Raw genomic sequence first — 127,014 nt, 5'->3', positions numbered from 1 at the left:
CCAAGGCCAACGGGAACGAGAAGAAGACGAAGACGACGGTCCGGGCGAAGGAGAAGACGAAGATGGAGGCCTACATGCGTCCTGTCCGCGGTCGGGCAGAAAAAAGTGCATATGAGCGAAAAAATGATGCGAGTAAGACACAAGGAAGAAGGCCTGTCAACAAGACAGCCAGTCAGCAACGGAGGAGGCGGCTCGCTGGCTTGTGATTGGACAAGAGACAAGCAAGACGCTCCTCAGAACAACAACCCGCCAATTCACTTTAAAACTAAGAAGTTATGTCAAGAAAACGTCAACGTTGATCATAATATTACTTCATTTACCGAGCACTGTGCCGAGTGATCTGATTGGCCAAGAGATGAGTGGAACTTTTGTTAGCAACTTTTGTTCATGTCCAGTGATTGACTTAGCTAGTCTAAAGGCCTAGATACACCAATCCAACGTCGGACGTCGGTAAGCGTCGGGCGTCTGATTGATGTAGCGCACACCGTCGTAACATCGGATCTCGTCAGGAAGCGTCTGATGGGCGTTTCAGTATGTTGAATAGGCGTCGTGAGTCTGATTGGCTGTTAGCTAGCGAATCAGCGCACAGGGCATGAACGGGAAATGACAAATGCGAATAAACGGTGAGAGCGCCTTTGCAACCTTCATTTTCTTCCAAGTACAAGAGCGAGGGTTGACAATGTAAGTATTTCATGATACCGTGTCAAGAACGTGAGGGTTTGCGTGGGAGTTCAACGTGCGCGAAAAATATAGCTGAATACATTGTTTACGTTTTTGTAATGCGCCCCCCGGCCAACAGCTTTCAGGTTGGATTTTTTTTAACAATGGAAAATAGTGATTACCGCCGCCGATGGTATGGAAGGGTATTACATCTCACACATGCGCAGAAGGTACTTTACTGGTCAGCGTCGCTGTCTGTCGTTGGGGTGTATTTTTCCAGAGTGACGTGCCGACAGCCGGCCCGGCGCCACAGGGGGTAAGCGTCGGTCACAGTTGGCCAACGTCGGATTGGTCTATCTAGGCCTTAAGACCTTCTTCCACTCTTTACCCCTGATGAAGTCCTTTTCTGTGTTGGCAGTGTTTGTTGGGTTCTTGTCTTGTTGCACGATGAAGCCTCTCCCGATTAGTTTGAATACGCATTTGTGTACATTTCCGGACAACATGGTTTTGTAGACTTCAGAAGTCATTCTGCTGCGACTATCATGAGTTATGTCATCAATAAAGACATTCAAGAAGCAGCCATGCCAGCCCAAGCCATAGACTTGACCTACATCATTCTTCACAGATGAGCTTGCGTGTTTTGGATCATAAGCAGATCCTTTCTCGATACTTTGATACCCTGGGTCGACCTGTTCGATGTCTGTTGCTCAGTACACCAGTAGTTTCTTTCTTTTTCAGGACATTCCAAACTGTTGTATTGGCTTTGCGCAATAACTCCAATTGATTTTCCCGCTTCAAAACTCTTTGCTTTTCTCCCATAGAGAGCCTTCTGGTCTTCACGTTTGCTTAACAGCAAATGCAGTTTTCACAGGCGAAACCCAAAGCACTATCTAATATTTAAGCAATCAAACTAAATGGCAAAAGCTGAGCACCTACAAACATCCATGCGTCACGTGTGCCACTACTTTTGCTCACTTGAAAAGTGGGTGGCTTCAAAGTAAAGGTGCTCTGTCCTGAGTTGTTGAAAAACACCGGGATGCAAATACCCTGATATAAAAGCTGGAATTCTGAACGTTTGTCTCATATTCATCTTGGAATACTTTTGGAGGGGATTGTACTTCACAGAACTCAACGATGGGCCGTGATTGGACAAGAGATGAGTCAGATCGTTGTTGGTTGGCCTAAAGAAGCTAACGCTCACATTAACAACACAACAGTTATCTTTAAAATCAAAACTAACAAGCAAAATCTACAAGTTACTAAAACGTTTGTGATATTTGCTATTCGTGAGCATTGCACTTAATCAATTAGCAGAACTTGATACTGGCCAGTGATTGGACGTCAAAAGAGAGAGATGCTCGTCACAGAGATAAGCACGAACAAACAACAATTAACGATAAAACTAATGTGACTTCATTAAAACAAAACTTCCTGAAAAAAAATTAGCTTTTTTTTTTTTTATTGATAATTGAATTCAAGATAACTTAATGCTAACGTTTAATTGGAACTGTGTTAATTACCAGTCAAATTAATTAGAAAAATGCAAAAGTTGCTATTTACGATCTTTGAAGTTAGAACTCACGCAGGCCTTTTATTGAAATTGATTAGCAACAATTAACTATAAAACAACGATAAAAAGTCGTATTAAAAAAAAGTGCTCGACTTTTCATTTTCATTGCGATCTTTGTACTCTTGATATTGTGAAACATTGAGTTTACGTTGTCATGGTAACACTTCGAAGTGGTCACAATTATACAATTAATTACTAAGTCGACGACACGACTGTTTTGCCGACTTAACAGTTTTTGTTAACACGTTGTAGTCAACGTCACGAAAATGCAGACTAAGCAGGACAGCTTTTGGCTGTCGTGGGAACGGGGCGGCGGGGGTGGTGGGGGTGTTGGGGTAAAAGGTATGTGTGTCCCGGCATGTCGGAGCCTGTCGTGGGGACGGCAGTGTGCGCCCCGTCGCCGTGTCACCGGCCTCCGTACCTCTGGGGAGGGAACCGCCCGTCAAACATAAAGGTTGCGGCCACTTTGCATAATCGTTAACGCGGCGACAGGAAGTCGTTGCGGAAACAATCAATGTTGTTTTAAGAGATTACACACAAAAAAAACAAAGAGGTTGAACAACATCTTCGCTGACAATGATGGACATTTTAGCGGAATCAGCATTAATACGTGTGTTTTTATGACTTTTTATTTTTGTCTGATCAATATGTTGATGCCGTTTTTATCGTTTAATAAATATTATTCTATTTCTAACCAATCATTTTGTTAATCTTTGACTTATTTGCATGTTTTATCGTGAATGGTAACATCTGACACGTGACCGGTCAGGCGCTTATCAACGTGGCAAAGTCATTAAGCAGCACAGGCGAAAGACAAGGACGCAGTAAAAACATAAGAAGTGTAAAAATAATTCATCATATACAGAGGAAAGAGTGTGTTTGTGTTTCATGCGAAGGAGATAAGTCAGGAAATGGATGATTGTTATTGGCCGGCTGGCTCTTATCTTCCCGCCTCCCACTTTTCATAGAAATTTGCTCAGGAAGACGACGACGACATGTTGTGTTTGGGTTTCATGTTTCCTGTCCTCTTCACAAACTTGCTCTTTTTTTATTGATAGGATACAGAAATAACAAAGTACACTTAAAGACAAATACCTTCGAAACCGCAGAGCACTAAAATATAAGAAGTGAGCAATCCTGAAGATTCCCTTACCTTGGATCCCAAAGTACACTTAAAGGCAATAACTTAGAAGCTGAAGGACATTCAAATATCTTACAACCTGAACTTCACTAAGGAACGCGTAGCTTGGAACTCAAAGTACACCATAAAAAAAGACTACAAACTTGGGTACCTTAACACTTAAGGACCTGAGGGCACTTAAAACCTTCGAGAACTGAAGTACTCTAGATGGCAGTTGTTAGCCAAATACTGTCCATTCAAAAGGAACTTCCGTCCTTTGACCTTACCTACGAAACCAAAGACACGGCGCCAAACCCGTTCGGGAGAACCGACAAGAAGTCAGAATTGCTTTTAAACCTTTCAACGAGAAGCAATGGTAGGTTGCGGACAAATAAGTAAGCAAAAAGCGCATCGAGAATGGCTGTAACCAACGCAGCTCCGCGAGAGTCCATGTTGACTCGCATGAAAACACAAGTCGCGCAAGTGACGTCAAAGCATTGTTGTCGCACGGTGACGACGTAAATCTCCAGGTGTAACCGTCCACAGCAAATCGCGGATCCGGAGATATCCACTGCGGCCGGAGTTTTGCGTTTTCACTGAAAGAACTCGGGGACGTGTGGATGATAGGGCTAACCGCGGGCTTATATCCGGCGTCTACGTGTAGACAGGGCCTAAAGGATCATTAGAGACTAGCACCTTAGTACCCGAGGTAAATTTGAAGACTCACACCTCAGAAAATGAAGAACACCTATACACAAGTACATTGGAACAAGGAGTACTCGGAGTACCATATAGCAGTACTTCAGAACCAATGGAATGCTTAAAGACTAGTACCTTGAACCAAGTACTATTAATACGCGAAGGATATACATAATATGTCACTGGGATAGAATGAGTTAAATACCTTATAATATGAAGTACTCATAAAACCAGTACGGTACACTTAAGGACCAGTAACTTAGAAACTGAAGTATTGTTAAAGACAGGAAAAGTTAAAAACCCAAAGTACGAAAAAAGTAAATTAAAGAGTTCATGTTCTCAGCGCACACACCGTTCGGTGTGTGTGTGTGTGTGTGTGTGTCGGCGTCGTGCATGACAAACTGGTCCAATTTCATCGTGGTGGTCTTCTGAGATTTGTCTCCCCCCCTTTTCTTTTTTAGCTCGTGTCAGATGTGGATCGGGTGGGGAAGGGGCAGACGGGGTGGGGGTCTTTGAGGGGGGGTACCGTGCATGTGTGTGTGTTTGAGGAGCAGGGGGATACGGGAGTTGGTTAGGAAGGGATCCCCCAGTGACAGAGCAGAAATAATTAAAGTTTTCTGTGTTGTTTCTTATCAGCTGCTGGGGGGCGCTTGATCATTTCAGGGGGGTGGAGGAGGAGGGGTCCGTAAAGGGGTTTGTGCTACATCAGCTGATATGATAAACAAACTGAACAAGGTCACAACAATTCCGACATCATCATCATCTTCCTCATCATCATGGCCATTATCTGCCGCCGCCCGCTTACTCAACAAAAAGTGAGAACATGAAAATATCGCACACGCAGATAACGCGTTACACCAAAAGGAGGGGAGAGGATAGCGGCGGAGGTTCCATACGTTGACATTAGCGTTAGTGCCAGGAAGGCTACATTGGCGTTGGTCCAGGGCACACGTGGCGCTAGCCTGTAGCTAGACTAATAGCAACAGGATCACCGATGATTTTTTTTTTTTTTATTAAAAAATAAATAAATAAATCACAGAGGAAATGTTAGCACGTTAAGCAACAATGTCATCAGTTACATTAAAAGCCGTTGAAGAAACAAACATTGTGATGGTGTCATTTGTGACTTTAAAAAAGAAGCATCATTGATTAGGATGTTAACGAACTGGAGATGCCATTACAATGTTTCATCAGTGAATTTTACCAAGTTGTTCTGTAAATGTTTTTTAATGTAACAGAGGAAGGCATCGCGTTGTTTATTTTTGGTTAGTTGCTTTTGACTTAACTGATAACGCTGTTAGGTCGATGGTGAGTTAAAGACAATGAAACAAAACAATGTAATAACATCATCATGTACTGTAAAAACAGCTAACGAAACAAGATCATGATGCCATCATCTGTTATGTTAAAAGTGAAACGTAACATTGTTTTGTGTAACCAATGAATCAATGTTTCGTTCATGACTTTTAACTTAACTGGTGAGGTTATCACATTGCATTGTTTCGTCATAGGCTTTTAACGTAAACGACGACATCATCACAATGATTCATTAATCACTTTTAACATTAAGTCATGACATCATGTTTTGTTTCATTAACGTTTTTTAATGTAACAAATGACATAGTCACAATAAAAAAATATGAGGTACAAAAAGTGATGTGATCGGTTTAGTCAAAAGCCACTAACAAAATAAAACAACGTCATCAGTTACTTGAAAATCTATTAACGAAACGAATCTCTATTATAGCGAAATCAACTAACAAAGACCGATGCAGTGTCCTCAGTCACTTTAAACATCGCGATGATGTCATCGGTTAAGGTAAAGCTGTTATGTGAAGTTGTCGTTACTGCTTAAAAATGATTAACGAAACAACACGATGATGCCATCAGTTCGTTCATGTTAGCTGTTAGTGTGCTGGCTGCACGAGTACTTGTGAAGGGACATCATAGGCAACATGTAAAGTATCGAAATGCCAAAGAGAAATACAAATATTAGACGTTCAAATGAGTTCATATCAAATGATGAGGATACTTTCTTTATTTATTTTTATCACGTGTCATTTCACAGCAAAGTTACAAAATATGAAAAAGTTCATCGTTGGCAAAAATAAAGGCAAGTGTTCAAATCAAGTCACATTATGAAAAAAAAAAAAATCAAGAAATATAAGACGAAGTGCTGAAAAACTAAGATATTGAAATGATATTTCATAAAAATATGCTGTTCAATCGTTACATCATCTTGCATGAAGGCCACACTAGCAACTTGCTAGTTAGCATAGCTTTCCTTTCCAGTGGTTAGCAAGTAAACAAACAAAAATATTCAAGGTTGAGCTCCGTCTTCATCATGTTGTTACAAATATTATTCACCGCTACCGACATTTTGGCAAACTAGTGGACGGCTTTTCCGTTTTCACATATCAGCAACAATGAATTAGCATTTTGCTGATTAGCTTTACCTGCTGTCCGAAAAAGAAAATGGCATCTCTGTGTTCAAACTTGATTAGCATGCAACACTAATTCAAAGAGATCGGAGAAAGGCCGTTAGCGGCGATCGGGTAAGCACAGAGAGACGTTACAAGTGATTAGCATTAGAACTTTCCAACGGAATAACCTGCTGCAAGCTACATAGCACTTATTCAGCCACCTAACACGTTAGCGTGTGACTGCTTAAGTGTAGGACTTGAATAATACACGTAAAACATGATATTCATGCATGGATTAATCATAAACATTTCATGTGTATTGAAATCATGAGGCAGGCCGCACTATCTGGTTGCCAGCTAGCGTAGCATCTAAGTAGTCACCGTTGAAAGACTACCAAAACATTCTACATTAGCGATGTTTTGGCAAACTTGTAGACGGTCTTCTGGTTTCATATCTTGGTGACAATTAATTATCATGGTATACTTACCTACTCTCAAAAGTGAACTACTAATACGATTAGCATGTGAAGCTTAATCAAATAGATCAGAAAGTAGTCAATTGTACATTGACAATTTAAAATTGTTGTGGAGCTAGCAGCAATGACAGCAAAGAGGTGTTACAAGTAACTAGCAGTTGAATCCATCCGCGAGATAGTTAGTGCTAAGATAGCCGGCTTGCACATTAGCAGGAACTTGTATATAAAAAAACAAAAAACATTTTAAATTCAAAAAAATTTCAAATCAAGTAACATTACAAAGAAAGAAATCATCATGAAATTTAGATGAAGCAGTGGAAAACAATTTAAGATATTGAAATGTTCTTTCATGTTAGCTACCTGCAAGTTAGCTTAGCATTTCAGTGGTTAACACAAGTGAAAAAGAAAACAGTCGAGGCTTTGTCACGTTTTTATGAACATTCTTCTGGTTTCACATTTTGGCAACAATAAATTAGCATTTTGTTAATTAGCTTAGTTGCTCCCAAAAGACATTGGAGAAAAGTCGATACTATGTCTACAATTCAGCGTTGTTGTTACTTAGCCAGCTAGTGAAACTTTAAAAATAAACAGAGGTAATTGTAAATGTTGAAAGCGTTTTAAGATTAATGATAATTTGAGTAACTAGATAGTGAGTGAATACAGCCTATTTTAAACCTGTGACGTTGGTGAATTTTTACTAGGTTGTTGCTGAACAAGGCATGAAAGTTTGGTGAAAGACGAAAAGTTGACAAAGATTTTGACTTCATTAAAATACAACGTTCAAGTGTCGTGGGGGAAAAAGAAGCTGCGCCCGGTCAGGTGATGAAGAAGAAAAAGGGAAGAGGAGGAAGAGTAAGCATTCCGGCAGTGTCCGATTAGCATGTTAGCTCCCGGTTAGCACGGAAACAAGGAGGCTTGGTGCATTGTGGGCTGTCTATGAGATGGCCTTGGCCTCTGGTAAGAACGCTTCCCAGTACTTTATCAGCTGTTCACAAACACACACATATAGATAGTATTATTATTATTATTATTATTATTATTATCATCATTTTTATACATGTATATACAAATGGTTAATATATGTTTAGGCTATATAAAAAATGTAAAAAGTATACACTCAAAATAAATAGTTAAAATATATTTTCAGTAATGGTATGTTACCTGCCGTGTTTCCTGGCATTTATCATCATACACATATCGTCATACATGTTCAATAACCCCTCATTTATCGTGGAGGATGCATTCCAGACCACCCCCTCAATAGGTGAAAACCACAAAGTAGTGACCAAGTATTGTAATATTTACACATATTTTAAAGCTCCATGCATACACTGGATCCGACAATCAGTACAACATCGCTGTCGAGCGGAATCGTTGCATCTCCAAAATGACAGTAATGTTTTTGAATACCTTAGATATTTTAAGATATAAAAGTGTAAAACGCGCTTGCATATATCATTATATATGAAGTGTAATAACAGGGATCTAATATTTTTTGTAGATCGGAAGGTAGTAAACATCTGTAAATATATTATAGACAAAAGGTAATAAAACATCCATTCATTATCTGAACCGCTTGATCCTCTGCTTAAATGTATTTGTTTTGATTTGTTTTTTTAAGAATATATTTTATAGGCAAAAGTGCAATAAACTATCAAACATCACTGTAGCATAAAATTGTCCTAAAGCATATTTAAATATTTTTTTAGAGCTATAAAAGTGTGCTCTGGATGTTTTGGGGGCTGTCCTGGTTGACACGCCTCTACAACATCGCATGGACATCGGGTACAGTGCCTCTGGATTGGCAGTGGTGTTCCAGTTACAGAGGAATCACATTCCTCAGCCTCCCTGGCATGGGCGGAGCCATGGGTGGGCCTGTCAAGGGTGCACCTTGGGGAAGGTGGGCCTGGGTGTGCACAGGCCCACCCAGATTGATAGACTGCCCATCCAATGAGATTCATGAAAAAAAATATATACTTTTAAATTTTTAGTCAAATTATTAAGTTATTTTTGAATTTGTGTTGTTTTATTTTATTGAATATTAAGAATGGCATATTTGTGGTTACCTAAGGAAGATCTGAACTTCATATTATTCAGTTGATCATTTTATTTGAATATACGATTTTTCGGGATAGGAGGATTGTGCTCAATGATAGAAATACTCGGGCCCACCCTAATTTTTCCAGGCCCACCCATTAGCCACATTCTGGCTCCGCCCCTGCTCCCTGGTATGGTCTATTCAGGGGTGCTGGAGAAGAGCGTTCGTCAGGAGGTGGAATCTCAGATTCAAGGGGAGCAATGTGGTCTTCTTCCCGACCGTGCAACAGTGGACCAGCACATGACCCTCGGCAGGGTCCTCGAGGGTGAATGGGAGTTCACCCAACCAGTCTACATGTGTTTTGTGGACTTGGGGAAGGCGTTCGACCATGTCCCTCGGGGAGTTCTGTGGGAGGTGCTTCGGGAGTACGGGGTACTGAGCCCCGAATACGGGCTGTTCGGGCCCTGTACCACCGATGTCAGAGTTTAGTTCGCATTGCTGGCAGTAAGTCGGATTTGTTTCCATTTACGGCTGGACTCTGCCTTTTGTCATTGATTCTTTTCATAACTTTTATGGCCAGAATTTCAAGGCGCAGCCGAGGCCTTGAGGTGGTCCTGTTTGGTGGCCTCAGTGTTGCATCTCTGCTTTTTGCAGATGATGTGGTACTGTTGGCTTCTTCAAGCCGTGATCTCCAACTCTCACTGGAGCGGTTCGTAGCCGAGTGTGAAGCGGTTGGGATGAAAATCAGAATCTCCAAATCTGAGACCCTGGTCCTTAGTCAGAAAAGGGTGTGTGCCCTCTCCAGGTCAGGGATGAGAGTCTGACCCAAGTGGAGGAGTTCAAGTATCTTGGGGTATTGGTCACGAGTGAGGGCAGGATGGAACGAGATTGACAGTCTACTATGATGCGGACTCTGCATCGGTCTGTCGTGGTGAAGAGGGAGCTGAGCCGAAAAGGCGAAGCTCTCGATTTATCGCTCGATCCACGTTCGTACCCTCACCACGAGGGTCACGGGCTGTGGTTTGTGACCGAAGGAATTAAGATCCCGGATACAAATGAAATAGGTTTCCTCCGAAGCCCAGACACCCTGCGGAGGGTTAGGGTTAGGGAAGAAGAGCTGGAAGACGTGGCTGGGGAGAGGGAAGTCTGGGCCTCCCTACTGAAGCTGCTGCCTCCGTGACCCGACCTCAGATAAGCGGCAGATAATGGATGGAAGTGCAATAAAATGTTGCCACTAGACAATGGATTTTATTTTATTTTGGGAGATATAAAAGTGTAAAAAAAAAAAAAAAATTCAACGTAATTTTATATAGATAAATAGAATAAAATCTGTGATAAAATGTGTATGGATAAAAGTGTAGTAAACATGTTTAAATATATTTTATAGGTATAAAAGTTAAATAAAAAGTATTGAAATATTGATATGTTACCTGTTGTTGCGTGACTGCGAGGGCTTCCAAGTATTTGGTGATAATGGTCTTGAAGTCATTGTTCCTTCTGTGGTGACGCAAATGACGATAAAATGTTGGTTACAAATGCAAAAGTGGGTGTGCCATGTCGTTTGTTGCTGACTTACCTCGAAGCGACTCACTTCCCGGCGGATGATTCTGGAAATTTGCTCAAAGTCTCGCTCTCCCTGCTGGACTTTGCCCTCCAACTGCAACAGAGGAGCATTAGCATTGTTAGCACTGTTAGCGTCATTAACATCATTAGTGCCAACAAATTTCATTAGCCCTGAACCAAGTGATTCTCAAAGTACGGTATTAATACAACTAGTGCTATGCCGGCTCCCTCCAGTGGTAGAATAAAGAATCACTCCTTAAGTACAGTTCAGTTGTATTTAGCTTTTGAGTACAATACATACAGTATCTGCGCTAGTGAGACATAAGAAAAATCTGATGAAACTGTAAAAATGATGGAAATTTGATTTTTAAAAATGTGATAATATATGAAAAATGATAACCAGATAAAAATGTGATTTAAATGTATGATGTGACTTGGACCAAAAAAAAAAAAAATAGATAACGTATGATGCAAATGTGATAACAATAAGAGAAAAAATAATAATAAAAGATGAGCGTCATATGGGCGGAGCTTAGAGTCCTACCTCTTCAATTTCCTGGTGCAGTGAGGCATGATAGGGAAAAAAACCCAAGCAAATTTCCAAAAATAAAAATCATTATCAGTGCCTCAAAAACTGTTGAAAGTAAAAATAATAAAATATGTTTTTCATTCATTGGGTCACAATGAAAAACGCTGCAAACTTCATCTATTATATTGTTGTTTTTAAATGAAAAAGGAGAGGATGACATTTTCATGTTTGGCCCCCAGGGGGCAGCGTGTCTGCAAACACTATGATTAAAAATATGAAGATTACAATTATTATTACCATAATAGCATAAATATCTAAGTCATTTTGAACTTGTTGTTTTTGAACTCACAATGTCAAAAACAGCATTGTTCTTGCTAAATATGTTTTTTTTCATGCTTTTATTATTTATTATTACAAAAATTCAATTATTGTTATCATTACTAAAATTACATTTGATTAAAATAAATTTGTTGAACCAAGTTGAAAAACATTTATTAAATATAAATTATTGTTATTAAATACATTAATGAACTCATATGTCATATTTTTAGAAATAAAATTGCTGAAATTTGTATTAATCATTATTGTTAAAATTGCATTTAATTTAAAACTTACTATTATTATTATCATCATCATTATTACACAAGGTGGTCGGATTAGACCCTTACAACTCAGGACATTTTTTTAACGAGGGGAAACGTCGTATAATTTTGTATGTGTCCGTGTGTTCTCGTGTGAGTGCGTGTGTGTGTAGTTGCGCGAGGCGTGTCCATGTGTAGTAAATAAAGGCTTGTTGTAACTCTACCGACAAACGTTGACTTCTGACAGCAGCGGCATCAAAAGGCTACCCCCGACCACCCGCCCCCCCCCACCCCCCGCCCCTGATACGGCTCCTCCACTAACAGCGGACCCCCGACAGTGCGTGTGTGTGCGTTTTCTGACAGACGGCTCGCAGGCTGAATTTGTGGGCTGACGGGCTAATAAAAGTATTTTTTCTTCTTCTTCGCTTGGTAAAATTCCTCAGCTGCAAAAACAAAAACTTTTCACTTGAGTGAGTAGCAAAGGTGGGTTTGTTTCACTTCACTGGATGTGCCAGGAGGACGTGTCTGGGAGGGGCGGGGCTAGTGCTCCAGCCATGTTGGGTTGTTTGTTTAACACGCAGACAAGGAAGTCAGTGCTACTAGGACGTAGAATGAATTTCATTGCATTAAGTAGTGTTGCCTCCTTGATGCCACATGTTGATGTTACTAGCGTTGTCTTTGATGCCACATATTCTCAATCGGATTGTTACCCCGGATGCAAAATTATCTTCCAGTGTAACAAGCTACTGTTGGGCTTTTAATGTAGCCAGTGGTCTCTCTTTGATGTTAAAATGTGATGAGCAGGTGTTACTCTTTGATATCACGCATTGACAATATGATGTGGTTGTGTTTCCTCTTAGATGTCACATGTTATGCGCTACTTTTTACCTCTTTGATGTCATCTTTGGCCTGCTGCAATTTGTCGGATTTGTTTGAAAACTGCAGCTTGACTTCGGCCTCTCGTTTCTTCTGCAAGAGAAGTTGAGTGTCCTGCCACTTCTGCCAGGCCTTCACGCGTTGCTCGAAAACGCCCTGCACACGCATACATCACATCGCCGGACATGTATCATACATGTCATACAGACTGAACCCCTGCTCGATTATTTTCCTACAGTGCAGAGGCAAGTCTGAATATTGACTTGCGCGCCTTCAGTGTAGTACCACGTTGTGCCACAATTCGCCGGGCGGCACTGGGCTCTTGTTGACGCACCTTGACGGCGGCGAGGAGGCGCACGTAGTCTCCGAGGAGCTCGGCCAGGAAGTAGAAGTCGGCGTTGGCCTGCTGCTGGTACTGCTGCTCCATTTTCTCCTCCACCTCGGCCAGCTGAGACAAAGCACGGGACAGCGCCGTGTGGTCCTCGCTGTTGCCTAACATGGCGGCCGACTTGGCGAACTGCGCCGTGTTCAGGGACAGCTCTGCGCGCGTGCACACAAACGCACATACACGCTGACAATGAACTGACTACAAGGGGAGGTCAGGCTGCACTTTTTGACTTAAGTCATGATGCCATCCACATAATACGTACCTTTCCTGTGACACACAAGTGACTCTATACTGGCGTGAAGTTTCTTCAGTTGAGCGTCGAGATTCTCAAAATGTTGTTGCTTCTCCTCGAACCACTGACACACACACACACCCCCACACACCCCCACACACACAACGCACACAACGCACACAAAGCCGTCCATCACGGTAACAAGGTTACCATCCCCCCCCTCCCTCGCCCCCCCAGGGCAACTCACGGCGTCCGACTCGTTCATCTTGATGGTCATCTTGTTGACGGCGTCGGCCGCCTTGTTGACCATCCTGAGGAGGCCGGCGCCGCTCAGAGCTTGCGTGTTGACAGCCCGAGGCAACTGGAACGCACGCGCACAAAACACGCATCAAAGACGTCTTTTCCCCTGCATTGCTGTTCAGCGTGAAAGGTAGCGAGGGTGTCGAAGGGAATCATAGCGCAAAGACAGGACAGGGATGTAAAGATGAAGTTTAACACCCACTACTCACTATTGTGTTGAAAGCAGTCGTGGCTATCCGACAACTATTTTACACGGCACGCAGCGTGGAAGGGGCTGCAGGTGGTATCAGATGCTTAACAGGCCAATATTTTTAGAATCGAATTTTCCCGTGATTATTCCATCGGTTAATTGGGTACAATGTGATTCTGCAAAAAAACATTTTCACATTAAAGTTTTTTTTAAATCAAATTATGTTTATTAACCAATTATTGTTCTTCATTAACAATATACCCGTGTCGTGTGGAAGCTGGTTCCATCGATGCTCTGAGACTGACATTTTGCATCAACCTTTTTTTGTAAAGGAGTTATTCAATGAATCGTTTCAGCCCTACATCTGAAACGCCCTTCTACCAACGCACTGGACGTATTTCATATATTCACACCAGAGGCTTGTGTCATGTAATTATATGGCTGTGAGATGCTTTGTCTCTGCTTGAAAGCACTTGCAGTTACAGCAATATCCCTCCTTAGCTGGATTCGGTGTGAAAGGCACAGATGGATAAATCTACTGACTCACCAAACACTGGTGTCATCTCATTATCTGTCAGTAGTACACTGTACTGTTAAAAAAAATTGTTTAAAATAAATAAAATAAAAGTGATCAGGCACAGCAATTCCGACCTTTGCTGGGTTCTAAGTGAAAGGCACAAGTGGATACATGCCGGCTCGAATGGTTGACAGGACATAATTTCCTTACGTCACACCAGACATTGGCGTCGTCTAATGACCTGGCTGCGGGATCTATAATAACATATATAATAATAATTCTTTTTTTCAGACAATAGTAACCACGTATGAGGACGTAATACCACCTAACAGAGGATTTAAAAACTCCAAAAGAAGACGGCAGTTGACGTAAAAACTAATAGATGCAAATAAAAACCTCATTGTCTGAAGAAAAGAAAAATAAACTAATTATTGTGCATTTTCTTTATGTAGCACCAGATGCTGGTGTCATCTAATTATCCGACTGCAGGATACTGTGTCGCTGTGTGTAAGCAATATCCCGCCGCTGAGTTCTGTGTGAAGAACAAGTGGATAAATTCCAGCTCTTCTTTTACGGCTACATCTGTGTTTGTGTGTGCGTGTGGGAGGCGAGTCAGACTTATGAGCGAAAAGCATACTGCTGATGCTAAGCTAACGCAGTGGCGTGAAGGCGCCCCCCAATGGAGGAAGGTGGCGTCATGTTGGTCTTTGATGACACAAAACGACTTGTGACGTTTGTTTCTCCCCATTTAATTAGCCGCCGCCGCTTCACTTTCGACACAATCGCTTTGTCGACATCTCGCCCTCACCCTAGCCCTCGCCCCCCCCTTTAATTCCCGTCATTCCACACGCCCCCCCTCAAAGCGATAGGAACGTCGTCGGCATTCCAGATTAAATCCTCGCATCGGCGTGAGAGCTCATTTTTCTTCATTTCGGAAAAGTTTACTTTCGCACGTGGTGGTCCCGCCCCAACCCCCCTGAAAGCCATTTAAGCGGAGGCGGTGTCTCGGGGGTCCTCGTTGATGGAGGCTAAATGAAGGAGGGGGGTGAGGGGGGTTGGGACCACGGGGTGCTTTTCATTTATAGCCCCCTCCTGGTTGTGTTTCATTAAGTGGGCCGGACGGGACGCCATGCTCGCCCAAGCGTCCCACAATTCATCTGTTAAGTCGCTGACAGACCGCCATTTATTTTGTAGGCCACACCCCCAAGCACACCAGCCCAGTCCCAGAAGGCACCATGGGTGGTGGTGGGGGGGGGGGGGGGGCGGGGTTTAGGCATCATCAATGATGTTTGCTTGTTTTGTTTGTTTACCTCGGAACTCTCGAGAAACTGCACGAGGTCGGGATCCTTGAGCAGGACGGGATGCTGAACCGTTCGCATCAGGTACCTGCACCACAACATCAAAAAGGTTGTTCAGAACACGTGGAGTCAAAGAGCTAGCGCCTAACATTGTTCAGATGGGGGCATCAATGACTGATGTCAGGTTGAGATCAAATAGTCATTACCTAGAGGTAATGCTGACACAAGCGCCTCACATTGTTCAGAACAGGTGGCATCAAAGAGGTGCAACTTGCTCATGTCAAGAACATGTGACATTAAAGAGGTAATTTGGCATATCAAAGAGTTAAGACTAAAACTCACATTAAGAATATGATATCAAAGCGATGACACTAGTAAATCATGTTAAGGCCTTATTACATCAAAGATACCACACTTGTTCAAGACATTGTTCAGGACATGTGACATAAAACTCATTATGTTAACCATGTGACATCAAAGAGACAACACTACGATCATCTTGTTAGCATGTGACATAAAGCTCAACATGTTAAGAGCATGCAATGTCACAGAGGAAACGGTAAGAACGTGTGGCATCAAAGAAGCAACACCAACTCATCTGGTGAAGAACAGGAAATCAAAGGGGCAATACATGTTCATCATGTTAAGAACGTGTGACAGAGAAAACAATTGCTGACCACAATTTTTAAAACGGGAAACCAAAGAGGTAACACAAATTTGTCATGTTAAAAACATGTGAAATCAAAGAGGCGACACTTGCTCACCACATTCGTGATGTGACGTTCAGAATGTGAAATATGCGGGAACGTAGTTCATCACATTAACAACATGTGACCTCAAAGAAGTAACACTAGCAACTAAATCACGTTAAGAACACGTGGCATCACTCGCGAAAACATCAAAGAGGTCAACACATCATCGTACCTCTCCAAGGCCAACCTTCTCTTCTCCACAAACTCGTTAGACGATTGATCCTCCTTCCCGACTTTCACCTTGGTCATTCCTACACGCAACACACATCATATATGTTAACTGCGAAGGCCCTGTGTTTGTGCCGCCATAGCAACGTACCCACAATGCTCTTCTCTGGCGCGGGGGGCACGATGTAGCCTACGTGCATGTACTTGGACGCCAGCTTTCCGTGAAGGCCCAGGAAGTCGCTGAAGCGACGCTTGACCGAGAACTCGGGAAGCCTGAACAACGGCGATGACGGCGACACCTTGGTGGTCACCCTGTAGGCCATGTAAGCGTTCATGCCATCACCTGGGAACAGCAAAACCTGGTCACCGGACAGCAAATGGCGGCCATTTGGCTCGTGTGACACGGTTTGAGTTGAGGACGTTGAAGGTAGAGGAAGGACTCACCGATTTTCTCGGGGTCCGAAACAGAGATGAGAACGTCCAACGTGTCGCTGGACTCTTCTTCTTCTAGCTGAACAAAAGCAACGCACAACATGTGACAACAAAAGCAGAAAATACTCCTCAGTAGTATTGTGTGCGTGTGCAAGTGTGTCTGTGTCAACGTGTGCATGTAGGTGTGTGTATGTGAGCATGTGTTTATTTTTGTTTGTATGTGTGAATTCTGTGTATGTATGAAATGTGAGAGTGTGTGCATGTGGCCAGTGTGACTGTGTGTGGAGGAGTGAAAGTGCATCTGTGTGTGTGTGTGTGCACATTTGGTTATGTTTATTTGTGAGTATATGTGTGTATGTACCTAAAGGTATGTAGAGTACATGTGTGTGTTTACGGATGTTTACCTCATCGAAGGAGGAGTGTGTAAACATGTCGTCGTGGGCGTGTCCTAAGCGTGGGGTGAGGATGGAGGTGGGCGGCGTGATGGGGGTGATGGCGGGCGACGGGCCGTCCGACAGCAACACGTCTCTCTCCGGGCTGTCCAGCGACACTTCCTCTGTGGCCTCTATCACACGCACACACAAGACAAAATGGTGACTGGCTGCTTCAAGACACAATGGCTGTCGTTGGGAATCATTTCCTATCCACTATATAGTGTCTTATAGCGAGTTGGACATATTTTGTAGTGCTGTTCGAATGTGGTATGCAGGCGCCCTCTTGTAGTTCACAAAAGTATTACTAAATTACATTTTGAAACTGCACATAATATCACAGTGATTTAAACCTTTTTTTTTTTTAATCCAGTATAGTACATGTAGTGAAGTATAGTTCATTTATATTTAACTGTTTTAGAACAAAATATTTACATTTACAAACTCAAGGCCCGGGGGCCAGATCTGACCCGCCATATCATTTTATCTGGCCCGCAAAAGCAAATCAAGCATGTCAGCTTCCATGATTTTTTGTTAAAATCTCTACCAAAATTTCAAATTGCCATCAGTAATAAATAATAAAATTGAAATATTGCAAGCATTTTTTGTCACGTTACTACAGTAACTTGAACAATAGTTGAACAAACTATTGTTGTTGACTTCCGATTTCAAAAGTAGTTATCCATTAATTTGTTATGTAATGTATATGTAATAATATGAGGAGATGATTCAACATTTATATGATTTCCACAATATTCCACAAATGCAATATTTATCAGAATTTCAACTAGTGGGCCTGCATAGAACATATTCTTGAAAAAATGTTTGGGTTGACTTCCCCTTTAAGCTGGTTTGCTAATTATATTTGTTTATACATATAGATTTTCTTGGTTTGAGTTTAGTTTTGATTAGTATTTTTGTTACTTTCTCATTTTTTTGTCACGTGTAAGATTGAAAAAAATAATAAAAATCACAGAACATGCTGTGACCTGCTGTCACTCACTAGTCCACGCCCCTTAAATGCACACATCAAACACACAAACACTACAGTAGGTATATGTTTATTTATTTTTTCTACAATAGTGCCATTTTTAGTCCTTAAAAATTTAAGTTTGGTTCATTCCAATGGGGAATATTGATTTGACAAACAAATAAGTACAGGTACATGCGTGGTCACGGAACAAATACAACTGATAAGTCCGGGCACCACTGTACGACATCATCGAGTGAACACTTACCTGTAAACAGGTCGTCTGCGTCATCGTCAAAGTCAAGACTGGGCCCGTTGGACCTCCTGCCGTTCGGGTCCGCTTCCTGAGGCGGGACAAACAGACAGGAAGTGACACAGAGACAAGACCTCAACACGTAGTAGACACTCGTTCAAAGCACCTGAGGCATACTGACGGCACATTTAACTGTCATGCAGTGGTTAACGTCTTTCAATATTGACACATGAGGCGCCGCGGTGACTTTTCACACTCAAACTCTTCTTTTGATGGCAATTTGACAGGCAAGGCTGGTGCGAAAATAACAAAGAGAACCCTCTTATTGTGGGGGATATGTTTCAGGCATTGAGATATATACTTTACTTTATGTTTTTTCCCGTTCTGGATACTTAAAAAAAAGACCATGAAATTAAACAACAAAATTTTCAAACCAAACAATATCTGCTAGCTTGATGCTAACATATCATGGGAAAGGTCATAGACGAACTAACAGAAATTAGGACAGAATTTACGGTAACTCTAAATCGTCAAACAACCGCTGATTTAACACACCCAAAGCAGCAACACATACAAACGCATGATACCACAAAAGAGAATTAAACATCGTATGTTTAGAAACAAAAAGTCTCAGCCAAACCATGCCATTTTGTTTCATGAAAGTCTGATATCTTAATGCTAAAATAATATGCAAAACAACACTGCCAAGGATATAGATGAAGAGAATTGAACACTGTAAATTCAAACAGCAAAATGTTCAAACCAAACCATACAATAGCAGAGGTCTTCTAGCATATTGCTAATACAAATTGGCTTTGGTGTAACAGTAGTAGACTATTGTTAGCCCAGGTATGGGTAGAGTATCCAATGATTGCACTCAAGTAAAAGTACTGCTACTTTCAAATAATATAACTCAATTAAAAGTAAAACGTTTTCTACAAATAATATATATCAATCTAACAACTACTACTTTACATCCTCTACTCTGTGCCACAGAGTATGTGGGAACAACAACCAGTTCCTCAGAGATGCACAGCATTCTTGTGGCATAACATCATACTTGACGCAAGGCGTGCAACTCTTTTTTTTTCAGACTTGCCTGCATACTGCACAAACCCAACAAAAGAACAATGGTTTAAAAGTGTATTATAACCCCTACAATAACAACGCATTTTGTTTGAATGTGGCGCTGACCGGTCGAGAGGAGGAAATGACAACCAGGAAGTCCTGACTCAGCAGAAAGACCCAAAACAGGAAGACTCACACCAGCAGGAAAGAATTCCAAGTGCTGACCGGACAAAAAAGTTAAACAAAGGAGTAAACTGTCAATCCAAGCCAGTGTTTCATAACCTTTATTCACCAAACAAAAATGTCACAAAAAAGTGGATGAAGAGGTAATTGTATGCCTTCTGTCATCTAGTGGAAAATCATCTGATTGTTCTGCCTGTCAATATGTCACGAACATAAATAGAGGAACAAAGTTACATTATTTGCACCAATTAAATGAAATTGGATCTTTTCCTGCTTGACACCTGATCTCCTCTCAGGACAGAATAATCTAAAACTTTATGTAAAACGTAACAAATCACATCTAAGTCACCAGTAGTATGCTTTTGTGTTTTTTTTTACAAGCTCTCAACTGTAAACATGTAAAGATTTACGTTTTTACAGATAATATGGTTTTAAAAAAAAAACACACTTGGAAGTAAAGTTCCCATTTTCCCCCTGTGTCATTGAACGCCCCATGCTCACCTGCTGACTGTCACCTGACGCATGGGCACACATATGCGTGCACACCTACGTATCTTGCTTACTCGCGTGGAAACAGGACAACCTCGGCGGCTTCCGTACACAAATTTAACTCATGTTAATAATATAATTATTATAATTAATAAATAAAATACTAATAATAAACTATTTCTACAATACATTTGTATTATTAAAAAATGACAGCGGCGTAGACAAGCAAAGTTTGATTTTAATGATTTCATCCTCCGTCCGCTGCTAGCTTGACGCCTAGTCCAACCCAACCCTCTCCTATCCCGACTCACGTCGCGGGGGCCGCCCGTCAGCTCCGGGAACAGGTCCTCGGCGTCCTCCACCTCCTGGAAGTCGCTGTGGTTAGGCGGAGCGTCCCTGGTCGTGGCCGCCATTGCCTGCGTAGGTAACTAACGTGTACTCACAATGACGGGTAACGGCTACAGCCAGGAGCTAACCTCCGCGGCCGGTTGACTGACAAACGGTGGGGTGGGGGGGGGGGTGATTACTGTCGGAGGAGTCAGGTGGGGGGGGGTGCCCTCCGTGGTCATGTGACAGGAAGTGACTTGGCTCGCGAGGAAGAACGAAACGGATCGGAAGGCACTCGTTTTTAATGCGAGTGCCCGTAGATCAACTAACCGCAAAGTAGACGATATAAGGTTATTTTGAAGAACCGATCACTCCAACTCGTCGTAGTTAACTAGCCGCGTGAGTAAAATAATTCTGTCTTGTCCAGGAAAGCAGAAGATTTTTAATTTCGCGTTGTTAGGATGGATGCTAGCATGGATGCTAAGATGGAAACAGTCCAGGAGCCGGTGTCGTTTGAGAATGAAACCACAGAAGGTAACGTGTGCACACTAGTCATGTAAATATACTTATAAAAAAAAACCTAAATGACGATAATTTAGGTCTCAGTAAGGGAATAGTAATATTTGTGTGGAAGCGTATTGCTGCCACACGGGAGGGAGAGGTGTTCAATCATGTGTTACCTGTCAAGTTATAACGTGATAAGTTTCTTATTCATTCGGCAAAACAAAGCAATTCCTTCAGGTCACTGGTGCAGCCTAATGTAGATATCTGTGCACGTCTCTTGTCTTATTTTTTAGGAGTAACTTAATTTTATTCACACCCACAAAACCACTCCCCCAGTCACTTGAACCGGAAGTCAAACTTATGTTTCAGCGTTTAACGGTGCAACATAAAGAAAATATTACACATTTTAACATGCTCATTTTCTTGTTTTAGCGTGATAATTTTCGCATCTTATAACATTAAAAAATGAATCATCTTGTTATAATATGATATAGAACATTTTTTATGATGTGGCAGTAATATGCTTTCATTATATGTGTGTGTACGATTTTTTTAATCAAATTTTGTTCAGTTTGTTTACCTGATGCCCAACAACCTATGATTGGTTAAAGGAAAAAAAAATCTTTCCAGGTTCTAACCTGCAGGAAGAACTCATGTGACTCAAATGCTAACTTAAGCTAAATGTTTGGAGTCACTAGATGAATACCAACACAAACTTAACACCAGGAGCCATACAGTTTAAATGTCAACACAAGGTAAATACTGGATGCCTCCAAATGCTAACACATGCTAACCTAAGTACATGGAATCACTGGCTAAATGCTACATGCCAACACAACACAAGCTACTCAGGAAAATGCTACATACCTAACACAAAAAAGTGACACAGACAAAATGGTAACATAAGCCAAACACTGGGAGCCATAAGGTAAATGCTACATTTAAATACAAGGTAAACACTGAGGATCAATGACAAAAAATCTAACTGTTAATACTCTCTCTCACAATAGTAATCGGGCATGAGAAGTCGGTACAGACAGATGCCGTGGCATCAAATTCCAATCCAACAATCGATGCCGGTGTCAACATGGCAGCGGACTGGGAGGAGCAGCTAGTGGTCATGTTGGAGTGTGGCGACATGCTAGCACAGGAGCACAGCAAACTGGTCAAGCAGTGGCAGCACGAGGAGGCCGAGCGACAAAAGAAGACAGCGCAGCTGCAAAAGAAGAAGGCTGAGACCACCCGGCAGCATCAGGTCAGCAGCTATATGCTAACATTAACGAAGCACCGGCAGTCACCAACTAAAATGTTACATGCAAACTCCAATTAAACACTGCTAATATGAGATAAACAAGAGTCGCCCGATTAAATGCTACATGCTAACATAATCTATACACAGAGATAAACAAGATAACTGCTATATGTGAGTCACTAGCTAAGTGCTACATGCGAACAATAGTTAAACACTGGCAGTCATATAGAGTAACTCAAGGTAAACACATACTACATTGAGCTCTAAATACATAGTCAGTGGATAAATGCTAACACAAGCAAAACTGTTTGTTGGCGCAGGTTATGCTGGAGAAGCTGGACACAGTGCGAGTGAAGCGGCAGCTCAACAACTCCAAAAGCACACGCAAGAACTTTCTGTCCAAAAAGCAGGAAGCTTGTGCTGAGAAAAGCCGTGCAGAGGACGACAGGGACAGGTATGTGCTAAGACTACGAGCTGCCCCTGAACGCTAACAAAAGACTGTAAGTCATTGGCTAAATAGTAACATGAGTCACTGGCTAAATGCTAATATAAGCTAAATATGGGGAATCACTGGCAAAATATTAAGAAGATGCTGGCTAAATAGCTGCTAGCCGCTAAAATGAAAAGCTGTTTGCCACAGTGACGAGACTTTGCCAACAGACTGTCAGAGGACCTGCAGGAGAGCGCCGCTAAGCTATCTGCGCTAATGCGGGAACAGGACGAGGAGCAGCAATGCTGGCAGGAGGAGCTGGACGAACTGAAGGAGGAGATGGCCAGAATAAGGCAGGAAGCCAAAGACGCAGAGAGCCGTGCGTTTCAAGATCAGGTCAACGCCGTGGAGGCACAGCGAGACGTTGCCATGGAGCGAATACAGGACTGGCTTACAGAGGTACCATGCACTGGGAGACCATCACAAGCTAAATACTAACATGGGCAAGATACTGGCAGTCATCGGCCAAATGCTACATGCAAATCTACAGTGGCGGCCAGTGGCCAAACACTCAATACTAGCGTAAGCTTAACTCATTCACTGCCAGACATTTTCAGACCCTCGTTTACCCTAACGTTTGAAAAAAATATAAATAAATTCCTGCGATTGAATGGCTGGACTGTGAAAAAACAAGTAAATTTGTCAATGGCAGTGAATAATTTAACACTGGTAGTCAGCTGCTAAATGTTACATGCTAACATCTGCCTAACACTGGTAGTCAGCGGTTAAATGCTACATGCTATCATATGCTTAACATTGGTAGTCGGCGGGTAAATGCTACATGGTCACATAGGCTTAACACACACTGGGAGTCAGCATCTAAATGCTACATACTAACTAACATACGCGTAACACTCCTACTCAGCTGCTAAATGCTACACGGTAACATTCGTTGAACACTGGAAGTCAGCGGCCAAATGCTACACGCCAACGTGTTCCAGGTGTCCGAGTACGTGTTGTCACTGCGCCCGGCCCATCATCAGGAGAAGGCTAGCTGGGCCACCAAGGAGGCAGCGGTGCGAAAGAGCCAGGCAGACCTGGAGAAGCGATTTGAGAAGGTCCTGGCACAGTTGCAGGAAGGACGCGAGTTGGAGTCCCTGCCACGCATCAATGTGCCCGCACTGCCACACAAACCCACGGTACCACCGCGCACACTTCACCGACCGCAGCCAATATAGATGATACTTTACCTTAATTTCTTTGACATTTTTTCCCCCTCAAGGCTGATCTGAAGATCAGACAGATAATGACATCACTAAATCCTGTGCCACCACCCCAGCGAGTGCCCCAGTACCGCATGCCGCCACCCCCTCATTCCCACATGCGCTACTCCGCTCCGCCCCCGCTCTACCCGCAGCACCATCCTCCGCCCCACGCCAGGTCAGCCCCGCCTCTCAGCCACTCTCCGACACCGCCCGCCTACCCGGTCGTTCCGTCAACGCCGGCCACTGCCTCTTCTGGCCCCCTGGCCAAGGTGCTCGACAGGCTGGGGGCACGCTTCCCACAGTGCACCAGGGTGCAGCTGACGCATCTGCTGCAGCAGGTGAAAAGTGCCCGCGGGACCCTGGCGGGCATGTCGGTGGAGCAGGTGGGCGAACAGGTGGGCATGATGCTGGCACGGGGCGACGCGCAGAGGCTGCCGCCTGCCCAAGCCGCGGGGCCCCGCAAATTGTGCCTGATGTGCCAGAAGGCCGTGGACTCCGAAAGCCGCCACCCGTTCCCCTGCGCCCACGCCATTCACAGAGACTGCATCCGCGTCTGGATCCAGTCCAGCGGGAACAACTCGTGCCCCTTCTGTCCCACTAGGTGAGCGTGCTAATGCTTGTTAGCTTAGCATGTAAATATTACCTGGCGGACATGTTTTTTCTTTAACAATCAGAAGATGAATTTTGATTATGTTTTTTCCATTAAAATCATTTTAAGCTAACAGTGTCTTTGTGTTAGTTTCATAGCTAAGCTAGCATTAGCATATGCTATTACGAGGTTCCCAAAGTTTAGCTTTTATTAGTGTTTATTTAGCTTGTGTGGCGCCCAAATGTTGCACTTATGTTAGCATTTAGCAACACAGGTGGCTCTTTCAATCAATCACATTTTATTTATATAGCACTTTTCATACATAAAAATCCAACTCAAAGTGCTTTAAGTGCTTTCAGCATTCTGCTGTGGCTCTATGTGATTTTGGAAAATAAACATTTACTTTAAGTTTGTTTTTATTTTACTTTTTGTTTTTCACACGTAATTCTAAATTTCAAGGTTATGGTGATCTTCTAACATTTAAATATTTATTATTTTCTCGCTCAACAGGCATCAAGATTTGTTTTATTGAACTTATGCGGCTCCCAAATGTTTAGCTTTTGTTAGCATTTAGCCAGGGACTCTCACTGTTAATCTTATGTTCACATTTAGCATATATCCTGTGTGATTCCCACTGTTCAATTTGTTATCTTATGTAGCTGGCTAATCTAGGATTCACCCTGTTATTACGAGTGTTCCATTTGTTAGCATTTAGCTTGTGGCTCCCAAATGTTACGCTTATCCAGAACTGGGCACGTTACTGAAATTTCCTGGCCCGTTCATCACCTTCTGTCTACAGGCGTGGTACCCTTCCGCCGTCCATCTATCTGCCTTTTTGTCCGGCTGGACCAAATAGTAATCGCCTATAGGCCGGTCTGCTTATCATTTTAAACGTTCTTCAGTTAGCGTTTCCATCTATCAACTTCGACCAACTTCAGCCTCTTCCTTCGCATTTAGGGACTCGCAATGTTAAGCTAATGTTAATGTTCCCGGTGTTTACCCAATGTTAAGGTGTTGACAAATGGTGTCATGTAATTTGCGTTAGTAAACGCTAGCACCATACGCTAACGTGGGTATGAAAATATATTTTTTAAATGTAGCCCTTATGCTGCCATTTTTTCTCCATCTTAACGCCGTCTCTGAGTTGCGGCGGTCGATGTGGCGAGAACGAGTGTATTTTAGCGTATCTTAGTGGCGTCCTGCGGGAGCAACGGACAAACACGCTAACAAGGTGTTCTCATGCTCGCCGTCAACCGCAATCGACCGCGTGACGCGACACCCCACAGACCCCATCCCCAAAGGCTGCCGTCCGGCAACAAAAACACGCTTGGACGCCGCCCCCTGCTGGTATCCGGTGGCCATTTTGTGTTTCGTTAACGACTTTTTCTGAAAGGTTGTTTTGATTAGCATCCATCATGGCAGCGGTTACATCAATTAATGCTGTTGACGCCTAGGAGGAGGGGGCACCCCCAACCACCCCGTCCCGTTCAGTTTGCCGCTCCCGCCTTTCCCCTCTGGCATTAAAGTCCTGTCATCCCAGCTCGGCCCCCCAGCGCAGAGCTGTCAATTAAATGTGATTGACTGGCTAACAGCAGCACATAAATACAAAAAAAAACAACAGACGGGAAAATCTATATGTGCCCCCCTTCATCTGCCCCCTTACCACCCGCCTGTCAAATAAAGTCCCGCCCCTTTGCTGAACACGTAACCAATTAGCAGCATTTGAGTCTTCGACCTCAAATCCTAGTGTTGTCCAAAAAATAATGTGCAATTTAGCACCTGAGATAACCCTCATTAGTGTTTAGCATGTGTGGCTATCAGTGCTTAGCGCTGGGGCTTTCCGACATTTTCCACAAAGGGCCACATAGAGGAAGAAAAGAAAGAAAATGGGAGGAAGGAGGTGGAGGGCCACTTCATCTTGTGAGCACGGTACATGCTAAAATCAATCCACTATGTTAAGATGTTAAATTTATTCAAGTGGGGAAAAACAACCAACATGAGCTTTATGTTATCGATGACAAAGGAAAAAGGTATTAGTGTGTTATCTTATGACATTCAAAATGTATGTTAATGCGTGATATTGAAATATTCAATCCATATTCAGTTTGATATCTTGTAAACAACAAAATTTAAGTTTTATTTTTTTAAATTTAAAACATGTAATGTCTGGTACAATTTAACTTTTTCATTTTAAAAAATCCAATACCTTGTAACATTCAACCTTCAAGTAAAGTATAAGCATGTCTTGCAATATTTAAAAAATATATATTTACATTTTGAAATTAAAATATCAATTATGATTCAAGATTTAAAAATTATAAAACTATTGTGCTAACATTTTTTTAACCGTGCAAACCAACATTTTAACCTTTTCTCATAACCTTTTGATGTTTTTCATAAAAAAATTTTAACACACACCATGCTAGTGAAAACTTGGAAATTTGGATAGGATACCCCTGGTTTAGTTTTTTGTACATAGCAGTTAGCAGCATAAGCATGTAGTTTTAATCCCAAGCAAGCAATTTGTCACATTAGCATGTTTGTAACAAGTTTCCAGTTTAGCAGCTAGCCATATTAACATGCTGGGCGAGGCATTATTTACATTGCGGTTGTGTGGTGATAAGTCGTCGTTGTCATCCTTTAGCGGCTGGCCAAGGATTATCAAGATAGGCCCTGCAGCTGGATCATAAAGTGAAAACTGAACTCGAATCTTTTTGTGTTCAAAGTGAAAAATGTTTTCACCGTCACAAATCTTTGAAAAGTCCACCGAGACGTTTGCTAAACCGCTAAAAGCCGCGAACTAGCAAGATTGATGGTCCAAGTGGATTGAGTTCTGCGCTCGTTTAAAAGGCGTCAAAAAGGTCCACTTAGCAGACTCAATTGATGATGTCTACCTGGCAAATTGGCCTTTGATGCCATCCCCTGACTGCCCCCCCCCACTCCCACGGGGGGCCTAATGGCTGCCGGCCTAATGGCGCCCTCCATCATGCGCAAATATGAAACGTGACAATTAGCCAAACGAGCTTTTGCGGGAGGGGACAAAAACAACATGCTAGTTTTCGACATCAACACCTGTGGGGCCTCAAAGTGCTGGGGGGAGTCAAAGTGATAAATTCAACCTCATCGATTGGACAGCACTTAAGAGACCATGTATTCAGTTAAGGCTACATGCTAACAGGAGTTAAAAACTAGCATTCACAAAGGTTGAATGCTAACCTAAACAATTGGAACCGCACAGGTTAAACACTACATGTTAAAATAATGGGAAATATGCAGAGTGAATCATGCAATCTTAATGCGAACAAGCTACACCCAATAGGACAACACAGTCACTGGTTAGTGCAGTTTCCAAATGCATGCTAATGATCTAAAGAATAATAATAAATCGCTGTAAAAAAAAAAAAAAAAAAAAGCATGAGCAAGATGTTATGTTAATTCCACCCTAACACTAATCACACAGGGGAATTGCTAATACAGTATAAGCTAAATACTGGTAGCCAACACAAGTAATGGCAGTCTCATGGGCTACCTAAATGTTACCTGCTAACATGAAATGATAAACTAAAAGCGGAGGTCAACGCAAACATTTTTTTTTTTTCACGAATGTTCTATGCAAGCCCACTAGTTGAAAAAGGCATTCTGATAAATATTGCGTTTGTGGAATAACTTGAGTGTTAATCAATTATTTTTTAGCTATCTCTGGGGGCGGCCATTTTTCTTTTGTCAACTGAAAATGACATCACAACTGCTCACAACGACCAATCACGGCTCAGATTCAGAAAACAGGTCAACCGTGATTGGTCGTTGTGAGCAGCTGTGATGTCATCTTCAGTTGATAAAAGAAAAAATGGCCGTCCCCATAGATAGCTAAAAACTAGTGGATTAACACTTAAATTATTCCACAAACGCAATATTTATCAGAATGCCCTTTTCAACATATTCTTGAAAAAAAATGTTACGTTGACTTACCCTTTCATGCTTACTTAAACTAGTTTGTTAAACAAGCTCATTTCTAACAAGCTCAACATTTTGAATCACTGGCTAACTGCTACACACTGATACAAGTTAAACACCAGCAGTTACACAGGATAAAATGTGAGCTAAATGCTATATGCTAACATAAGATAAACAACTATCACTAAATAAGTTAACTTAATGGGAATGAGTCAACCAAGCTAAATGCCGACAAGTTACTTACCAGCGTGGTACCAACAAGCTTACATGGCGTCAAACAATCTGTGATAAAAGAGAATAAGTCATGAGGAATAAAAGTAAATCTTTAATGTGTTTTTGGTTTAAAAAAAAAAAAAGAAGTGCTAACATTTGTTGCGATAGTTCACCTCATTTTTCTTCATTTTGATGAATTAAAAAGACGTGCGTAACATCTGTTCATTTTGTCATACAACCACTGATTACCACTCAATGGCATCGGCGCACGAATTAGTGCACGTATCCGAGCGTCCAATCAGATTGCTCTGATGTCATCGCCGCCAATAGGCGGCGCACATTTGGGTTCACTGCAGCCCCCTAGCGGACTGGCATGCGTGAAGCAACTATGTAATGTGTCCTTCACTAGGAGGTGCAGGATGAAGACAGCTATTGTAACAGCCTCGTTTAAATAGTCGTATGAGAAAAGGTGACATAATGAATCAAGTGTTGTTGCCAGAGCAACAGGTCAAGCAGCAACGTAATTTAGTTTTTAAATACCAAAGGGGTGACAATATGGAAAAAAAATGTTGCTATCGTGACATAACATGACAGGCTTTTCTTGAAATAGCTGTTGGAAAGAGGATGTCACGAACAAAGTTTCTATGGCATATTTAAATGAAATTAAAAATAAGTGATGTAAAAGTGAAACAAAACCTGTTGCTATAGCGACAGGTCACATGACTGCTTGTTTATAAAATGCTGACATCATTAAGTGTTGTTGCGACAACAGGTGAAATTACTTAAAAAAAAAAAATATATATATATATATATATATATATATATATATATATATATATATATTTTGGCCATAAATGTATTGATTCTTGCTCTGACGACAACTTGGTATAAATAAAGTTGTTTAAAAACTGTGTGGTGAATTCATGAATCGTGCTGCCAAGGTGGCAGGTCATGCTTCAAATGTTTAAAAAAATGTTGTCTGGAATAATGTGTTGTCATGGCAGCAGGTCAAAGAGCAGCCTGGTTTAAATAGCTGAATTTAATGTCGCAGTGAATAGTGTTGCCATAGAGACAGAGCATGTGACACCTAATTTAAATAAAGTTGCGTTTTTAAAAAAGCTGACAGTATTAAGTAAAGTTGTGCTTAAAAAATTACAATGAATGAATAGTATTGTTGCCATGTTAAACAACAGCCTGGTTTAAATAGTTTTTAAAATCTGAATTCAAGTGTGGCAACTGTTGCTTTAAAATGGTGTCCTGAATATGATGCCATGGCGACAGATCATGTAACAGCCTGCTTTAAATAAAGTTGTTTAAAAAAAGGTGATATCATGAGTAAAGTGTGTGATTATGAAAAAAAAATGTTTCCATGGCAACATAAAGTGTTCACACATTGGTGCTTTTGTTCTTATTCTTGTGCTGGTTGTGTGTCGTGTTGTGTGTGTTGTTGTTGTTGTTTGCGTTTCCGCTGAGCGTCTCCATGATGGACCTGAGCGCCCCAAAGGGCCTCTTGGCCTCTGAGCTTCCTGTGGGCGTGGCTTCCTTGGTGGTGGGCAGCGCCCTGTTAGGCTCCGCCTCCTGATGCAGGTGCTCGTTGAAGGTGACCCTGAGCTTGAGGCTGTGTGCCGTCTTCCTGCGTGACGACGGCGACTTGAGAGCGCTCTTGGGGCTGGTGGCTGTCGCCTTGGGGGGGCTGGCGGCGTCGGGGGGGGCTTCTGCCTCGCCCGCGGCGTCCGCCGCCTCCGAGTGGCTGAAGGCCACCCCGTTGACCTGTTTGGAGATCAGCTTCCTGTCGGCCGGGGGGAGGTGTTTCCTCATGACTAGGTGGAGGTGCTTGGAGGCGGGCTCCTCGTCGTTGATTGGCAGGTGAGTGGGCCTATCGGGTCTGGGAGGGGCGTCGGAATCCGATTCGCTGAGCGAGCGTTGCATCATTTGCTTCAGGCGTGCCAGCTTCTGCTCACGCTTCTCCGTCGACGCCAGCGCGCCGCTACGCCGTGCGCCCTCCCGGCTCGGAACCCCCGCCGCCGCCGCACCGACCCTGGTGGCATCACAGATGTCTTTCCGTAGCGCCGCCTCCTGACGCACCAGCCAATCGCTGTCCCCGGACGTCCCCTCCACGCTCAGCATCATCTCAGGCCACGCCTCCACGCCGGACGGATGACAGCTGAGGATGATACGCATTGGCTGTATACGCCACAACTACACGTTTCACTGTGTAAATGTGCATGCCTGAATGCGTGTTGTGCATGAGAGACAATCTGTGTGTGCGTGTAAATGTGTTGTGCGCATGTGTCTGTATGTATTTGTATAAGTGAATGTTTGTGTGCATGCGGAAATGTGGTAATGTGTGAATGAATGTGTAAATGTGCATGTCGTGAGTGTGCATATGTGTGAACGTGTAAAAAATGTGTGCATACCTTGAGTGTGCGTCTGTGTATGAGTTTGAGTGTATATGTGAATGCATGTGTGTGAATGTTTTTGAATGGTGTGTGCGTGTAAATGTGTATGTGAGTGTATTTGTAAATGTATATCCGTGTGTGTAAACGATTGTGCGCTTGTGGGTCTATGTAAGTAACTGTTTCATGCATGTGTGTGCGCATGTGTGAGATACCTGGTGTCAAGTTTGTGTAGTTGTTTCTGTAGTGTTGCCTTCTCGGCTGCTTGTCTGCAACACACGCGCACGCACGCATTTAGTCAGTAAGCTTCATGAGCTGTGAGTTGAACGTTAGTCGTCTATTTTTTTTTTTTTCCCCCGCACTGACTCTGTGAGCTGCTTAGTCAGCTTGACGACCTGCGACGCTAAGGACATGCACGTTTCCACGACAACCAGGTAGCGAGCGCACGGGCTGTGACCTTGACGCTCCGCCAGCTGTGAAGCTCGCTCGCCCTGCTGGTTCAACACCGTCACGTTGGAGCCATACTCCACCAATGTCTAACCACGCATACACGCACACACACGCACAATCAGTGTCAAAGTTCAGGTTTGCGAGCAGCAAAACATGATTGGCTGTACTTTGTGAAAACAAAGTCATAACATTTGTAATTATAACACAGGTGTCACCGACTCTGGTCCTCGAGGGCCCCTATCCTGCATGTTTGAGATGTTTCCCTCCTCGAACTCCAACACACCTGATTCAAATGATCAGGATCGTTACCAGGCTTCTGCGTAGCTTGCTGATGACTCGGCTGTGTTGAAGGAGGGAAACATCTAAAACATGCCGGATCGGGGCCCTCGAGGACCGGAGATGAACCCCTGGGAATTACAATGTACAGTGTCACCGTTTTTTTGTCATTGCGTTAAATTCAATTGAATACCTCAAAAGTAATACAGGTATCGGTACTTGGTGAGTACTCAAAGAGTGAATCTGAGTACTGAGTCTGATCGCACCTGTATACAGGTGAGGTGTCCATACTGCGCAGCCACGTGTACGCCTGTGTTGCCGTTGTGGTCCACCTCATCCAGAGAGATGGCCTGTTCCTGCATAAACTGAAGCAGCCACAGCAACACCTTCTCCTGCACACGCGTGCGCACAAACATAAGCGCACAAATTGGATTTGGAGGGCGACAGGAAGCGAGCGACAGGAAGCGTCTTACCTGTCCGTAGCGAGCGGCGTAGTGTATCAAGCTCGGATGTTCTCTGGTGCAGCTCAACTCGGCGATGGCCTCCGTCTCGCTCACCATCCAACGCACACACTCCAGGTGACCGTTCTACAACGCGAACACACACACATGTACAAACACGCACCCACGTTGACGCGCAAGATGGCCGCCGCGGACGGACCTTGACGGCGAGGCCGGCGGGCGTGAGCTGCTGCTGGTTGCGCTCGTTCAGTCCGTCCTCTCCCAACAGAGACGTGAGATGCTGGAGACACTCGGCGTGGCCCTGAGACGCCGACACGTGCAGAAGGTTGTTGCCCGCTTCGTCGCGGATCAGCGAAAGGTTGTCGGCGGCCAGGTGAGGCTGACAGGAAAACATCTCACATTAACGGGATGGTGTCACGAGGGAAAGTTTGGATAAAGAACATTCAACTAAAGAGTTCAGACTATTACTATTCTTTGTTCTTTGTGGAGCACTTTAGAAAATGAATGAGTTATTTTGAGGAGCAACTTTCTAATTTTGGGGAGCAATTTTTTTCGCAGGGACTTGAAGCAACTGTCTTATTAGCGTAAACTAAAAATATGATAACATGATGAAAGAACAATTGCTTTTATTTTTTTCATATGATCAACCGTTTTTATTTCATACATTCACATTGTGTATAGCAGCAAACTATTTTCATGGCTAGAAGCAACGCTAAATAAATGGGGGGGGGGGCGGGGGGCGCATTTTGTCAATTCTGTCGACAGGAAATGACATCACAACTACCCAGGGCTCAGGCAACGACCAATCACAACTCGCCTGTTTTCGAAAGCTGAACCGTGATTGGTTGTTACCTGAGCCCTGGGTAGTTGTGATGTCATTTTCAGTCGACAGAAGTGACAAAATGGCCACCCCCAGAGATGGATAAAAACGAGTGGATTAACTCTTATTCCACAAACGCGATGTTTATAAGAATGCCTTGTTTCAACTAGTAGGTCTGCATAAAACACATTCTTGAAAAAAATATGTTTGGGTTGATTTCCACTTCAAAACCTCTTTTCTTCATCTTTGAAACGGAAAGCAGAGAGTACCAGAGTACCATATTAAATGAAAAAAAACAAGAAACCGTTGAAACTATTCCTTTGCGCTCTTTCTTTATTTAAAATCCCCCTGGGAATCCTCTTTCTTCTTATCTATGTTCTATCTTTGTATTAATTACTTTGTTTTGGGTTTTTTTCAGCTCAAACATGGAAGCAGAGATCAGATTGGAAGAGAATGGCTACTTGTCAACTTCTTGTCTTCAGATTTCATAAAATGATCAAGAAATATTTTAAAATGTAAAATAAAATGCTGGAGGGGCTTAAATGGGGCTACACAGATTTCTACCGGTGCGTCGGGTGTAGCGCCGCACCGGCACAAATGAAGACGCACGAGTGTCTCACCAGAAGCGAGATTTGACCTTCCCTGACGATGTTGATGATGTTGTGCTTCTTCTTGCTTTCCTCGTCCGCCTCCGCTGCCCTCCCCTTTCCTCCTCCTCCTCCTCCTGATGCCGCTCCTCCTCCGTGTTGTCCTCCTGCAGGGCTCCATGGCTTGGCAGCATCCTGCTTGGCCAGGAGGGGAAACAATACGCCGGCGCCCCCTGCTGGAGGCTCCAGGCCCGGCCTGTGGTTCTGGTTGTTGCTCTGTGCTTCGGGATACACCCTGGCTGACAGCAGCTTGTCTGATTCAACCAAGCACATATTGATTATCACATTGATTATTAGCACGCCAGTATTATGGCATTAAAAAAAGCAGCCTCTATTCTTGATCCTTCTATTCTAATAACTTCTTATAAATGTTTTCTAGCTCAGTCTATAGTAATTTATGATCAACCTATTTTACACGAATTTATTTCAGATCTAATTCTATATTACAAATCTATTTTCGAGGCATCCACTCTAGAGCTACAATATCTCTACTCTAAATCTACTATATATGTATGTGAGAACTATCAATTGGAATCTTGAATCTATCTTTTCCAGATCTATCTATAGGTTAAATATCTATTCAAGATGTAAATGCTACACCTAGTAATCTATAATAAACCTACCAAATCTAGAGCCCACTTGTACATCTTTCTTTGTCAGATCTAGATCCTTCATGTGTCTAGTCATCTATTCTAGGTTTATCTAATCTAAATCCTTCATCTTTCCAGTTTTCTGTTCTAGTATCTATTCTAGATCTTTATGTGTGTTTTCCAGGGAAGTGGAAAAAAATCCATTTGCCAATGTATCGCGATTTTCGGCCGCCAAATATGATATCAATTTTTCAGCTTCTAATATCGATTTAATGATGGCAGTGTGTAACACTGCATTTTCTTTTTTTCTGAGAAAATGTGCAAAAACACAAAGAATAAATAGGATGTTTTAAAGCAAATAGTTTCGACTCAATTTTGTCCTTCTGATTAACTATACAGCAAACTTCATTTCTCAGCTCTACATGTAATTTTGATAGTAACTGGGTAGAACATCACAATATTGTGATATCGCAATATCGTGATAATATCGTATCGTGACCCAAGTATCGCGATACGTATCGTATTGCAACATGCTTGCCAATACTCACCCCTAGTGTTTTCTAGATCTATCTATTGCAGGAGTCATCAACTCCTGTCCTCGAGGGCCCTTACCTACATGTTTTAGATTTTTTTTCCCTCGTCCAACACACCTGATTCAAATAATCAGGATTCAGAAAAGCTTGCTGATAAGATGATCAGGATTAAGCAAAGCTTGCTGATAAGGTGATCATTTGAATCAGGTGTGTTGGATGAGGAAAACACCAAAAACATGCAGGATAGGAGCCCTCGAGGACCGGAGTTGGTGACCCCTAATGCAGATCTGTGCATTGAATCTCTATTACAGTTTTTGTCATAAAAGGTTTTCAAGAGGTGGCGTGTCCTTACAGTCCCTTCTTACACGACATTTGGTTCTTACCTCCCTCAGGGAAGGAGGAGAGTGACGAGGAGCAGCTTAGCAGCGAGGAGGAAGAGGAGAGCACCGTCTCCTGATGATGATGATGAAAATGATGCTGGAAGCCTCCCGAAGACTGAGAGCGAGGAAGGTGCTGCAGGTCCGGATCCAGGGACTTGGACTTCTTCAGGTCCGACCACTTCAGTGGGGACAGGACGCACATCTGCAGAAGGAAGAGAAAGAGGAGGAAGAGGAGAAGGAAAAGGAAGAAAGACGAGAAGTTGATGTTGAGCTTCGAGTGTCACATGAGCGGCTGTGTAATGATGCTCAGGAGTGTGTGCGTGTGTGTGTGTGTGTGTGTGTGTGTGTACCTGCGCTGCCGTGCTGTTGCCATTGTCATCCTCCTTGTTGTTCTTGTTTTGCCTTCGTTGCCTCTCCAGCGTGGCTCCACCCACGTTGCCCGCGCTCACCAGCCGTTTGTCGGGTGCCCTCGGTAGCGTCGACGTCTGCTGGCCGGATGACTTGATGAACGGAACGTCCAGGATCTCGTCCATGTCCAGGTCATAGTGCTCCAGCTCCCCCAGGACACTCGGGTTGCCCCCCTGGTTAGCACCTGGTATGGAAACAAGATATGACTAGAGGCCATTTCTGATAGAAATCTTTCAGGAAAAATTACAGCGGTATCTTGATGCTCAAAATTTAAGTTACAAGCAAGCCGCAGATAGGCCACCCACTTGAATGATAGTGAAAAACTTAAAAAGGAGACAAAGACTGAAATACACTAATACAAAATGAAACCACTCACGAGGAGGATGAAGAAGACGCTACTGATAAATGCTCCGTTTGTATGTGTTGTTGTTCTGTGTATTTGCTAAAGTAGCACTTGTTTGAAAATTTATAATTATTGTAACATTGATGCTAACTTCTGTTAGCACGTTTATGGTATTTGGCATTAGATGTTAGCATGAAGCTAGCTGAGCTTTGTTAGACAAGATTTACTGATGGTTCGGTTGATCATGTCAGTGTTAAAATGTTACATTTTCGTTTCAATTACCTGAACCCGCACCAGCGCCGTCGACCATCTTGAGTCCCGCCGCATTAAAAGGCAACTTGTGGTCCTTAGGAGCCGGCCTGGCGTCCCCCGCTGCTCGCTCCTGGTCTTGGTCTTGGTCTTGGTCTTGGTCTTGGTCTTGGACCTTGGCATCCCAGCCCGGAGGTTCCTCTCTGGTCTCGGGGTGATGCTTGAGAGGAGAAACCCGCTTCACAGGACGGAACTTACTGTGCGCCTCAGTGACACCCGAGGGTTTTATTCCCATCACGCCCACGTGGGATGCCACGCCGCGACTCCAATTGATGGACGGCGCTGCGGAACACAGTAAGAATGCGAAGAAATGAGGAGATCAAGAGGAGAAAATGAGCAAATGAAGAGAAAGTGAGAAGGAATATGAATAGATGACAAGGAAGCTTAATTTAAATCCGGTCAGCATTTGTTAGCATTAGCCGCTTAGCTAACACATTAATCAATATTACCAGCTCGCTCCTCCGCCTGAGCATCGTTCCGTCTTGACAATTCCGGAATGTTCTTCAGAGATGAGACGGAATACTGAAACAACACAACGAGGTGAGAAAAACAAGAGACTGACCGAGTAATCGGCCTGCTGCCCGATTTTATGCCGATTCGTGTCAAAAATATTTTCCACATTATAACACATTACAATCAAGATAATATCATACTGTAATTGCCTCAAAATATCCATATCAGTCAGGCCCTATTAAGAACATCACAAAAACCAAAGCAACAGTAGGTGTGCTCATGCGTGTTTGTGTGCGTAACTGACCACAGTGTCATCCGAGAAGTCAATCTCATCCAAGTCCAAATACTCAGGAACCTCCATCGTCACACCTCATCACCTCCCCCCTGCACACAGCATTATGACACAATGACGACATAACAACATATTCATCACAAAAAGACAATAAATGACACAAATGTGTTGATTATCGGTTTATTGTAGTTTTATAAAGTCATGGTTTCAATAACTGCTAATACGGTCTGTCACTTGTAAGGGCTGATCTTTACGTTTTTTAGGGGACTTCTAAGCATGGCACAATCTAAAACCAGCCGGCTTGTTGAAGTTAATTGCCTCTAATTAGCTTTTTTATTCTCCTTCTCTGTGAGCAGAGATAGGAGGGGTGAGCAGTTACACACGGAAGAGGAAAGGCGACAGCAAAGAGGGACATTGTGCAACCACAGATGTTTTTTTTGCTGTTTAATAAAGATTGTCCTAAACAAATACAAAAAAAACAAATGGTGCCAGCTGCTACTAGTTAGCACCATGAGTAGCCCACGGGTCTGTCATAAAATAGCTCACGAAAGTATGACTTAGTAAGAAGAGTTAAAACAAAAGAAGAATGTTCACATTTATTTCAACTAAACATGGTACATGTTATTTTTTCTGTACCAAATTTTCTATAGTTTGTTTAAAAACAATATATTTTGTTCAGCAGGAAAAAAATGATATTTATGAGAATTTCTTTTATTTAAAAAAAGGGAATCTTAGAGATGTCTTTTCAATAACGTGATATTTTTACTCACGGCTATCATACCGTCAGAATCTAACATTGACCCATGACTAGACAGTACACAATCTCATCATAACCTCAAACTTGACCCTAACCCTCACAACAACATGATCCAACAATCACACCTCATTATTATCTCCCCACATGACACAACAACAACTTTACTTTATAACCAGAAACAACAACTCGATAAACGACAGAGCACGAAACACAACAATGTAATATGAGAACCACAAAACAACAACTTGGGAAAAAACAGGACACAACATGAGACAAAACAGCATCACACAAGAACAACATAACACCGTAACATGTAAGGAAATGGCACAATAATGCAACAAGATCCCAAAGGTGCAATCAATGTCATTAGCACCTCCACCTTCTTTATCACCATTAACAAACAGCAACTAAGTCAATAAATCAAATTTGGAATTGTAGGTTTCAAACGAAACAGGCATCATTATCCTCCATTACGTGCACGTATCAAAGACAAGGCAGAAATTTAAATGAAACTTTTAGGATTTCTTTTAATGTTCTTTCATTCTGTCCCTGAAGGCAGCACGTCAATTCAAGTGTTGCCTTCAGGGACAGTCTGAAAAAAAAATTAGTTTCAATATAGACCATACAGAAATGTATTTATTTATTTTTTTAATCCAATGCATTATGCATAAATGATCAGAATTCAAGTTTGGGAGACACACGCGTCCAACGTATTTAAAGACAATTATGTTTCGGAGACGATGCTATTCGTTAAAACGTATTTTTGCATTTGTTTTTCGACTTTCGTGGCGTATATAGGGGGATTAAAAAGCGAGTTTCTTGTGCTCTTGTAATCGGCTCAATCGAGGCTAATTTGCAAAGCTATCAGGCGAATTAGCATCCAGCGACGCTAACGGATTAGCCCCTCAGCTAGCCTGCTAGCTAACTAGCTAGCCGGACAGCTGGAAAAGGAGGCGACAGGAGAAAGTGGAGGTAAAAAAAAAAAGGTAACACTTTTAAAACGTGCGCAGATGCTAAAGTGTATACATTACCTGGTCGGACTGGAGGACTGAGAGCAGAAAAGATGCCGGCAAGCTTGAAATGCAAATGTTGTGTTTTTTCCTCTTCTTTTTCTTTTTTTTCCCCCTTTTTGAGGGGGGCTGGTCGACTCTAGCAGCACAAAGACTTTGACATATGTCCTCACAGAGCGGCGTATAGTACAGAGAGATCACTCTCCATTTTCCCCCCGAGCCGTTTACGTCCACTTGCGAAGCGCCGGTTTAAGTGTTGAAGTTGATGAAATTAATCTCTTTTCACTTCAAAACATGTTTAGAAGGCGTCAAAAGTCGAATTGAATGCCACTTTGCACGAGAACGTGACTGGACGTGGTTTTGTTATAGCTGTTGGCTATAAAAAGTACAATAATATGTTTTCTATCGATTAAAGTAAAAAATCAATCACATCATATTCGAAGTACTTTAGATTGAAAATTTGATTTAATCTATTTATTTTTGTATTTTTACTAGTGTTTAAGATACATTGTCACGTTTGCAGATTGGTCCGAGAAGTGAGCTTCGTCTTGCAAGACGATCTTCGAGGAGGGATTCCGTTAGACGGGTTTATTCCCTTTAGAATAAAAATAATGCCGATTAAAATATGGAAAAATGTGAGTGATTCATTTAAGTACTGTAGAGTGGAGTTGTGCCCTTCAGTGCATGCAATAGTTTAATGTGAATGAATTTAACGTGTTTGATGCGGCATGACAATTGGCCTCATGTCCTGCTGTATGTTTACGTGATTATAATTACCCTTTTAGCTTTGTGCAAGTATAATTACGCAAGTTTATGAAACTATAATTAGACTACATAATGACAGCCTGTCTGTCGAAAAGGCTTGCTGCACTCATTTCACGCAAACACGCAGCAGCAGCTCTCCCTATTGGTCACTGTGGAAAAAACACTGCCACGAGGAGCAACTCAAGACAGCTTTGGTGACGTGATCACAACCAAGGACTCGAGTTATAGTGCCGTCAGGTTTATTTGATGTTGGCATTTAAAATTCAAGTTAAATACAGTACATGTTGGTGTATTTCATATGAAATCTTCAAGTCAACTGTAGAGTTCAAACTCAGCTCCTGGAAGACCAACAAAGAAAGGTTAGCTGCTTCTTACACTTGCATGGCAGTGAATCTTTCAGACTCTACAATATTAAACTTGTTAAAACATGATTAAACTGGACTACAACAGATTAGACTGCACCAGACTAGATTACCCAACACTAGATTTTAATGTAGGTAAAAATGGACAAGAAAGGACTAGATTAAACTAGTCTAGGCTAGATTTAACTAGACTACACCAGACTGAACTAAAATTGACTAGATCAGGGGTGTCCGAATCCGGTTCTCGAGGGCCCCTGTCCTGGACGTTTCAGATGTTTCTCTTCTCCAACACACGTGATCTGATTTAAACAATCAGATCATCAGCAAGTTCTGCAGAAGCCTGAAAACGATCCTGATCATTGGAATCAGGTGTGTTGGAGGAGGGAAACATCTAAAACATGCAGGATAGGGGGGGCCTTGAGAACCAGAGTTGGTGACCCCTGGACTAGATAATACTAGACAACATTATATTAATCTGGTCTAGACTAGATTACAGTGGTCCAGACTACACTTCATTAAACTCTTCTGAACTAGACTGGTTTAATTAAATCTGGACTAGATTAAATTCGACTATACTGGGGGAAACTGACTACAATAAATTGGACTAGATTAGAAAATAAACTAGACTAGATTAACTACAATGGACTGTACTACACTAGAACTGTACTAAACTAGATCAAAATGGGTGGGACCGGACGAAATGTTATTGAACTAGACTGGACTAGACTAAAATGGATCAGTATACAGTATATTAACTGGAACTATATTAGATGAAACTGTAGTACGCTAGTTTGAACTATAGTAAACTAAACCAGTCTTGACTAGTTTAACTAGACTACCCGACATTTAACTTGATCAGATGGACTAGACTACATTAAATTAGACTAATCTAGATCAACCTGGACTAGACTAAACTCATTATAACAGGACAAAATGATATTACATCATGTTTTGACCAGATTAAATTAGAGCACTCTACACTGAACTGAACTAGACCAAATAAAACGGGTCTACCCTAGATTAGATTAGACCACGAGATATTAAACTGAATTGACTAGATGACATCAAAATGTGTGGATGAAGTGTTGTTCTTCCCTTACGCTGTGGTCTTGCATGCCGACATGTGGACAGCGTTTCCCGTGTAGTGAACATCACAGTGGAGCAGGTTGTTGTCAAAGTTCGATTCCTGAACTTTCTGTTTGGGATTGACGGTCACCTGACAACCACCAAAAAATAAAAAGTAAAAAACATCAACACTCTCAACCATCGCAGCATGTTGCTAATGTCGATAGCTAAAGTTAACACTGATGTACTTTCATGTAAGACTGACTGAGGTGCTATTGTTTTTACTTTTAGTGTTGAAGCAGAAGTCAAACCGTGAATATGTTCTATGCAGGCCCACTTGTTGAAACAAGGCATTCTGATTAATATTGTGTTTGTGGAATATGAGGTAAGCAGCAAAATCCACCCGCATCATGGCTCATCTTCAGAAAACAGGTGAGCTGTGACTGGTCGTTACCTGAGCCCTGAGCAACTGTGATGTCGTTTTCAGTCGTCAGAAGAGACAAAAATAGCCGCCCCCTGAGCTAGCTAAAAATGGGTGGATTAACTCATATTCCACAAATGCAATATTGATCAGAATGCCTTGTTTCAACTAGTGGACCTGCATTGAACATATTCTGGAAAATAATGTTTGGGTTGACTTCCCATTTAAGACTATCTTAAATTAGTCAAAGGTCCAATGTGTAGAATTTAGAGCCATCTAGTGGTGAACAATTAGAATGCAACGACCTAAGATTGAAGTGCGTGCATTTTGAAGCGCGTGTACTACGGTGCCTCAGAGAGACCACATGTCCTAAGCCTACCTCCGATTTCTTCATCAGAGGTACAAGCAAAATGTGATCACAAACGACTTGTAGTATTCCCTCAAGTGACAGAGTAAGTGCATTGCTTATATTACACATGCCGTAGGCATGATGTGGCGGAACTACGTTCGCCAACTTCGGGTACCCATAGCAGAAAGATGGAGGCGTCATATAGCAGGCTCCTGTAGGGGAGGCGCACCCTGTGTAATATAATTAGAGATTACTTCACCTACGATTATATTAAAAAAATGTACATTGATGTGTTTGAACATCTATTTTTTTGCATATTACTGAAATAATAGTGGATTTTCAAAACGAATGAACTTTGAAAAACCAAACCATTCTACACGCCGTCACTTTAACTTTGGACAAGACTAAATTCAATTGGTCTAGTTAGTCAAAATTCTAAGTGAAGTCATGGATTAAACCAGACTACGGTAGGTTATCCTGCATTAAATTCAAGGTTAAAATGGACGAGACTAAATTAAGATAAACTATTTTTGAATAAACTGGACGAGACTATATTAAAGTGGATTAGAGTACACAAGATTAAACAGGATCAGACGAGATTTAACTAGTACACTGGATTGATTTTGATGACAGTAGATCAAACTGGTATAGACCAGTTGAAATCGGAAACAACTAGATTCAATTGCACTTGTTTTTCCATTATTACGAGTAGGACTTGGACTAGCGACCTTGAGTTTGTATTTCCCGGGAGCCACGTCAGTGATGTCGATCCACTGACAGTCGATGTCGGCGTTGTACGTGTCGTAACAGCCTGGACTCAAACCCTGAACACGCGTGCACACAGTTGAATGGCATGTCAGAGTCCACGTTGAAGAAGAAGAAGACGTCAACCGGGTGAACGACGTGTTGACCTGCGTATGTGAGGTGCAGGCGTATCTCCGGTAGTATCCCGCCTCACAGGAAGTGTCCTCCAGACAGAAGCTGGCCTTGTGTCCTTCCGCCACCGCTTTGTTGGTCTCGGCGTCCACCAGCTCATACAGACTGAAATCGTCCATGCTGTGAAAGTGACTGACGCACCAGTCAGAACACAGCGCACATCAAACATGAAACTCGATTCAAACGAGACTACACTTGATTAAACCAAACTACACAAAAGTGCTAACAGGTGCGAACTGGTCAATTTTAGGATAGATTAGCTCAAACGAGCCTAGACTGCGGTAGAATAGTGCAAAATGGACTACACTAGATTAGGGGTTAAACAGGACTAGACAAGATTCAATTGGATTTTGCTAAACTAGATTAACATGAACTATAGGTAAAAGTATACTACACTAAACTGAAATGGATTTTTCTGCCATGGATTCATCTTTACCAGACTGGTTTAACTGTACAACACTAAACTGTCTTAATCCAGACTAGATTAACCTGGTTTTGTGTGTTCTTACTTGTGACAGCTGTGCCACTCCCAGGAGTACGGAGCTTTGCTCGGCAGGAAGTCAGCGGTTCCCTGGTTCTTTACACGCTGAGGGAACCTCAGCAGAACTCTCATGTCATTATCTCCAGCAGACCTCGCAGAACTCAACAACAAGGCAAGATAACAGTTAGCTTGGCATTCAACACTCAAGATCCTCGCTATCTGGTGGCATGAAGAAGGCACACAGTCGCGCGAGAACGTCATTACGGGGGATTGGGCTCATATAAACCAGATTACACTGCAATAGAATGTGTTCAACTGGATTGAGACTGGACTAATAGTGGATTAAAGTGAATTTAGACTGGAATAAAGTGTATTAAATTGGACTACAGTAGATTTGGACTGTATTGAGGTATATTTTAGTAGATCTAGACTGGTTTCAAACTGGATTCAAGTGAATCCAAGTGAATTAAAGTAAAGTGGATTCATGGAAATTGAGTCTGGATTAAAGTGTATTTAGACTGGTATGAAGTGGCTTTACACAAAATTGAACCGATTTAGACTGGATTAAAGACATTTTGTACCATATTAAAGTGATACAGGATTAAAGTAGATTAAGGTCTATTTAGGATGGATAAATTGGATTTAGACACTCAAAGTGATTAATACTTGATTAAAGTGCATTCAAAAATATTCAAACTAGATTAACCAGAGTTAGACTGGAATTAATTAAAAGTGGATTCAAGTGGATTCCGACTGTATTAAACAAATTAGATTTTGTTAGATTTAAACTAATTTAGACTGGATTGAAGTACCGGTAGATTTAGATTTGAAGTAGATTTAGTTGGATTGATCTGGTATTTCCCATAAATGGATTAAAATAGTTTTACACTGCATTAAAGTAAATTCAGACTGGATTAAAGTTCATTCGGACAGTATTAAACAGATTTAGACCAAATTAAAGTCGGTTGTACTATGTTTAACCACATTTGGACTGGATTGAAGTCGATTTGAATTTAAAGTAGATATAGTGGGTTTGAAGTGGGATTGAAGTTGACAAAAGTAGTTTTAAACTGGATTAAAGTGATTTGTGTTGCGGGTAGTGTGTCTCACGAGGCGAGGCAGTTCTCCTCAGCTGCACAGCGTAGGTTGTACATGGGAATTCTGTGGATGTATGAGCCCATTTGGATGTGGTATGCATCAGGAACCAGATCGGGAAGACCTGCACGCGGTGACATCATCACAGTGACATCGTCATTACATAGTGACACCATTCTGTTATCGTGATACAAGAAATGGTTATTAACTATAATAGTTTCTAAACAACTACATTCACATGTGTCAATACACATCATCATCACAGTCTGGTTCACTTTGATTGAGTCCTGATCCACTGAAGTCTCCTTGTATTGGTTTAGTTACCGGTAGGTTCATTTCGGTTCAGTTCAGTTGACATCAATTCAGTTTTGGTTCATTTAGGCACAGTTCAGTTTGATTCACTTAGTTTCGTTACACTGTGTTCAGGTCAGTTTTGTTTAGTTTAGTTCAGTTGAGTGTGATGCAGTACAATTCCCTTATTTTTTCAGTTCAGCCCATCTTAGTTCAGTTTGGTTCATTTCAGTACAGTTCAGTTTAGTTCTTTTCACTTTTCAATTCATTTGGGTTCAGTTCACTTTTGCTTATTTGGGTTTTCAATTCAGTTGAGTTAAATTCAGTTTGGTTCCTTCCGGTGTCAGTTCAGCTGAGTTCAGTTCTGTTTGGTTCATTTCGGTTCGCAGTTCAGTTTGGTTTGCAGTTCAGTTTCTTTGGTTCATTTTGGTTCATTTCGGTTTGCAGTTCAGTTGCTTCCAGTTCAGTTTGGTTCATTTAAGTATTCGGTTCAGTTCAGTTCAGTTCAGTTTAGTTTTGTTCATTTTGGTATTCAGTTCAGATCAGTTCCGTTTGGTTCTCTGAATTTAGTTTTTTTTTGTGTGCAATTTGGCACATTACAGCTCACTTTACTGATATGAACCAAACTGAACTAAACCATACCAGTTGCTGGAAATGAAACTGTTCATGATGACATTTCAGAATGACTTATGGGTAGAGTGCTAACTGCCATTAGGGGGCATATTTGCATGCTACGAAATACTGGGATGTATATACTGTATGCGCAGCTTTATGTCGATACAAGTTGCAGTCAGCCCCCCTAGTAGACCGGAGGTCTCGTTCCATCAAGAATAGTCGTTTTGTACAACATTTCAAGCCATAATGATGAGTTTTATATTAAGAAGACATTTCTCACCGTTCTGGTGGTACCTGGTTCCATAGCCGTGCCAGTGTCGGGTCCATGCCCTGGGTCTGTAATAGGAGTTGTAGTAGTTGTAGTACGGGTAGTAGTTGGATGCCTTGTATGGGTTGTATGGGTCGTCTCCGACCATCCTGTCCTCTCCAGAATCTGGTCTTGGGTTTGGTCTAGGTTCTGCACTCGGCTCTACTCTTAGGTCTGATCTTGGTGGGGGTCGCTGACGCGCTATAGCTCGTAACTGAGCGCCGCCATTAGCCGCGGGCACTCGTGGGACGACTCGGATTGCGACAGAGGTCTCGTTACCTCCGGCAAGGAGTACCACGCTGCTACTGGAGGAGCTCCTGCTCCGGGCGGGAGGCTGGTAGCGGGAGCCCCGACTCAGGATGCTGAAGACCTGTCCGTTGTGGCGCCAAGTCAACCCCTGCGTCAGCCCCCCTGCCGCTGCTGCCTGTGCCGCATGCTGCTTCTGCTGAGCATTGCTTCCACTTCCTGTCAGTAGAGAACAGCAGAAGAACACGAAGACGCATACAGCAACGTACTTCATCTTCTACGTCTTTTTCTTCTTGTGCCGCAGTATGCAGCTCGCAAGAGGTCTGAGGAGCGTGTGTGTGTGCGTGTGTGTGTGTGTGTGTGCGAGTGCGTGTTGTAGGGGAGGAGTTATCTCGACTTCCATGAAACAAGAAGGCAAGAAAATTCACAATAACTTTTATATAAATAATTGTTTTGCATATCAGAGGTGGGAGTAAGTCACATATGTAAAAGTGATAATTGTCAAGTTTTTAAAGCCCCTGTAAAGTGAAGACAAATGTTTTCAAATTTGACACAATAGAGAGAAGAGCGTTGTTAACAACTTTCACAAATATGAATGATTAAAAAAAAAAAAGCCAAGTATGTAAAGTGATGTATGATTATATAGTGCTGTAATGGTGATGCATCGCTCCTGAAGTACAATTTTTTTTTTTTGGGGCAATGTATTGCCACTGATGCTAACTGAAGCTGGGATGAAGCTGAAGAGTGAAGCAGCAGGAGCAGCGGCAGTAAAGTCAAGGGAAAAAAGGAGTGGATCAGGTTTTATTCCCAACTTTCCACACACTGTGCATTAATTATCTGTTCTTCCTGGTGTGTAATGAGTGACTTGACAACGACGACGATGATGATGATGATGATGAAGACGTGTTGTTGTCATGGGGTGTGCATGCACAAGGGAAAAGATTGATAGGCCGCCGTAAGGAGAAAAATGGAAAGAGGTGAAACGTCCTGATGAAAGTTGATCGTCAGGTAAGTCGGCAAAGTAACTTTCCTTTCTTAGGCTCCTTTTTTATGGGGTGGGGGTTCTCGTTTATGCCCCCCCAATCATGCCCCTTGCTGGGAGCGCGGGATGCTTTAAAAGAAAAGATGAAATTGAAGCACTTTCCTCCACCCACTGGCACGCTGTAAAACACATGCGCACACACACACACACACCCCCCCACATACACGCACACACGCACACACACATTCACAGCCACCCATGTGTTGAACACACACACACATGCACGCATACATGCACATACTTTATATCAATATGCACACACAAACACATATATATATATATATGTATATATATGTATATATATATATATATATATATGTATATATGTATGTATATATTTATATATATATATGTATGTATATATTTATATATATATATATATATATATATATATATACATATATGTATATATATATATATATATATACATATATGTATGTATGCCACATTTGTTGTTCAACTGTGTGTCGGCGTTGTTCGACCTCCGTGCGGTATGTTGCACTTCAACACTTCAAACATGCTAACACATGTAAGACGGCATCACCCCGATACAGTCATCGGGGGTAGAAGAAAGAAACCCGCTCAACACCAACAACTTATCCACTACTTTTAAGCAACCTGGATAAGTGAAAGCAGACAGAGCCAAAGATATGAATAATTACTGAAGCAATCGGCATATACATAGCAACATCCATGCGCCCATATGCTTTAGTCGAGGAGCCGGGCTTCACACGTTTATTTAACATGCTGGAGCACCGTTACAATGTTCCATCCCGGGCGCATATTAGCAAGACCGTGGTCATTGTCATATACAGTCGCACAAGATCCGTGGTGGAGCATGAGCTGTCCTCTGCTGCTCTTATAATGAAGTTAAAGTGACTAGTTGGCAAGTGCTACCTGACTTTATCTGCAACCTCATTCTATCCATACAAGAAAGGGTGTTTTCCTGTGTTTAATCTTTTTTTATCATTATTATTATTATTTATGAACAACCCTAATGTGCACGTTTTTATTGTATTTTTTTAATTTTTTTTTTAGAAGAGGGAATGTTTTTTGCTTTACAGCAAATTGAATTGTAGCTTGCTCTGTCAACCTAGTCTTATGCATTTGAGATTTATTGCTGTACCGAACCCATACCGAACCGTGACCCCCACACCGAGGTACGTACCGAACCGTGACTTTTGTGAACCGTTACACCCCTAATATATTGTGGCATCACAAGGGGACGCGTAGTAGAAGGATGCTACATTCCATTTCAGAGGCCGGTGCCACACCCCAAAATGGCTGACAATACAGACACTACAATTCCCAGCAGGCCTCATAACCCCAACAGGTGTGGCTGCTTAAGTCACTTGATTGAAGCCGGAGTGGCTGGACTTAAAACGGAGAAAATCAAGTAGCAGAGAGAGAGTGGGAGGATGACAGAAAAGAACTGGAGAGAAGCAAGAGGAAAAACACACTCCACGTGAAGGAAAGTTGTTTTTGAATTTTGAGAACAGTCTTTAGTTGGAGCCTTTCATATTTTTGTCAATTTTGTTTTTCTTTACACCAACTGACTTGAAATGGATCATAAATCTTGATTTTTGTTAACACTCTGACCCAAGAAGTCTGCACTTGCCCTGTCGAACCTATCGTGATGTCACAATATATATACACACACACATATATATATATACACACACACACACACGTATATGTATATATATTCAGGTACATGTATGCAAACAAACACACACACACACAAACACACACGGATGTAAATGTACGCCAGACTTATTTTATGTACACTGACACCTACACGTTGAACACACACGCGCACACACACCCTCATGCGCGCACACCCCCACACACTCACACAGAAAAACATATCCGTGTCCTACTTTCCATTAGCCAGTTTATGGTGTTTTGCATTATAAGATTTTTTTTTAATAAATAGTTTGGTAGAATATTTGGGTGTTTGAAAATCCATACAATGTTTAATTCTAATTTGTTTTTGTTTGTGTGTCAGTTTGACAAACTTCAGCAGGGAGTGACAAACAGCCTGAAGCAAGCATGCTCTGCCTCTTGTTTGGAGAATTGTGCGAGCAAGGGGGACTTGTTTTCGTTTCGTTGAAAAGATGTTTTGGGATAGTCAATTTTTTGGGAGCGAGTTGAGAATTTAGGAACATTATTATTGGAGTATTTTAATACATTTTAGTGTGTTTGAAGCATGTGAGGAGGTAAAAAAATGTTTCTTATCTGCTTTCTCTATATCACCGATTTTCACTAATTCGCAATGGGTCTCGAACGTATTCCTGCCATAAATGGCAGTTCACTGTATACACAAAAAACAATCCAGTAATAGACAGTCATAATCATCATAAAACTTCCTGATGGCGTTTAATTAACGTGTTACAGTTCACAGGGTGCATTTGTGAGTTAGCGTTAGCTGCTAGCAACATGCACTCTTAAAGCAGCAAAATTTTACGAGCATCTGGTGAACATGAAAGGCTCAGTAGCTCGTCCAATAAGAAGCAGGTGTGCAGGGCCGTAATGAGGGGGCCCGGCGGGTGAGCAGGCCTACCCCCCGTGTGCCAGGCATGCTAACATCAGACAATAGCTGCGGCAGCTACGTCAATTTGCTACGTGAAGGAAAACTTCTTACGAGCCATGACAGCCGATAAAAACTTGTTTAAGACGATGCTGTCAGTACCTCAGTAAGCCAATCACAGAATAGATTTAAAGTTACATTGACTCTGCAACTACTTTGTACAATCTCATCTCAACACAAATATGGACATATAGGAAATGAGGCAAACTGCCAATGGGCAGGGCCACTCATTTATTTAAGAAGAAAACAAAGAGGGCAGATTACAACGCTTGTGGTGATATATTAAGTGTTCTATGTACAAAAAAAATGTGGACCACATAACATAAAGATGGAAATAATCTAAAAAAAAAATGTTATGACAGGCACTCACTCATTTCTCATCACTTCTCGTTCGCATTCACTCAGCTACACACGCTCACTGAAGCAAAGCATTCTGGGAGATGGACTTGACTTTAGTGGTTTCCTTGCTTCTTGACATTTAGCATGTATCCTAGAATGTAGCCTAGTTCTTGTGAACCAGTCGCATCCCAAAACTGCAGTTGAAAATATAAGCAAGTAAAAAGACAAAATTGTGTCAAAAGAAAACAGCAGAAAATGCTAGCAAAAAAAGGATAAACATTTTGATATTTTTTCCACACCAAGATGATTGTAACGTTTTATGTTAAATAAATGTTTGAACATATTAACTGCACAATGACAAAAAGATATGAAAAAAGGCCAAAATAAATGCTGAAATATCCACTTAGTAAGCCAGCTAGCAGCTGTTTAGCCGCGAAAGCTGATCCGACTGTGTTTTTTTTGTAACAAACTCCAGTAGTCGACTTTGAGCTTAAAGTGGACTTTTGCCCACTAACAACTTTTTGTTTTTGAAAACTGTGGACATGCGTACGGTAACGTCATTAAGCTAATTGGTGATATGCTCACAAAAGACAAGAAGTAAAACTTCAACTCACTCTGAATTTGTCATTACTAACAAGAGAATTGTAATGGTAGTCACTAGGTTGAATTAGCATGTGCACTGAGAATCGGAGACAAGAACAACAGGTTAGTGTCACATTGAATTTGTCATGGTGAACAAACTAGCCACTAGGCTGAGCTCACGAGTATGGTAGAAATAGCGTCATGTTAAATTAGCCGTTGGTAACCAGCTAGCTGTGAAGCTAGTCACTAACCTGAGCTAATGTGTGAGCTAGGAAATTAAGTCAAATAATAACAATGTGTTAGCCTTGTTGAATAAGTCGCTGCTAATACACTAGCAATGAAGCTAGCCTCTATCCTGCGTTACTGTGAACGCTAGGAAATTGGTAGAAAATTATTTGTTCCTACTAACACGCTAGCTGTGAAGTTAATCACTAGCACTAAGAAATAGAGTCAGAGTAACAATGTTTGAGTGTTATTCTATATTTGTCATTGCTAATAAGCTACCCACTAGCCACAGCTAGCGTTTCTGCTGGGAAACGGAACTAAAATGAACAACAAAGGTTAGCGTCATGTTGAATTTCTAGCTAATGAATGAGTTAGTATAACATTTGCGCCGCTATTGTGCATTTGTGACACAAATACACAACATTTTTGTGTTTTAGCTCAGTAACGATCAGATTTGCCAAGCACGTAAATATACGTAGCCACGTGTTCTACGTACATCAGACAGGCCAAGAAGATATACAAAGTGGAATGTGTTGCTACAAAGTGTGTTACACAATGACACAACGACAGAGTGAAAATAAAATAAAACAAAATAAAAACTTTGACCCTCCTCTGAGCTCCAGTGTGCTTATAACACAAACAGGAAGTACTACTAAACGGACAGGAAGCGCATACACGCACACACACAGTGCTTTCTTTATATGAAGAAGGACCACAGGGATGAGAGGATGGTTTCTGAAGGCCAAAAAGGCACACACACACAAAAAAGGTAAAAAGAAAAAAAAAAAACGGATTAAAAAAAAGTTTTGTTGAAAGGAAATTGAAAAAGTTTGAAATGTTTCTCCCCAGACTTTTTGTTTCCATTCATCTCCTCTTGCCTTGGGGAAGGTCCTCTTGGTTCTGGTCCTGGTCACTGGTTGACATGGGGCCTGAGGGCCTGGTAGAGCCCCTCAAAGGAGGGTCTATCCGGGATGTCCCGCCTCCAGCAGCGCATCATCAGCTCAAAGAGGGAGGGAGGGCAGAGCGGAGGAGCATACAGGAACACCTATCATGAGGGGGTTTAGGTCAGGAGTCGGCTTAGTCAAGATCTGATCTAGTCTATCTAATGTAATTACTCTCACCTATCTGTGAGGTTTACGTGGCTGATCTATTCCATCATGTGTGTTTGCTACTGTCTGTGAGGTGATTTACATTACTGATCTATTCATCATGTGAAATTACTCTCGCCTAACTGATGTACAGTATTTCATGAAGTGTGATTGCTCTTACTTGTCCGTGATGTATTTGTGCTTTTCTGATCTAGTGAGCGGCAGGCAATCGATTGCTCTTGCCTGGCTATGAGGTCATTTACATTGCAGACGGCTTCCTTGATGCGCGGGTTTTAGCATTGTCAATCTACGGTGCGAGGTGCGATTGCTCTGACCTGTCTACCCTGGTTCCTGAAGAACTCCCCAGTGTTGGCTATGACCTGTTGGTCCGTCAGCAGGCTGTAAGGTTGCTCTTTGCACAGCGTGAAGATCTCCCACAAGGTCACCCCGAACGCCCACACGTCGCTGGAGGTCGTGAACTTGCCCTGGGTCAAGGTCACAGAGGTCGGAGGGATGAGGATTCACCCTCAGTTGGTCCATTTTTTTCAAATGTTTTTGCAGCGGGTTACAAATAGTTTGTTCTGATAATCTCATGCTATGAAAGTGGTTTTGTCGAATAATTTAACTACTGAATACAAGTCAAGCCACGAGGGTTCATGATTGTGTACATGCTATGTCAGTCTCGATTGCCCTGTGTTCGCTGTCCTTATAAGTTGCTTATAAAAATTCAAGTGTGTTTAAAGTGCACGAAAGGGTAAAAGATTATTTTTTATTTTTTTTACTCTCGTTACGGCAAATTTTCACCTAAACTATATATTAAAGTAGTCGGGAATCGGAGTGAATTTAAAACATGTTTGATGCTATTGAAGTGCTGGGTTGATGAAGGGATTGATGCGGCGCTCACCAGCAGGATGCTCTCCCAGGCCATCCAGCGGATGGGCAGCACGGCGCGGCCTTGGATGCGGTAGTAGTCGCTGCTGTAGAGGTTCCGGCTCATCCCGAAGTCGGCAATCTTGATAGTGAGGCGACGGTCCAGCAGGCAGTTCCTGGTGGCCAGGTCGCGGTGCACGAAGTTCAGCGAGGCCAAGTACCTCATGCCCGACGAGATCTGCACCGACATGTGTAGCAGGTCTGCCAGGCTGCCGGGGACCACGCGGAGGGAAAGGTAACGCAGGGCTCGGTTAACGTTTGAATTCAAAGAACACACTTGAGTTGGAAAACCGAGAAGATGAACCAGCTCATTCGTAGACCAGGTGAAAAAATAAATAGAAAAGTTACAATCTGTAAAACAATAAAAGAATAATGAAATCTTATTTTCAATCTGTTGTTTATAACTATTTTAAATTATTTTCATCAATTAATGAAGCACTTTTTAAAAATAAAATAGAAAGGGGGCATGAGTCGATAATAAAAATAATTTTAAAATTAATTAAGTTGAATTCAAATTATTGATCTAAAAAGGTATTTTTCAATTGTCTTTTCATGTATTTATAAATACTTATGATAATTATAATTCATTACCCACTTACTTTATTTTCAAATAATGATTGTTTATGTTAAAATAAAAATCTTGAAATATTGTTTAATTTACTTGCGTATAACCATTCTTAACAATCTTAATACAATATTTTAAATGTACATGTTTTTAAATTAATTCATTCTATTTTTAAATGTATTATTTATAATTTACCCACCTCCTATTTAATATAAACAACATTTTATTTAATTGTATGACAAGTTGTTGATTTTGATAAAAATGTTAATTTTAAAAAGTATTATATGTAACCCTAATTAATCAATTTACTTTAAAATGTTAAATCTATGACTAAAATAGTTTATTTTTAAAAAATCATCTTAATTTCTTAATGTAATAATAGATCATTTAATTACAAGTAATTAACCACTTTTAGAAGATTATAAATGAGCATGTTTATTTCAATAATAAATAATGCATGCTCTCTTTTAATTCATAACGGACAGTAACAAATTATTTAGCAAAACAAATAAAACACTTTAAATATACATGTAAACTTGTTTCTTAAAAAAAGTAATTTGTGTCTCATTTTTAATTTGAATAATGAGAGAATTAAGCACAATGAATGAATCAATTCTTAAACAAAATAAATAGAATATGCTAAGTGTTACATAATTTAAATAAAATAATTTATTAAAATCTTAATATTGTTCATTTATTCATATTTAAATCAGCAAATATTAGCTTACTAATAGTTTGTATTTTCTTAATGTATAATTAAATAAACAAACTATTTAACGAGATACATTTTCAAGAAATTGTTTAAAGAAACCAAACAATATAATTAGAAATATAATTAACCAGTGTTCACAAAACTAAAAAGCGGCAAATTGAAAGGCAACGATATCGTGAGGCTCACCTGACGGAGGGGATGTTGTTGGCGTGCGTGAGCGTGCTCTCCATCTCGCGCTGCGACAGGAACATGTTAAGGTCTCCGTTCTCCATGTACTCCGTCACCATGCACAGTGGGTCGGACGTCACGCACACACACAGCAGTCGGATGATGTTGGCGTCGTTCAGCCGCGACATGATCTTGATCTCCTTCAGGAAGTCGTTCCTGCGGGCACGCATATTGGGGGAAAATTAATTATCATTTACCACAAAAATAGTTATCTATCTATGCCTGCGATGCACAGTGGCAGGGAGAACCATTACATGCTCTCCTAAATTAGGTTCATACACTGGACATGGAGTAAACCCCCCCCATCATTGTAGGTTGACAGTGCCGTGACAGTATTTTGTGGGATTTTGTTTCCCTGTGGATTCATCGACTGGTGATTTAATTGGCCGACAGTAACTCTTTTAAAATCTGCAAAAATCGTCAGATTTTTTTTTGTAATTATTATCATTATTATTTTTTTTTTTGTACACATTTTTACACATCACAACATAGACAAGACAAAGACATTCAAGCATTTACCCACTTCTGCATTAAAAACGGCAGATTTTTGCAGATTTTTCTCTTTGTTGAAAAATATTATAGGACAAAGTATTACGAAAGAGTCAAATGTTCTGCGTGTAATTCATATATTGATTGGTGTGTTAAGGGACAAAAAATTCAAATATGTGTTGTATATTTTTCCAATTAATTGGCTGATAAATTGGTTAATGGAATTTTATCCTGCCAAATATCAGAATCGGCATCAGCCCCTAAAAAAAGGGTGTAATTCCACTACATAGCGGCACACTACAATGTAAGTTTGAAAGAAGAACAGTGAAAACAGAAAGTATTTCAAGCTCTATATTTTTGCTGAAGACATTGAATGTGAAATCCACTTCAATCCTGGTTTTTACACCAAGAGAAAGCGAAGGCTGTAGGTGCATCTTTGGGCATGATTATTGGTGAAGATGATAAGGTTGTTAGTTTGCAAAAAACGGGATTTGTTTAAGCAATTCCACCTGGCATTTTTACCTGAATGCTTAAAAAGATGCACCCAAAGTAGATTTGAAGCTGTACTTGAGTATCAGCATAGTTTGGGTCTCTTTTTGAAGATAACACTTTGAATTTTTCTCCTCAACTGTCAGAATCTGTTAAAGTGCTACTGGCACTGAATTTGGCACGCTGCAATCGGAAAGGGTTATTAATGTAAACACAGAGGGACCCTTTTAAAAATTTTGTTTGTACAATAGTTTTGTCTTACATTGCTTTTGTCCTCTCTCGATATATGCTTTAAACGTGTTTGTATTTTTTTTATTGTACTGTACTTAAATTAGAGTGTATTGCCCATAAAACTTAAAGCAAAAGTTAAACAACATTTTTTTTTTTTAAAGATTCAATTCAAATGTACCGTACTAAAAGTTAAATACAACTAAACTGTACTTTGACTGTGAAGTTTTCGTACCTGGCCTGGCTGGTGGCGTCCGCCCGCAGTTGCTTGACCGCTACCAAAGTGGCTCGCCCATTCCGGTCCCGCCCAGCCGCGCCCACTTCCTCCTCCTCTTCGTCCTCGCCAAGGAAGGCGGCCAGTCCCTGGGCCTCGCACAGGTGCACCTCGCCGAACTGTCCCTCGCCGAGCTTCTCACGGAAGAGCAGTTGCTGTCGCGGGAACTCCGAGGCGGAGATGTCTTTGCGCGTCAGCGAGTCGACAGTGAGGGCGGGCACGGCGTACATGTTGCTGCCCGTCACGCCCTGCAGACGCACGATGTCTGTCTCGGCGTAGTGCGGCGCGTTGCTATGGAAACACTGGTGCGGTGTGCACTGCGTCACGTCGGGCTCTGCGTAGCCGCCGCCACACGCTGCCGAGGCAAAACGTCAGAAATGGCGTTAATATTGGAATAAACTGCTACCATCAGCGCTTCTTTCTTAACTGTGTCACCTTTGGGTGCGGCAGGCTGAGGTCATGTGACAGGAAGTCAGCGTTAGGAGACTGGAGAAGAAAAGGCGGGAAAAGAAGAAGAGGAAGAAGAAGGAGGCTGTGTTTGGAATAATGTTTATGTCATTGAAATGTCTCTGCTGTTATTCCATAATGATGTGACATTTTGAGCTGCAGTAAGTGCTGGTGTACCATTGCCAACTACTAGAACAATCAGAATGAGAAAAATGTATTTGATATGTGACGAAGTGTCTCATATATCATATATTGGCTACCGTATTCGGAATAAAGTTATATATATATATATATGTTATATATATATAGAAAATAATAAAACTGCAATTTACCGAAAAGTGCATTTTCCCAATCATTTATCGCTGTGATATGGAGACTTGTGACTTTATTCATATTTGGGTCTATGCTGGCGTCACACTAATAAACCGCGTCGTACTTTGTGCAACAAACTCCTCGGGAATACAGGCTAGTTATGAAAGATGGGGACTACAAGGGTGTAAACTGAATGTTAACCGATCATCCAGGATGTCACGTTTGACTTGCCCGCTAAAGTACTGAGTGTGTGTGTGTGTGTGTGTGTGTGTGTGGGGGTGGGTGTGTGTGTGTGTGTGTGTGTGTGCGTGAGTGAGTGCGTGCGTTTATATTTGTTGGTTCAACTCGGCGACTGTTTTCTTAGTGTGTGTTTAAGCTTTTGTTTAGCGTGCTTGCGCGGTCGCCAAGTTTTCCTCGTAATCCATATGGCTCGTGTAGCAACGGAATTGCTCTTCACGGTGACCGTTTTGGCACATCTAACAATGTTATTCCCACCAACGTCAGTCTTGTCAACCCTAAACCATTTACAGACTACGGACGACGTGGACTCGCGCCTCGCTCTGAATCCGTGCTGAACACTCCTCCATACTTGACACATAGCTCGACTGAGTCACGTGACCGGGTCCTGCACGCCGATTCGGCGAATGATTATCACTTCCTCCTCCTCTGCCGTCAATGCACACTGATTTTCAGCATTTCCTCATACTTTGCGGCCGTCGACTGATTCGAGTCGTTATGCTTTTAGAGGCATCGAGTCGTTATGCTTTTAGAGGCAGTATTAATACTTGATAATGTAAAATTACACATCGTGAAAGCAAGATTAACGATGATATTGATATATATCGCCCACCTCTAATGCAACCTGTACAACTCAACTGAAGAGAAAGTGAAATCTTTGAGTGAGGGTAAGCAGTCTACACACAATAAAGAGCAGTATAGAGCGGATAGGGAGTAATTCCCAACACAGCCGAAGAAGTCAAGTGAAGCAGCATGTGGCTGACCTGAGGCTTCGGCACTCTGCGAAAGTTCAGGTAGTTTGTTCCGGAGAGTCTCAGGGTTCTGGTACTGAGGATCCAACAGGAAGACGCGCTCGTAGTGGGGGTCCGACTGGGCCAGGGCTAGAGGGACACATGAGCACACGTGGGAGCCTATTGGAACATTTGAACTTTTTTCATCAAGGGCACATTAAATGGTTGTGTGCCGTCATTACTGTAAATAAAATACAATATTCCATATAAACAATCTTGGGTCAAATCACATCTTGGGCGCTGGACTGTGGGCGGGGTTTACACAGCATACAGTTACCATGATCCCCGCCAGTGGCTTACCAGAGCGGGGGGGCACAGGGGGGGTCTGCAGGATGATGGTGTCGCTACAGGACGACAGTCGCACGGTCATCTCCTCACCCAGGATCCTGCGCGGAGCCTGCGTGGAGGGAACGACCATAGACATCACATATACTGTAAATAGACCAGGCCTTCAGGCTGTTGCTAGGAAACGTAAGATCGCCCGCCATACTCAAGGTGTCAGATCTGCCCTGTGTACTAATGTAAGTCAATGGACTGAATTTTATCAAGCAAGAATACAAAAAGTGCACAAAGGCAGTCATCAATGAATAATGCGACATATTTCAAAGAGTATTTATTGATTCCAGTATTAGAACGCCGCCATTTCATAATCCCTCCTGCTCACCTTCTCCAGAACTTTACACACGTACTGACACCACAGGATGAGGAAGATGATGATGACCAGCAACAAGATGATGGTCACCAGGCAGCCAATCAGGACGGGCGCGTTGCTGTCGTCGGGCGACGCAGTGGCAGACGGGTTGGCGGCTGGCGGGGGGGAGACAACAAACAAGATGGCGGCTGAGCGGCAAAGACAACCACGGTGGGAATTTTAAGGAGGAAAGGCTTGTAAAGTCATACCTGATATGGATGGGCCCGTGCTGGAATCGCTGACGGACGGCGGAGTCACTGACATCGATGCGTCTTCTGATGAGGGACACAGAATTACCACAATGCGTGTGTTAGCTTCACAACGTGTTTGTGTATGTTTGCGTGCGTGCGTGCGTGTGTGTGTGTGCGTATGTGTGTGCTACCTGACTGGAAGGAAACCTCGCTAAACATCATCCAGGTGTCCGCAAAGGCGAAGCGACAACGCAGCGCGGTGGCGGCGCGGCGCTCCAGCGGCACGGTCACGTAGCGAGCGCTCGGGTTTCGGTCATCCAGAACCGTGTGGAACACCACAGGCTCCGCCTCCCACATGGGCAAGGGGCGGGTCTTGAACCAGCACGACACAGACGAGAAGATCTTCACACCACGGGAAAACATGTTGTTACTGTGGACCTGGCAGGAAGCAAAGAGGAAGGGTTTTCAAAGTTAGAGAGTGATCATGCCACACAGGAAGTATTCAAATGAAGGATAAGACAGTGTGCAGTGAGTAAATATACCATGATGTGAATCTGTAGAATGTTTTTCTAATCAAGAGTAATGTTGCATCAAGGAAGTAGGAATGTTTTCAAAATAATAATTAGATACTGTACCACACAAAGTAGACGATTTGGTGTTGCACAGGATACCGGTACCAGCACCGTACCATGATTTACGGCGTCAAAAACTGACATTTTTTTTAAAACACCAGTATAAAAAAATAAATAAATAAATATGCAGCTCACCAACTGTCTTAAAGGCAAGTATACATAAGCGCAACGGCGCCTGTCCACCGACATTTGAGAAATACGCCTCCTTCTGCATGTGGAGAGGAAGATGGCCTCAAGCAGCGAGTGAAGTATTTAGCCCCGCGGCAGCAGCGGTTTGGATATATAAACAGGTGTCGCGTGTTACCGTTTGTGGGTACATAAAGAAACGGAACCAGTTACGTTCGCTGCAAGCACCAACACAATTTGACTGGAGAGAAATAGCTAACGTTAGCCCCATACTGCACAAACCTGAAACACAATACTGTCATTTTGACTGCGACCCGCTGCTTTGAGAAATGAAACTTAACGATGCACGTTAATAATACGTCGCAGATAACAGCAACTTCAGTAAAACCGCGCGGGTCATATTAGTTAGTAGTTACTTAGAAGGACTTACGATCCTCTAGCTTTTTGCTTTCTGTGCTCTTCCAGCAGCACCTGGGTGACGTCGCTTCAAGTGTTCGATCATCACTCGGCTTTACAAAGGATACAGACGCCCACCTCGTTTGACTTTTCGTTGAAATATGTCCATACTTTGGACTTTCTTGTATGCTTTTTAACTGCTTCGTTGTGCCGCTCTCCTCTTCCCCGCCCTGAACGCACGAACCGACGCCATTTCTTCTGTTCTCCTTACTTACTTATTTTGTTCTCCTTCCTTTTCTGCTCTGTGCACTTGTTTACAACTGGCGGTATGCACGGGTTGACGTATTGACATCATCGACATTCGACGGTAAGTGCGTGCCGACGTATTTACGTCATCGATGACGTCGACTATGTCGACTAGCCGGGACAGCCCTAGTCACTTCATTGCAAAACTTTGTTGGTGTAACGAATGCAAATGCAAATGCGCATTCCACCGCTGAAAACCACACTGACAAATACTACCACCCTTATGCAAAACCTTGTTTAAATGGCTGCAAATCAAACACACAAAAGTATGTATTCTTCATGTCTTTAGATTAAAACAAATGTAGTAACTTCACGCCGCCTTCACTCAATGCCTGCGCGCTCCCATCCTCTGCTGCTCTTGTAATGAAGTTAAAGTTATAAGTTGGCAAGTGCTACCTGACTTATCTGCAACATCATTCTATCCATACAAGAAAGGGTGTTTTACTGTATTTAATCTTTTTTATCATTCTTCTTCTTCTTCTTCTTCTAATTATAAAAGGCTTTGATCGAAAATTCCGACCACCGCAGTTGGTGTGAACATAGCATTGTCTGCTGTGTGTGCGGAGTTTGCGTCTTGTAATACTGTATATGCCATGAAAAGGTACCGCGCGCGGGGAGAATGGCCAAAGGTTTCAACACAACCAACTTAATCCGACATTTGAAGAACAAGCAATTGGGAGACTATGATGAGTTTATGAGACTCACTGCATAGAATAAAGTCATGGCGGACACAGCGCAGTATAAGTGGCATTTTTGCCACAGGCATTGTAGGTCACCTGTGGGCAACAGACCCACTATATCATTTTATAATTCACAAAAAGATTAACAGTGACTTTTTTCTCGTTGACCAATGCACAAGATAGCTTGTCTATGCACAAGATAATAAAGTTCCTGAGTCATTTCAATTTTGGAACTCATTGAATAGTTTCAATTCAAGTGAAGCCGGCATGTGACTATTTTTTCTACTTTGATTATATTCTGAACTATGCATTGTTTAGGTGGCATGTTATTTATTTGACTTTTTGCATAATTAAGTCTTTTGAGACTGCTGATTATTTTGATCTGTTAAAAACTGTGTTGCTAAAAGCTGGAAAATTTAAGTTTTTCAGTTATCTTTGTGACTGAGTAATTGTTGTATTGTGCCAACAACGGTTTTGTATTTCTTCATGCTTTTGAAAATATATAGAGATTTTTGTCAAAATTACGGCAATAATATGGCTGGTTTTTTTTTTCAGATAATATTGCATAATAGCAGTCACCATAAATAAATGGAAAGATATACCGATATTCCATGTGATTGGAATTGGTATCGGCCGATCTCACTCATGCATGATCGGTATCGGTATCATAAAACGTAGAAGTGATGCTAAACAGGGGAAACGGTGAATGTTTGTCTATGCTGAAAATCTTGATGCGGTACACAGGAAGTAGCCATTCAGGTGAAGGTTTTTCAAAATAAGAGTGATACTACACACAGGAAAGAAAAAAGTAAAGTAAGAGCGTGATGCTAAAATACACAGGGCAGCACAATGCCAATCAGGAAGGAAATACATCAAAATAAGAGCATACCTTCATTGAGGTGAAGTTCCTCTGTCGGTCAAAGACAAAATCCATCTCCACACTCTGGTCTGCTCCCATGGAGATGTTCCTCCAGCCCAGGTAGTCGTACCCTGGCCACGCATGGTACTGACGCGTCAACAGGAAGTCATCCAGTCCTACCACGCCATCTGTCAGCTGTCCCAGACCACCGGACAACTTCCTGTTGGGATGAGAGCGCTCGGTCACAGGGAGCATGTGACACGCCTACCAAAACATTAGCTGGTCAAAATGAAGCATATTGAGTATGACATGTTTTAGCATGTTAGCATCATAACATGGCATGTTAGTATGAAGCATGCTCGAGTTTTTGCATGAAGCATGTTAGCATATTAGCATGAAACGTGTTAGCAAGTTAGCATGAAGTATGTTAACATAATAGCATGAAGCATAGTAGGATTAAAGTGAGTAATAGATGCCCATCCAAAAACTTTTGTAATTGTCTACAGATGGCACAAGATGGAGGCAAAACATTTGTTCTATTAGACAAGGTTATGGCCTGACTTCATAAAGCTCCTCTGCTCACTTCAACATATTTCTTTTGCCCCAAGATGGCGCCAACAGTGTTTTTATATCAGACATGGCTGCGAATGTCAGAGTTCACTGTACTGAGAACAGGCACATGTACACTTTTTTGGGAGGTGCTCAAGCTAAAAATGCATCACCTGTCACCAAAATGATTCATACAATTAAGACAAAACCAATAACCTATATTTACCTAATGTATTTATTTCTGTTAACATAGTCATGAAACTATTAACAAAAGAAGTGAAGGGCAGCATATGTGTACCACAGCTCATTGAGGGTCACAACTCTCACAAGGACTTTTTAGTTTGGCTTTCAACAACTTTTAAATAATTTATCTTTTCTTTTGATTGAAGAGAATTCTATGTTTTGCTTTGAATGTTTTAAAGCACTTTGAGTTGCATTTTTATGTATGAAAAGTGCTATATAAATAAAATGTGATTGATTGATTGAAGGACTCAAATAACTGCCCGTTAGATATCAAATCACTATGAGGTGGAATTGATGTAAGAGAGGGTAATTCTTTTTTGTAATTGGTGAATAAAGTAAAAAAAAGAAAAGGGCAGCAGCAAAAAAGGCACTTTTTTCATCCGAGGCAAAAGGGCTAGTACTGGAGCACCACAAGGGATCTATGTGTGCACGTGCCTGAAGGAGACTATATAAGAATGTCCATTTTTTGGGCGTTTTACAACTTGCAGATTATACCCCCCCAAAAATTTGAAAGGTTCGAAAATAAAAATGAATAGACACTAGGGGTGTAACGCTTTTTGTATTCGTCCCATACAGACGTCACGGTTCGGACCACGTAGTCATACGACGAACACGTCTGTTGGAAAAATAAAAAATTAAAAAAAGGGGCGACGCGTAAGACCAAGTGATCGGCACATTTGTTGTTCGAAGAAGGAATAGAGCAAAACAAATATAGAAGAAAAATGGCAAGTGCGGGAGAAAGCATGGAGCAAGAGGAGCCGTCTGCCCCTATACAAATCAGCCGTTTGGGAACATTTCAGCTTCTGATTTGAGTACAACGGCGATGGAGTGCGAGCGGTGGAGCGATCAAGAACTGTGTGTCAGCGTTGTTCGACCTCTGTGCGGTATGTTGCAGGAAACACTTCAAACATGCTAACACATGTAAGACGGCATCACCCCGATATAGTCACCGGGGGTAGAAGAAAGAAACCCGCTCAACACCAACAACTTATCCACTACTTTTAAGCAACCTGGAGAAGTGAAAGCAGACAGAGCCAAAGATATGAATAATTACTGAAGCAATCGGCATATACATAGCAACATCCATGCGCCCATATGCTTTAGTCGAGGAGCCGGGCTTCACACGTTTATTTAACATGCTGAAACACCGTTACAATGTTCCATCCTGGGCGCATATTAGCAAGACCGTGGTCATTGTCATATACAGTCGCACAAGATCCGTGGTGGAGCATGAGCTGTCCTCTGCTGCTCTTATAATGAAGTTAAAGTTACTAGTTGGAAAGTGCTACCTGACTTTATCTGCAACCTCATTCTATCCATACAAGAAAGGGTGTGTTCATGTGTTTATTATTATTACTTATGAACAACCCTAATGCGCATACGTACCGAACCGCTACCTTTGTGAACCGTTACACCCCAAATAGACACTGTATTTTCTTCTAATAAAATGAAGAGATAGTTTAAAACTTGCAGTATTGGAAGCAAAACAAACTTTTTTTTTTTTTTTAAGGCCATTTCAGCTTGTTTGCAGCCATTTTGGTCTGAGGCCAAACAAGATACCTGTCAGCATGAAGCGTGCTTGCATGTATGCACATTACATTAGCATTGTATTATGCGAGCATATAAAGCAGGAATTGGCAACAGGAGTGATTTGACCCGCCTCTTCTGGTGGGCGCCGTCGTAGGTGGTGTCGTTGAGGACCACGGTGGGAAGGCCAGGTTGCATCATCAGCTGCCCCTCTGGAGCGCTGTACGAAATCAGACCGTCTGAGGGCAACAAACGCAAACGTCAACAACCATCAACGGCAACAACGCTCCGTGTGGGTGTGGCCTACCTTCCCAGGGGCAGCCGTACAGCTCCACCCGCATGCAAACGGTGGACAGCTCAGTGAGCGGAATCAAGCGCACCCAACGCGTCACCACCGGAGGGTGAAGGTCATTGATGGCCGGCGCGTACGCGTTCTTGTTGCCTTCCATTACCTGCACGCAAACATGGACACTTCCTGTGTCAGGCTCCGCCCACAACCAGGGCTGACAGGAAGTGATAATGTCACTTCCTGTGGTGATCATGTAACTTGAGCACAGGCAGCGTGATTGTTTCTTTTTCCTTCCTCGCATCTATCACACTGTCACATACTTCCTGTTAAGTCTTTGAGCTTCCTAAACCCACACAAATATTGTTTATTCACACACCCAAACATAACTGTGCGTACATATACAAACGCACTCCGACACATGCCCACACACCCAAACAAACGTGTCCACACACACTCACATGTACACACACACGCTCACACATGCCCACCGTGCTTCCCAGGCGGTTTTTCCATGACTTCCATATGACTCCGTCCCTGCTGTAGTTTAGGCTGTACGCTCGTGCAAACTCGATGCCGTTGCGCGCGTAGCGTCCCTGAGTGGCCACCACCGTCAGGAAGGTCAGACGACGCAAGTCCACCTAAACACATGCAAGGCATGTAGCATGAAACATGTTTACATATTAACATGAAGCATTTTAATATGGAACATGTTAGCATAATAGCGAGTTAGAATGAAGTCTTTTAGCATGAGCAAAGTAGTACAAAGGATTTTTGTATGGAGCATGTCAATATGTGTCATGTTAGCATATTCGCAGGTTAGCAAGCATATGATCAGTTCATCAATGTGAAGTTTACGCTGCATTCTAGAAAACTGGGAATTAAAAAATGTCAAAATTCTGGCTGTGATTAAGTGCAAGGGTAAGCTCCAAATGTCATCTTTCTTGTTTGCCAGCGCTCGTGACCGCAGCACCCAACACTGACGCAGAGGAAGAGAAGGGGAGTCCAACCTGCAGGAACTGAGAATCGGAAGCTTCCAGTTGGCCTTCAGGACACCAGGCACCATCGCCGTCCTCGCGGTTCAACCTGACACGACCAGCAAACGCAACAGCAACTTTAAAATACACACTTGTCAATCATACTTTCGATCATTCCAACAATAACGCTGACCTGGCGTACTGCGGTCCTGTGGTCTCGTGCCATTGGCTGGAAGCTGTGATGTCATCATCCTTGATCCGCCCATCCTCCATGCCCAGGGCATAGCGACAGTGTGCTGGACACACACACACACACACACCCGCACACACACACCCGCGCGCACACACGCACGCACGCACACACACACACACACACACACACACACACACACACACACACGGTGAAATCTCACTCTTTTTTTTTACCCCCCTTGATTTCCTCCCTCTCTTTTTGTCCTCTTTCGCCCCTGTATCACAACTCTCTCTCATCGCCCCTCTGACTGACTTCCCCAATCCTTTCTCCCCCTTTTTCTCTCTGCCGTTGACTCTTTCTTCTCCCATTTCGCTCATCCCCCTCTCACTCTCTCTTCCCTCTTTCCCTCAACCACTCTTTCTTTCTTTTCTCTCTCTGCCTGCCTCTCATTCCTTACCTTCTTTTTTCATTCCTCTTTTTCTTTCCCCTTCATCTCTCATTTCGCTCTTTCTCTCATCTCTTTTTCTTCTTTTCTCCCCTCTTGTTCTCTCTCCCTCCGCATGTCTCTTTCTACCCCTTCCTCCCTTTCTTTCTTTCTTTCTTTTGCCCTCTCACCATATCTCCTCCTTTCCCCTCTTATTCTAGCTCCCCTTTTATTCTATCTTCCCCCCCTTTCTTCTCTTTCTCTGTCATCCTTTCTTCTTCTTTCTTCCTCACCCTTTCCACTCCCTAACACGCTCTCTCTTTCCAATCTCACTTTTTCCTCTTTTTTTCACTCCCCATCCGCTCTCTCCCCCCTCTCACATTGCTCTCAATAATGCTCTCTCCTTCTCTCTCTGTCCCACCTTTCACTCGCTTTTGTACCTGGGTCGACTTGTGCGACAGCTGCTGCGGCGTGAAGGATGAGCAGCAGGAAGAGGTGCATGATGGGCCACACACACTACATCTCTGGAAACACACAAACACATTGGTCAGTAGATTAGGAATGCAAGCAAAATGTAATACCAAAAAAAAAAACTCACAGCTAGACAAAATATCAGGGGCACAAAAAAAAACATCTGGTAGGAACCACAAGTATACCAAGAACTAAGTTTAGAGGACTTCATGTGGAACTACAAGTACCTGGAACTTCAGGTAGAAATGCAGCCGTAATTCCAGTAAGTAAGCAAAAAATGACTTCTCAATGTCACCTGACAGGTAACGCTGATGTTTACATTCCACATGGAGGGCATTTTGTTGATGGTTAGCGAGCTAGCGGGTTAGCATTCATGTCTGCTGCGACTCCTACCGGACAATGGAAATGCTTAGTCAGGTTGTCACATGTCAACAACCAGAGTTTCCTTGGTCCATAAACACAACTGACGATGTGCCACTTGACCACTTGCACTTTCTCTTAACCCCACTTATTCTCCCTCTCTGATTATAACTTTATCTTAACCCCCTCTCCCTTATCTTCCAAGCTTGCTGTTTCCTCTGTTTTCTCCCCCCCCACTCCTTCACTCATTCTCACTTTTACTCTCCTCAGAGGAATGTCATGTGTCTGAGGGAGTTAAAGACTGTGACTGAGAGGGGAGGAAGTTGTTTCCGTTCATCTTTGTGTTTTTACACGCCTATAGACTTTCCACGCGGACTCACATCAACGCCGCCAAGAGCGTTACCCTGGACGACCGATGCGCCATCATCGACCATGTTGGATTTCATGAAGGGGGAACGTGGCATGGCATGTAGCGACGAGCATGTTGTGTTGTGTTTTGTTTTATTGGCACGAGAGGAATGACAGGCGGGCTTGATTTGACATGTCAGAGCGCACATACGTGACACACAAATAGTGGTTGTGAAGTAACGATGGACAAATACTTTCTTACTGTACATCAGTAGATTTTTTTTTAGATAAGCTTACTTAATTAAATTAATTCATTCACTGTCAGTTGTCTTCAAAGCGAAGTTCCCTAAATTAGTTACTTTTTTTTACAGGCACATAAAAAAACAATGTTAAAAGGTTTTTATACATGGTGTTCGCCATTCACTCCAAGACGGTTGGGTTCCAGACAGTTGATGAATGTAATATCCATCACAATGAATAATCATAGATTTTTTTTTCTGAACACATTTTACTTTTTTACTCCCTACATACAGTATGTAAAGAAATACATGTGTACTTTCCACTCCTAACTTTGTCAGTTACTTTTTTCAACCTCCGATGATGACAAGACTAAAAGAGGACGTAAATAGAAAGGTAAAGTCAAGCAAGCTTGAGATCTTGATTGAGAGATAGAAATTTGGGTATTTCTAAAGGCCTAGATAAACCAAACCGACGTCAGAGGGCGTGAAGTGTCGTAGCGTCTGATGTTGAATCGCCGTCGCTTGTCGTGACATTTGGTCACTCTGATTGGCTGTTAGCTAGCAAATCAGCGCTCGGTGCACCAACGGGAAGTGACGAATGCGGATAAACAAGTGAGCACGCCTTCCCTGCCTTAATCTTCTTACAAGTACAACACAAGAGCGAGGGTTGACAATTTAAGTATTTCACGATACCGTGTCAAGAATGTGAGGGTTTACTTTGCGTGGGAGTTCATCATGAGCAAAGAATATGGCTGAATGCATTGTTTACATTTTTATAATCCGCCCCTGGCCAACAGCTTTCCGGTTGGATTTTTCTAACAATGAGAAACAGCGACTACCGCCGCCGATGGTATGGAAGGGTATTGCATCTCACACATGCGCAGAAGGTACTTTAATGGTCAGCGTCGCTGTCTGTCGTTGCGGTGTGTTTCCAGCGTGACGTGCCGACAGCCGGCCGGACGCCACGGGGGGTAAGCATCTGTCAGTGTTGGTCAACGTCGGATTGGTCTATCTAGGCTTTAAAGCGGAAGTCAACCCTAACATATTTTTTTCAAGAATATGTTACCAGCAGTTGAAACACGGCATTCTTATTAATTTTGCGTTTGTGGAATAGAAGTTAAGGAGCAAAATGCACTCGTTTTTAGCCATCTCTGGGGGCAGCCATTTTGTCTTCTGTTGACTGAAAATGACATCACAACTGCTCACAACGACCAATCACGGCTGACCTGTTTTCTGAATCTGAGCCGTGACTGGTCGTTGTGAAGCAAGGAAGCATGAACGATGAAGACACAGCAGGTTCAAAGAAGTAGAAGAACTTTTTTGAGAGAATTGTTTAATGTTGTTTGCTCTGAAATGAAAAACTATTAGTTTCTAGTGTTTAAAAATTATTTGTCTAATCTGAAAAAACACATACAGGTAAGGTGTATTTTTTTCAGTTGTTCTCATTAGCTAAATAAGCATTTTTTTTCAGTCACTTCACAAGGTTTGGGAATTTTGTTTTGATAGCATAAAAGCCTGAACTGATGCTAGCTTGCAGCTGTTTTTAAATTAAAAACACACTTTTTTCCCCTTTGTGCAAAGTTATCAGAACGAGTATTGTATATAATGGACAATAAAAAAAAAAAAGGTTTTTATGTTTAGTTAATTTTAAGAGTCTGTACATTCTATTTACCTGGAATTAAAGGGGTTCAATCATTAATTTTACTTTTGACAGTCTTTTACTCTTACTTGAGTAAAGATTGTGAGTACTTTTTTAACCTCGTCAGAGTCGGCGCACAACACAACACAAAATTAACACAAAGTACGTAATTTCTTTTCTTTACAACTGTGTTAAAGTGGAATCTTAAAGTGGAACTTGGCGATATTTCCATACAACAGGTGCTCAGTTCAGTGTAAACATACGCCATATATATGTTAACAAGTGAACAACAATGCTGGACCACCTTGAAACACTAGCAATAATGCTAAAAAATATATACTAACACCACTCTGACGCTTGCAATATGGCGCAAACAATATAACATGAGCAATATGTAATGACAATATGACACTAGAAATATACCACTAACATGATTAGATCGATAGATATAGGTAGGTAGGTAGGTAGGTAGGTAGGTTTGTAGCGATCCAGAGCAAAACAACCAGGCATTGCATGGCGCTACAAAAAAGGGAGCACTGAGTTCATGTTGATGACGTCATGCCAGATTACAAACATAAAACCATGTGGATGCTAAAATAGCTGGTAACTATTTGTCCTAAATCACTGCTCGCGGTCATGCACGTAACCCTTCAATCTCGCGCACGCGCGCGGCCGGCCGTGTAAATTCGCCGACTTAGCTGGCACTCGTGCGGGCCGTTAAAGACGCGAACGAGCGTGCTCGTCGGTGACGTCATGTAGGCTCACCTTTTCGTTTGACGTAATCACTTTTGTTGTTGTGTGTGCGAGTGTGTTTTTTTTCTTTTCTTTTTTTTTACCTGTCCGCGCTCGCCTCGCGTTGCTCGACGTGCGCGTACCCACTGCGGCCGCTTGCGTGCGCGTCGTCGTCAACTTACGTGGCGACTTCCCGAGCGAAGTTTGACAGAGTTTTTGGAAGATTGTTGCGTTCAAGTTTTAGGATAGTTCTCTGAAGTTCACTTCCAAAGTGTCATGGAGGACAGACGGCTCGAGTAGAGAAGAAAAAAAAAAAAAACACTGTTACCTCACTTCCGTTTTCCGAGGAAGAGGCGGAAGAAAAAAAAAAAGACGCGAGGGGGCGGTGAGAGACGGCAACCGCACTGACGTCATGACGCCACGTGACCGTAAACGTCCAATTGAATACAAATAAAGTAACTTTGATAAATTGTAACAAACTTCTTAAGTTTTATACTCAAAGTGAACGATTTATTTGGTTGTTGATGTTTTAGTTCAAATTGTTATTATTATTATTTTTAAGAAAAAAGAAAGTTTTATAATGGAAGATTACCTTTTGGGCACCAGGTGGTAGCAGCGTTACATTAAGTCTCTCAAGGTTGCGCCGTCATTACTGAGAAACAAACACACGCGCCACGCGCGCAAACACACGCACACACACCCCCACACACACATACACTCACTCCCACTTACACGCACGCACTGTACACTGTGGTCCGTCTAAACCATGGAAACACGTCACATCTATAGGTTTCATATAGAGATGTTGACTACAGAGTCAATAGTTTCACAGACTTACAAAAAAAAAACAGCAACCATGTAAGATCAGCTAAAATGCAAGTAACATAGTAAATGACCAAGTAACCAGCATTAAGGGTTGCTGCGTAGTAGGCTACTTAGCTTGTTGCTTTAGTTCTATTTATGTTATGTCACGATTAGTTTGTTTTTTAGAGCCAATTTTCTGTTTTAGCATAATCTGTTAGAATCTGTTTAGTTTTTCCTTGCCCTCCTGGGGTTAAGATCTGGGGATGTCGTTAATATGTTGTCAGCTATAGGCATGTGAAGCCTTTTGAGTCTTTCTTGTGCTTAAGGGCTATATAAATAAATTTGACTTGACTTGTTATGGTAGTTTCCATTTTAGTATAGTTTAGGTAGACTGTCTGAGTATACAGTAGTCGCTCATTTATCTTGGGGGATATGTCCCACAACCCCCCAGGACTGACGAAAATACATAAACTAGTGACTTTATATTTATTTAATTATTTGTATATATTTGAAAGCTTTTTTTTTAAGCTGCTATCCTCTGCCAGTAATGACCAATTCCACATTCTCTTTGGCTGAGCCTTATATCACTCAACAGGCCAGGTGGGGCCTTTTAAAGCCCTACACATTATGTGTCACAGATACTACTAGTGTAGAATGCAAAGACGCTAACTACACATGGACAAAAATAATACCTGCACCTCACATGCATGTTTTGTAATGGTGTTATGTAAAATAAATTTGTATTCATTTACTGGACTATTTGATGGGATGATTGGTACAATTCTTAATTGTAGAAATATTCAATAGCCCCATCAGTTATATAAAATGTTTAAAAGAGTATGGGAAAAGTTAAGATGAGTGTGGGGAAATATTTCCATCCATTATCCAAACCGCTTATCCTCACGAGGGTCGAAATAATATAATAAATAAATAAATACAAACTGTACATCCTTGAGGATTTTCATCTATTGCGGGGAGACTTTTTTGGTCTCTTTCTCCTCATCCAGCCTGTCAGATAAATGGGCAAAGTTGAAACTTTTATCAAGCTAGCGCATGTCTTTAACCGCATGAATGTTTTTAGTGAGGAAGATGAGGAAGAGGAGTGTGTAAATGTGTGCACGCGCGTTGAGTCATGTAACAAAAAAAAAATTGAGCACGATAAGCGCTACTTGTATGGTGTCATGCAAACACCCTTTTGCCACTTCCTGTTTCCTGCCAGGTGCCAAGAGGAACTTTCTTTCTTTCAACACAAGCATTTCATCATCAAAAGAATAAATAAAAAAAGAAGTAAAAGCAAAAAAAGAAGAAGAAAGGATTCCTGTGTGCTTGCTCGCCAAGGCGCGTCCAGGGTGTGTTTCATTTCTACACCTTAAACACTCAATGACTAAATATTGAGCAACAGCACACATGCGCACACACGCACACACCTTTAGATTCATCTTCATCACTTTCTTTATCACCTATCATGATCACTATCATCATCAACACTAACATCATCATCACATCATCTTCATCATCCATCAACATCAAGTCAAATCAAGTTCATTTGTACAGCTCTGAATCTCAAAAGGAAAAACTAAAAAAAAATGAAAAAGAAGGTAAGAAGCCCTGAGGAAGTGGAGGGATCCCACTTCCAGGATGACCAGGCTAAAATGAATGGCGAGTGGGCTGTGTTTATCGTACAATATGCTGCTGTACAATGTTAGCTAAAACAGCATGAGAGTCCTTTCAATGAGATGAAGCGCAACAGGTAGATGACACTTTTGAGAAAGTTGTTCTTCCTCAGCACCTGGTTGATGCAGATCAGTTTGATCATTGCCACCTAGTCCCCTCATCAAACAGGAGGGAGGAGGGGTTGGAGAAGCGGTAGCGGTAAACAGGCCAAAATCTAGATGTCAGTGGGTAAGACAGGGGCAAGAATCATTTTGCACAGTATGTACGGTTTAACTAAATGAGAGAATGGGAAAATGCTCTCTGAGTCACCAAAAGACCAGCATGTTGCGAGCATCATCATCATCATCATCCGCATCTTCATCCTTTAACCAAGCTTTCTTCGATGGAACCACTAGTAAAACAAACCTTTCTGTGTTATTTGATTAAGAAAGCATGATTAACAAAATAGGGGGAATATCTTGAATGAAATGTTTTGGAGTCTTCTATATCACATTAGTTTGAATGTGTGGAATGTTGGTCGATGCAGCTCGGATTTATGGTACAGACATGTTCTTTAAACGCTGAAATGCTTAGCATGCCATAGAGCTGACATTAGCATAGTAGGCTAGCTCTTACGGTTCGCTAAATTACTCCAAGACAAAACAACTAAACCAAACATTGTATACATAGGTGTGAGAAAATATCTTGGGAAACCTGATGATGGAGGTTTGGTTCCCAAACTGTCACTTTACAAGTAGCAATTGTCTTATGATCTTCTTTGTAATGTCTGGAGCATCTCAATGACATCATCAGCGTCATCATCATATTTCCATTCGTAAATTAAGTGGGCTGGTCACCATGGTGGTACCAACTCTCTGTCACTAGAGAGACAGCAAGACATTCCTGGGGAATTCCTGGCACACCCCACATTCCTCATGTACTCTTCAGATATTCAGAATTCCAAACACGCATTTTGAAATAACACGGACTAAATGGCATGACACTACCGATACTCACACAACTATTAGCTCATTTATAAAGTATCATGTGTTAGCTCTTGCTAACATGTTAGCATGTTTAGGGCAGCATCATTAGCCCAGCATACACAACTGAAGCTAAAGATGAAATCTGTCATGTGTTTATCGTGTTTGCATCCTGTTTTCTTGATGATGTCTTGTGTGTTAGCATTTGCTAGCATTTTAGCATGTTTAGCCTACTAGAATGTTCTCTCCTGTGACACTTGCACAAATTTTGGATTAAATTATGAGTTTTTTCTATTTGATGACAAAAAAGGGTGATATTGTCTCATGTGTGTTAGCATTTGAAAACGTGTTTGCATGTTAGGCCTAGCAACGCAACACTGAAGATAAAGGTCAAAACCAGAGGTGGGCATCCCGTCTGACCGACAGACTGGTCCGTCTTGCCGTGTATGGTGGACGCCCGTTTTGCAGGTGAAAATCAATCAATCAGAAACTTATCCAAAAAAAAAAGAGACGGACTAAGCATAGGCGGAAGTGGATTTTCGCCTGTCTATGTAATCATCTGTAACCTGACATTGATGATTATTTTTTCATTTGATGCAGATAAGTTTGCTGCTCCATTTGTGGATTTTACATCAGGCATGTTTTTGGTCAGCTAATGGGTCCTAATACCGTGCCGCAAAGTGCTATTTTAGACCGTGTGATGTCACATTCATGCTAAGGATTATGGGTATTGCTGTGTTAGCATTTTGCTAACATGTTAGGAGGTTTACACTAGCACACTGGCATGTCTTCCACCTGCTGTGCTACTTAACACAAAACTAATTATACAAACGGTTATTACCAGTAAATGTGCTAATTAAAGCTGGAATGTGTGTTTGCTTCCTGTTTCATAGATAGTGTTATGTAATGTTTTTGGCACATCAGCAGGTTTAACCCACTGACATGCTAACATATTTCCTCCAACTGTTACATTTACACGAAAGCAATTATAAAACTAAATAGGTCAGTTCAAACTGTAATGTGTGGTGTGTTTGCTTTTAGTTTCCATGATGAATTTGGAGTCTTTACTTTCCATTTGAGTTGTCTTTTTTCTGTTCTACCCTCCAAATTGGTTTTTGATTTATTTCTGGTCTCAGGTGCATGTAGGCCAGCTTCATTAATTCTTCAATCTGGTGGTGGTACTTCATAAATATTAAAGGATTTCACGATTAGGCCTCCAGTGTCATCGCAACTTGTTCCGCTCTGATGCAACCAGGGAACCTCCAACTCCTGCGCCTTCCAGGTCTCCCCTTTTACACTCGTCTTTTCCTCACTCCCACGACAGGAATGACTCATGCCCCTGGAATGATGAGGAGAAGGAGGAGGTGAGACTTGGCAAAGAGGAAGATTTAATAGAAGATATTTTTGCAGAAACCACATGCAAATGCAAAATGTTGCAATTAAAAGAGTACTCGAGTTCACAAATCTACAGTAGACAAAAAATGTCAGGTTTTGCATTAAAACACTGTTTGTTTGGGAGGGGGAGGTTACATTAGGCCACCAAAAAAATCCATCCAAAAGAACCGTCCAGACTGTTATGGACGCGAAGTTCAAAAGCCAGCATCTGTGATTGAATGGGATGGGGGGTGTTAAAGTCCGTGGCATGCGTAGCTTGCACATCTGAAGGCACCATTAATACTGAAAGGTACACACAGATGGTACACACAGATTTTGAAGTAACATATACATTCTACATGTGTCATAACAGTTTGGCTTCATAGGACAAGACTACGACTGCTTGACTGGCCTGCCAGAAGCCCAGACCTGTCTCCCATAGAAAATGCGTGGTGCATTATGAAGTGCAAAATATAACAACAGAGAGCCCAGGGTGTCAAGAATGCGAAATAATTCCACCTAAAAGATCCAACAATGAGTGTCCTCAGTTCCCAAAGGCATATTGGGTGTTGTTAATAGGAAAGGTGATTTTTTGAGGATGTGTTGCAGGCATCGAATTCAAAATGAATGAATATTTGCCAAAAAAACAATCACGTTCATCAGTTTGAACATTAATAGAACATCTCAACTTCGCTGGATTTGGGGTTTGTAATATTTTGCTCTGACATAATGTGATGTCAAAGCATCCATAAATCTATTCACAATGACTACGAAACACAAACACAAATCATTGACGCACATACTGGAACACGTCAAACACTCTTCCCAGGAACCGGGACTTCCGTTTCCGTGCAAGCCACATGCTCTGCGAATGTAAACACGTACGGCTTTTGTCATGGATTATTCACGCCTGACAGTCATAGTGGTGTGAAGTAGCCAAAACCGTTGGTCATGTGCTTAATGCCAACATACAATGCAAAACCCCATAGGTAGGCGAACAAAACTAGAGTCCACGTCGACATATTTGGGAGGGCACATATTGCAATAAATGTTTGATGACATTAAAATTTCCGAAAGCAACTATTGTACTCACTAATCCATCTTTTGTACCAAAGCCTTCAAAAAAGAAAATTATTCACACACACACACTTCCTCTCTCCGTCACACTAACATTCAACATGAATCACTATACAGTAAACATAGGTTTACTACAATGGACACTAGGTTAATTAAACATGGCTTGGCTTCAGAAGCGTTGTAGGCAGCAAGTATGAGATGCCAGGGGATACATATTACATGTTTACCATCACGCTATGGACTGCTTTCAAGTTTTCCTACTATCACGTTTAGTTGAGTGCACCCAGTTTTACTCAACCGACTCGGATTCTCATCAGTACCGTGACTGCCGTGGCAAATGTTTTGACAACGTATAAATCTCTGGGCATCCACGGCAATCACAACCTGCCTCATATGCCCATCTAGTCTCCCCGCGTGGTCTTAAGAACACCCGGTTTAGTTCACTGCCGTGGCCACTATTTGTATTTGTAGTTCAGTACACAGTGTGAGTACCGTTGCCACGTCAGCACGAAAGCGGTCACCTGAAACGATGTCATAATATTTTTACAACAGATGTGACTGGGCGAGAAAGCCAACCAAGCGTCTCAGCATCCAAAGAATGTCTGCTGAGACACTTGAGGGATGACATCATCACCGTGTGCCAACACTACCCCCTCCAAATGGGCCAAACGCTCCTTTCAGGGGGAAATGTTTCATCATTGTATTTGAATTAGGCTATATTGTAATGTGCGGTGTATATTTTGAACTTAAATGTTTTTCAAAAAATGTTTTAAATGTGTTTACATTGATGAGGCAGCTGGATGTCAATCAAGCGTGTTGCTGTATGAAATGTTATGTTGTATTCAAACGTTTGAATGATTCATGCGTATGTTTTAACACATTCCGGGTGATGTAACAAACTCACAAAAAAGCCAGATAAATGTTCTATTTTGACTATTTGTTCAAGAAAACACACAAAAAACTAATATTTTGCTAATAAAATAATGTTTTTTCTTCTTACACTGGCCAGTATTCCATGTGGATAACAAATTTTGTCACTAATAATTTAGAATATATAGCACTCGAGGCTGCTATATATTTTGTCATTAAAAATGAATTTCTTCCAAACGATGGAAATGTTTCCCCTCAGAAAAAGGCTAATAGGCTATAAAAACGTATTTAAAGCTTATTTTGTGTTTTAAGGATGGATGTAAAGAGTGAAAAGGCATAACACAAGTCATTATTTACATTTTTTTATTCAAAGTGCTTGATCAATAAATAGCAAATAACAATAATAATAATAATAATAATAATTAAAAATAAATAACTAAATAAGACAAGACAACAGTCAGTTATGAAGTGCAGTCGATGACAAATTCAAGTTTCTGGTAAATGTTCACAGTTTTTGTTCTTTCTTGGACTTCCAGGCTCCTCCATGCCTCAACGGGCCGCCGGCAGACAACGGGCCAGCGCCTGGAGCTGCTTCTACAGCCACAGCTGAGCGGGCATGTCGTTGCCCGTTCGGCACCTTCACGATCGGCTTGCTTTCGCGTCGACTCGGGTTGGTTTAGTTCTCACCGCCCAGGCGGTGGTAGACGAGCAGGGCCACCATGTAGCTGTTGCCCGCTGGACCAGCGGCGGCGCAGTCGTCGACCGGAGCTTCCGCCTCGCAGACGCTTGAGGGAACGGCCGTCGCAGAAGCATCGCCACCGGCGGGGAAGGCCTGGTAGCCGTCCGAGCTGCGGGCGCTGCCGGTCGGGATGTCGGCGCAGGGCTCCTCGGTGTAGATCTGCCACAGGAGGACCAGGACGAGGAGAAGTAGACAGCGTTTGGCCGCGTTCTTCTCTGGGGGTGGCAGGTACATGCGGACCTTGGCGGGGTACATGACCCGGGTGCAGCGCTTCTTGGGCCGGGCGGGCGTCCGGGAGCTCGCTGCCGTCGGGATGTGCTCGAACGTGAACACCTCCGGTTGCCTGCTGCGCCGGGCTAAACTTTCTCGTCTGTAGAGAAGCATCGTGGAGCTCGTCGAGTACATTTGGTCGCTTTTGTTTCTGTGGTTCTCTTTTCGCGTTTAGTTACTTCTTGTTTTAGTGTCTTAATGCGTGTGAAGATGAGAGAAGCAAAAGTGGGTTTTATAGTTTGTCTCAAAAGTTACGTCACTACAGTACTGCAGGTCACACCCCCTGGCTAGTACATTCTTACTCAACTGCAGAGAAGGAAAAAACACACATTTGATCATTTATTTAGGGTTGAGGTTCAAACTTCAAACAAAGTAAGGTTAAAGTAAATCAGGGTTAACTTTTATTATTTTGTTGTCTGTATTCCTCATTAATATCTCATAATTCGATTTGCTCAAACTTTCTATCTATCCATCCATCCATCCATCCATATATATATATATATATATATATATATATATATATATATATATATATATATATATATATATATATATATATATATATATATATATATATATATGTATGTATATATACATACATACATACATACACTTTTGCTCTGATTTCATTGCTATTCACTGATAATGCGGATCACTGGAAAGGAGAAGGTGTTTTGTGTCTTAGAGTTTGATAAGAATGAGTCATGGACAGGTGTTTAATTCAGATTGGATTTTCAAAGCGTTTGGCTTGAAATGGAATACCATTTCATTGTATGCTTTGTAACCATGGGTTCGCATATTGAACATTTATGAAAAATGTCATAAAACATAAATTTCTTTAATTTTTGTGTTTAATTTTTTTCTACAAAAAACAAAGACCAATAGTTTTCAGGAAATATAAATTGGTTTTTCATATAGTCAATAGTCAATAGAGATATAAGGTAACATAAAGTGACATATAGACTTATGAAACACCCTGTATAGTTTGTATTTATTATTAGCCTTTTTCGTATTCAATAGATGAACTTATTCTCACAATACCGGCACTGAGGTTGCTCAAAGACGATCGTGACCAGACACGCCAGGAATGCAGCGACATCTCCTCGTGCTTAAATCATTTGTAAAGTTCACCTTTGGTATCACTGCTGTCATTTTGTCATCACAATACGACATCCATACTATAGTAGTACAGTGCTACATCCTTGTAAATCATTATAAGTACCATGTAGGCATATTGATGAATAACAGTCACATTTGACTCAACGTAACATAGCAATAAACACACTTAAGATAAAATTATTTTATAATGTGGATAACAACTAGTGATAAATATGTTGACGTTGGTGTTAACAATACTCTCAAATTGAACTTCCAGCTTGTTGAGGGTAAAAACACAAGGTGGGATATCTGCTGCTGGTGTTTTCCCGACCTGAGCAGCATTTCACCAGAGGAACTTTGATGCTGCTGATGACATAAAACTGACAAAAACACACACATTCACCCACCAGGATTCACCTCGGTTCACAATGGAAGATGTGATCATGCTTGTGCGCCACAACAAGTGGGCCTCTCCGCAAGGAGCTGAGTTTCCTGTGTGTAATGATCACACCTCATCTAACCGCAAGTGTGTGTTTTACGAGAAAAATCATTGAGTTCAAAGGTGACGTGTGGTTTGTGACAAGGTACCGGATAGTTTGTAAACGTGGACTACACATAACCACTTTAATGTGATATTGTTTATTGTACTACAGATGAATGTATTGCTTGTGTTTGAAAAAAAGTATTAATAATATGAAATTAAAAATAACACATCACCTTGAAAAGGAATAATCGCATTTCAAAGCACAATCCCAATATTGAGGGAGAAAAATAATCAAAATTTTTCAAAATCGTTCATGCTGCAATGTAAACACTATTTGCTGCCAAGAAGGTTACATTAGGACACAGAAACATTGTTGACATGCAAATGAGGGATTCCACATGTAAATGTGACATATTGTGGCCCTGTTAAACATCATAATCAGAAAATGTTAAAAGGCTACACAAATGTGTTTTGCTGCAATTTGTTCAGGAAAAGGCAATTTTAGGCCACAAAAAAATGATATTTTGTGCTTTAAAGGCGACAACACTACATTAAAATGATTGCTAACTGGGGATGAATTGTGCATTTTCAAAAAAGAACAATAAAGGTCATGTGTGTTTTGTGTTCAGAGTGAAAGTTGTGTTGACTGTTGAACGTTTGTGTGGGATTTTTCCGCTCTGACTGGAAGCGAGCAGCCTTCGCATGGCGGGAAAAAGGTGTTGTTTTAGTAGTCTGCAATGCATCCCTCGTGTGACACACAACCCAGCTTGTTCCATTCATTATGTAACCGCCTTGACCTCCTCCAAGGCCGCAAAATGACTAGATCATTAAAAAAAAAAAAACTTTTTAAATATGCTGACTGTTTGTTTTTGTCTCACCGCAGGGCTGCCCGGTTGCCACGACGACAGCAGCGGCGTGGATTTGGGTCACTAGCTGTGCGGTAACCCGTTGAAAGACTCTTTTCATAGGCCGAGTCTTGGCTAGTTGCCATGGGAACAGGCCTACGTGCCGAACCGGGCGGCGTCCAGGTGAGGACATGCATGGACGGGTCACGTGTCGCACGCACACGCAGGTAGGTCACGGGACGATCACGTGTTTTCGTGTGGAGGCGGGGCCCAGACTTGAACTGCTTCCTGTTTGTGAGCAATTCCTTTTCCTCTCTACATGGTTGTCAGGGTTTCCATGGCAACTAACTCAATCACAGAGATGTGATGCTGAGGAATTGTAGGTAGTACAGAGCTTTAGAAACACATAACATTCAGAGAATAGAATACAATAAAACTTTATTAGTCCCAGTTTTATGAGGCATGTGAACAGCAGTGATTAAACGTAGCAAAACAACTATACTGCGTCCCTCCAATAAAATATTATTCGAGATCAAAATAACGTTTCGCGATACACGGGGTACGATACGATTCAAGTGCAGTACAGTTTCAAGTGGAGCAATTCCATTCAATTTAATATGGCGTGGCTGGAGCTTTTGTCATGTTTAGCAACATGATGTCAAAGCTCTCCAAAGCCCAAACTATTCAAGTTAATTAAACTCAAAGAAACATTTAACCGATTTTGCCGGTCCATCGCCCGTCTGTTACCTGGGCACCTTTCCGTCATTGTCCCTCCATCCTTATTCCTAAAAATATTCATCCTCCGTCCCTGTCATTAAAGGTGGATAGTAGGAGGCCCATTTTTGGGACGAAGGATGAAACGTTTTTTAAAAAGGACGGACTAAGCAAGGACGGAAGTGGGTTTTTGTCCATCCCTGTAATCGTTCCTAACCTGCTCAAGTACCGACTGATGTGTTGTGTTGGGTTCTTTAAAAAGAAAGACCACTGTTCTCTTCTGCGATACCGCGGAGCCGCCTTTAACTGCCTGCACAACACTTTCTTTTTTTTATTTTCATGTGCGTTCCCTGCAGTAACATTGTACTCACAGGCATAGTCTGCCCTCTAGTGGTTCAACACATGTAATACTATGGATTAAGCCGCAGGACACCCATTTCACTGATGAGGAAAAAGGTGGATATCAATGTTGTTTCGTTGACTAACTGTTAACATTTATTACATACCTAATGCCTTTACATGCGAAGTATGTCCTTGTCTGGGACGTCTCGAGAATGTAAAGATCTCTGCCAGCGCCGCCATACACTTAAAGCTACGACCCGGAAGTGGAAGTCTTTTGTTGTCTTCCTAAAATAACATTGTGTTACTTACAGTAAATATTTTGTGAAACAACGCAATACAAACTGAAAGCTTGTTGCGTTATAACACAAAGGTTTTGCTATAAAATGCAATATAGTATTGCGTTATAACACAATCTTAAATATTCTCAAGATGTCCCCTGGCGGGCTGCGTAGTCTGGTGACCGACGGTGGTGGGTTGGTAGCTAAATGCTATTTTGGTTAAACAGTTAGTAATGATAGAATTAGCCAGTTACTGAGCTTTAAATAATGTTTATGAATTATGAAACCTCTGCTGTTCACGTCTCTCCCACGGCGTCATGCATGCATGTTTTTTTTTTTGTGTGGGATGGACTGATGAAATGTAAGGACAGAAGCGCTTTAAAAGGACAAGGACGGACAGGGACAAAGGACGATTATTTTTATGAATAAGGATGGAGGGATGGTGACGGAAGGGTGCCCAGGTCGTGGATGTCGCAGATGGATGACAGACCGGAAAATAGGCTAAAGTGGTCATGTCTGTCTGTTTGTCTGTCTATCAATCTATCTATATACACACCTAGGAGTGGGCGATATGACAATATTAGATCGTTAAGGACTTTAACGTGTTGATAATCTCATAAAGCCGAAATATCGTCTACAGGGCACATTCCATACAGTTTAGCTCTATGGCGGCTCAAGGCCGACCAACCAATCACAGCACGCACAGTGCACGGTACGTGACACTCCCCGCCTCCCTGTTTGGAGGACAGGAGACTATAGCGGAAAGTCACCACGAAGCAGAGTTGGTCCCGAAAAGAAACTCCACATCCACAGTGTTGTTTTGGTTTGGCTTTTCCTCGGAGGAGAAAGCGCGAACCGGTTATTTTCACATTTTGCACAGACTCGGTTCGGATGTCAGATGGCAACACGACAAACCTGTTTAATCACTTGCGGAGACAGCACCCAAAAAACTGTGCCGACAGCCAAAGCAAACGGAGATCAGACACATGGTAGCCAGAGCACCAAGCTAACACAACCCACGGTAACACAGTCATTCAACAAGGGCACTCTATATGAAAAAACAAGCAAGCAGTGTAAAGAAGTAACTGAGGCAGTGAACTATTACCTTGCTAAAGACACCATTCCCGTTAAAACAGTGGAAAACGAGGGCTTTAAAAGACTCTTCAAAGTACTAGACCCGCGTTACGAGCTGTGTTTTTATGTTTACGTTATGTTACCATTTTGGCACTATTCAAATTAAAACCTGGTCAGAAATCTGAGCTTAAAATGTCTTTTTTTTTCTTTTAGGATTTTATATACGTTTTAAATATGTTGTATATGTTTCACGTGAGGAAAATGGTCAAAAATGTGCAAATTAGTCTAAATAAACTATGTAAAAAAAGAATCATGATGAAATAATGATCGTAATTTTATTTTTCTAAAATCTTGATATTTCTGCCATATCGCCCACCACTATATACACGAATGTATATATAGCTGGCATCGGGCCAACACCTTACCTCCAAATGTGTCACTTTTCAGGAGACCCCAGAAATTGCAAGCTTGTTCAACCATGAGCCTTGCATCATGAAAGAGAGCAAGCCATTTTCAACACGTTAGATCGGCCAATGTGGACTGATCAATAGTATAGATTTTTGCAAAAATATGAAATTCACCAAAATGTGACTTACAAGGTTTTGGCCTGATGCCAGTGATGTATACAGCATCGTAAATGTTGACAAGAATCCCATATTTCTCCTTCAAACACTGTCAGTGCAGTGTGTTGAAGTCCATGAAAGAGTTAAATGTGGACTCATTAATGCTTCAGTGGTGCTTTTGTTTCTTCTTTGCCTTGTTCTGATTGGTCCAGTGGAAAGGGGGCCAGTCTGAGTAATCCCCCCCACATAGGAGTCCACCCACACTTTCAAGCCGGCTGTGGGCAGAACTGATGCTGCTTACTTCCGCTCCCAGACAATAACACCACAAGCACACACAAAGCGCTAGTCATGCGTGAGGTCACTTCCTTTCCTGGAAATTCAGCTGGACTCACTTTGACCTGTGGAAAGCCCGCTGGATTTGTGATTGGCTCGTCACCGTTTTTTCTCCAGTGCTAACGCTCAACGGGGATCATAACTCAACAGGAATTATATTCTGGCATGCAAGGATTTTCAAAAATCTGTGGAAATATCTTAGTATGTGGGTAGACATGTGGTTGATATGTCTGGCTCGCAGTCTAACATTCTGGGTTTGAAAGTGAGTCCAGGATCAAAAGTTCCAGTTTCAAATCTGGACTTGGGGATCCTTTCTGTGCGGGGTTTGCATGTTGTCCTGTAACTGGAGTTCTGCTTGTTGTGGAATGGTGGAGCATTTGTTTATCATGTCTGCCTCGCAGTAAAAAGGTTCCGTGTTCCTGTCTGGAGTCAGGATCGAAAGGTCCAGGTTTGAATCTGTACTCATAGACCCTTTGTGTGTGAGTTTTGCATTTTGTTCAGAGACTTAAGACTTGAGTTCATGGCATGTCGCCTCAGGACTAGAGACTTGAGTTGAAGTGAATTTTGTCTCGGGACGGCATGTGAAGTATGTCGTTAGCATATCTGCCAAGCCATAAAAGGTTCCTGGCTCAAATCCAGACCCAGGACCAAAAATTCCAGTTCAAATGTGGACTTGCGGACCCTTTCTTTGCAGGGTTTACATGTTGTCCCAGGTCCTGGGACTTGAGTGCAACTGGATTTCAGCCCATTACGGCACAATGGTGTACGTACTTAGCACACTACCCTCTTGATCAAAGGATCAGGTGAAATCCTCTTTGTGTGTGAATTTCCTTGTCGTGACAGTTTCCTTTTTAGGTTAGTTGAAGCGTGTCTAGAGGTAAGTTGTACGAAAATGGAGGATGTGTTGACTTTTCACGGAAAGGAGAAACATTGAATGAAAAGTTGGAGAAACCCCCATTTGCAAGCGTTGATTGACTGGCACTTAAAATAGAAGCAGGAATAAAAATAACATGATGATGATAATAACATAATGATAATAATAAACATGTGGCCGTGTGATTGACAGATGTAAATGACTACAACAAGCCGACTATGAATAGCCTATGTTACGCGACAGCTGCGTAATGGCATTCACCACCACAATATTATGCAAATCCATCCTTCCATTATCTATACCGCTTGTCCTCACAGTCGCGGGCGTGCTGGAGCCTATCCCAGCTGTCATCGTGGTTGCCAATCGCAGGGCACACAGAGACAAACAAACATCCGCACTCACAATCAGACCTAAGGGCAATTTAGGGTGTCCAATTACCCTACCAAGCATGTTTTTGGAAACCAGAGTTCCCGGAGAAAACCCACGCAGGCACGGGGAGAACATGCAAACTCCACACAGGGAGGCCGGAGCCGGGATCGAACCCGCGACTTCTGAACTGTGAGGCGGACGTGCTAACCAGTCGTCGGACGTGCTAACCAGTCGTCCACCGTGCCGTGCGGTCTTTATGCAAATATATAAAACATAATTGCTCCTTGCAAGTGTATTCATTTTGGATTGGTGTGTTTGAATATGTGTCAGGAATAGCCTACTAGAACAGCTGAAGTTTCCTTGGTGTTATTCAGAGGCACTTCAAATAGCAGCAGGTTTGTGTTAAATCCCATTTAACATGAGTTTAAACGGAATTTGTTCATTCTCAAGACAGCAACCAGTTATAAGGTGTGCACAACTGTGCAACGTCATTATCTCAGTTTTGTTTTACTGCTCCGATTGAAAAGCTTCCAATTGTTTTCCCTCGAGTTGTACAGGTTATAGGTCACAATTGTGGAGAAAAAAAAAAAAGGTTTGAAATTGTATATCTTCATCTCAGCTGTAATTTGAACAGGGATGTGTGGACATTTTATATCCACTGCACATCATTTGGAGCGGTTCACAATCAATATGACAAAAACTTAAAATACATACCTACCAGAGATACTCATAAGAGACTGTTGATATTTTTAAGAGGAAGCTCAAGACACACCTTTTTAGTTTGGCTTTCAACAACTTTTAAATAATTTATCTTTTCTTTTGATTGAAGATAATTCTATGTTTTGCTTTGAATGTTTTAAAGCACTTTGAGTTGCATTTTTATGTATGAAAAGTGCTATATAAATAAAATGTGATTGATTGATTGATAAGCAAATATATTAATTCATGTGTGCAGATCCCTAAAGATGTGTTTTGCTTGTTGAACTTGGCTTGCTTAGACCAATCAATTAGAGGAAGGGAAAATGCTGACATCAGATTAGATTGACATGGCAACACACAAAGGGCTGGAATGTGATTGGACAAAAAAAAAAAAAAAAAATGGAACATTGACTACTGGAAGCAGCGCAGCCAATGCAAATGCTACCAAATGAAGAGAATAGACTGCTGGAAATGCATTCATACAATTTCATGGAGCAAATACTACAATTTAGGTTGTAAATTTAGGTCAGTGCTTCTGATAGGCCAGCTGAAAAAGGCCACTCCCTTACACACTACTCCTGTTTCTACATTCCGTGTTGGCACATTTCACACAGAAAAACAAAACAGGTCGAGGCACTCAAAAAAATGCCTCGGGGCATGATCAAAACTGCGACCTTTGAACTGTGATGATGTCATTGTGTGATACGGGGAGGTCACCTACCAGGCGCGCACATATTTGTGTGTGTGTGTGGGCGAAGCAGTGATTACTTCATGCCTCTCACACACATAGCTGGCGGTTTCAGGCCGCGCCAATTTTGTTTCTTTTTCAATCCAGCTGGATTTGGTCCACATCATACAGTATCATCACATTCAAGTTCATGTTTAATGGAAGTTCAAAAACACTTTGGTGACCTTGGTTAACACCACCGCAGGCTCTTAATATTCGGAACAGCTCATGCTATTATACTTGGGCCAAAAATTGAACCCTGGCTCCTCCTGGAATGCTTTGAAAATCCAGCCCTTGAAACCATTTTGACTTCACAGCATGAAATTTGAAGGGGATGTCTACTGTGAGTAGACCCAAGAAGAGGCTCAAGAAGCCCTGCCAGAAAGGACACAGGAAGTGTACCGTGAGTTTAAAGAAGCCATTTTGAGGAAAATTTGACCTCACCCTAACCACCAAGATTGGTTGAAAATTCAGCCCTCAAAAGAAAGTTTAGCTGTAATAGCAATGTCTATGATGAGTAGCCCTTTAAAAACGTCTAACAGGAAGTTTGCCATTTTGAATCAAAGTGGCCATTTTAGAGCTAATTTCCAAGGATCCTTACCCCCTAGGTTTTCAATTTGAAAATTCAGTCCCCGAGTCCAGTTTAATTTGGCAAAGGTGCATTTGGCAGGCGTCCATCATGAGTCGACCCACAAAAAAAGCCTCAAGAAGCCATATTGTAAAACAAAGGGGAATCTGCCATTTTGGTTAAAAAGAGACCAATTTAGGCAAAAATTCAGATGCTTAAATACAAATGACATTTATTGCAAAGATGTGTACAAATATGGTCATGGCATATTTACATATGTTACATTATGGAAATGTTTTGGAACAGGAAATTTATGTCAGAGGGTCTGCCTCCTTCAGTGGGGTCAGCTGACCAGATGGTCCACCGGTGGTTCCGAAGCTTCAGCCACTGCCCGGACCCTCCATGGCTGCTCCTGGCTCAAATCGTGATCACACGTCGCGGGTTGGTCGCCTTCATCTTCGTGAGTGCTCGTCACATCTTCAGGGAGTCAACAAAGGATGATGTCAGACACAGACTGCTAATGCTCACTGTTAACTCCACTACACCTTCCCCTGGGACTAGAAACTTCTCTCTAAATGCCTACCTTCTCTATGAAAACCACTCTCTTGGGACTATTACCTTTTCTTGGGATGAGAACCTTTCCCTTGGCTAGAACATTTGCTGAGGATTAGATTCCTAACAGGAATACAACCTTCTCTCGGGGCTAGACTTTGACATATGGCATTATACCAATCTTTTGGGACTGGGACCTTCTCCTGGGAGTTCTCTCAAAAGGAAAAAAAACCCTCTCAAGAATAGAGCCTTAACTTGGGACTCCACCCATCTCTTGGGACTAGAATCTTGACTCAAGACTAGAGCCTTCACTAGGGATTGAAACCTCTGAACTAGAAGCTTCCCTCAGGACTAGGACCTGCCCTGGGGATTAAAGCCTCTTTGGACTACCACTTTGACTTGGGAATTACAACCTTCCCTTTTAGTACTAAAACCATTTCTCAGGACTTGAACCCATATCTTGGGAATAAAAGCTTTTCTGTGACTTTTCTCAGAACTAAAATATTCTCTCCTGGACTAAAACATTCTCTTTGAACTAGATCTTTGCTTAGGACTTCTCTTTAAGGACTAACCTTGTCCATTCGGACTAGAAATTTGCTTTCAGCACTTGAACCCTCTCACAGGAAGATAACCTTGCCTTTGGACTACAACCTAGAATCTTCTGTCTGGACTAAAACTGTCTTTTGGGACTCCAGCCTTCTCTTAAGACTAGAAACTTCTGTCAAGACTAGAGTGTTCGATTTGGACAAGACTAGCACCTTCTCACCTGGACCCGAATCCTCGCTGAAGATCTGCATGAAGAGCAATGCTCCGAGGAGGCGGACCCAGCGTAAGGCCTGGTCTGGGTCTTCCTTCGGGGTCCAGCGCCTGCATCGAGATGGCGGGTACAAGACTCGGCATCGGCGGCGTGGTGGCCGAAGTACAGGAAGTACTCTGCAGGAGGAACAGGAAGTCATGTCGATCTTCTGCTTCTTTCTTGTCACCGGCACACCGGCTGCTTAAATATGCGCCGTGTGGGTGTGGTCTGCTCGCCTCAGGCCACTGGCTTCATTTTTGTTGTTGTGGCTTGAAGTTATTTTTAGACGCACGCAAGCTCTGCAAGACTTCATTTACTTATCTCCTTCCATTGACTCCTATTCCTTGCTTCTGTTGCCTGGTCAAGTCAAGTCAAGTCAAGTCAAATGTATTTATTGCCTGACTCCTTTTCATCATCTCCTCTTGGTCTTGTTTCCTTTCCTTGATTCCAATTCCTCCTTTTGACTCTCGTCACCATCTCCTTTCCTTCCTTGTTTGCTTGTCTTGACTACTTCCCATATCTCCTCTTCGTATTTCCTTTCTTTGAGTCTGATTCTTTACGATTTTTTGACTCATTTCCTCATCCACTCTTTGTCTTGCTTTCTTTCCTTGACTCCTAGTTCTTCCTTAGTTCCTTCACTTGACTCCTTATCACAATGACACCTTATCTCATTGTCCTTGTTGCCTCCTCTTGGCTCCACTCGTTTCCTTTTGTTGACTGTACTCCTTCCTTACCTGGACTATCGCTTCATTTTCTTTTACCTCTTAGTTTTTTCAGGCCTTGTTTCCTTTTCATGGCAACTCGCCTCACCAGTTCTTAATCTTGCCTCCATTCCTTGTCTCATCGTAATCTCGTTACAGGTCCTTGTTTCCTCTTTATTCCTTACTCAGCAACATGTGCCATGGCTTCATTTCTTACTGCGTTGCTTTTCCGTGACTTTCTTTGTCTCCTTCCTTCCTTTTTTCCTCTCTTGAGTTCCTTCCTCATCTCTTTTACACCGCTGCTTTCCCTGGCTTCCTTTTCTTGCCTCGCTTGCACTTTAATTCCACGTTTCCTTTCCCCATCTCCTTGTTTCCCCTTCCTTCCTTAATCAGCAATGTCTGCCACGGCTTCATTTCCATCTCATTTCCTTTCCTGGACTACTTTGTCTCCTCTCCTTGTCTTCTCCATTCCTCTGCAACGTGTTCCTCAATTCCTATGCTCCTTCTCATCTTTTCTCGTCTTTGTCACCTCTCCTTGTCTCCATCCTTCCTTTCTCAGTAGTGTCTAACTTTTGTACGTTTTGTTTCCTTTCCTAGTGTACTTCGCACTTTTCCATTCCTTGTCTTCTTTCCCTGTTGCGTGCGTCGGTTAAAGTATGCAGCCCTTGTAAAAATAAGTCCACACAGGCTGCAGGTGTGTAAACACTTGTATTGCAATTCAATTGAAGGCAACATTTTTTATTCTTAGGTGGCGTGTTTGTTCCATTCCAACACTGAGAACATCGACGCCCTGGTCTTCCAACCACTAAGAGCTCCCACACGATGCCTCACTCTGTGTTTTAATCGCATCAAAGACATATTTTGTGCAGACACAAATGCTATAATGATCGTTTCATTCCTATTCATTGTACGCCTTGGAAGTGCAAACACCCTCTTCACACACACGCAGAGCAGACAGGAAATCAGCAGAGTGGCAGCCTGAGGCCACATTTTTGTGGTGGGCGTAGCTTAGCGGTCAGGACACTTCAAACTTTTAAGTGACACGCACACATTGGAACACGCACGCGTACACACACATGCACTTAGACATGCTCGAATACACACGCGCGTGCACACACATGCATGTACACACTCACACAAACTGTATATTGTTATATGTGCATATGTCGAATTAAGATTTTGAATTGAATTCAAAGTAACGAACTTGTCTAATTTTAATTTTGTAAAACGACACGTAGAAATCACAGATTTCATTTATGCAAAATAGGTAGACTGTTATGCATGGATGCTCCTTGAATGAAAACAACCATCTTGAGAAACAGCGACCCCCCCCCCCACCCCCCCCCCCCCCGCCCCCCATTTTCTTTGGTGTTTAGGAAACATGCTGCTTATCCTCACGAAGGTCGTGGGATACACCCGGAACTGGTTGCCAGCCAATTGCAGGGTACACAGATGAACAACCAGAGGTGGGCATTTTACTCAAATTTCACGGTCCCTTTATCGTCTTCCGTCTAGCCGCCTTTTTGTACGGCCGGACCAAATAGTAATTGCCTAAAGGCCGGTCCTCCTATCATTTTCAACGGGCTTCTGTTAGCGTTTCAGTCTACCAACTTTGACAAACTTCCACTGCCGTTTATCGCCTACAAAACGGGCGACAGTCATAGACTGTTAGACGGACCGGTCCGACAGATGAAGCATAAGCGGAAGTGGATTTTCACCCCTCTAGGTAATCGTCTCTAACCTGACGAATGTTTTGTGTGATGCAGGTAAGTTTGCTGCTTGATTCGTGTATTTTACATCAGGTATGTTTTTGGTCAGCTAACGGGTCCTAATAGCGTGCCGCACGAGTGCTAATTTTAGACCACGTGACGTCACATCGTTAACCTGAAGAGGGTCAACATAGAAGCACGCTCTCAGATGACTCCTGTTAGCACTGCTTGTTTTCTGCCGAGTAAACATGCCGAGTAAACACTGCTGCTATGGAACGTGCAGAAACGACTCCAGACACTACGACCGTCCACATACAGTATGACTGTTTGTGCGTACAATCAACTGACAAGCAAGCATGCACAAGTCCTCAACCATAGTGTGTGTTATGGGTGTGTATGTTGATCGGTGTACATGTCACTGCACCAAACTCGCTGTCTCCATGGCAACCATTTATCACTCCTGTTAACCTCCCGTGAACTACATCGGGGTGAGGTATATGACCAGGGGGAGGGGTGAACCCTGACACCACAGTTCACACACACACTTCATATCAGTTTCCCATGATGCTTTGCAGAGTGGATCAAAACTCAGTTTGAGCCTCCTTTTCCCATTGCATTCAAACACTTTTTCTTTTTTGTCCAATCAGATTTCGCCCTTTGTTGCCATGTCATAATCTGCCCAGTGCCTTCAGAATGACTAGTGATGGCCCAAACTATATTTGCAAAGGAACTTCAAACCATATTTGTACTCACAAGGTCAGAACGCTGGCCTTCTATGAGTTCAGTTCTGACATGAAAGCATTTTTCCATCCCCTGATGGTTGGTCTGAGCAAAAGTTGTACTACACAAAAAAACATGGCCGCTTGTAGACTAGCTGTTAAAGAGACTTAATGCATGTAGCTTGCTTTCTTTGTGTTCAAGTTTTTTGTTAGTGCTACAATGTCACCACCTGCTGCACGTTGGATGGCTTCACAAGTCAAAGAGAAGGGTGAAGCAAAGACTCATTCAAAATACATTTATTCAAGTTTAAACAGGGGGAAAAGATGTACATATTACTAAAAAATGTTAAATATTTTGCTATTACACAGTAAAAAGCCTAAAATATGACATCACACAAAAACAATATTTTTAAACCAATTCAGACATGTCGGCATTGCTCACAATCTTCAAATGTCCACGCAGAAGTTAAGGCACCATTAGCTGCTTATGACCTTTGCAGGTGTGTCTTAATCAGCACTACGAAGCATCCTGGTCGGGTTGGATGACACCATTGAATCAGCATCTTAGTGCCCACCATGGAGACGTCAGAAAGTCAGCATCTTGGTTGCCATAGAAACAAGTTACTCAGCATCCTAGTCACCATGGAGACAGTGTCAGTATCTTGGTCGTCATGGAAGTAGTGACTGAGCAGCTGTATCAGACAACAGGACTCAGCATCTTAGTTGCCATATAGATTGTAGTGAGAGCATCCTTGTCGCCATGGAAACAAGTCACTCCGGATCCTAGTTACCGTGGAGACTGACTAAAACGTGAGCCAGAGTCTGCAACCTGATTGCCATGACAACTGCAGTGACCCAGCATGCTGGTTGCCATGGCGACAATGACTGAGCATCTTGGTCACAATGGAGATTAGTGACTCAGCATCCTAGTTACGATGGAGACAATGATTAAAGATTCTTAGTCGGCATGGAGGCATCCTTATCAACATGGCAACAGTAATTACTCAGCAAATTGGTTGCTATAAAGACAATAGTAAAACCTCTTAGGTGCCATGGAGATACAGTTAGTTACTCAGCAAGGCATGGAGATAACCTCAACATCTTGGTCACCATGAAAAATGTGATGGAGTGTCTTTAGCACCACGAAGACAAGTGATTCAGCATCGTTGTCGCCATGGAGATAGAGAATCTTCACAAGTCAATATGCTGGTTGCCACAGACAAGTTACCAAGCACAGACAGACTGCACATTTCGGTTACCATGGGAACGGTGCCGGAGCATCCCGGCCGCAAGCCTCTAAAGCTGTTCGGGGTTGTACGTAAGCAGGAAGATGACGATGCCGGTGAGCACGATGGTCACGGTGAGCACCAGCGTAAGGAGCAAAGCTCGACATAGCAGCCGGCCTGTCAATCTAAACAAGGCCTCGCCCACGCCGCCTGATCTGCCAACATTCCGGAAGGGGGGGCTAGGGAGACCCACATCCAGTGACCTTACGGTGCACTGCCGCTGACCTTGCGATAACCTTGTGAAAAGACAGGAGGCGGAATCTTGTAAACTTCCTGTCATGTGACGTTTCCATCGCATGCGCAGTACAGTTTCAGTTGTCTCGTCTTCTACTTCAGCCAGCATTTAGTGTGAGGTTTAATTTTCATTTTAAAGCAGTGGTTCTCAAAAAAAGTTGAAGATAGGGAGTTACTTTTCAATCTCAGAACAATTAATCAAATTCAAATCAGGGTGTAGGAGAATGTCATTCTCAAATGGCTGCAATTCCAGTATCCCATCACCGGTGCGAATTTTGTTGTAATCTGGTTAATGAATTATGTTAATGCAACACTAGTAGTTTGTGAAGGTGTAGTAATGAACTCTTAAAAGACTCCAAGTCAAAGTTTAAAAGTCTTAATTGAATATCAATACATTGTTCATTTGAATTTATTTTAGTATGAACACGCAAGACTATTCCAAAACACATGTATGATAAAACCTCATTTGTTGTAATAGATTTATGTTTAAAAAAAAATAAATAAAATAAAAAAATAAAAATAAAAAAGTTTTAAATCGCAATATGCATGATCCATACTGCTTATCCTCACAAGGGTCGCGGGGCGTGCTGGAGCCCATCCCAGCTGTCTTCGGGCAGTAGGCGGGGGACACCCTGAATTGGTTGCCAGCCAATCGCAGGGCACACAAAGACAAACATCCGCACTCACAATCACACCTAGGGGCAATTTAGAGTGTCCAATCAACCTACCAAGCATGTTTTTGGAATGTGGGAGGAGTTCCCGGAGAAAACCCACGCAGGCACGGGGAGAACATGCAAACTCCACAGGGAGGCCGGGGCCGGGATCGAACCCACGACCTCTGAACTGTGAGGCGGACGTGCTAACCAGTCGCTCACCGTGCCGCCTAAATCACAATATAGATTTTAAAAAATCAATTAGAATATTTTCCAAAATCATTCATCCCTAATCAGGATGAGTATTTTCTTTAAGCCCCACTCACCTCTTGATCTGCAGCTTGCCCCTGCTGCGCTGGAAGCGAACACTGTAGACGCGTTGCATGGCGGGCGGCAGGGACGCCAGCACGTCTGCATCGGTAGCAAGCTGGGGCAGGCCCAGGGTGGGCAGCGGAGTCATGCGGCGACACAGCGGGCAGCGGATGGCAGCGGGCTGCGCCGACTTGACGTTGATGCGGGCCAGACACTCCAGGCAGAAAGTGTGCTTGCACTCCAGCATCTTGGGGCAGCGGAAGACGTTGTTGAAGTGGCTGTAGCACACCCAGCACTCCAAATCTGGGGCGGCATCCTCGGGCGGCGGGGATGGGCGCAGGCCAGGCGACGGAACGCTGACGCACACTTGGTACGATGGCGGCGGGGCAAGCGGACTCGGCACGGTCGGAGTCGAGTTGGAAACTGGGCCAAGCTGAGGAGATGCCGGGGAACGCTGGCCGAACGTCGGGACCACCGGGGCCGGGCTTGGCGGCAACCCGGGATCGGGCGAGTTTGAGCAAGGATTCATGGTTGCAATTGAGAGGAAACTTTTCACTTGTCACATTAGGTTGGGGCGTCACCTTTGACCCCTGGAAATAAATAACAGCAAATCATCATCAACCTTGTGAGCCGCTTGCCCATGAGTCAATACAATGGACCCCCTTATTTGCAGAGAATAGGGATTAGGTGAGTAGTGAAAATCTGCATATAATTGGCAACCCCCCCCCACCGCAGGAAAAATAAAACCGTTGAAAGATACCATCAATGAGTCTACCACAAAAACAAGGGGGAGGGGAAAAAAAAAAATCTTTCAATGTATTAAAATTACTATTTACTCTTAATTTGAAAAGCTAACAGTCAAACAAAACATTATCTACTGTATAGTACCAGAAATAACCCCTATGACATCAGCACTATTAGGTAGAAAAATATTTAAATATAATACATTTGAGTAGGCTTGCTTGTTCAAATCGATGACTAATGCTTTGACCAACAACATGCAGATTAAGACCCGCCTAAAACATGACAAGTCAGCTCATTGTTTTATCTATGACACCGCTCATTGCAAAACCTTTGAAAAAGGAGACCGGTAGGATGACATGACACATAGGAGTTTGCTCTTATGACAAACATCTTTTTGTGGAGTCGAAGGCATCAGCGTGACAGCGACCTTTGATGTACACGGCTGGTGCTGGCCATGATGCGTTTGTCTTTACATTCAATGACTGATTTTTCTCTGCAGAATACAGTAGCGATTGAACAATTTGGGGTTGTGTTGATAAGGTATAATACCAACTTGAACAAAGTTTGGTTTGCAAATTCAAGCACAATTTTTTTTTTTTTTTTTTTTTTTTATTTGCTGAAAAGTGGTTTCGGGTGTGAGGATTCACCCCAACAGTGACCAAAAAAAATATAAAATTAAAAAAAAAAATTGGTGGACACCATGCATCCACTGTTCTCAAAGTGTGGTACAAAAGCTGCCTGCGACAGTCACGGCTCACCTGTTTTCTAGGGTTGGTTTCAAGACGTTCGCAATGCAAGCCCAATGACAGCGTGACTTTCATTTCAGGTGACAACAGAGGGCGGTACTCAACATGGCAGCACCCTCAATTTTTATGAAAACGGATGGATTCATCCGTTTGATTCTTATCCCACAAATGCAATGTTAGATCAAAATAGCATATAAAGACTAATTTGGGGCAAAATTGCAACCCTCCCTTCAGTTTGCCTTCAAGTTGTAAGAAAATCCCCAGTTACCAAGTGACCAAAAAAGCAAGCAAATCAAGACAATTCCCAAAAGAACTTCAAGCTAGTCGAGTCATTGGTTGGGTTTAGCAAGTCAACAGTCAAATCATATGAGCTGGCTCAGTCACGTATGCTGTATGCCAGTTTGCACTGAGTAACTGTACTCACATAAACTGTTGTATCCTGCAAACAGTATGTACTTCAAATCCATAAACTCAACATTGCAGATAAAAAAAAGCATAAAAAAAATTAATCTGATTTTTCAATTTAATCAGCACAATCCATCATCAAAAGCAATTTAATTCACGTCATCAAGACAGATGCAATCATTTGAAAATGTACCTTTTCAAAGATGTTGACGATTTCTTTGATGGAAATCAACCATGCCGAATTCACACAAGACTTTACTGAGCCGAACAACGTGAAAGGTAAAAGACTTGAAAAGAAAAATGTCCATTCACAAACGTGAAGAAGCTCGATGTAATACGATTGTGAATCAAGTCTGGTGCTCTCACCACTCACATGGAATCATGTGTTTCACGTTGTCCTCTTGTTGTCTAAATGTGCAAGATGAGGCGACGACACATCAGCTCAGCTGCGTTCTTGCGCAGCTGGGTCAAGTCAAGTTGATTACAAGAAGACATTTTTTTCCTTTTGTTTTTTTTCTTCCATGTCTCTAAAGTTATACATTAAAAACAATGCAAAAGGAAGAGGCAAAAACATGAAAAATCTTAATCACGATGTACTGTAATTTGGTTGAAAACTATAATGTTTGAGTGTTGAGTCATTGATGGCAATTGTCCAAATACTTTGTCCAATTCAACATCACATGACATGATTTAAGTTATTTAACAATATTGTTGTTAAATGACAGCTGAGCACCTACACTTGAATGATGTGTGAATTCATGAGCAAAAATATGCATGCACACAATTACAGTCTAAGTTCTTCTGGGCTCAATGGATGTTAATATTGTGGAAATACATCATATATTTTTTTATGAACGTAAAAAAACGTTTTAAATCTATTTTCACAGAAGGGATACATATTTTAGGAAAAACACATGCTTCATAAATAAATAAAGTGGCACCTACGAAGTCAACATTCCCAAATGAAATCAAATCCAGCCTCCCCCCCAAAAAATTGTTTTTAATAGATTCAAATGGCACTGTATTGTAGAACGTAAAGAAATAAACTGGTTTCATAAAGTGTAATTACAGTACATTGGGACAAGCTGTGCCACAAAACAACTGAAGTGTTGGATCTGTGCCATTAAGGTTGTGTGGCCTAGTGAGTGACATCAGAAATATAGTCTTTGTGAGAGCCCCCGGACATGAGTTTTGGCTCACCGTAGCGATTTGTTCTCTTTTTTTTATTTTAACTGTTTGTCCTGTTCATTAAAAGACTGAAAGCACATCAGCGAATAAGGCTTCCCTTACAAAACCTTGACTCATTCACTGCCAGGAAGGTTTATATTTGTCAGACAGAATTTTTAGGCTCATAGACGATGACTGCGAGTCCACTGTTGATCTGTCTAGAAGCACTTGCGGTGGACGATGCTGGGGCCAGTCTCGTCGTAGTCCTGCTTGGTGATCCACATTTTCTGGAAGGTGTCGAGTGAGGCCAGAATGGAGCCGCCAATCCACACCGAGTACTTCCTCTCCGGGGGGGCGATCACCTGGAGCGAGATGGTGGAAATGTTAGACACACTTTAAGAGCTAATCCTTGAGAAATATTGGACTTGAGAGCTGGACACTAGAGTTGCCTCTGACCTCTGAATGTGACCCAAGGGTAGCATATACAGACTGAACAAAAGGGATGTAAGGATTGACCCTTGAGGAACCCCACATGTAACAATTATTTAGTCAGATCAAAATTTTCCAATGTTAACAAAATAACTCCTGTCCTCTGTGTAGGATCTGAACCATTTTAGGACTGTTCCATTTAGTCCTACCCAAGTTTCCAACCTGTTCAACAGTATATTATAACCTGCTGTGTGTGCTGGGAACGTTTGGCCCTCTGCCGGATATTCAGCTCTCACATTTAGCAGAACTTCTTTAGCAGTCTGAGGGAGGTACTAATTGTGCTTGGTGCTTTTCCCTGAATCAAATGGTGGACACCATGGGTAACAAGGGTTGTCAGGCTGAAGGAGTCTTATTCTAACGTAGAGGAGAGGTACTGACTGTCCAAGCGGCAGTTGAAGAAAACTTTGGTTGTGGGAGGTGTTTAGCCTGGCCATGGTGCAAGACTTTCAGAAGGAGGAAGTCATTCCCTATCCCCATGGTTTACAGTGCAGACAGGAGCTTGCTGACCTCAACTAAGGACACCATATGCGGTGGATGGAATACTGGAAATGTGCAGTGGGATACGCATTCTTGTTCTTAATTATGCTGCATCTCTTTTAGTCCTGCCTGGTGTGGTGTGGCACAATGTGTTAGTACGAGAGGCGCAAAACTCTAAAATCTGCCTTGCCTGTATACTGTAAAAACCAATGAGAAATGGTCACTTAAAAATCTACAATGCAGCAAGAGCGCAAACCATGAACTGCTCGATAGCAGGGGACACCATAGAGAGCCCCCAGTTTGTTGACCTCAGGAGCTCATCTCTGCCCAATCACTCATGAGGAGCATCTATCTCAGACGCTTTCATTTGTGATTCGAGACTCAGGACACGCTGGAGGGACTACAATATGTCTCACAACGCCTCTCTGTCCTACCCTATCTGTAGGTCTTACCTTGACCTTCATGGTGGGCGGGGCCAGAGCAGTCATCTCCTGCTGTATCCTGTCGGCCATGCCGGGGAACATGGTGTTGCCACCTGACAGTAGTATGTTGCCGTAGAGGTGCTTCCGGGTGTCCATGTCGCACTTCATGATGCTTTTCCAGGCTGTCTCGTGGATGCCACCCGTCTCCATACCTGAACACATAAAGAGAAATGTTCTGCAGCAACAGGAAGCACAGTGAAGGCCTATGCACTTGGTACCTGATTGGCCTTCAATGGGGATGACCCAACCGACTCCAACGATCTCGTCGCAATTATAGAAATCATCAAGACACATAAACACTTGATTCCGTGGGATGTTGCATTCCAAATGTAACCCCTTCCGCCGGTGAAAGCTTACAAGACCCTGCAACACTTTCCAATGCTTGCCTGCACTGCTTCCTAATCACTAGGGCATTTCACTTTCTTGCAGTTAAAAAAACTGATGTAATGGATGGATTTCAAATCTGATTGAATAAAGAAACGGTTACATTGCTAATATATTTTACATTACATGGGTCAGCACGACTGATTCTGAAGGCCTTGGGCAGATTGTAAATGAACAGCAGGCCAGTGCTTCTGTTGTCATGGCGTTATTACTGTTGTGGATACAGCTGTTGTTGTGCCAATTGTTCTCTCATCCCTCCCCTAGTCACTCAATCTGTCTAACCTGTTTGCTCTTTGTCTATCCTGGGTCCCTCTACGCCACGGGTGTCAAACTCAAGGCCAGATCCGGCCTGCGATATCATTTTATGTGGCCCGTAAAGGCAAGTCATATTTGTTAACTTGACATGTTTCTTTGAAATTGTCTTCACTGTTAACACAACATATGAGATATTGCAAGCATTTGTTACCAATCCCTCCTTTTAAATACATTGAAAAATAGTTAAACTATTTACTGGCTTCTGATTTCAAAACTAGTTATCCATCAATTTGCTGTGAATAATGTGATAATGTAAGGCGATCATACTTTTATATGGGTTCACAGTCGTAACGGCCAGAGATAGAGGTTTTCCTTGCCTCCATGCCAAAAGGGGTTTCAATTGGTTTTATTCAAGGACTGTGGTTCTTGATCGGCTCAAATTAGAAACTGCCTTGAACTTCTGTTGCGAGTTGGCGTTAAACAAATATAATGCCTTGACTTGACTAGCTGCGAGAGTAGGCCTCGCTGGAATAGGGAGCAGCATGTCGCACCAAGAACAGAAGATTAAAACCTGAGCATAGAGTGCAATAAATTCAATTCTGCATTGTTACTCACCGAGGAAGGATGGATTGAAGAGCGGCTCTGGGCATCGGAACCTCTCATTACCGATGGTGATGACTTGGCCGTCAGGAAGCTCGTAGCTCTTCTCCAGAGAATGGGACCTCAGCGCTGTGTCCATCTCCTTATCAAAGTCCAGCGCCACGTAGCAGAGCTTCTCTTTCATGTCGCGCACAACCTCCTGGTCAGCTGCGAAAAATAACAGGAACTCAATTTCAATAGGAGAGAGCAAGGAGGACAGGAAGCCAGTGGTACCTGAAGTGGTGAAGCTGTAGCCTCGCTCATCCAGGATGTTCATCAGGTAGTGGGTCAGGTCTCTGCCTGACAGGTTCATTTGCAAGATTGCATGAGGGAGAGCGTAGCCCTCGTAGATTGGCACCAAATGGGCTTCACCGTCTCCAGAGCCCATGACAATACCTGTGGGTGGCGGACCGGGGGGGAAGTGAGGATCAATTCAATTCATGTTTGATGATTTTTTTTTTTTTTTCGACAACTAAGACGCAAAGAACAGTTTCATAAAATACTTAGTTTTCCAAGTGCCACAGTCTCTTGTGCCAAACTGTAGCGACCCATGCAAAATAGCCACATTTTTAACATACACGCTTCACAGTGCGTGCATTGTCAGACTGGGGCGCAGTAACTCATGTGGGAGGGTCAATGCCCACACAAGCCGCTCCGCTAACTTTGTTGCCAAAACATTGAGCCGACAGACGTATCACAGTGACTTACCTGTGGTGCGACTCGTGGCGTACAGCGACAGGACGGCCTGTAAGGCCACGTACATGGCAGGCGTATTGAAGGTCTCAAACATCACCTGCAGTATTGTAAACGTTAAAGAGCAAACAGGAAACAGTGATTACGAGTTTGGACCTGATTTACTAAAGATTTGTGCATGCAAGAAGAGGCGCAAACTTATAAGCATTTTTGAAATGCCAGAAACAAAAATGCTCATGACATATTGCCTAATTAGCATTGCCTTTTTGGAGCTGTTGAATGAGCCAAGTGGTGAGTTGGACCCAGTCACAAGAAGGAGTAATGCCATATCACCTTTGACAAAACATATTTCAACTCTACATTTCCTGGGGTCTGCATGGGTCATTTCGGTACATTGTGAAAATTGGATACGGCATGAAGACCTGGGCACTAACCTCCGTCATTTTCTCTCTGGTGCACTTGGGGTTGAGCGGCGCAGTCAGCAGGATGGGGTGTTCCTCAGGGGCGATGCGAAGCTCGTTATAGAAGGTGTAATGCCAGATCTGCACCACATCAGAATGAGAGCTGTAAATAAGAATTGTTTGAAGTCTGAAACTTTGGTGCACACACCCTGGACCATCTATGGGCCAAATCCAGGTCAAGAAAGTAAAAACCTGGACACAGTTTGGCTTTAGCCACAGGTGCTTCTCCTCAACCGGCAGGTAAACGAGCTCAGTTGATTAATCGTAATGTAATGGGAATCAGGTTATACTTTGAGAGCATTTTTTCAGTTCACCCTGAAGTTGCATTTATTTAGAAACTTGCAATCTTTACCAGAAAAAGACGTCACTGTTGAGAATAAAGTTATGTTTTTCCAAGATAAAGCTATAATGGTTTGATGAAAGTCAAGTTTGCTGATGACGAGGTTTCACTGTAGATAGGACAAAATAATGCCTCTCGAATTATTTTGCAGAGCTCCAAGTTTCGGATCGAGGACCCCCAGTTGACGACTGCTGCTTTAGAAGCTGAGGAACAGAAACATTTACCAAACAACATCACCTTCTCCATGTTGTCCCAGTTGGTGACGATGCCGTTTTCGATGGGGTACTTCAGGGTCAGGCTTCCCCGCTTGCTCTGAGCATCATAACCCACAAAACAATTCTTCTGGCCCATACCCACCATCAGGCCCTGCAGCACACACATAAACTCTCTGTTTCAGCATTTTCTTCTTCTTCTCACTGCCCAACTTTTGTGTTCCTCCTCCTACCGGATGTTTGGGGCTGCCCACGATGGAAGGGAAGCATACTCGAGGGGCATCGTCTCCAGCGAAACCGGCTTTGCACATGCCCGAGCCGTTATCAAGCACCACGGCGGAGATGTCATCGTCCATTTCTGAAACATTTGGTTTGGCTTGGAATGTTATTTTTCAACATGAAGGCAATAAAAAAAAAAAATGGACAATCAACAATAGTCAATGAAACACATGTCAGTCTCCAAATATCAGTAGGAAGAAGTCCAGACAGTAGTCCCTCAGGGTTAGGTTGCAGGAACCCTGCAATAGACAAAATCTGCAAAGGAGCGACCATATACTTATTTTATTATTTCTATGTAATTTCAAGCTTCACAACCCTCTCCATACCCTTATTAATCTTTCCTAGTCTTATAAACACCTCATATTAGGTCTGGGACTATTGAATACTTTCATAATATATTACTCTATGAATCATCCCATTTTCTTATTTTAGTAAGTATAAACATGGATTTTGCATAATAATAGTACAAAATAGGCATGTGAGGTGCAGGTATTATTTTTGTCCTCTTGGGGTCACCATCCTCACATGCTACACTGTTGTCTCTGTGACTGTGAATGTGGCTTTAAAAGGCGTGGCCATGCTGGTTGAGTGACATGGAAGTCAGCAAGTAAGAGTGTAGACTCGGCTGTTGTTGGCTCAGGATAATGACTATTGGTTCGCACACTTTTAGCAGTGTGCGTGTTGAGGGCCGCTGCGATACAGAGAAATTGCCAAAAGTGAACCGCGATATGGTGAGGGAAGAATGTATTGATGAAATCCCACCCCTTCTCTCGTCAGAAACACAATCATACAAAAACTGGGGCAGACGAAAACCAAAGTTCCACTGTACTCCTCCCAGTTATTTGTTAAGTATATAAAGTATACACAAATTGAACTTCCTGACTAGTCGACACTGGTAGACACAATTCTGTGTGTGGCCGGTAAGTAGATGAGCTTCGCATATGTTTCTGTAAGAAATTGAGTTTGCATCTGTTTTTGCATTCGCAAACCTTTCATTAATCAGGCAATAAGACTCCACATTAAGTGATGTGATTTGTGTTTTTGCATTGTCAGCATCCACACATTCGCTCTTCGTTTCGTGCCTGTCAAACCGGTCAAACCCGATCCAGCGGAGTCATACCAGACTCTTATCCTGGCACCAGAAAGACTTTTGGAGATACACTGAAATAACATGTTGTCTTTCTGGCATTTTGATGCAGAAAATTAATTGCTTTAATTGCATAAAACTGCATTTTATGTAGTGACTGCATATATATATATATATATATATATATATATATATATATATATATATATATAAATTTGCCATATATTTATACATATATATACATACATATTTGCCATTACCAGTTGACATGTCCTACCTTTACACGTAGTGTGTCAGGTGTGTTGAAGTCTGTGTCAGGTGCGTTACTGCATTGATGAAGCAGTGACCACTTTTGATGTGTTGAGTGGCGATGGTGGGGCAAAAGAGGATGTTGGGGGTGGGCCACAGCTGCTCTCTGTCTCTGATTGGTCCGTGTGCTCACAAGCTGCCAGGTGGCGACTGGCGGTGGCAGGGGTCCGTCACTCACACGACACGCATAAATATGTCTGAGGAGGTTCTCAGTCATTGTATTCTGCAATAGTTGAATGGAGGAAACTGACTGGAGAACATTTACAACAACGTATCTTTCCATCAAGAATTGTTTCACACCGCGGGCGAAGTGAGTTCATTTGGCATTCACCTGGTAACAACAACATAACCTCGATGTGACCACACTCACTCGCAATAGGGAAGCCTTTTGGAATTAAAATGTCTTCAACAACCAACAACAGCAGAAAAGAAAAAAATATACAAACCCAGTTTGAAGACAAATTTCTTCAGCAAGACACCTAACTATATGTCATGTGAATATTTTTTTCCAATGACAGTCATCTGACAGGCATGAGAAAAAGTATGTCTACCGCTAATGCGAGTGATTTTTTTCAGTGACCAACAAATAGGTTTCGTATACACAAATGTGTATTACTGTCTATATACTTCTGTTGTTCTTGATGTTGTGTAAATACTGTGCATTCAGCATCATGGATAACCAGTAATGACGGGTCCCCATAGTCTGTATTGCAGCAAGTGTTAAAAAGAACATTACGGTGGTCGAAGGAGTGAAATCAGAAGTGATGCCTTCACCAATACTCGAAAGTTGCAGTGTTTTGCCATGAATACATTTTAACTCATTGGGCTGCCATGTGGCGTCAACTGTGGACATTGCTAGGGGCACTTGCGGTGGATGATGGAGGGGCCGGCCTCGTTGTAATCTTCCTTGGTGATCCACTGCTCCTTGAAGGAGGACAGCGAACCCAGTTTGGAGCCGCCAATCCACGCCGAGTACTTCCTTTCTTGGGGAGCTATGATCTGAAGTCAGATGGAGGAGATTTTAGACTGACAATTATCTAGCCAGGGGCGGAGCCAGAAGGTGGCTAATGGTTGGGCCTGGAAAAATCAGGGTGGGCCTGAATATTTCTCTCACTGAGCACAACCCTCCTTTCCCGACAAACTGAATAATATGAAGTTCAGATCTCCCTCAGACAACCACAGTCATGCCATTCTTATTATTCAATAAAATAAAAAACACAACAAAGCATAAATTAAAAAATAACTTCATAATAATTTACAAAAAATCTAAAAGTATGTATTTTTTTCATGAATCTCACTGGGTGGGTAATCTGTCAATCCGCCCCTGTATCTAGTTACTTAAAAATTAAAATGATATCAGTCCTACCCCCTGTTCCATTGAATGTTACTTGCTTTTGGGGGCCCCCTAGTGATTGCGGGTCCCAAAGCAGATGCTTAGTTGGCTTATGCCTTGGGCTGGCTCTGCCCGCATACCACATCTGCCCACTAGGGGTTGTAGAACCTGTGTAATAAAACTGAACAAGTCTTACATTGATCTTTGCACTGGATGGGGCTAGTGCAGCAACCTCCTTCTCCATCCTCTCAGCGAGGCCCAGAAACATGGTGCTGCCACCCGACAGCACCACGTTGGCGTACGTCCCTGGTTAGTTCAGGTGCGACTCTGTGTTCTTCCCTCTATGAATTTATTCCGAAGTGGGCGCAACACTACTGTTTCCGATAAACAATAAGCTCTCTCTAATCGGTCTAGGTGCTCAAAACTTGTATTAGGTGTGCCACTGAACCTGTTCCACTTAATATCCCAGCAAAAGAAGCCTCAGGCTTTTTCACACAATTCTCTGTGGTAGGAAGAGTTCTAGGATTGGTTTACAATACATCCATCCATTATTCAATCCGCTTATCCTCACCAGGGTCATGGGCATGCAGGAGCCTATACCTGCTATCTTCGGGCAGTAGGCGGCGTACAACCTGAACAGGTTGCTAGCCAGCCAGCCAATCGCAGGGTACACAGAGACAAACAAACTGTGCATGTTTTTAGAATGTGGGAAGAAACCTGAGTTGGTTTACAATCAAATAAGATTATTGCAAGAGGTCAAGAATTTATTAGTTTGAAAGCAGATGATCAAACATTCAGTAAATTGTCGATGGTTCTAGAGACACTTGCGGTGCACAACAGAGGGTCCAAACTCTTTATAGTCATCCTTGGTGACCCATCGTTCCTCAAAGGAGGGGAATGTGACCATTAAGGAGCCGCCGATCCACACTGAGTAGTTCCTCTCTGGGGGAGCAATTATCTGCAATGGGACAGAGGCAATTTTAGAATTTTAGCGCAGCTAACTGTTTTTATACACACTCTGTGCCATATTCTGTAAATGTATATGTAATGCAATATAAACCATCTCCTAAATGCACCCCATAGTAAGTCCTCCCAAGCCTAATGGGTCAGACGATTTGTGACTCTGAAAATCTTAACTGTCCAGAGACCAAACTTCACCCAGACATAGGACACCAGGGTTCCAACCTAGAGACAAGCCAGGAGAATGTTCTCGTAGGTGAGCGCCAAGGTTGACAGCGACCAGGGAGCTACACAAGCTTTGTCTATTTACCAGTAGAATTTAATGCCCCACCGGGGGTAGACTGGTTAGCATTTGTTGTTATCACATTTTATCTCCCCCAACCCTGGTTGCCTGTCCCCGAAAATTATATGTACTGTATATTAACCGGTACACGGCAGAAAAAGGTTGGAGATCAGTGCCTTAACCCATACAAGCACCTTTGTGCTAAAAATGGATGTTACCTTGATCTTCATCATGGGTGGGGCCAGGGCAGTGATCTCCTTTTCCATTCTATCGGCAATGCCGGGGAACATGGTGGTGCCGCCCGAAAGCAACATGTTGTAAAACAGCTCCTTACGGAAGCCCTCCTTGCACAACATGATGCTGTTGTAGGCTGTTAGGTGCACACCGTCAGACTCCTTACCTGAATGCAAAAATGGCAACAGGAAGTGGCATTTCAAACAAGAAACAGAAGTTAGGACTTAAGCATAAGGTGTGATTTTAAAAATCAGGTCTAATGACTCAGACTTGAGTCAAAGATTTCTTATTTGATATAAAGCGGTCATTGTCATGAAGTCAAGTTGGTACTTACCGAGGAGGTTGGGCTCAAAGAGCAACTCAGGGCATCGGAACCTCTCATTGCCGATGGTGATAACTTGGCCATCTGGAAGCTCGTAGCTCTTGTCCAGTTCAGAAGAGGAAGTCGTTGTGTTCATCTCCTGCTTGAAGTCCAGCGCCACGTAGGTGAGCTTTTCCTTGATGTCCTGCACAATGTTACGCTGACCTTTGAAAAAAAAAAGTTTTAACTAAAGCGCAAAAGCTCAAGGTAAGAGGAAGTTGGCGGTACCAGCGGTGGCAAAGCTGTAGCCTCGCTCGGTCATGATCTTCATCAGATAGTCGGTCAAGTCTCTGCCTGCCAGATCCAGGCAGAGGACGGCGTTGGGGATTACCTGGCTCTGGTAGATGGGCACCACGCGGGTTACGTCGTCGCCAGAGTCTATCACGATACCTGCGCAAAGCTGTTGTTAAACCTTTCAAAACAAAACCCCAAGTCAACAGATGCATTACGGCAGCTCACCTGTGGTGCGACCCGACAAGTACAGCGACAGGACGGGCTGGTTGGCCACATACATGGCCGGTGTGTTAAAGGTCTCAAACATGATCTGCAAAATCACCCAGATTAGCAACTTCAATTGTTGTTGTTGGTGTGTTGGTGCGTGTGTGTGTGCGTGTGTGTGTTTGTGTGTTGGGTGCCCTGAAACTAACCTCTGTCATGATCTCCCTGTTGAACTTTGGGTTGAGTGGCGCCTCCGTCAACAGGATAGGGTGGTCCTCAGGGTTGGCACCAAGCTTGTTGTAGAAAGTGTGATGCCAGATCTGAACCACATTGGTGTCAGTAAGAAATATCCATCCATCCATCCATCCATCCATCCATCCATCCATCCATCCATCCGTCCATCCATCCATCCATCCATCCATCCAGTCATCCGTCAAGTAATACACCCTTGTCAGATTATGAGGTATTGATTCCAATGGCAAATCTCCCAAAACAAACGTCCATTTTCTATACTGTTTATCCTTACCATAGGGTCACGGGTGAGCTGGAGTCCATCCCAGCTGACTGGGGTGAGATGCGAGGTAAAACCTGTGCTGGTCGCCAGCCAATTGAGAGCCAGGGCACATTGCTACAAACAACCATTCAAAATCTGTAGAGGTTGAATCAAGACAATTGGACTGTTGCATGGATTCCACACCTAAGATTTAGAATTGAAGAAGCTTTTGGGATTAAAGGTGAAAGGACTGTTGCATGGATTCCACACCTAAGATTTAGAACTGAAGAAGCTTTTGGGATTAAAGGTGAAACGTCTTCAACAAACAGTCCAGTTGCTTTGATTCAACCTTTGATTGTCATAACCTGGATGGTTTAGACTCGCTACACAGACATATAACCATTCTAAATCCATTCAACATTCATAACCATGAATAATTTAAAGCCCTGTATATACAGGCATGTTGCATGTTGGAATGTGGGAGGAATCTTAAGTATCCGGGGAAAACCCACGCAAGCATGGGGGGAACATGAAAATGTCACACAGGAATTCCATAAGTGAACCCCCAATCTCAGATCTGTGAGACCGATGTACGAACCACATGTCCACATTTGTAAACTCCTTCCCTAAAATACATTTCTTTCAGTGATGTCATCACCTTCTCCATGTCATCCCAGTTGGTAACAATGCCATGTTCAATAGGGTACTTGATTGCCAGCAGTTCACGTTTCCTCTGGGCTTCATCGCCCACCAAGCAGTCCATCTGGCCTACGTCCACTGTTGCAGCCTGCAGGACACAAACGCACAGTCATTCAGATTGTTTTCCACCTTCCCTCTGAACTACTCCTTCCTCATGCCTGATGTTGGGGATGGCCCACAATGGAGGGGAAGACGGCACGTGGGGCGTCATCTCCAGCGAAACCGGCCTTGCACATACCAGAGCCGTTGTCAACCACCAGGGCGGCGATTCTCTCTAGCTGGACCATTTCTGAAAGGTGACATTATAGAAAAGGTTCAAGCTGACAATTTGGAGAAACACACCCAGCAACTTCTTCTCTCTTATCTGGGTCTGGATTGCGGGAGGGAAAACCGCAAATCTAATGGTTTCCAGCCACCTGCTCGAGTTCCATGTTCAGTTCAGATGTCATCCTTTTCGCCTGTTCTTGGTGTGCCACCCAAGACGTCTTAAGTTGGACAATGGAGTACCTCATTTGGGAGGTGACTGTGAGCATCCAAGACAGCTGAGCAGCACCGATTCTACTTTTGAGTCCCTCCAAGGTGACAAAATCTCTTGCCCTATAATTTCCTCGAGTCACCACCCAAAGCTGGTGACCACTATTGAAGGTAGGAATGAAGACTGTGAGCAATACGCCCGGATTCCTAAATGGGTCGCCCTGAGGCAGGACTTGGCTTCCAAACTAAAGGATGAATCACAATTATTGTAATCCAATATTTCCTGACTGAGAACCCGGGCCTCACATTTGGAGGTGCTGATGCAAACCTCCCCAGCAAATGTTAAAATCCACAGGTCGATGATGCAATAAGGATTACCTCATATCCAAGTAGCAGCTGATCAATGGATTTTCTGAGTATATTTGTGTTCATGAGAGTCTTCCGTATTGACTCAGACTAATTTGCCTTGGCAGAGCCTACCAGGGGCATGTAGCTGCTGACAACAACGAAATGGTGTCACAACAGTGTCCAGGCTTGCTTGTCAGGTCTGTGAAACCTAATCGGCTGTAGTTACATAACTTGGTTGAAAGTGCATGAGGACTTATTGAGACTCATGTAAACAAACTCTGTCTGTACGTAATACAAAAAAGCCAAAGTTTCTATTTAAACTGCAAATACTTTTTAATTGACAAAAAAACATCGCAGAGTTCACCATTTGACAATGTACAGTGTATCTTACCCGTGCAGATGTGTCTGTGGTACGTTCAGGTGTGTCCCTGGTGCATTCAGGTGCGTCCCTAGATGTTTCGAGTGTGTTCAGGTGAGTCTTTGGTGTATTCCAGTGATTCTGGTGCATTCAGGTGTGTTTCTGGCGCTTTCTGGCGAATCTCTGGTGTGTTCAGCAAATACTTAGTATTTCTGTTGTGTTGAGACTTTGGGGTCTTCAGCTGTTGAGTCTTGTGTGTTCACACTGTGCCTCGGGTGTATTCATGTGTGTCCCTGCTACATTCAGAAGCATTCAGGTGTGTACATGTGCATTTCAGGTGTGTCTCTGGTGCGTTCCGGTGATTCTTCGGTGCGTTCAGGCATGACTTTGGTGCCTTGAGATGCGACTCTTGTCTGTTTGGGAGAGTCTAGCGTGCTCAGGACTCATGTGTGTCTCCAAAGTGTTCATGTGTCTCTAGTATGTTCTAATGTGCCATCGGTGCGTTCAGGTGAATCTGATGCGTTCAGGTGTCTCGCCGGTGCGTTTAGGTACGTCCCTGGTGTGTTCCTGTGAGTCTGCTTTGTCCCCGGTGACCTCAGGTGTGTCTCTGGTGCATTCAGATGCGTCTCTGGAGTGTCCAGTTGTGTTCACGTACATCCCAGGTGCATTCCCTTGAGTCTGGGTCTTTCTGATGTGTCTCTGCTGTGATCAGGTGCATTCAAGTGCGTCCCTGGCGCATTCAGATGAGTCTGCTGTGTTCCCCCGTTGCATTCCAGTAAATTTCCAAGGCATTCAGATGCCTCCCTGGTATACTGTAGAGCATCTCCGGTGCATTCAGATGCGTCTGTGGTGCATTCAGGTGTGACCAGTTGGCCCAGATGCATGTGTGTAAATGAAGCAGCACGATTTCGTTTGTGATCTTTTTTTTAGGTCTGGGGATGGGGCGAGGCAAACAGCTGTTGTGTGCTGCACCTAACATGCTAGTTAAAGAAGCCTCAGGTTTGCAACCAAATTCCTCCATCAAGATCACTGTGATTGGCTGTCAGACAGGAAGCAAAGACAAAGTATATGTATGAGTGCATAAAAGTATTTTTTTTGTTTGATCCACATTCACATCTGTATGTGAACTATTTATCACTTTTGTAAATATGTCCATGTATTTTTATTAATATTATTTTATGTTTCTTCTTTTGTTTATTCCCAACGTTTACATGTGTTGACAGCCAATGAGAAACCAGTACTTCTTCCCTACATGAAAATGTGGTGTGTCGTTGAGCCTTTGGGGGATAGTGGGGGAAATTTGTAGTTGGACCAGGTCAGCTTGTAGGCGTGTGTTTGTGCATGTGTGTGCATGTCTGAATGAGTGTGACGGGGAAAACATGGCTATTTATGCCACAGAATTCCGTGTCATTGCGTGTCTTCAAACATGTTGTGTGATCCTCAAGGTTGACTGGAATGTAATTTGTATGTGGCGAGTAGTTTGACATGATAATTGTACATTTAGGGGGTTAGAGTTAGAGCTTTGTGTGCATGTATACATATTTTGGTTTGTTGTTGTCAGAGTCTTCTGATGTTGACAAGCCTCAAGGAGGTGTTTAGTGACAAGTTTCCTCTACGTTTTACATTGCAGGCTCTGGTCGGCCTGCCTTGTCTGGGCCCCTCTGGCTTTGAGACTTTCAGGTGGAGCCCGCTTAGGTAGTTCACATTCTCCAGCTGGCTGCAACCTGCTTGCGGCGCCACTTGATTAAGGACCTCATGAGTACCTCCCAAGGACCCCACAAGAAAAAGGACCTCCACAAGCTTTCTAAGCAGGCATACGAGTAACAACATGCAACATGATGGAAATATCGGTGTAACTTGGGTGAACCCAGATGGACAAAAAGACGAGAATGTGTGTGTGTGTAGTCTTACCAATGTGAGTAACTGCGTGGATGCAAAAACAAGAATTTATATGTAGACTCACCAATGTGTGTAACCCCATGAACATAAAGACAAGAGAGTGTGTGTAGTTTCACCACCACATGTACTGACATGAATTTGTATCGCCTTGAGTTGAGTTAAGTAAAATAGTTGTACCGAAGAGGGCATGAAAGTGTATTTACCCACACTTATCAATGTGTGTATCTACAGGGGTGAAAATACAAAAATGTATGTGTTGTCTTGATTAAATACTGTTTGAAAATACAAGACAAGGGTCAATCTCTGGAATGATGTTTTATTCCATCTTCAATAAACTAGTTATACCACGACATCATCAACCTCATCATCATTATCACCATCATAATCATCATCATCTTGCTGTGACAGGAAGTGAGGCCGCCATGATGAAAAAAGGTCAGGCAGTGTTGTCGTCACCTGCAAAACACAACAAGGTCAAAGTGTGTGTGCATGGAAGTGTGTGTCTATGTTTGAATGTGCGCATGTATCCCTATATCTTTGTTTGGATGTGTGTTTGTGAATGTGTGTGTGCCTACAGTCAACTTTGACTTTGGCAGGTGCAGGTGGCGACGGTGGCGGCGCCTGTGCAACGCAGGTGTAGGCCACCTGGAGGTATCGTGTGTTCTCCTTGCAAGGGTACTCTCCAAATACCAGCTCGGTGACGGGAACCTCGCAGGATCGCCGGTTACCGCAGCTGAAGGTGGGACATACACGCACACACACACACAGACACAGTCGGTGACGCTTCCTGTTTTTGCACAGGTGGGTGCGTGTGTGTCTTCTCACAGGTCCTCCACCACCAGCTCGGCCCACGGGAAGGAGCAGAAGACGCCCTCGCCATCGTCAGGGTGACGCTTTCCCTCGCCGCAGCGTGTACCCACTCCCACTTTGTACAGAATGTGGTCCAAGCGGATCTTAAAGCTTGACTCTGCGCAAGCACACACGCACACAGCGGGAACATTAACACACACAGACAAACACAAATGTCAAATGACAAACACAATCGTGTATGTGTATTTTCTTACCACATGATATCACAGCCGTGTCGTTGTGACACGCGTAGACCACCACGCCCTCTGTGACACATCATCGCCACCATCAACGTCCTCCTCCTCCTCATCATCATCATCATCATTTGTGTGTTTCGATTAAACTTACCACTTGTGTGAGAGAGGAAGTAAAGCGCAGAAACCACTGGAAAAAACAACAACTATAAATCATGTTTGTCATCTGTCACATTTTACATTGTCTTGGCATGTTTATTTGTAGTACTGTATATTTCTGCATGTATCCATCACACAATACGTAAACGCGCGCACACGCACACACACGCACTTACACACAAATTTCATGTAATATTCTTATTTTTAAAAAGAGCCGTTAAAAGATGTCCATGAACACTTAGTAAGAGTAGTAAAATTCAATCTAACACTTGATTGTTAAATGTGAAAAACATAATATACTTAAAAAAAGTAATTATTATTGCAGATGCTTTTAAAAATAGTGATGATGTCGCCAATGTAAAACCAAAGATTAAGTGTGGTGGTATACTCACAGGCCAAGGCGAGCATCCTGAACATGATGGCGGCGTCTTTCACGCAGGCATCCAGTAAATGCGCCACCGTTAGCATCGCGGCTATTTAAACATCTGCCACGGACAAGCACGCGCAAGTCCCAAGCACGTAGGCTAGCTGTCGCCACCGCCGCGGGCTAGCGGGCTACATGGGCCTCCTCAAACAGATGTGACGAGCGTGTCGAAAACTGCTGCACAACTCCATAAATGCCAATTTTTGTACAGCGTCCAGCTGCTTCAAAATTTTATGGGACAGATGTGACATTGATGGCAGCTGCAGCTAATAACCAACAACAACTGAAGCTTTAATAATAATAAAAATAAAAATAACAATGCATGTTAGTATAGCATAGATACTTCCAGCATCAAATGTGTTATCATGTATAAACAAACCATCATTAAAACTTGTAGATAAGCCTAAGCATCCAAATTTAAGAATGAAGGTTGTTAGCAACCAAACTTTCATATGGAGATTGTTATCGTCAAACTGTGAGCCATAAAACTTTAGCATGAGGTTTTCAGCATCAAAACTCTTAGCATCATGACTTAAGCATGGCTGTTATTAGCGTCAAAAACTGTACACATTAAAACGTTAACATGGAGGTACCTATACTGTTAAACCTGTTAGCATCAAAACTTTAGCATGAGGTTGTTAGTATCAAAATTGTCAGTGTTAAAACTTTAACATGGACGTTGTTTACATTAAAACTCTTACCATCAAAACTTTAGAAGGGATTTATCAGCATCAAACCTGTTCATATTAAAATTTTAACATGGAGGTAGGTGGCGTCAAACCTGTTTGTGTCAAAATTTTATAATGGAGGTTGTTAGTGTCAAAACTGTTCGCATTAAACTTTAACATGGAGGTTGTTAGCATGAAAACTCTTAGCATCAAGACTTTAGCATGGAGCGTATTAGCATTAGAATTGTTAAACATTAACATTTTATTATGTGGCACAAATAATATCATCAAAACTGATAAAATGTAGCAAGGATGGTTGTTAGGATTAAAACTCTCAAACTGTTAGCATGTTAGCAACATCAGAACTTGTAGAAAAAACCTCAGCATCCAAAAATTGGCATAGAGGTTCTTAGCGGGTTTTGGAATACTAACTTTAGCATTGACGTAGATTTTTAGCACCAAAACCATCAATTGTTAGCGTCTATTGGCATCCAAATTTTACCAAACAAAAAGTACATTTTACTAAACACAACAGACCCTGAACTGACAAGTCCTGGTGTTATTTGGTTTTATGTTTCATATTTATTGGGTAAAAATAATGTTTACTCTAAATAACATGCTGTAGACTTTTATTCCATGAATACTTGCTTTCGTATTGTTCTATTTAATCCTTTCCTCCATTTTCTTTTCATATATTTACTTTGTGTGCTTTAGCATATATACTGTATGTTTATATAATTGTTGTTTTAGGTGTTTTACAATAAAAAAATATATAATTTGATTTTGATTGTGCCTTTTTTTTCCTTTAGTTCTTATTTATTTATTTTTTTGGTTTTTTTGTCTTTTTATTTACTTCATTTACTACTGTTCTTATACCCTTCAGTTTCACAATGGCGTCACAATTAGGTTTCAAGAAAAAAAAAACGATTCAGAAATTCCGGAAGCAATAATTGCCGTCATAGTTGGCACATGTACTGTTACTAAATTTGTACTACGTCTAGCACCGTTACATTTCACAATGAGTGAAACTCACGACATCTATGTCCAGCCGTGAGAACGACAAACTATGACGTCATAGCCATCCCTTGAGGGTCAGTACCAACCCACAATGCACCGCGACGGCTGTTGAAAATTTACTTCTCTTTCGTCTTCTTGTCTTGAAACATTCTCGTCGCTTTCTTGCGTAAGCATGTTTGAGGATATGTAATTATGATGTAACGTCACAATAACATGACACTCGAAGTATTTGAAAACAAACCATTAGCGTAAAAGCTGGGTACGTGGTATAGAAATGGTACGCGCCATATTGAAAATTCGATCCTTCGGTTCATGCACGTGATGACTGGTGTATTCACGGACACTTCGTGAAAGGTACTCGCCTACCTTGTTACGCTATGAGTGCCCCAAACCGTCTGACCATGAACTGATTTCAACTAGATCACATTCATATGTGTAAAATGGCAGTCAATGTCACGTCCAAGCATTCGCAAAACTATGTGAAATACTTAGGCGTTGTGCCTCATGTCATTTTGTAGTTTTTTCTTACCGTGGTCAACCATACTCGAAACTCTAACCCGAAGGCAACGACCCACACATATTTGGTTGCCGGAAATTACTTCTGACATCAACATGGATGTTTCACTATAAGGCTGTAATAACGACATGTCGTTCAACCAGCGACAAAACATCTCAATATTCGCAAGAGTTAATTCTGCTGCTGTGGACGTTTTGAATTTTCGAACATTTGCAAAACACGTGATTGAATGCCACGCGTTTTTTCACGCAGTCTGATCTCGCGATGTTTGACAATTTCTCCGTACATATTTCGAAACCTCGCGATAATTCAGCGTGTAATCGTCGTAAGCAAACAAAAATGGTGGATCGCTGCTCGTCCATGTGCTTCTTGTGAGCCGAAACGAATCTGTTGAAAGTCATTTGGAATCATTTATCTTTTTTCCACCTTGTTTGAGAAGAAGAGTGAAGTTTTAAGCGTCGCGGCGGACCAAAAGACGACATGCAACACGACGACGTGAGTGAACTAATACTAACAGCATCACACTAATGTTAGCGTGAAACTCGTCGCATTTTAAGTACAACAAACATTGTTGTTTGTGTTTACTAATGACTTCAAGTTGTAAATACGAAGTTTCGTGTTGCAAATGTCTCTTGTGTTCGCTAAAAATCGCTTATGTCCTCGTGTAACCCTATTTACTTAGTTTTCTGTCTGTGCAGGTGATTTGGGACATTATAGGCAACAGGCAGTTCTGCTCCTACAAGGTCAAGTAAGTTTAAAACACATTTTCACGAATTTGCTGAAAAGGTTGTTAGCACAAAACCTTAGGGAGGAGTGTCCAAACTTGGTGCTCGAGGGCCGGTGTCCTGCCTGTTATCCAGCTCTCCTTGCTGCAACACACCTGATTTAAATGATCAACTCTGAAGAAGCTTGATAACGATCAGGATCTCTTGAATCAGGTGCGTTACAGCAGGGATGGATGGAAAACAGCAGAGTTTGGACACCCCTGCCTTAAGGCTTCTGCTAGAAAATGTTACGGAGAGCCTACTAGAACTGCATAAGTTATTTTTGTGTGTTTCAGGACCAAAAGTCAAAGTTTCTGTCGTAATGAGTTCAACATCACCGGCGTGTGTAATCGCTCGTCATGTCCACTGGCAAACAGTCAATATGCCACCATCCGAGAGGAGAAAGGTACACCAGTGCAGCAAAGAAGCGAGATGAAACAATGTCATGTTGAAATGTGCGGAATATGCGTGTTAAAAGTTTTATATGGTTGTACGTCGGCGGCACAGGTCAGTGTTTCCTCTACATGAAGGTGATCGAGCGAGCGGCGTTTCCTGCCAAATTGTGGGAGAAGGTGAGCCAGCGCTAATGACACCTTTGTTTTAAATAAATGTTTTAAATTTGTGTAGTTATTTTTTCTGCAGATGTGTTTACAGACACATTGCAGCACAGGTTTGTATCCTTAGGTGTTGTTTTGAGGCATATTGGCCATTGGGTGATGTAAAGTGCAAAAGGTTTTGAAGGTACATTTTTGTGAGGTTCTGGGTAAAGGCTAATAATGAAGAGTGGGAAGGTTACAGTATTACAGTTTTATTTTTGCATTCAATATTATTTGGCCTTTTGCTCCATCCCATGAGTCACATTCTTCCTGTGTCCATTCACAATTGTCTTTTCCTGAACTGACCTTCTTTAAGCTTCTGATTGAGTAGACTGGTATTGGCTTTAAAAAATCTCAAATTTGATTTGAAATAGCATTTTAAAATTCTTCACCATCATAAATGGGTGGAAAGTGACCTTAAAAATGTAGTAAGTCTTACAGTTGGTGGAAGTGGCGCTCTTAAAAGTCATAATGTGATTCTTATAGCTCTAAAAGCTTTTTAAAAGTCTTGAATTTGGTAGAAGTGGCATTAAAATCGTCTTTACTAGTGGTCTTATGAAGTCTCACACTTGATAACGGTCTTGACAGTCTTACATTTGGAATGAAACTAGCACTTTAAAGGTCTGTGAAATTCTTTTAAATTCTTGAAAGTCGTAAGTGTGATAGAGTGGCTTTAGAAGGAAGTGCGCACTGCATTTCAATAATGCTGACGATTGTTCATATCGACGCAGGTGAAGCTAAGCAAGAACTACGAGAAAGCTCTGGAGCAGATCGATGAGAACCTTATCTACTGGCCTCGTTTCATCCGACACAAATGCAAACAGCGCTTCACCAAGATCACGCAGTACTTGATCCGCATGCGCAAGCTCGTCCTCAAGAGGCAGTAAGTAAACGTCTTCTCCCGTCTCCAAACATGATGGAAGTGCTCTTGGAAGAATCGAAATGTCCCAAATTTGATTGAAACAACAACAAAAAAAGGTATTTTAAAGACTTGTGATGTATATGGTCTTTGAAAAGTCCTAAAACTATATAGGGGTTGAACCAACTAGTCAACTAATACTCACATCAGTGTTTAGGAACATACGAAAATTAGATGATTGGGGATGAGTGATACGGTTAGCCTCGCGTGGCTGTCTGCGACTAGTCCAATCGCCAATAGTTTTAAGGGTGATCCCGGCGGCAACCGATGAATAGACTTTGACTTGATGTTCATCACATTATAGTCGACTACAGCAAATGTTTAGTTGTCTTTAGACTTCTAAAACTGAGAGGGGTGTGATTTTATGTTCCTCCTTAAAATTTATCCAAGTGGTCTTGAAAAAAAAGGTTTTAAGTGTAGCATTTTGGGGCTGGGCATGGACATGGCAAAAAAATAATCATCTATCCATCCAGCCACAATACATATTTTTAATATCGTCTTATCTCTATTATTATTGAGATTTCTTTTCCCCCAAAATTGTTTTAAACTCTCTGTACTGCAAGCAAAAGAACTAGAGAGGATATCAACATTTTATTAACAAGTGAAAAAAAATTAACAGAAAAATATTAAAAGAATTCTACTCGACATTACAATAAATGTTGAAAAATATTAACCAACACAATGAAAGGGAAAGAAACGCATTTAGAGTGTAATAGGGTGCAATGGCTAACGTCGACCAACAGAGGACAGCATTGGTTCCCTTACGAGGGGCTCCAAAGGAGAGCCTTGCATTCTAAAAGCAAAGAGCCACACACGAATGCTATAAAAAAAAGTCATATGTAAAGTGCCACTTGGATGATCTTAACATTGGCGCCTATATAACAGGTTTGCATGTGAAAATGACATCAGTACTAAAATGCCAAAAAAGACTTTAGTGATTTAAGGGCGTTTTTTTATTTGTGATTAGATTTACGACAAATTGGCCCGCCCTCTTTTGGGGCGCGGCTAGTTATTTTTTCGGTCACAGCGGTCTACGTCACAGGAGGGAGGCAAGCGTGGTAATATTGCTCGCTTTGTCAGTTCTGTTGTCTAAAACGGCGACCGATCACCACCAAAATGCAAATGCACATTACTACTCTTGTCCACTTCAACCTGTGAAAGTATAAAAGTGTTCTGCATAATAGTTTGGATTTATTGACATAAAACGTGATCTCATCATGATCACCTCCACAAAATCAAAATTACCGTGGCGATCGCTTCTCCACTTACACAGGATGAAGCGGACAAGAGCATGAATGCGCACACGAACCCCGACTGGTTATATTTCGGACATTTAGCTACGCTAAACTCGTGTCAAATCTCAGGAGGCAGACGGCAACTGGCAGCGGGCAAGCAATCAGGCAAGCATGGATCTTTATCCCCCTCCTTGCCTCCCCGGCTAACAGTAGGATAACGGCACGGCAAATAGCAACAACTACCTTCAGGCCATTAAAACAAAAGGCGTTAGCACAACAACATTAGCTCCTTACTGTCCGCCCGGCCTGCGTCTTCATGTCGCGGAGTTGCCTCCCAAGCAGTCGCGTGCGTTGTCCGACACCGCTTGCAGCCGGCAGCTTCGGCGTGAGAGTGAGGTAAAACCTCATCGAACAAGCGTCATTGTTGAGCGAAAAGTTCCAGCGAGGAGGCTGACTGCACAGCCGAGTGTGGCCGCATTGGAACGTACCGTTTCGTCTCTTACGTTCCAAATTGGACGGCGCGTTGTAGGTCAAAAAACTGGGGCCATTCCTCATCCAAATAAATGTGCACGTCTACTCATTCACACTTCAGTCTCTGTTAATATCCTGACTGGTGTTTAATGCCTCACCCGTCCTAACCGTGATCAGCAAGGAAGCAGTGTGCGCTCGTCCCAGCATAGATCTAAGGCTAGGTTCACACCGCAGGCAAATGCGACCCAGATCGGATTTTTTTGCCCATATGCGACCTGTATCTGGGTTTTTTTTTTATGACCGTCTGAACAGCTTAATTCCGATATTTTTCAAATGCGACCTGGGTCGCTTTCATATGTGGTCCTAGGATGCATATCCGATCTTTTCCAATGCGTTCGCGGTCTGAACGGCCAGGTCGCATATATCCGACATTGACATCATCCGGAGCCCAAAATGTGCTCCGCGCAGGCAGAGGGAAACTGCTGGCAGCAGGGGATCGAATGCACATAGTTGTTTTGTGTAACACTATTGACTTTATATTTTACTTTAATTTAATCCACCCTGAAACATGAAGCATAAAATGGATATTTATGGCGATTGTAGTATTTCAGCCACGGCTCAGCTTCATTTGTTACGCAACTGTTAAGACGTGACGTCATCGTTAATGATGTCTCCATGAAATGAGATATTAAAGTCTCGCCTCATAATTTCCCCCAAATACTGTATTTATTTCTACCTGCTATCTAATCGCTTGACTGTATAAATGCCCTGACACGCTGGACCACATTTACTTCCGCAAACACAATGTCCGGTGTGACGTCGTCTCTTCTTCTGCGCATGCGGGCCACTTTGACGACGCATGTGTTCATACAGCAGACAAGACCGAGGTCGCATTCATAATGTAGTATGAACGCTTACACCAAAAAATCTGAATATATATATCTCACGGAGAGGTTAATCGTTTTGATATGTTGAAGTGGTCATTAGTAGGAACCTCCACATAAATTTTGGTCCCAATTGAGCACCGTTTTTGGACGTTATAAGCAGTGAAACTACAATGATTTCCAATGGAGAGTTTGTAACCGGTCCCCCCAGTGACCCCGACCAAACATGGATAGAACGGTAGGGGGCGTGGCCATTTTCATCATTAAAGCGGCGTTATTCATGGAGTCACTTATTTCCTAATTTCTCCCAAATTTATTGATAAAATAGAAAATGACAATTCTTTTCATTTACCCAATCAAAAAATATATAAAATTAAATTGTTAGTGAAAACATGGCCATCCCAACAATCCCTTGAAGTCTTGAATTAAACTTAAGATGTGTCAAATCTGCCTCCAGGAGGAAGCTGGTTCCCTTGAGCCGTAAGGTCGAGCGACGGGAGAAGCGCAAGGAGGAAAAAGCTCTGATCGCGGCGCAGCTGGACAACGCCATCGAGAAGGAGCTGCTGGAGAGGCTCAAGCAGGGGACGGTATGTAACTGTGGCCAAACATCCCGACGCGGCACCATGCCACCTTTTAACACAGTCTTCCTCCCTTTCTAGTACGGCGACATCTACAACTTCCCCATCGTGGCCTTCGACAAAGCTTTGCAGCACCAGGAGGAGGAGAGCGAGGCGGAGGAGGAAAGCGAGGATGAGGAGGTGGAGCGGGACGACGAGGTGAGCGCGGAGATCGGGTCGAGGTGCAAAAATGGCCGCCGGGAAGCAGGGTTTGAGTTGATGGCGTGGCTTCCTGTGCAGGACGTGGGCAAGAGGGAGTTTGTCGCCGCCGACGAGGTGGAAGAGAGCGACCTCAGCGACTTTGAGGTACAAAACGACGTCGTCATGTGACAAGTTCGCACTGCAGCGAGGGTCCCATGTTTGCCTTTTTCCTCTCTGTGTTGCCGTTCAGTGGGTTGCAAAAGTATTCACACCCATGAGCAACATTCAATTTCTTGGCACAGAGCAAAGGAAAAGGTTTCACTTTGCATGAAAGAAAATGTGCAACTCAAAATAACAAATTTGATACAACGGTGTTAATACTTTTGCAACAATGAAATACAGACTTATGCAATCTATCTATAGTAAATAGTGCCTATGAAAACTGATGGATTGTTTATACTATTTTCTTTCATACACATAGGTGAAACACTTTTCCTTTGTTTTGTGCCAAGAAATTGAGTTTTGCTCATGGGTATGGATACTTTTGCAACCCACTCTAGGTATACAGTGAAACCCAGTAAAATCCACACGTTTTATTGTTTTTCTAAAAGTAGCAAAACAACTTTTGTATAAATCAAGCCCAACAACTCACTTAAACATAATTTCATGTGTAAGGAATAAAAGGGCAGAAAAAGTTGCCAGGATTAAAAAAAATACTTTTGGAGTCGGGGGCACAGTGGTGTGATTAGTCCTCAAATGTATTTATTTTGCCTGCTGGTATGCAGCTCCAACATTGTCATGTCTGGTTTCAGGACATGAACAATTTGAGGACGAGCAGCGACGAGGAGGATCAGGAGCAAAGCGACGAGGAAATGTCAACTGAGGATGAGGACACAGAAGCAAAGGAGAGGACAAAGTCACGCGGCAAAGGCAAATCTCCCGCCAACGGCTCCGCGGCGCGCAAGAAGCGAGCGTACGTGGAGATTGAGTATGAAACTGAGCAGCCGGCCGCCAAGAGCTTTGCCATGTAGGAGCCGTTGGCATCGTGCCTGTCAATCAAACTGAACTGTCTGCGATGTCACCACAAATACAGCATTGCAGTCAATCACTGCTGTTGCCAGTCATCTGACTACATGTCATCATTAGTCGTCCAAAAGATGTTCAAAATTGCATTGTTTTTTCCAAGTAATTCTGCATACTCCAATGTCAACAAAAAGGTTCCTAATTCAGATTGATGTTTGAGTTGTATTGTTTCCAATTAAAACATTTTGAAAAACTGATAACTTCAAAAATATAAATGACAATTGTACATTTTTGCTAATATTTTTTTCCATCACTAAACACGCATGGGTCATTGGCTCAAATTGACCAAAACACACAAAAAAAAACCAAATCAGTAGGGTTCATGAAATTGATTTTTTTTATTGTCCATTAAATCTTAATGAAACGTGATGACATCCCATAAGACGACCAAACATGGAGTCTATTTACTTTATTTACAAAGATGTGAATCCCTACACTGGTAGCAGATGGAGGGAAATGCGTACTGATGTACAATACAGTATAAATAAAAAGCCAAATCATCACATTTTGTTTGCATTCGATGAGAAGACGGTGCCCCCTACAGGCTGGTAATTCTGATTTTCAGAATGAGCCATGTAAAAGATTTTTTTTTTTTTAATTTTTGCTAGTATACATAAATTGATTTTGTCTGAATTATAGATTTAGGTAGGATTAAACTGTATTTGGACTGAATTTATGTTTATCTAGTGTAGATGGTTTTTAGGGGATTTAAAGGGGAAGTCAACGAAAACTTTTTTTTCCAAGAATACGTACTATGAAAGCCCACCACTTGAAAAAGGGCATTCTGATAAATATTGCGTTTGTGGAATAAGTGTTAATCCACTCATTTTGAGCCACTTCTTGGGGCGGCCATTTTGGCTTCTTTCGGCTGAAAATGACATCAGAACTGCTCACAACGACCAATCACGGCTCAGATTCAGAAAACAGGTCAGCCATGATTGGTCGTTGTGATGTCATTTTCTGTCGACAGAAGACAAAGTGGCCGCCCCCAGAGATGGCTAAAAACGAGTGCATTTTGCTGCTTAATTTATATTTCACAAACACAAAATTAATCAGAATGCCGTGTTTCAACTAGTGGGCCTGCTGGGAACATATTCTTGAAAAAAATGTTTGGGTTGACTTCCATTAAGTAGATTCAGGCTATATTAAAGAACTAGAGAGGGCTTAAATGGAGTAATACTGGATTGAAATGAATTTAGACTGGATTAAAGTGTCTCCAAGAAGAAAGTTGTTTTTTTTTTTAATGTCGAACATTTGCTGATTTACATTTTTGCGAGACAACAAGCGACAATGTCGGGTGAAGGCGGGGCTGCCGTCGACCAATCGGAAAGCAGCAAAAAGTGCAAAAACAAAAAAAACAACCCCCCAAAAAATCTTTAGCGTTAACTCAACAGGACAATACAAACGGCGCGCCAGTGCCCCTGAGAGGCCAAGAGCAGCCAACACTGCGCCTTTGCTAGTTTAGCAAAGGCTACGCGGAGGCCCACTGGAGAAGAGCTAAAATGCACCTGGAATGCTACATCAGGAATGAGAGTGTAAGTGAGCTAGCATATTTTTAATCGCTAGAAAATAAACATTCAAATGAAGGACTTTACATAACACCCAAAAATGTTTGTTTTTTTTAAAAAGTGATCATGTTTATGTTTAAAAAGTCTGTTTTTATGTTCCTTCAAGAACCTTTAGTCCTTCCTTGGACCACATTTTACATTTAAGGAGAGGTTTGTCATTGAAACACCAAAAAGAAGGACAAAGCCTTAATTGAACGAGCCAGGATAACTGAACCTTCAGATTCTGGTCTGGTATTTGGAATAACCCCAACTCTTTGTGAGTCAGACTAAGAGAGACAAGGTTTAGGACCTTCTTGGTCCACGTCTGGTCTGGAACTGAGACTCTTGGTGGAATTTGGATTTGAAAGACCTTCCATTCCAACAGAATCGCTTTTGGTGAACTGTCTGTACCCCTGTGCCTAGTCCTCTATTAGTGTGGTTCTATCTAGCCTGGACTGAAGGAGACCTGGTTTAAGACCAACTTAGTCCAACTTTATGGTCTGAGAATGAGAGTCTAGGTGAACTTTGGACATGACTCATGTGCAACAGCTTCCACTCCAGAAGAAACATTCCTGGTGGACTGTCTGGACCCTTGACCTGGTCTGTGATTATTTTATTTTTTTATGACCTGGACCAAAGGATACATGGTTAAGGAGCTATATAGTCCACATTTGTGGTCTGGGAATGAGAGTACACGTGTGTGTAAGAACTTCCAGTCCAAATGAATCATTCATGGTGGTCTGTCTGTACCCTTGTCCCAGTCCGCAATTATTTTCTTTTGTTTTCTGACCCGGACTGGAAAAGACATGGTTGGGGACCTTACCTAGTCCACAAGACTCCAGGTGGACTTTGGACTTGAAACGTGTGTAAGATCTTCCAGTCCAGAAGAAACGTTCCTTGTGGACTGCGTGGACCCTTTACCTAGTTTGCAATCATTCCAGATCCATTCCATTCCAGAAGGAGACTTGGCTTTGGGAGTTACCTAATCATCAATTACAGTATGGGAACGAGAGTCTTGTGGACTCTGGGCCTAAAGATGTTTGGAAGCTCTCCCAGGCTACAACTAACGTTCCTAGTGAATTTTCCAGTCATCTGACCCATTACCCGATTATTCCAGTTCTTTCTGACCGAGACTGAAGAAAAGCTGGTTTAGGACCTTACTCAGTCCACATTTTTGTTCTGGAAATTAAAATCTGGTTGGACTTTGGACTTGACACATGGGGTAACATCTTCCACTCCATAAGAAATATTACTTTAACTGTCTGGGCTCTTTCTCTTCTCTATTATCATTCCAAATCTTTTTGACCAGGACTGAAGAAGACCAGGTTTTTGGAGCTACGAAGTCTATTGTGGTATGGGAATGAAAATTGAAGTGGACATTGGACATAAAAATGTTTGGTTACTCTTTCAGTCCAAAAGAAAACCTGATGAAGAACAACAGACAATCTGGACTTAACAAGGTGTAGATGTACTCTAGATGACAGAAAAGACCTCTGATGGTTTTTGAGGTTTTGAGTGAGGACCTCCTGGAATATGACAGGTCCAATTTGATATCCACATGCAGGAACAACTTTTATTTCTCTTTTAGAGAATTCTGGGAGGATTCAAGTGAAGCAGACCTGTGATGAAATGTATTTCCTGCTTGGGTGTTCCAGAATGAGACATCAGGGAGGGATTCAAGTGAGTTCAGAGAGACTCCCGACCAGGAGAGCCGACAAAGAAAAAAAAGCAATCTGTCCGTCCTTGCATCCGTCCTTTGGTCCATTGGTTGGTTAACAGCTGCATCCGTCTTTGGGGGGCTGGCTGTCCGCGTTGAGTCGTCCCCCCTGTGGCGCAGACGGTTTGTGCTGCACTCCTGACTCTGCTGCGTTCAGGTCCAAGCTACCGTCTTGGATGTTCTGGTAGATCCGCTTGGCCGCTTCCAGGAAGGCTTCCTCCACATTTTCACCTCTGCACCACCACAACAACATCTTAACGCGCATGTGTGTGTGTGTGTGTGTGTGTGTGTGTGGGTGTGGGTGTGTGCGTGTGCGTGTGCGTGTGTGTGTGTGTCTGTATATGTGAGAACGACAGCATGAGAGTGCGAGTGTGAGTAAGTGTGCGTGAGCGAGCATGTACTCACGTCTTGGCGCTGGCCTCCAGGAAGAGCAAACCTAAACCAGAAGAAGTCAAAAACACCAATCAAGCACTTACAGCCATGATGACATCACACAACTTCCTGTCTCATCAGCCAATAGCATCAAGTGAATCTTCACAGTGAGGAAGAAAGGCTCACAAGATGATCCCCCAGTCACGAGTGCACCCATTTAAAAGAAATACACTCATACGTTGACATTTAAATGTCACAAAAATGGACATGGAAAAAATAATAAAACGTTCCTCACCGTTCTCGTCAGCAAACTGTTTGGCTTCCTCGTACGTGACGTCTCTCTGCGCCTCCAGGTCACCTTTGTTGCCGATCAGGATGATCACCTGCACACACACGACAACATGTTTACAGTCAGATACACTCACGGACAAAATTGTTGGTAGTCCTCTGTTAATGAATGAAAAACACACAAAGTGGTTCCAGAAATCACAAATCTAACAAAAGTAATAATACATAAAAATGAAATGAAAATTAACCAATGATGGTACCCTGGAAAATAATTGGAAAATAATTTGACCATAGGGATACACAGACATCTTCAAACTTGTAAACACATCCGTTTAAATGGGGTGACAAGTTGTCACTGTGCGGTTTGGTGACATGGTGTGAACAGCACTAAACATGTGCCAGAGGAAGTGAAGGAGAGAGTTGCCCAAGGAGATTAGAAATAAAATTACAGACAACTATGTTAAAGGTAAATTGACGATTTTATCCATGTTTGTATGCTGCAAAACACTGATTAAGATGACAATAAAATTAGTAGAAATGTCATAAGAGCTTCCAAAAGTAGGGCTGCCACACATTTATTTTGCTAGTAGACTAATCACTAACTGTAGTCACGATTAGTCGACTAATCGGATAATATACAGTAGGGGTGTAACGGTACTTTAAATCACATTTCGGTTCCGTTTTTTGGGAAATTTCGGTTTGGTATATTTTCGGTATAAAAAAAAAGAAAAAGATTTTTAAAAAAATATATGTTTATTTTGAAAAGATGACAAGTAAATGGTACATTTTTTAGAAAAAATAAATAAAAGCGAAACATTCGTGTGAAATTACACCAGAATGAAAAAATACACTACCAATAAAGATCTCTTAATTTTGTAAATGATTAAGACACTGAAGTCTTTAAATACTCAGCAGCAACAGCCTATGACACATCTAAGTATTCAAGTTATAGACAAGCTCCTCATTACAGTACATGTATACACTTTTTGTGATGGAAAAAAAAATACATACAATAACAGTTACAATTATTGCTAACTATATTAAAACTCTTTTTATTATGAAAAAAATACATTAACTTTAAAAAGTCTTTATGAAATTGTATACACTTTTTAGGCATTGAAATCTTTGAATGTTCAACAGCATATTGTAACGAATTGGGTTACATATCTGTGTTGTGGTCGGATTTGTGTGTTGCTGTGTTGTGATGTTTCCGAGGTTCATGAATGCATCGTACGGCAAGGCGAGAGGAGCAGCGGAAACCAAGAAGAGCGCGAGCAGTTGTACTTGGATTAATAGAAACGTGATAATTAAACTACGTCTGACGGCGTGTTCCTGGAAGACGCTACAATACGATCAATCTCGCTATTTAAGTTTGACGTTTTTGCTCCCTCGTCTAAGAAACATTCACAGTCAGATGATGCCGTCCATATTAGACGTGCTAGCTGCAACATAGCCGCCGATCTCATGTAGCAATGTTGGCACACAACTTTCAGACTTATCCACGCACTTTTCCCCCTCAGCGATGCGGAACAGGAAAGCCAGAATAATGTTCCCAAGCAGGAGACCACCGTGTACGGGGGGACCTTCGAGCTCTTTTCTGGCTCTCTCTTTTGTGCCGCCACCCTCCTCTTCAGCGAGCAACAGTCAATAGCGTCCGTGCATAAGCTCGCGCTAATAATAAAAACTGATCCGGAATGGTAGGCAAGTTGGACCGAACCAAACATGCCATAGCGAAACGTATTAATTCGTGTCCCGTTACACCCCTAATATACAGTAATCCCTCGTGTATCGCAGTTAATGGGGACCAGAAGCCCCCACGATAGGTGAAAAACCGCAAAGTAGAGTTTGGCTTATTATTGTTATTAGGGCTGGGCCGATAATTCGATATCAATATGTATCGTGATTTACACGTGATCGATATCAATAGAAAATGCCTTCGATAAAACTTTTGATAGAGGAAAAAAAAAAAAAAAGAAAACAAACCCGTTTGCAGCATGGTACGTGATGTAGGCAGCGCGCTTCCGCCTCCAAACGTGAAGAAGAAGCGTTTAAACCAACAAAGAAGAAGCATTTAAACCAACGAAGAGGCTGTTAAGTCAACGGAGCATGCGCGCCGGCCCGGCGAATTAGTGACCCATGTTCATCCAAACAGGCCCATGTTTCACACTGATTAAGTAGTGAAATCAGGAGTAAATTGGGAAAATGCACTGTGCGAAAGAAAACAAAAACTTTTGTATTGGTTTTTAATTTTATCTTAATTTAACCTTTATCCAAAAGGTTTTGTTTTTTTTCACTAGTGTGCATAATTTAAAAGTAGTAAATTGATCGACACAATCAAAATGTTTTATGCATCTAGAACAAAAAAAAAAAGAACTTTTTCTTTGTGCACTATAACGTAGTATATTGCAACAAACTTAATTATGGGTTTTATTGTTATGTGATGCCGATGAGTGGCAAATGTCATTTTTGTGTTGAATGCTGACATTAACGAGTTCATGAACACATCACTCCGGTCGCGAGAGAGACCGAGTGAGAGAAAGAGTGCGAGTGAGCAAGCGAGCTCTTCCT

At 42.3% G+C, this 127,014-nt stretch overlaps 12 protein-coding genes, 1 long non-coding RNA gene and 1 other non-coding gene across 27 annotated transcripts in view; 4 read left to right on the top strand and 10 right to left on the bottom strand.

The window, feature by feature from the left end:
• Positions 1–6,069: 6,069 nt before the first annotated feature.
• Positions 6,070–28,992, bottom strand: snx2 (sorting nexin 2). 3 transcript variants are annotated; one of them, XR_015086720.1, is made up of 15 exons: positions 28,895–28,992; positions 28,772–28,809; positions 18,482–18,557; positions 17,217–17,377; positions 16,825–16,891; positions 16,532–16,723; positions 16,385–16,463; positions 15,473–15,548; positions 13,403–13,516; positions 13,186–13,279; positions 12,870–13,075; positions 12,548–12,691; positions 10,563–10,643; positions 10,417–10,483; positions 6,070–7,933 (listed from the first exon to the last, which is right to left on the bottom strand). XR_015086720.1 is itself a non-coding variant. In XM_086029849.1 (14 exons), the coding sequence occupies exons 1-14, from the start codon at positions 20,617–20,619 to the stop codon at positions 7,883–7,885; spliced, it is 1,515 nt and encodes a 504-aa protein (XP_085885975.1). In that variant the 5' UTR covers positions 20,620–20,707; the 3' UTR covers positions 6,070–7,882. The 3 variants fall into 3 exon arrangements, 1 of the variants encoding a protein (XP_085885975.1); XR_015086719.1 differs by lacking the exons at positions 28,772–28,809; positions 28,895–28,992 and adding an exon at positions 20,518–20,707; XM_086029849.1 differs by lacking the exons at positions 28,772–28,809; positions 28,895–28,992 and adding an exon at positions 20,518–20,707 and having other exon boundaries at positions 10,417–10,480; positions 10,555–10,643.
• On the top strand, positions 20,259–24,706 carry rnf214 (ring finger protein 214). 2 transcript variants are annotated; one of them, XM_086029847.1, is made up of 7 exons: positions 20,734–20,883; positions 20,961–21,067; positions 22,048–22,292; positions 22,610–22,743; positions 22,950–23,178; positions 23,721–23,918; positions 24,002–24,706. In XM_086029847.1, exons 2-7 carry the CDS (start codon positions 20,995–20,997, stop codon positions 24,587–24,589), a joined length of 1,467 nt encoding a protein of 488 aa, XP_085885973.1. In that variant the 5' UTR covers positions 20,734–20,883; positions 20,961–20,994; the 3' UTR covers positions 24,590–24,706. The 2 variants fall into 2 exon arrangements, with proteins under 2 accessions (XP_085885974.1, XP_085885973.1); XM_086029848.1 differs by lacking the exons at positions 20,734–20,883; positions 20,961–21,067 and adding an exon at positions 20,259–20,626.
• On the bottom strand, positions 28,833–39,188 carry sncaip (synuclein, alpha interacting protein). Its single transcript, XM_086029846.1, has 13 exons — positions 38,887–39,188; positions 37,111–37,190; positions 36,803–36,875; positions 36,327–36,635; positions 35,644–35,885; positions 35,297–35,495; positions 33,764–34,044; positions 32,523–32,702; positions 32,336–32,449; positions 32,129–32,254; positions 31,503–31,672; positions 31,352–31,405; positions 28,833–30,904 (listed from the first exon to the last, which is right to left on the bottom strand). The coding sequence occupies exons 2-13, from the start codon at positions 37,165–37,167 to the stop codon at positions 30,127–30,129; spliced, it is 2,583 nt and encodes an 860-aa protein (XP_085885972.1). The 5' UTR covers positions 37,168–37,190; positions 38,887–39,188; the 3' UTR covers positions 28,833–30,126.
• Positions 39,189–39,852: 664 nt separating this feature from the next.
• Positions 39,853–47,014, bottom strand: lox (lysyl oxidase). 2 transcript variants are annotated; one of them, XM_086029850.1, is made up of 7 exons: positions 45,526–47,014; positions 44,355–44,463; positions 43,273–43,404; positions 42,739–42,895; positions 42,556–42,651; positions 41,093–41,208; positions 39,853–39,968 (listed from the first exon to the last, which is right to left on the bottom strand). In XM_086029850.1, exons 1-7 carry the CDS (start codon positions 46,070–46,072, stop codon positions 39,962–39,964), a joined length of 1,164 nt encoding a protein of 387 aa, XP_085885976.1. In that variant the 5' UTR covers positions 46,073–47,014; the 3' UTR covers positions 39,853–39,961. The 2 variants fall into 2 exon arrangements, with proteins under 2 accessions (XP_085885976.1, XP_085885977.1); XM_086029851.1 differs by lacking the exon at positions 39,853–39,968 and having other exon boundaries at positions 40,010–41,208.
• A 2,605-nt stretch (positions 47,015–49,619) lies between these two features.
• Positions 49,620–69,570, bottom strand: ddr2l (discoidin domain receptor family, member 2, like). Of its 2 annotated transcripts, none has more exons than XM_086031010.1 (18): positions 69,340–69,570; positions 65,887–65,970; positions 65,023–65,125; positions 64,863–64,938; positions 64,344–64,493; positions 63,874–64,018; positions 63,696–63,805; positions 61,278–61,463; positions 58,440–58,686; positions 58,267–58,332; positions 58,031–58,173; positions 57,667–57,763; positions 57,340–57,456; positions 55,541–55,934; positions 54,058–54,255; positions 52,569–52,803; positions 52,000–52,149; positions 49,620–51,621 (listed from the first exon to the last, which is right to left on the bottom strand). In XM_086031010.1, exons 2-18 carry the CDS (start codon positions 65,945–65,947, stop codon positions 51,487–51,489), a joined length of 2,613 nt encoding a protein of 870 aa, XP_085887136.1. In that variant the 5' UTR covers positions 65,948–65,970; positions 69,340–69,570; the 3' UTR covers positions 49,620–51,486. The 2 variants fall into 2 exon arrangements, with proteins under 2 accessions (XP_085887136.1, XP_085887137.1); XM_086031011.1 differs by lacking the exon at positions 69,340–69,570 and adding an exon at positions 69,269–69,299.
• Positions 69,571–76,342: 6,772 nt separating this feature from the next.
• Positions 76,343–77,225, bottom strand: ier3 (immediate early response 3). Its single transcript, XM_086031071.1, has one exon. The coding sequence runs from the start codon at positions 77,138–77,140 to the stop codon at positions 76,673–76,675; it is 468 nt and encodes a 155-aa protein (XP_085887197.1). The 5' UTR covers positions 77,141–77,225; the 3' UTR covers positions 76,343–76,672.
• A 2,267-nt stretch (positions 77,226–79,492) lies between these two features.
• LOC147147545 (uncharacterized) lies at positions 79,493–89,234 on the top strand. Its single transcript, XR_015086815.1, has 3 exons — positions 79,493–79,659; positions 86,280–86,414; positions 88,771–89,234. It is a non-coding gene; the product is annotated as an uncharacterized LOC147147545 (long non-coding RNA).
• LOC147147544 (RING finger protein 223-like) lies at positions 86,189–95,300 on the bottom strand. Of its 3 annotated transcripts, none has more exons than XM_086030711.1 (4): positions 95,204–95,300; positions 92,950–93,525; positions 87,292–87,458; positions 86,189–86,450 (listed from the first exon to the last, which is right to left on the bottom strand). In XM_086030711.1, exons 2-4 carry the CDS (start codon positions 93,462–93,464, stop codon positions 86,317–86,319), a joined length of 816 nt encoding a protein of 271 aa, XP_085886837.1. In that variant the 5' UTR covers positions 93,465–93,525; positions 95,204–95,300; the 3' UTR covers positions 86,189–86,316. The 3 variants fall into 3 exon arrangements, with proteins under 3 accessions (XP_085886837.1, XP_085886835.1, XP_085886838.1); XM_086030709.1 differs by having other exon boundaries at positions 95,024–95,257; XM_086030712.1 differs by lacking the exons at positions 86,189–86,450; positions 87,292–87,458 and adding an exon at positions 90,732–91,972 and having other exon boundaries at positions 95,024–95,257.
• A 108-nt stretch (positions 95,301–95,408) lies between these two features.
• On the bottom strand, positions 95,409–102,208 carry LOC147147543 (actin-like). 2 transcript variants are annotated; one of them, XM_086030705.1, is made up of 9 exons: positions 102,073–102,208; positions 100,663–100,787; positions 100,455–100,583; positions 99,851–99,958; positions 99,432–99,516; positions 98,958–99,119; positions 98,700–98,891; positions 97,416–97,597; positions 95,409–96,359 (listed from the first exon to the last, which is right to left on the bottom strand). In XM_086030705.1, exons 2-9 carry the CDS (start codon positions 100,783–100,785, stop codon positions 96,216–96,218), a joined length of 1,125 nt encoding a protein of 374 aa, XP_085886831.1. In that variant the 5' UTR covers positions 100,786–100,787; positions 102,073–102,208; the 3' UTR covers positions 95,409–96,215. The 2 variants fall into 2 exon arrangements, with proteins under 2 accessions (XP_085886831.1, XP_085886830.1); XM_086030704.1 differs by having other exon boundaries at positions 98,700–99,119.
• A 1,967-nt stretch (positions 102,209–104,175) lies between these two features.
• Positions 104,176–109,006, bottom strand: LOC147147542 (actin-like). Of its 2 annotated transcripts, XM_086030706.1 has the most exons (9): positions 108,119–109,006; positions 107,064–107,194; positions 106,865–106,993; positions 105,923–106,033; positions 105,735–105,819; positions 105,504–105,665; positions 105,249–105,440; positions 104,899–105,080; positions 104,176–104,395 (listed from the first exon to the last, which is right to left on the bottom strand). In XM_086030706.1, exons 2-9 carry the CDS (start codon positions 107,190–107,192, stop codon positions 104,252–104,254), a joined length of 1,134 nt encoding a protein of 377 aa, XP_085886832.1. In that variant the 5' UTR covers positions 107,193–107,194; positions 108,119–109,006; the 3' UTR covers positions 104,176–104,251. The 2 variants fall into 2 exon arrangements, with proteins under 2 accessions (XP_085886832.1, XP_085886833.1); XM_086030707.1 differs by lacking the exons at positions 106,865–106,993; positions 107,064–107,194; positions 108,119–109,006 and adding an exon at positions 106,240–106,774.
• A 1,280-nt stretch (positions 109,007–110,286) lies between these two features.
• Positions 110,287–114,031, bottom strand: LOC147147540 (protein eva-1-like). 5 transcript variants are annotated; one of them, XM_086030718.1, is made up of 6 exons: positions 111,579–114,030; positions 111,182–111,217; positions 111,049–111,099; positions 110,810–110,951; positions 110,560–110,717; positions 110,287–110,440 (listed from the first exon to the last, which is right to left on the bottom strand). In XM_086030718.1, the coding sequence occupies exons 1-6, from the start codon at positions 111,652–111,654 to the stop codon at positions 110,421–110,423; spliced, it is 483 nt and encodes a 160-aa protein (XP_085886844.1). In that variant the 5' UTR covers positions 111,655–114,030; the 3' UTR covers positions 110,287–110,420. The 5 variants fall into 5 exon arrangements, with proteins under 5 accessions (XP_085886844.1, XP_085886841.1, XP_085886842.1 ...); XM_086030715.1 differs by lacking the exon at positions 110,287–110,440 and having other exon boundaries at positions 110,448–110,717; positions 111,579–111,831; positions 112,312–114,031; XM_086030716.1 differs by lacking the exon at positions 110,287–110,440 and having other exon boundaries at positions 110,448–110,717; positions 111,579–111,754; positions 112,312–114,031.
• LOC147147541 (small nucleolar RNA U13) lies at positions 113,596–113,696 on the top strand. The gene has a single exon (XR_015087009.1). It is a non-coding gene; the product is annotated as a small nucleolar RNA U13 (small nucleolar RNA).
• On the top strand, positions 113,601–121,209 carry mak16 (MAK16 homolog (S. cerevisiae)). Its single transcript, XM_086030708.1, has 9 exons — positions 113,601–114,307; positions 114,511–114,560; positions 114,873–114,982; positions 115,084–115,148; positions 115,904–116,055; positions 119,139–119,268; positions 119,341–119,457; positions 119,539–119,604; positions 120,252–121,209. Exons 1-9 carry the CDS (start codon positions 114,293–114,295, stop codon positions 120,468–120,470), a joined length of 924 nt encoding a protein of 307 aa, XP_085886834.1. The 5' UTR covers positions 113,601–114,292; the 3' UTR covers positions 120,471–121,209.
• The window catches only part of LOC147147538 (ras-related protein Rab-14-like), a 10,608-nt gene continuing 4,430 nt past the window's right edge, over positions 120,837–127,014 (bottom strand). The window contains exons 6-8 of the mRNA XM_086030713.1: positions 124,454–124,541; positions 124,192–124,222; positions 120,837–124,019 (exon numbers count right to left, since the gene is read on the bottom strand). Coding sequence (XP_085886839.1) covers positions 123,842–124,019; positions 124,192–124,222; positions 124,454–124,541 — 297 coding nt within the window. The 3' untranslated portion in view covers positions 120,837–123,841. The remainder of the gene's footprint in view (positions 124,020–124,191; positions 124,223–124,453; positions 124,542–127,014) is intronic.

This window comes from Filicampus tigris, chromosome 5 (assembly GCF_054856515.1).
Source record: "Filicampus tigris isolate MCC_2025a chromosome 5, RoL_Ftig_1.0, whole genome shotgun sequence".
In the NCBI taxonomy this organism is placed as follows: Eukaryota; Metazoa; Chordata; class Actinopteri; order Syngnathiformes; family Syngnathidae; genus Filicampus; species Filicampus tigris.
This window is presented reverse-complemented; position numbering and strand designations above follow the sequence as displayed.

Excerpts from the sequence above, each read along its gene's own strand:
- sncaip (XM_086029846.1), bottom strand. The coding sequence starts at position 37,167 with ATGGAGGTTCCTGAGTATTTGGACTTGGATGAGATTGACTTCTCGGAT. Across the intron at positions 32,450-32,522 it reads CCGCCGGCCTCGCCGTCAAG|AACGGTCACCTGGAGTGTGT; the intron begins GTCCGTCCGCGG and ends TTCGCGTTGTAG. Across the intron at positions 30,905-31,351 it reads CTACACAAACTTGACACCAG|CTGTCATCCGTCCGGCGTGG; the intron begins GTATCTCACACA and ends TATCATCCTCAG.
- LOC147147542 (XM_086030706.1), bottom strand. The coding sequence starts at position 107,192 with ATGGTCCAGCTAGAGAGAATCGCCGCCCTGGTGGTTGACAACGGCTCT. Across the intron at positions 105,441-105,503 it reads CTACAGCTTTGCCACCGCTG|GTCAGCGTAACATTGTGCAG; the intron begins GTACCGCCAACT and ends TTTTTTTCAAAG. Across the intron at positions 104,396-104,898 it reads CACCCATGATGAAGATCAAG|ATAATTGCTCCCCCAGAGAG; the intron begins GTAACATCCATT and ends GTCCCATTGCAG.
- lox (XM_086029850.1), bottom strand. The coding sequence starts at position 46,072 with ATGAAGTACGTTGCTGTATGCGTCTTCGTGTTCTTCTGCTGTTCTCTA. Across the intron at positions 43,405-44,354 it reads GAGGAGAACTGCCTCGCCTC|TTCTGCGAGGTCTGCTGGAG; the intron begins GTGAGACACACT and ends CTTGTTGTTGAG. Across the intron at positions 42,896-43,272 it reads GAGTGGCACAGCTGTCACAA|TCACTTTCACAGCATGGACG; the intron begins GTAAGAACACAC and ends CTGGTGCGTCAG.
- ier3 (XM_086031071.1), bottom strand. The coding sequence starts at position 77,140 with ATGTACTCGACGAGCTCCACGATGCTTCTCTACAGACGAGAAAGTTTA.
- LOC147147543 (XM_086030704.1), bottom strand. The coding sequence starts at position 100,785 with ATGGACGATGACATCTCCGCCGTGGTGCTTGATAACGGCTCGGGCATG. Across the intron at positions 99,959-100,454 it reads ACTGGGACAACATGGAGAAG|ATCTGGCATTACACCTTCTA; the intron begins GTGATGTTGTTT and ends GATGTGGTGCAG. Across the intron at positions 99,517-99,850 it reads CCAGAGAGAAAATGACGGAG|GTGATGTTTGAGACCTTCAA; the intron begins GTTAGTGCCCAG and ends ACAATACTGCAG.
- rnf214 (XM_086029847.1), top strand. The coding sequence starts at position 20,995 with ATGGATGCTAGCATGGATGCTAAGATGGAAACAGTCCAGGAGCCGGTG. Across the intron at positions 21,068-22,047 it reads TGAGAATGAAACCACAGAAG|TAATCGGGCATGAGAAGTCG; the intron begins GTAACGTGTGCA and ends CTCTCACAATAG. Across the intron at positions 22,744-22,949 it reads GCAGAGGACGACAGGGACAG|ACTGTCAGAGGACCTGCAGG; the intron begins GTATGTGCTAAG and ends CTTTGCCAACAG.
- LOC147147544 (XM_086030711.1), bottom strand. The coding sequence starts at position 93,464 with ATGAATCCTTGCTCAAACTCGCCCGATCCCGGGTTGCCGCCAAGCCCG. Across the intron at positions 87,459-92,949 it reads GGCAAGCTGCAGATCAAGAG|AGTACTTCCTGTACTTCGGC; the intron begins GTGAGTGGGGCT and ends TTCCTCCTGCAG. Across the intron at positions 86,451-87,291 it reads CAGCGAGGATTCGGGTCCAG|ATGTGACGAGCACTCACGAA; the intron begins GTGAGAAGGTGC and ends GACTCCCTGAAG.
- snx2 (XM_086029849.1), bottom strand. The coding sequence starts at position 20,619 with ATGGCGGCCACGACCAGGGACGCTCCGCCTAACCACAGCGACTTCCAG. Across the intron at positions 16,892-17,216 it reads CACACTCCTCCTTCGATGAG|CTAGAAGAAGAAGAGTCCAG; the intron begins GTAAACATCCGT and ends GCTTTTGTTCAG. Across the intron at positions 16,724-16,824 it reads TTCGGACCCCGAGAAAATCG|GTGATGGCATGAACGCTTAC; the intron begins GTGAGTCCTTCC and ends TGCTGTTCCCAG.
- LOC147147540 (XM_086030714.1), bottom strand. The coding sequence starts at position 111,654 with ATGCTAACGGTGGCGCATTTACTGGATGCCTGCGTGAAAGACGCCGCC. Across the intron at positions 111,218-111,578 it reads CAGGATGCTCGCCTTGGCCT|TGGTTTCTGCGCTTTACTTC; the intron begins GTGAGTATACCA and ends TGTTTTTTCCAG. Across the intron at positions 110,718-110,809 it reads GAGCTGGTGGTGGAGGACCT|CTGCGGTAACCGGCGATCCT; the intron begins GTGAGAAGACAC and ends TCCCACCTTCAG.
- mak16 (XM_086030708.1), top strand. Across the intron at positions 119,269-119,340 it reads AGAGGCTCAAGCAGGGGACG|TACGGCGACATCTACAACTT; the intron begins GTATGTAACTGT and ends CTCCCTTTCTAG. Across the intron at positions 119,458-119,538 it reads AGGTGGAGCGGGACGACGAG|GACGTGGGCAAGAGGGAGTT; the intron begins GTGAGCGCGGAG and ends CTTCCTGTGCAG.
- ddr2l (XM_086031010.1), bottom strand. The coding sequence starts at position 65,947 with ATGCACCTCTTCCTGCTGCTCATCCTTCACGCCGCAGCAGCTGTCGCA. Across the intron at positions 58,333-58,439 it reads CGAGGTTTCCTTCCAGTCAG|AAGACGCATCGATGTCAGTG; the intron begins GTAGCACACACA and ends GTCCCTCATCAG. Across the intron at positions 55,935-57,339 it reads GCAGAGTGCCGAAGCCTCAG|CGTGTGGCGGCGGCTACGCA; the intron begins GTCAGCCACATG and ends TTGCCTCGGCAG.